Raw genomic sequence first — 144,179 nt, forward strand, 5'->3', positions numbered from 1 at the left:
TACACACAGAAATTACCCTGTGAGAGCGTGTCAGCATTGTGTGATCAAAAGAGTCATCTGGAACTGCACACCCTCTACAAAAGTATAGTAAGGCTTTGTAATAAAAGATCTGTAATTACGGTGTAGTGAAGAGTAGTGGTACCCTCCCACTCCCAGGGCTTTTGACAGCCATGCAGCGTTCTCTGGGAAACACGGATTTCTTTATATAACAGAGTGCAGAGTTGTATGTAGGATGGAGAGATACTGTACATGACCCAATCAACAGTTAGAATCAGAGGGTTGGACATTGGAAGAGCCTGCCGTGGGGATGCCTCCTCATTCTGCCTGAGAAAAGCAGTAAGAAATTACTGCAATATATTATATAATTTCTAAGACATTTCTAAAGAGTCCTTATTAAAAGTTTAATAAGGACACACAAAAACAAACAAACAACCCCCCCCCCCAAAAAAAACACAAAAACAAAAACAAAAGCCATTCTTAAGGAAGGAAAATGGAGAAAAGGCTGAGGTATGCTAAATTACATCAGAACTGAACTGTGGTTCAACATGTACGTAGGTGGTCAGGAGAGAGGTGCAACAGTGAGTGTCTGCTGCCATCTGTAAAACATGGTGGAGGCTCTGTCGTGGTTCGGGGCTGCCTTTCATCAAAATAGATCTAATTATGAACACAGAAAAGTACCATCAGATTTTGATTTAAAGTGTCTGTTTTGCAGCATCTTCATTTTCCAGCATGGCAATGATCCCAAACACATTTCTGATGCAGTAACAGTGTACCTGCATTAAAAAAAAAAAAGTCATGGATTGGCCTCCCCAGAGCCCAGACCTCAACATTATTGAAGTAGTGTGAGATCATCTTGACACAAAACAGAAGAAAAGGTAGCCAACATCCAAAGAAGAACTTGTCTGACTGAATGTGTGTAGAGGAACCAAACACAGATGTGTGGAGACAGGCAAAGGTGAACTCAAAGTGAGCCATTTATTAAAGGGCTATTTGCAGAATTTAAAAAGGCTAACAGAATTAAAAAGAGGAATGCTGGAAACCATGAACTACAAAGAACATACACTTGGTAATGTAGGCTAAGGAAACAGGAACAGATACAGACCTGGAAGCAGAACAGGATTATCAGATGAAGACAAAGGTGAAGACAACAGCTATAAATACACAGAGCAGTGATTAGTGCAGAGATGAAACACCTGGGGGAACACAGCTGACACAGATCAGGGGAACAAGACTGGGGAAAGTAAAACTAAACACCAGACATGAGAAATGGAATACTAAAATAAAACAGGAAATAACAAACATGGAAACATGACGAAAAACTGGAAAGACTAGAAAAGCAAAGAACTAATAAACCTGAAGAAATCAATAATTAAAATAAGACTAGCAGCACAATTAATAAAATAGGAAACCAATACCAGGGATCAGAATAATAATACCTGACCCATCACCAATGGGGATCTCCTGCTGCCATTAATAAAACTATAAAATACATTTAGAAGTCATTTCATAGCAGGAAACCCTTCAGCAGACATCTTATTACCTTCTGCATAACCATTTTATCCTAATTTGAAGGCCTTGCCCTAAACTTTCATCTAAATTAATTTAGTCACCCCTGGGTTAGTAAAGATATAATACATATTCCAGCAAAAATAAGTATTCAATATTAACAAAACTCATTAAATCAAAACTGTTTTAAGCACGCTGTAAGAGATTAATATTCTGTGATTATCTTTAACTTTTCCACAAATACTTTTTGGTAACCACATTCATGGTAAACAAATTAGAGAAAGCACATCCTGCACTGTTGTACAAGGGTGTATACTGCATAATGCCTTTCTATTCATAGAATATATAACAATAAGCCAGACATAGTGCATATTTACAAAGTATTCACATCATATTATACTCATGTGTGTACAGGAATATTAGTGCAGCCATGTTGTTTACATTTGATCACTCCTGCTGAGCAGTAGGTATGGCTTTAATATTACTCAGTGATGAGTCATATTCTGTAGTATTTATGGCCATAAATATGGTCTTTCCTGACCAACATAATAGACAATGCTCAGCCAATCAGAATTTGCCATGACAGGCTATCCACTGGGTAACAATCCCAGGACCATGACAGCAAATCACTGCATTCTGTTTTTAGTTACTTTTTACACAGCATCTCAGCTTTTTTTTTGGAACTGGGGTTATTACATACTAAAATATAGCTTTTCAAAATACACTAAACGCTGGCTAGAACACACATGCAGGCAAGACAACAATCAAACATAATCATACATAAACTTTAGTGACTTCATTTTAAAAAAAATGCTGAGTACGCTTTGTAACTAAACAAAAACACATTAACTCTCAGATTTAATCAGGTCTTCTTGCATTATCATATATTATTATCCTATAATTCTTTTTATTCATCATTATTTCTTACTAGAAGAATTAGAACTACTGTTTTTTTACAATATAGCTTAGTATTTATTAGTAACATGGCTGATGTTTATTAAACTCACCTGAACGCTTCTACTGTACCCCAATAGGGGAATTTGCAGCTCCATTGTCATATAAGTGTTTAGAGCAGTGCTTTGATGCACCTTGGACATGTTTTCTGTGAGACATTATTCATGCTCTTTTCCAAACCATGTTTTTCACAGCAGGACCCCAAAACTGAATGTGAACCTACGTGTCTCGACCACAGGCTGCAGTAGAGCACATGCTTTTGGTTCCAGTGTTTGCTCTCTTGGAGACATCTCAGTGATCTTCCCTATTGCTTTAATAACAAGTTTGACTCCACTCTTCTTCTTTTTTTTTGACATCACAGGGGTGCTGCTGTCCTTGTGGGGTGAATTCCTCTATGATCTATTCCAGCATGTAACCTGAATGATGATGGGCTACTGGGTCACAATGCCTCTCTGCCAAGCTATAGCTTTTTCGTTTTTTTTGTCGACACATGCAGGACTTGAAAAGGTCAATGGCTTCCCCCACCGAGAGAAACAAGACAACCTCTGGATCATAACTTCTGCATATCTATGAGCCGTAGAGTGTGGCGGTGACTCACTTCCGTGGATTTATTGACTAGCGTACGAGTCTAAATGGGGAGTCGTAATTGTGTGGAGATGAAGGAATCCAAGCAGGCTGTATTATGTTAATGTGGCGTCTGCAGAGGAGTAGAAAGGGCTGTTGAGTAGTATTTGTGTTTCCTGCCACTCAGTCTGCATTTTATGAAAGCAGTCAGCTTCAGGGTTTTGACTCTGTGCGTGTACTAACGGGAACCATCCACAGCTTTGATTGCCTCTGAGCAGAGCTTTGTCTGTGTGACTGATTACCAAACTCTGCAGGCACACAATGTCTGTAGAAAAGACTGTGTGCTTGATTTTTTTTTTTTTTAAATCTTGTGGAGGAGACTCTTAATTCATTAATTTTTTAGTAGTTCTGGAGTCACGTTTGTTCAACTCTGCAGGATAGACTGTGAGCTTTCTATTAAGTTGATGAATCTGTACAAAACTGGGCCCCGCTAAAGCAGCAGGCTCCACTGAGTCAGCCTCTCTTTGTGAATGCTGTTCCACCTTCCCCGCTCAGACCTCGGAATTTTTGTTCTTTCAGCAACGGCTTGAAGGCAGCAGCTGTCTTCAAGCCTGCCAGTCTTCATTACCGGCTGAAATGGAGTAAATTGATTGGAAAGATTTTGTTATTTTCTCCAAGTGAAGGAGCTTACTCCCTTGGAACTGATCTCTGTCTCTTCATATGTGTTTGAATGAAGTATATATTGTGTAATGGTGCATGCACATGTGCAGTGAGTGGATAAAATAATAAGACCAAATGAGAATAAAGGACAATCCAATAAAGCAGCGCTGAAATAAAGTCACCAGGCAGCGGTGAAACAATATAAAAACCAACCAGTGCTGACCTTGGCAGGTTTACTGAGGTTCATATCGGAAGAAAATACCTGAATCTGGACTTTTTGAGCCGTCGTTGAGCAGCGTGCTCTTGTTTTGATTAACAATAACAGGAAAATGTTGCCCTGTGAGAAGAAATTTGCACACAGCAGCACTGATTCAATGATTCATTAGTGGTGGAGATGTTTGTGCACCCTCCTCCAAAAACTTTTCTTTTTTCATGCAGGATTTCTGCCAGTACAAGCCTGGTCCACTTATAAGTTGAGCCCCACTGGGCTGCACACAAAAACTGCAGCCATCAAGGTAGCTAATGCATCTTAACCTGTTGCCATTGTACAAATCAAAAAAATGTATGAAATATAACACAAACACTGTGTTTTGGTGATCCTCTGTAGATGAATATTGCAGCTGCTATAAAACCCCCGGAACTTAAATGTCAGCCTCCTCACAAAAGTGGAATTACATTGGCATTTCCGAAAAGCACACTTGTACCCGACACTGACTTCACATGTGCTGATACATAGGTGCTTAAATTGCATTTTGTGCCGGGTCTGGTTTGCTCACACTGCAGGGTGGATTGAATCTAGCATTGATTAAGAGAAACCGGCTGCGTGGCGCATTACATGCTGTGCTGAAGACAAATATGTTCACAGTGCGTGAGTAAATATTCTCGTTCAGCGGTGTCAGGAACAGCCTCTAAACATTGCTTCACAACCAAGTATTAGAAAAGCTATTACTGTATTCAGTGTGTGGGATTTGGATGTTGCATGGCAGTAGCGGGAGTTGATGTCATGTCTGTGCGTCATTTGCGTCGATGATCGGCGTAGATCGGGAGGCTACGGAGCTCACACGTAAGTGTTGTTTAGAGGTCAAGCTGCACATCATGAGTGGTTCTGCAGGGGCCTCGCATGACACGATTATAATCTGACTCAAGTGTTTACGCAGACCATGGGGATAATAACTGAATATCACATAATGTCCAGTGCTTGCATTTTACAGCTTATTCTCTGCTCATGCAGTACCCTTGGGTAAACATTTCTCATCATAACAAGGCAGTTATGGGGGGTTGTTTTGCCCCACACAGGGATGCTTTCTTGCCGCAATGTGTGTCAGGATTGTTCTTAATGACTTCCTTGTGTTTTCAATGGCCCGCCAGTCACTGTGTCCTTGACTCTGTCAGCTGCTTAGCTGCCTGGAGCACATAGAGAGAATGTGATCCCTAGTGCATGTGCCTGTGTGTGTGTGTCTGTGAGTCTGCCATGTGAGGTGTTAACAAAAGATACAGAGGTGCCTATATGGAGTCTGTATGTATGCACAGTGTGCACATTGGTCTGTTTTTGCGTGTTCTGTGTGCAGTCAGTGCAGCGAGCCTGTCCTCCACTACAGCACAGACCCAGGCTCTGTTCTTCAGACATCTTGTGCATCTCTGGTGAGTAATCAGGTAATTGATCATAGAGACAGGTAATTATTCCTGTGCCAAGCTCACTGGCAAATGAAAAGTCCGGCAAAAAGCATCCGTCTCTCCCAGCACAGCCTGGAGTAAGAGGACAAGGGAAGAGTAAAAATGGGAGTCTGGGAGGATAGATGGCCAAACGAAAGGGCTTTAAATCACAAGGAAGGTTTTTTTCTTTCTTTTTTTTAAAGACCGTTTAGTCTTGCTGTATTACAGAGGTGTGTGTTCCAGATGTTCCTTACCCACAACCCTAGATACAGTGTCAAACATGGAGATTAAAGAGGTGAATTCCTCTGTGATTCAAAAGGGATTCCTTTTAAGTCAGTTGAAAATACATTTCCCTTTCCAACAAGCTCCCATGGTCACACTTTAGAAGTTTGAATGGAAGCCTGAAATCGTGATGGCAGCAATCCATTTACCACTGTGATTGGAACATTTATGTATTGTAAGTTACTTGGGCCTCCGCTCTGTGGGTTATAAAAGGTGAGCTGCTGTTGGCATGACAAAGTGCTTAGAGGCAGAATTTTATGTGCCCCTGCCTACATCTGTGATCTAGATTGCTTGCTTCATTGGTGTCATTTAGGTTTGTTCTGGAGCAGTGAGTAAACCAATCTTCTTACATACACCCCTGTCTGCAGTTTCTCTTGATTTATGAACAGGGAATAACCCAGCCGAACTTGAGGCTCATTTGTCACCTGTCATTAAGATGTACTGGTAAGGTGTTTTCCTGTTACAATTCGCCCCCCCCCCTCAGCCCCCTCAGTCACTTCGCTGCTGCTGCTGCTTGTTGGCCTGCGTTGTGGAGAGCAGAGGCAGAAAAAAAAACAGAAGAGTCTTGCCGGCTCTCCAGCTGCGTGCAGCTCGCACAGAAGAGAAGGATATTATGTCCAGTTTTTCTACTGTAATTGCATTACCATCTACACTAAAAGGTCTCGTTCCCATCACAGCAATCATGCACTGCTATTTTTCATCTTTTGTGAGTGAGCATGCAGTGCCTTCCCTGCCCCAAATCCTCGCCTCACTCCTTCCTTCCTCATGCACCCCTCGCTCACAGAAGTGGTTGCGCTCTTGTGGGCTGAAACTCCCACTGGAGACAGACACTTATTTGGCTCCAGGAAAAAGCTCGATGTATGCTGAATTAAAATGACAAGTCTAGCATAAAACTCTCGGGCTATGGAAGACTAATCAGTTGTTGAAAGGCAACTAAATAAATAAAGGCACACTCCAAATATATAAATATATATATATATTTTTATGCACCCCTTTGTCTTATTGTAAATTGATGAAGGTTTAGAGAGAGGAATAGGAAGGGACATTCTCACCAGTGAGGTGAAGGAGGGACAAGTGAGACTACCCGAATCTGTGAGGCTAAAAGAAACACATTTGCAGGTTTGCCGTCAAATATGTATTTCCTTTAGCTAAAGTCCATCTAAACACACTCCCTAAACTGACATTTAGTTGGAATCCCCTGAGCTGCATGGGAAGGAGAGGGTGGGGTCAAAACAGACACACAAAGAGAGAGAGGGAGAGATGGGAGAACATGTTTGACAGGAATAAGAACCAAAGATTTTGAAAGGCTGAGCACACAATCCCATTAATGGAGCTCTAATCAAACATGTCGGTGTTAAATATTCAAAAAGCAAACAACGATTGGAAACCTGAAATATGAATGAGAGCTTTGTTAATCAAACACAGCTTCAGATCCTCATCGTGTTTTTCTTTTCCGCGGAAGCAAAACTGAAAGTATCGTTTCAGTAACTGGAGCACATGTGACTTCTGAGACTGCACATAACTAACAGTCTTTAAAAATGAGTCTAATTACAGCATTCAGATTGAACTCGTATGCTTAAAAGTCAGTCTATTAGAGGCTCTCAGTGTGTTTCATTAACATCAGAATATATATAATATTAGTTTCTAATAAACTGTTCTCCTAGGTTTTGGAAAACAGAGGTTCTTTGGTGCATTTTTGAGGCCGCACGAACTTGAAATTCTTTCAGGATTAATCATTATTCAAGAACCAAACACAGAAACACACCACGTCTCCTACAGCATCACCCTCAGAAGCCCAGAGGGAGGAAACTAGAAGAGATGCTGTTTTGAGAAACAAGTCTGACTTTGTTATTCTTGGCCTTCCTACTATCCTTGTTCTGCTGCTCTCTCAAACTGCGCATGAAACAGCAGCTGAAAGCAACAGGTTGAAATCTGCTTTTTGGGGAAATGTATGTTTCTATTCATAAAGTAACACATGGATGAAGGGTTTTAGAATTCATTTCAGGGGTACGTGGATATGCCAAGTTGTTTGGCAGCTCATCCTGTCTTAATCATTAAAAACTGCTCACGTTGAGTTCATGGCAGTGTTAGAAAGGTCAGGGGTCAGGCAGAATCATTAGAGTTCATGAAAAAGAAAAAAAAAGAAAACTACAGTGAACAGAAAACTGGTTTAATGGCACAACAGGACTTGTTACAGAGGAAGATGAGAACCCTGTTCAGCCCTGAAAGTGAGTGACTGTACCCAGTTTTTGGTGACTGACAGATAATCTTCACTCTTAGGACTTTTGGTCCTCATAAAGACAGAAGTAGAAGAACACAGCAAATCCCTAGAAGCCTGAGGAATCAATCCCAGTCACTGCCAAAGCTAATCTCTATCTTATCTCATGTGGAGGGTGTCAGGATCTGTTGCTTAAGGCTAAATCTAGCACACACAACAGAAGGAGTTCTGTCTGAGGAGTGAAAGTCAGCATTAATTGGTGGAAAAGCACTGAGTGTCATGTTAACCTTATTACTAACTAATTACTAGCATACGGTCAGAGGACTTTGCTGATTTTCAAACTGGAGTACAACTCTGATGATGATATTCAATATTCATTTCATAAACTCAGGCAGGAGTGTGTTTTAGTTGGACTAGCAAAATGGACTGTCAGTCATTCAAAGCATATTCAAATCACGTCTCTCTTTAAGTATCACAGCATTAACGACCAACTCTTAAAATCTGTTTTTAGACACGGTCTCTCATTGAATCCGTAAATGCAGAATGTCGCCTTTTTTATGTAACTTTAATAAACAGCTGTGTCATAGCACAGCAGGAGAATCCATTCTTTCTCCAATTTGAGCATGAACATGTGTTTACTTTACAGAAATGGGCTCCTTCTGATCATGCAGTCTTTTTTTTTTCACATCAAATAGCAGTTGTGCAGAAATTCACAGTTCTTACAGTAAAATCATTTAACTGTATGCCCAAATTAACCCAGCATTTTATATTTTTTCCTGACCAGAATCATAATCATTTTTTTACTGGTATAGCTATCTATTGATTTTTTTAACCAATTAAACAATCCTGGGCTGGGGGGGGGGGACTATCCCAGCTGTCATGGGACAAGAGGCGGGGGACACCATGGACAGGCCACCAGCCTATCAGAGCGCTAACAGAGAGAGAGAGAAAAAATGCACAGCCAATTTATAATCACCAATCAAGTTAATATGCATGTTTTTGGACTGCAGGAGGAAGCTGGAGTACCTGGAGGGACACAGGGAGAGCATGCAAACTCCACACAGAAAGGCCCCAAGTTTAATCCATAACAGAAATGTCAGCGCATACTTAACAATGAATTTAATGCAAAAAATAACTGGGTTATTCTTATTCTTATGCCACTGCAGTGTTTTGGGATTTAAGTTTGTATATTTGGGATGTTAAATTATTGTCTTTTGGGACTTTTGGGTCATAGAGTTTCATGGAGGTTAACTTTTTTCTTCTGCATTCATTTGAAATGCTTCATCCAAATTACAAAAGTTTAAGAAATCACACATATTTAATAAAACAAAAATGAGATTTTCCTGCTTCACTGGAGGTAAAACTAGCAACAACAACAACAACAACAAAAAAGCCACAACCATCAAACAGCAACATGTTTTCAGTCCCTATTTCTGAAATAAGCAGTTCAGTCCTTGTAAGTCTCCTTGGACAAGCGCACCACCACCATCTTAAATCCCGGTTTAAAATGATCCCAGGACATTCCTATAAGAAGAGTGGATGTTATTTACAGTTTAGTTATATGGAGCACTGTCTAAAAAGTCCAAGGATCAAAATGTCATTTGCAAATTTTTTCTTCTTTTCCAAGCCACAAAATCACAAGTGCAAGCTTTTTGCTCTGCATTGATTTTTAGTACAACCCGTTTAAAAAATGATTACATGCAGAATTGTCATATAAGGTCAGCTTGGCCTAAAAAAAAGGTCTTCATAAAGCTCCAGGAACATTTCTTGTAAAATATTTAAAGCCCCCTGCTCTCTTCTGACTCTGCTCACAGCCACACACTCACATACTGTATCCAACAGTCAGGGCTCCTTAGAACCGGCTCCTTTAGTTTTACTCATTTATCCCTGTCTTAATTTAATGCCTTATTAGTTCTTGGATACGTGCAAATGGTCTGCGTACTTGTCTGGTCTGTTTAGTATGTGTTGCATATGTTTGATGTAATAATCCAATTCAGTATCCTTCCTATTCTGAAAAATGTGGTGAAATACAGTGAAAAGGCCAGTAGAGGTTTTTAAATTTGGCCTCATGGCCGCTTCCTGTTCTCAGAAGAGTTACTCTGTCTGACTCTCAGAGGGAGCTCTACCTGAAGAGCGCAGGTAGTGCTGCTCGCCTCCCTGCTGTGACTGATGGCTGAGGAAAAACAGGAAAATTGCATTCACACGTGCACACAGCACCCCTACCCCTCTTTTGTCTGATTCCACAAGTGCTTCTTATATATACCCTACACATCTTTAGAACCGCATCACCACGCTGTACTGTCTGGCAGATTTTTTTATCACTAATCAATAAGAACACAGAGAGATCACAGCAGGCTCATTATCTGTCATCTATTACGTGGAAATTCCAGCAAATGTGCTGCTGTTGTCTGCTCCACCTGTCGTGGGAAGTAAACTTGCAAAATTGGACCGGCTGAGCAGTTCAGAGCTTTGAGTGGCAGTGGTTCAGTCAAAGCTGCAGTGATGATAATGAATTGAGCTCAGCCAGCTGCGCCCTTCCCAAGCTTTGTAAGTGGTATCGTGAAAGCATTCAAACATGTAAGGGCATATCTGATTTGCAAAGCAAATACCCTCAGCCAAAACAGCCTCTTTCAGTTGTCCATAAGTAGAGTGTATTAAAAAAGTATTTGACATAGAATTATAGTACTTACACTCAGGCAGACAGGCTTTTTGTTTTTACAGTTACAAGCTGCAGAGAAACTGACAGAAAGATAACTTTTACATTTCTCATTTGATCTCTCATGCTGCAATTTTCATAACTGACTTATTTATCCGAGCTGAGATTCTGAGCTCATGTCTAGTAACTTCCATTCAGTGCGGGACAACGGTGCAAGGTGATGACACACGTTATGCCAACCATACTGACCCTCAGAACACGACACTCTGCACAGTAAATGTAAGACGCGGATGCAAACGTGCATAATGCACGAGCACGCAAGTGTTCACTTGCAATATGAGAACACCGTGTTGAAAGCATTTATGGCATATTGCACCACGAATAATGTTTCTAAACACACATATGTGTGCACATATTTGCATCCACATGCACATACATCTTTGCACACGCACAACGCACACACACACACACACACACGCTGAACACAGATGTCTTCTTGGCAGCTTATAACTACTTTCTTGGGTTTCACTGAGTAAGCAATAACATGTACTGTATCATTAGTGCATTTATAGGGGACTCACAGTAAGTTGTTGTTTTTTGTTGTCATTGTTATGCTTTTCTTAACATTAGAGCAGGTTCATCTATTTATCACAGAGTAGAGGAAGACATGCTAAGATACTGTCTCAGTATTCCCTATTGGGAAGAGACTGTTTGCAGAGACTTTGGGTGCTGCTCTCTGTAAACGTATTGATCAGTAACTAGCATGTTCAAATAAACCTGGCTTGTGAATATTGACCAGTGTCTATCAAATATTGGCAACCGTGTCATGCTGGATCCTTGGTTGTGCAGTTTTTGCTCGTTACCCAGAAGATGCGTGCATGGATGGAATTTTTTTAAAATGTAGTTTTGTGAATGTCACAGTTATCTGTGAGCAGTCTTTAAGTTATTTGTTACCAAACAAAAAGGATAAAAATGCCTTTGTTTGTTTGTTTTTTTTAAATAATTTTAGTTAGGGTTTTGTGCGTGAGTACCTGCAGAGAAACATCTGTCTTTCTGCATTTTATTTATTATTTAACTGTTCAAATGTTTGTGGTATTTGAAATTATTTCTTCATTAACAGACCTCAGGGACCTTCAGAGTTTCTGTTTTTTAACATATATTCATCCCTTTTCAAAGCTCAGACATCATGTGACTTAAACTGCTGAAGAACCCGCAAACACAAAAAGTTCACTTTGTATTCTAATGAAAAAAAAAAACTTTTTCTTAAACAATTGAGATTATTATGAATTATGACAAGTGTAAAAGTATTCATAAATGTGGTATTAATGTAAATTAAGTGCATTTCCTAAAAGTTTATGTTGGATGTGATCCCATTTGTTTTGTAATCTGCTTGTGAGGTGACCTGACTTTGTCACACTTTGACATTTATGAGCTGGAAATTGAATTGAGACTTGGACCTCACACATTAAGTGAGTCAAACAAGTTTTGTTGTGTCTCACATATGTTGTTTTATTAGAAATGGAGGACGGTGATATCCATCAATCACAGCACCACTTTAATTTAACCATTTCTGCCAGTGTTGCATTTTTCCAGCATGATCAACTAATGTAATGAGCTGAGGGGTGAGGAGGGTGGGGGTACTGATGTGCTTCGGTGGTGGAGCTGATAGGGCAATCAGATCCTATCATGAGGGCTGAAAGCCTACTGGGCGGTAAACAGCCCTCTATATCAATCAGCTGACTAGAAGGGGAAAAACTCATGGGCTCTGGAGCCTCCTCCATCCCACACACAGCCTCCAATTAAACAATTATGGGATGAGGCTGCTCTAATTGGAAACATGGCTGGCCGTGCTGCACAAGAGCCTCCATTGCATCAACAGTCCTTCAGACACCCTACCCCATGCCTCTCAGCATGCCCTTGAGTTGAACTCTCCATCGCTCTATCTTGCTGTCCCCTCGTGCTCCTGTTCTCTCTCTCTCTCTGCCCGCTGTTGTTTTCGGATTTAATTGCGGTAGTCCATATGGATGTTGGGAAAAACTGCAGTGTCTGCAAGCCTGTATGTACAGTATTTCCTGTGGCTTCTGAGTAATTTATTTAATGCACAGCCTTCCATAATCTGAGAGTAGGTGTTCAGGATTGGACTGCAGCTATATCTGCAGTTCTTTGCATGTGTCCTTTTGAAGGTTTTATCACTTGTTTACAGGAGCGGCTATTGTAAACTTGAATAGTTTTGGCACAGGGTGCGAATGCTGCTTCCTTGGATGTGGCCCGTCTGTCAGTGTCACTGTGAAGAAAATGACAAAGCACTGTGTCACAGAAGAATGCTGGGCATGTTGTAGCCAGTCACACAGGTCAGCCGCCTGACAGCGGGCCAGTTTTATGGTTTTGCTGACTGCTACTTTTAATGGTGTAATTGTGACAATGATCTCATTCTCTCCCTCCCTCTGCCTGATCTCAAGGAGCTCTGTGCTCTCTGTGCTTCCCAGTGGCTGGCAGTCAGGAGGGAGAGGTGGGGGTTCACATTTCATTAGCTTTCAATTCATATTGAATTTATTAATCCCATGCTGGTTCCGCAGGCTGGAAGGCTGCTTAAGAAGGGGGAAAATATCTTCGATATAGACACCTTTTCTTCCATCTGCTTGCAATGTGTGTGCAAAACTGTGTTGGGGGGGGGGGGGGGGGGGGGGGGGGGGGCTGGGGTGAGGGGTGGAAGGAGCCAAGGAAGGCGGGAATGGAGAGGCAGAATAACAACGACAGCCTCACAACAAGGGCTCGTGGAAAGACTGCAGCGGTAAAAAGTGTGTCAGATCATTTACCAGCAGGGATGCACGACTTCGTCTTTTTGAAGGCAGCAGCCCTGCAGAAAGGCTCTTGTCTAGTCAGCACTGCAACAAAGGCACAGCCACAGCTTTATTTGTGTGCCTGGAATGTTCCTGTGTGCACAGGGGCAGCACCCGAACAGCTAACCCTCAGCTCCATCAAGGGAGGGAACATGACGCTAACCTCAGCTAGACCTCACCCCAGATAGAGAAGCAAGGCATTGTTGCAACCACCGGGCTGACAAGTGCTTCACACTATTTAGCTACAGAAGTGACTCAACAAAGAGTGGCTCTCTGCCTAACTGTCTCTGAATAACACTGTTTGACGTCACACTGATTCTGAAGAGACTCATGTTGTATCACCACGGTCCTGCTACAAAGCACATTATACAGTTGGATCTGAGCAGGTGTCAGCTGACAAAAAAAAAGTTTTATCCATGCACTTATTATTATTATTATTTTATACACTTCAAAGGCTTTTTAAGTTAAAAAAAAAAAAAAACTTCTGGTTCACAATCAGCCATTCACGATCCCTCACTCAGCAAGCCTTTACACACACTTGGGCTCTACTGCTCAGATAGAGGCTTTGAGGGCATGGAGCCAACTGCTCTGCATCCTCAGCACTCTGCAGCCCTTTCAAGCTAATAACAAGAAGGCTGCCTCATATTATTAAGAAGAAAAAAAAACACGTTCAGTTGGGCATTTCGATGCTTTCTCCTGTATGTGGGAGGGGAAGTTCCCATTCAAGCTCAGGCCAAGTTTAAGCCATACTGGAGAGCAGCGAGATAATGTGAAAGATAACATGAAACACAAATTGTTTGTTTCGCATTCCAGAGCCTGCTGATTTGGGTGCAGCCTGATTAACTCTGAAAGTCTTCCCTGAGCACCTGTCAGTCAACCTACTGTACTTTTTCCTACCAGATCCACAACTACTTGATCTGCAGGCCTCCAGCTTTCTCCACCAACCATCAGTCCATCATTTCATTCACTAATTTATGAATGGGTATCCACCTTTATGGGATCTTTCACCTAGGGCCATTGAAACGGTGCACAATTTATTCTGCATCTTCACAAATATCTAAAAAACTGTAATAAAAAGTATCTTTTTTAGAAAAAAAGATAAAATGGGGTGCAGCAGTTATATGATTTCTGCGCACATCTCTCATTTTTCTGATTGTAAAACAACAACAACAAAAAATATCCCCCAAACTTTTAATCCACGGTGAATTGCATTGCCTAAATAAGACACACTGTAGCCACTGTGTTACAATACCCCACTCTGTTCCCATGGACAGGGAACTCATTCACTAAAAGTCGTTCTAATAATGAATTTTGAATATGTCTGGACACAAACCAAACAAGAGCCAATTAAATGCTGCCGTGCATGATGTTTCCTCCAGCTCACGGGTCGAGTTTTATGTCTTTATTTTTACTGCCTGCATCATTATGTTTTATGTTGCAGTTCATGTTGCAGTTTATTCCCTCCTGTCTGTGATTCAACTTCATCAACAGACAACTGTACTGTTTTAGCTTACATGTATTTACTTGTCTGTTTGCTCCCTGCATGCTTAATTCTTTTAGCTGAATAAGGTAACATGTGGTGTGTTTTCTATAAGACAAAAACATAAGCTGGACTTTTCCTCAGTGCGGGTTATGGAAAGGATGATTACCGTTTGAAGAACATAAGCAAAATGCAGAAATAACTTGAGCTGGGCACACTTGCATATTTCATATCAACCCTCTGGCTCTTAACATTTTAGATTCTTGAATTTCATGCACAATCCTGGCAACTCCAGATTTTTTTTCTCTGTGTGTGTAACTTTGCAGTCAGTGCCATACGCCATTATTTGAGTAAATGAGCCGAATAAGTTCCTGTTCTCATTATTTTCAAAAGTGTTTCTCAATCCAGTGGCCAATTATGAGTGCTTGGAGAAAGAGGAGGTAGGAGCAAAGACAACACATCTCTGTGTGCGTTAACGTGGCGGCTGGGAGGAGGGCTGCTTTATTTGAACATGGCACAGTTGTTGACCCTCTTCATAACTATTCCTCCTTCGCGCAGGCTAAGAGTGGGATATTACCACTTAGCCTCTGTAAACACAAGTTATGCTGTTGAACTGTGGACCTCAGAGCCGCGCTCGGCCGTGTCTGCCCGTGGAAGGGGAAAAACCTCTTCCTGCCTGGGTGGTCAGTGTCGTTGATTTACTGAAAGCTTTTCAAATATTTCACGACTGTTGTGAGCTTTCAGCAGCAGCATTGATTGTCTCGTTTCTTGTCTTGTGCCTAAGGCCACAGGACACAAGAGCAAACACACAAAAAAAAAAAAAAAAAAAAAAAAAAACAACTACCAAAGGCTCAAATTACACATTTCTCCACACTGCATTCTCATCTTGAGCGTTTCATGCTTCATCATTTCAGCATGTTTAATGATAATCGGGGCCAATTTCCCATCCAATATGTGTAGTGTTTTTCTGTCTTATCTGACCGCAGGCCCTCATTAAATTCAGCCCATGCTTTCCTTCTGGCTAAATCTCAGATTTATTATTCACTTTTTTCATGCAGGATTTAGTCACACAACAGTGAGACAGAGGCCCTTTGACAAATGCTCCTATGGCAGACTGGCAGGGACCACAGAGCATATCAAATCAAATGTCAAAAGAGCAGTTGGCCAAATTCAAACTATCCTAAACTTTCAGTTCCCCGATATTACTCCGTGCTGCTGGGATAGAATATATATGACAGAAAGCCTCTGTGGCACTCAGATAAGAGGGAGCTCGAGATAAGTGAGTGAAAACTATCACCAGATATGATAGCAATCTGGAATCCGCATTAGTTACTCTGGTATGACAACTGTGCTCATCGACTGCACTATTAGATTTTTTTCCCCTCCCTGCTAAACAGTCTTATACAGATGGTATCATGCCACAATTGTTTTTCTTTTTTTTTGTTGTTTGTTTTTTTTTGTATCAAGGAGTGATGATAAAGCGTGGGAAGCTCTGAATGTGAGATTATCATCCATTCCTACGGGGAGATTTAAGTTTTAAAAAGCTGCACAGTCCTTTAGGATCAGATGAAAGACAAAGCTGATTTAGCAGGGCTTCGGGGAGTGCACAAAACAAACTAAAATGCTTGTTACATATTGTTTTGGTAATGCATTTAAGGGGCTGAGCAATTAACATAGCTATGCCAAATGCTAGATTTTTTAAAATTAGGAACAGCTGTCTGTCTAGACAGCAAGCAAATGTGATTTGATTCAACTACAAATCAAACGGAGGGGGTGACATCAGAACCCTCTGAAAGTTGGCGATAGAAGAAATAATCAAAGAGAAGGTCACCAGCTTCAAGTGTGTGCAGTTTTCATGTTCTGCAGGTGATCTTGGTGAAAAAATTCTCCCGATTCTCGGGGCAAATCAATTTCTTCACATGTTCTCTTCAGGCTGCCACGCACTGACTCCATCAGTGTTTCAGCAGCAGCTGTCCTCTGGTCTCAGGATATACTGTCATCACCACTTTTCTATTTCCTTGTTCTCGCTGTAAGTCTTGTGAACAGCAGATGTCACTTACACTTATCCTGGGCACAAAGGAAAAGACCTGCTGCAGACTGTTTTTCAGCTCTGATTCATGTGCACGTAATATTTCAAGCTTGTGTAAATGTCTAAAAAGGCAGTAATAATGCAGTAAAAATAGGAAGTTTAGAGAAACAGGCATGCTCTTATGTTGGGATTAAATGACAAAATATGTTACACGACTCTTATAAAAGTTGCACTTAGGAACTGTAATTCCTTATTGATGAGTCCTCTGGATAACGGAAAAATAGGGGTTGACTACCCAACCGTCTGACCTTCATTTCTACAAGGAAATTATGACTAAAGACAGCTTACACTGTAATCTAATTAGGAACAAGCAATTGCTAAAAACTCATTATTAATATTGCATGAACACTGTACAAAAGGAGCAAAAGTCTGGCGAGGATGAGCCCTAGGGTTAAAAGGGAAAAGAACGTTGCGCTGGCTGAGTTTAAATTTTAATATTACCACAATAATTGGAGGTACAACACAAAATATTCAAATCCTGTTCCCTCCATCATGTTATTGTTGTGCTGTGTTGATATTTATAATAGTTATAAGCGCTTTGTTAACAGTTATGTGGGTTTGATTGTTTACATTTATAAACGCCAGCTCAGTAGCATTGATTTACAAACAAACAAACAAGGAAATGTAGTTACATCCACAGCCTGCAGATCTCAAATGTAACTGGGTACAAAGGCTCTCTTAAAGCTGGTAGCCTAAAACTTAATGCACACTATAATACGCACAAGACAGGGCAAATTGTTTAGTTTGGTTTAGTTCGCATACAGTTTGCAGTACGAACTGAAACCCTTTTGGTTTGGCCCGGCACCAGCTCGGCTGCTGGTTGGATGAGATCAGAGGTACAGCATTCAGCTGTCCAGTGTTCTGCAGTATTTTTGGAATAAATTATATGTGCCGGTGCACATTTTAACTGCAAAAACTGCGTAGTTTAATGCAACAGTCTGGCTTGATTCAGGAATTTCTTTGAAAGGAAATGCAGGCTGCAGCCAGAACCTGCAAAAACAAACAATGCAAACAATAACTCAAAGCCAAATTTTTTGTCATTTTTAGAGGAAATTCTTTATATATTTATTTTATTACTCTCTGCTTAGGACAACTGTACTTTAAAGAAGAACTTCTCTTCTTTAAAGTTTTTCTTACAGGAAAGTACTTTTTCTAAAGTGAAAACCACAACTATTAAACCAGTAGTTACCCTGGTCTATGCACTGGAATTGGTGATGAACAAAAGTTCCTCCTTATTTGGAAGGTAAATATTTAATTACCACATTGTGGTTCACTATTTTGGCACGGTTGTATATCTCAGATGTCACGCCTGAACCCGATCAGGGCTCCCTGTCAGATGGTGTGATGATTAGAGATGTGGTCATTGACTAGAAGATCTGATTCAGCCCCCTGAGACTACAAACATTCTTCCTGATAAGGCATCTTTGATCAGCGTGCTGGTTTGTATATGCGGCTGCTCGCAGGCATTTGCAAAACAAAGCAATAACAGAATGCTTAAAACTGTCAAAGCTTTCCTGATGAAATGTGACCAATCAAGGTGGATTAATTTCTGTTGTGAACCCAGATACTAATGATATGCATAAGATAGAATTTGATTTATTGATTTATCCTTCCATACAGATCTCTAAACAGTAAAGATCTTTATGTTTTAGCCATGCTGATGTGTGCTGAATAACGACAGAGTGCCAAATTCAATTTAAAACAAACAAACAAACAAACAAAAAAACCCTCCTGGACCTTTTTATAGTCAGCATTGCAACTGGTTTGATCTGTAGGTTCCCTGATAGTTAAAAAAAAACTTATGAGACACTTTATAATGTAACTTTATTCTCTCTTTGACTTTGAATTTATGTGACATATAAATCAGCTTTTCAAACACGCAGCATCCGTACAGACACATTTTAAGAACACTGTGTGGCACATCCTCTGCTGTCCTGTAACAACATCAGCAACGATATTTTCCCATCTATTCATCAGCTGAAGTGTTCTCATTGTGTATCCTTGCTTCTTAAATGTCTATCATGTGTTGCATTCCTGCAGCTCAGCGCCTCATAAATATTAGATTTGACTGCCTTGTTTTTTCTCCTTTGAACCACACGATGTTAAATTATAGTGAAATTAATGTTTTTGATTAAAATAAAGTAAAACAAAGGTCAATCAATGCTTTTTTTTTTTTTTTTTTTGGTTGCACATTTCAATTGCAAGTGCAACATCACATGCGCTAGGTGGTGCACTGTGTAAGTGAGCAAGTTTATAGGGTTTGATCATTAGTAACAAAATCTGTTGCTCAGTAGCGCCACTTGCGCTGGCCCAGCGGCAATACCGATCAGTCTTGTGTTATTACAGCCCTCATGACCACGACAGTGTCAATTTAACGACGCTAAAACACAAACGTCGTTGTCATGACTTTCAAATTAAAGGCACCTGCCGACAACACAATTTTGCAGACTCTCTTCTGCCATACTGTACTTAAAAAAACAAACACGTTATCTGGTAAATAAATATGATTAAAATATGCGACGATTATAGTGTCAGTACGTTTTTCATAACCACATGTTCGTAATACTGGTTGTGATCGTGAAGAGAAAATAATCGCGTGCTTTTACTTTTTCCGGAAACGCGGCGTGCGGTGTGTTGTGTGTCTGCACGGGGGACGGCAACCTGACAGAGATTTGACCACAAACGAACCAATAGGCTGTGGAAGACAGAGTTGTCCCTGTGGCCGCCATTAAAGAAAGGAATCCATGAATTCAAATGGAAACCAACAGGAACCGAGGCTGAAATAATGATCGAAATCACCGCTAAAATATAGGCCGGCGCCGGGATTTGAGAGGTTGTTACGGGATGGATTTCGTTTCTAGGCTGAATTTTGCGATGGAGGAGTGAGACAGGACGGTTTTATTTTTTATTTTTTGAAGCGGAGACCGTTTTAGGGCTAAGGGGGAGGGGGAGAGTTGCTTCTTTGCTCTCCTTTTCTTTTTGTTTTATGAACATTTTTCGCTTCCTCGGGTCTGTTTTTACTGTGTGCTTTTGAGATGTCGTCCTAAAGACCACGCTGTCTTCTTTTTTTATCCGCTTTTTTAAGCTCCGGGGGGGAGGGTGGGGGGGAAAACTGCAATCGGAAAGGTTGTTGAATTAACTATCCTCCAGCCAAATGTTAGAGAAAATATTTCTCGCTGATTAAAAGCCTGCACATCTGAGAGAGAGGGAGAAAAAAACCCCACACCGATCCGCAAATTGTCTTTTATTTCCCGGGAAGTGAAACGATGGAGAGTTGGATTTCGCAGTGAAGAAGGATGAGTTCTTGTTTTGTACCAAACGGGGCCAGCTTGGAGGATTGCCATTCCAATCTATTCTGTCTGGTAAGAGATTTAAAACTAAAGGAAAGCAGCCATTTTTAACTAGCTGAACGGGGGCTAAGCTAACGTTAGCCAGAGAGACATCAGTTGATAGCAGCTTAGCTAGGCTTTACGGCCCTGTCGAGCTGACATCATTTTAGGACAACAAGCTGTCCCACTTCGCTAACGTTACCGCGTAACGCTTGCTTTTCAATAAGTTTGTCTCACAGTTCTGTGGACTTGTCTATTATAAGCTTCGTTCCGTTGCATTTCCGTTTCGCAGTTCACAAACAGAAACACTTGAGGCTAAGGCAGTCGCTTGTAAAAAGCTTCATTTACTAAATGTCATGTAAGGCAAACACACAGCAACATATTGTCTTGTTAGCACGGAAATAAATGCTGTGCATTTTACTGCCAGAGGCACGACTGTGCTGCCCAGCGAGTTGCTGTAACACTTTCTCCCTGTCGCCTCAGCACCTTGTTTATTATTAACTTGCTGTCTAGTTCTCGTTGCTTTTCCACTATGTTTTATCAAGTGGGGACCCGTAAAACAAACACTTCATGCACTTCAGTTTGTAGCATTTAGTCAGACTCTGACGCGGTGGTGCCTTTAAATACTATTTTCTTTCCTGTGTGTGAGTGTGTGTGAGTGAGTGACACTGTCAACTCCTGAACGAACGAATGCTCAGCTTGGCGATAGAAACACGCCCCTTAATAAGTCTTGCCTCGAAAGCTCTGTCTTTTAGCAAGCATTATACAGATATTACTGCCACATTGTCCGTTTGCAACCATTTATGTATTATGTCATCACCTTGTTTATTGGTGGATTTAATCTCCTTGGACCTCATTTTCTAGCATTCACACCAACTAGGGCACAGGCCCCGGGCTGATTATATAATCTGTGGCATTCATCCCTGGGCACTACAAACACCCAGGGAAGCTATAGACATCAGCTACACCTGATTTGGGGGAAACCGTATAATGTGTTTCTTTGAATATCTTGTTCATCATTATCTTGCCAGTTGTGGGTAGTTGGCATTACCCTAAAATAGTTGTGGTTATGCTTCTACCCATTTAAAGCTCCCCAGTATTCTTTAAATCCCTTGTGAGAAATAGTGCAGTAAGAGCCACTGTGTGGTCTACAGTCTTAGCCGCAACAGCAAATGTAAAGGTGTCGCTCGAGTGTAGAGTCTCTGGGATAATCAGGAACATGGTCTGAATGTGTTTGTTGTTGCAGTTAATTGGCTTGTCAGCAGGCTTAACTACAGTTTCACTTGTAGGTTAGCCAAGGAGCAATAATGTGCTCCTCTTCCACACAAGGAAATTGTTAAAGTGACTGTCAAGTGCTGAAATGCACCCTAAGAAAAAAAAGTAGACTTTTCTTATAGATTAAATGCCATAGAGCCACTTTGTGGTTTTGTAGCAAGGCCACAAAGTGTGTAGCTTGTGGATGTATTTGTTAATGTTGCTACATGGAAAACATTAAATGAGAATTAAAGGGAGTGGTTCTTATATAGCGCTTTTCCACTCTACCTGAGCACTTTTTACAACATGCCTCATGCACCCATTCACACACACATTCATACAAGCACTTTTTTCCATGTCTGAGTGCTTTCTATCTACCATTCACACACATTGACACTCCGATGGCTGTATCATTAGCAACTCGGGATTAGGATACTGGATACATGCAGACTGTAGCAGCCAGGGATCGAACCATCAACCTTTCAATTAGTAGATGACCTGCTCACCCCAAAGAAGTGAGAACATAAGTGCATCACTAATAATTCTGATGTAGAAGCCAGCATAATAACAATTGAGGGAAATACTACACTATTTTTACCACAAATTGACAGAGCTTCCAAACTGTCCGCCTCCTAAAGGTAACATTTCACTGCAGAAAATCCCCACTCTCTCCGTACTACTATGTTGGGTCAATTGTGTGCACTGAACTCATAATTACAATGTTTACGACAGCACTTGAAGGCAGCGTTGGCTACAGTATACAGGCGAGATAGAGGCTGGTAGTTGTGGTGCTGTGCCTGTCTGGCTGACATTTTCCTGCACACTGAGACTAAGCATAACACCACTGCTGTTATGACTCACTTACTGAACAGACTCCACTTTGTGGTTTTATGGTGAAAGAATGCGAAGACTTTGTGGTAGCCCCCCCCCCCCCCCCCCCCCCCCCCCCCCCCCCCCCCCTTTCATTTTTCCGTGGATAGTTTTCTCTGGAGTATGATACTACTTGTTGCATGCTTTTTTTTTTTTTTTCTTCTTGGCATTTTAAATTGGGCTTCTTTGGAATAACCCAAAAGCATAAGTTAAATTTGTCTGTTCCTCTATTACGAAACATAATTGTAGCTGCCTTGTTGTGAAATTTATAATTAGAGCTGCCATGCATTTATGTGCTGGAGAAGGTTGTAAACTTTAAAGAACCACTCAGCAAAAATTGTCTTTTCAGTGATGTGCATCATTTGAAACTGATTGAATTTGCATTCTCCTCAGCTTGAAATGCAAATGCACACTTGTTAGTTTCGGGTCTGTTCCATGACAGGGTTAACGGAGGGAGAGGGGGTGACAGGCAGGAAGAGGGACGTGGTAGAAAAGGAGCATATGTGGTATGATTAGTGAAGCTTCACCTGTTGCTTGTCTCGTATCTTGAAAGGCATCTGCTTGAACACAGTGTTTCCATACTAAGACCCAGAACTCTAAGTTGCTAGAGGGAAGGTGAGCAGCTGGCAAAATCAGGGGGTCATAACCTCCCCTGAGTACGCATCACCTCAGGCAAACTTCCAGTGGCTTTTTGGCCTTAGATTCCCTCTTAATGCAGCAGTGTGATTTTTGGTTTGGGATATGAAAGACACAACTTTTTGTGACCCACATTGCTTACCCTGCTGGGACATATTATAAGCTGTTGCTCACATACCTGAGCATTTACTAAGACACAGACGGGGGAGAAAACGGAGCAGATTCATACCGGTGCAGAAAATGTTCGAGGCACACTCATGCACGGAGCCTGGAAAGCATGAATGTTGGAAGGAAATGCAGATATCCTTGGCACCCTCTGTTTTTTTGCACACAAGCTGCAACTAATTTATTTTGAAAGCACAGACAGAACAACTGCAGAAGGCACATTTATCCTTGATAGAGCAGTCTGCCTCATGAATATTGTTGATGGGGAGTGAAGTACTGATGTGTCCGTTCTTTGATGGAGGGGCTTTTCAGTTCTGGCTCTTCAGGCTCAGGAGAATCTAAGGACAAAGGGAAATATTTAGTACAGTTTGATTTAATACACAGTCACATGTGTCTTGTATCAGGTTAAAGACTATTATGACAGCTAAAGCAAAGCAGGAAAACACACTGTATACGGGCTGACTGAAGGTGTGTACATTTTAACTACATGACTTGCAAATGTAATTTAACACTGGTGTCATTCCTAACTGATGCAGCCAACTGTGCATCTGTGCAACTTGAGAGATTGCTTGTTTAAGAAGCAGTCTGTATAAAAACCTTTCAGATCTTGTTTAAAGGTTGTGAAGCACTCAAACGTTGCTGCCCAGCAGTGCCGCATAAAACTTTATCAAATCATCTCTGTGTACACTTTATAATTTGTAAATACAAAGACAAACTTGCATTTGGTATTGTATTGTTTGTAGATTTTATTGTTCATAGATTACATAAACAACATTTCAGTCTTCGCCATTAGATCCATTCATTATGAATCAGAAATATTTGGGTTACTGCCCATGTAAACAAAACGGATTCAGCTTGACGTCTTGCAGGAGGAGACCGGTTTTTATTACAAAGTGACTCAAGACATTTTCTTAGCCTGTTCTTCCCAGGAAGCTCGGCGTGCACAGATGTGTCGATAAAATAAACTCGGAGCAAGAGCTGCTTTCTGTACCCTTTTCTCAGCAATCCTCTTGCCAGTGGAACAGACCGCAGCAAGCTTCTTCCCTCCCCAAAACAACTTGGTGTAGTTTTAGTTTGGCTCCTGTTGAAGCGCTCTGCAATTTAGCCGAGAAACTCTTTCGATGTGTTAGGATTCAAGGTGAATCTGTTTTTGTACATTTCTGTCTTTGTTACTGTGTAATGAAAATCTGTCCATGGACAGATATGAGACCACAGCAAAAATATTAAACATTTGTGAAGTTCACAATGCCGACAGTTGACTTAACACATTGCACAAGTTGTTAATGTGAAAAAGCTCCATTGAACTCACTTTATTTAATAACTACCTGTATTCAGGCAGCCACCAGCTAATGATCAGCTTTCTATGGGCCATAGCTTTTGATTAGCAGCATTTCACTGTTGGACTGATTCCATAATATTTTCATATTTTAGATAATTATCAGACTGTGATAATATCGACAACCTTGTTAAGGTGTTGTGTTGTGTAACAGGGATCATTTATTGCAGAGTAAATACAAGGAATGTAGGGAGCTGTGGCAGTTTAATAAAGTTTCTGTTAACCATGAAGTCAGATATTGAGGGCTGGAAGTGCCAGATAATTTAAAAAAAAACAAAAAAACATGATTTAATTGGATATTTAGCACATTAACTGTGGTATAAGATGAAAAAGTCTAAAAACTGTAACGAAAAGGTGATGCCTGCAGCTTCAAAGTAAGATGAAATAGTCTGCTGCTGCTGTTCTGTTTCATTCAGCAGAAGGAGCATTAATCAGTCTTTTTAGCAGTGACTTTGGTGATAGTGGCTAAATCTCAGTCTAGTCAGACTCTTACTGCCCACTGGATGTGGAGAGTTAACCAGCAGTATACGTGGAGCCAGAGCAAGAAGCATGTCACCAGTTACCAGACTGACAGCTAACACTTAAGTGCAACAGTGTACAGTTAAGCCTTTTTTTTTCTTTTTTTTTTTTTTTAAGGAACCTTTCAAAAATAAATTTTCAGTTGATTGCCTTCTTTCACATAAGAATTACAATGACAGGTAGTCAAGAAGTTCTGCAACAAAACAATAAGATGCTTGATAATTAGTCAGAGTAGGAAGTGATTAGATAGATGAGCCCTGTAGCCACCTGTATGGTTTTTATTATTACTTCAGATGATGTCTCAGCAAAAACAAAATGTTAAGGTAATCCTTATTCTAATTGCCTTTGCAGTGTAGATCTATATAAGGCCCAACAGTTGTGCCAAAAGTATCACAGGAACAATTTCAACATTGTTGTAAAAGGTATTTGTTACAAATAATATATTGGCATTAATTCGTTTTAGGTACAACTATGTGTGGAAGTGTTTGGGGCCGGGGGTTCCAGAGCAACTCATTTGAACAATGGCTGGTGCATTGTGACCAGCTAGATTCCTTGCAGACTGTGTGCAGCACATAATCACGTCTAAAAGTGTGAAACCAATATGAATGAGTATGAGAGGCCTGTAATAAAATCTGTAGTGCACTCAAGAACAAAACCTTTTATATGGCGAAATGCACAATGCCATGGGGGGACAGGCCATGGCCAGTAAGACGATGAGGGTTGTTCATTTGCTAATTCCCTATATACACTGCTTATGATCTGGTTTCACAGTTAACCGTTGACTTCACCCTCCCTTTGCATTGTGCGCACAGATGTTTCCGAGCGAGATGCAGGTGTGAAGAAGCGCTTCTCACACTCCAGCAGGAAGAAGCAGCCTAACTGCTGCAGCTCTGTTGTTACACACAGACCCTTTTCTGCTGTTTAAACCTTGGACTTTGTCCCCAGCATGTGTAGCTGCTTTGAATTCCCCAGGAGCCAGGTTGTTCATCAGAGGTCATGGTGTTTTGATCATACTTATGACTATAAAACAACCTTGGACTTTTTGCCCTCGACTCTTTCCCCTTGGTTTAGTGGTAGGAGTTGTCTTTGAGTCTTTTGAACAAGCACCCAGGCTGTATGTTGTATTACATTGTGGACATGCACAGGACTCAGACTGATGTTTGTTTATTTATTTATTTATTTTAAAGTGAAGTTATAAATATTCTTTTCTACCTATGGGTGAAAATCATGTCTCTTGAATTCCTAACTCCTTGTTGTAATCCAGCTCGGCACAGCTGACACAACACAGTCCCTCCGTGTTCCAGCTAACACCATAAATCTCTCAGCTTATCCCTAGCCAGGCAAAAGACCACCGCTTGACCACAACCACTGGTAATCACTTGTTCAGGCTCAGCGCCTTTGCACTCGAGTTAAGATATCCCCTCAATTGTAATGGATTAATTGGTTGAATATACAGACGGACAGCTTCCCAACTCGGCCGGAACGAAATGAAGCTAAATGGCAGGAAGATGAACAGCCTATATTCTCGAAGATTACTTGAAATGATGTGCCCCTAAGGCATTGTGTGCGTGTGCTTTATGGTAGTTAGCGTGTGTGTATGTGTTTAGGTAGACATGGGTAGTCAGTCGGCGGTTGGGTGATAAGCAGCAGTGCCAGCCAGCAGCGGAGCGTAATGTTCCTGTTTTAACACTTAATAACCCCAGCAGTGATTTACTGCCTATGAGGCTTTTTCCTGTGTGTTTTTGTTCTCTTTATAAAAGCCAGACAGTGTTTATAGAAAGGCAAAGCACCCCCCCAGTACTCACCAATAATGAGGATTAAGGTGGTGAGACCACATTTACCAGCATTAGTTTTTTCCTGTGTGTTTCCAGCATGTTGTTCATGATAATTTTGAAGGCAGCTGAAACACAAGTACACAATTTTTTTTTTCCCCCCTGGAATAATCAAATGTCCCACGTTGTTTGGGGCAATTTCTCTTTTGCATCTGTAGCAAAAAAAGCTCTTTTTTTTTTTTTTCCCCTTCTTTTTTTTTTCTCCTTTCCAATCTTGACAGCATGGGGTGTTGTCAGGATAGTTAGGGGTTGAAATGCTCCATAAAAGAGGATTAATACCTACTCTTAACACTCTGCTCAGCACGTTTCCTCAGAGGTGCTGAGTAGATCCTAAAGCAGCGACTCTGCACACTAACAGTCTTTTTTTCCTTTCTCTCTCTCTCTTGTCTTGCAGGCTGACTTGACAGGGATCAAATGGAAGAGGTTTGTGTGGCAGGGTCCCACCTCTGCACCAATCCTCTTCCCGGTGACGGAGGAGGACCCCATCCTATGCAGCTTCAGTCGCTGCCTGAAGGCCGATATACTAAGCGTGTGGCGGAGAAGCCAGCGGCAGGGCCGGAGGGAGCTTTGGCTCTTCTGGTGGGGGGACGACCCAAACTTCGCTGATCTCATCCACCATGAGCTTGCAGGTGGGAGCTCGTTGACATACACGTGTGCAAAAAAAAAAAAAAAAAGCATGTTAGATTTAGCTGTTTAGGTGCGTTGTATTTCTGGAGCTTCCTATTACCGTGGAGGTCAGGGTCAGATATAGCATAACACCCAGATTGAGTTCAGAGGCACATGGATGTACCTTAGTTTATGAGCAGCTCATTTACACTGCTGCAGAAAGATGAACAGATGGTATGCCAGGCTGTTTTTATGTTTTAAGATGATTGAATAGAAGTAGTGGAATGTTTCAGATATTACTCTTACCCAAAAAAAAGCTATTGTATGAATATGAAATTCTCCTACTTAAGCTCCTTTTGTTAGATGCAGCCAAGGTTACATAGCTAAAAGAATAATGGCTGTAAAAGATCGCAGAAAGTGTAGAGGACTCACAGCTTGTGTAAAAGAAGCACTTGAACATGCATCACCCTATCAAGATACATTATTGGTCGTACAATTGAAAAACGATACAGATGTCACTGCTTGATTGTCAGGTAGGTGCAGGGGAGACACGCTGAAAGTGCGAGCCTCGGGGAAGCGTTGCTATCTGTGTAATCCAACACCTCCCTAATGCCCCCGCCATTCCCCTCCTCTGACTGATAATCTAGCCAGCCAAGCTGGTAGCGCCAACACCTGCAGGGCAACTCCCTCTCCCTAGACTCTCCGGGCATCATGCTGTGTTATTATTACCCGTGTGCTTAAAACAGGGTTAACATGTCTTAGTGGTCGCTGCCCTGCAGCTAATGAATCAGCAGCTTGCATTTTGGCTTGAACAAGCAAGTTGAAGTCACATGTCACCGTTTTGCAGAGAGTAAACGAAAAAGGAACAAGGTTTAAGAGGCAGAGATCAGTCCTATCATAACTCGAGAAGCACAGTGTGCAGGGGCAGCCATGCAGAAATGAGGCAAATGCCCCCCCCACACACACTTCTTTTTTTCCCCCCTTTTGAGTAACAGTAACATTACTGGTGGAAGATGGAAAGTGCCATCTTTATGCATGCTCTCTGGCATGTAGATTGAAGTTTGGAGTCTGAGCTAAACACAGCCTCTCTGTGACCCTCCTTCATTACGGGAGATTGTGCCAGAAGTAGACTCAAAATGGGAGCTGAAGGCTGCGATGGGCAGCTCATTCAAGCCTAAGGGGTCCCGGTAATAACCTAAAGTGTTTGGCTCAGGCCCTCTGATGTAGTGTGCTACATTTTGAGAGGAGGTGGAGGGGTTGTATGGAGAATCTATATTTGGAAATTTTTGGATTCGCTGCTGTGTTCTTATTCTGGCTTTGAGGAGATTAAGCCTGAGATATTTAGTGTTTCAGGAGATAGAAATTAGATAATTGAATATTGACTAGAGAACCTGCACTAGTATTTTCCTTCTGGGTATTTTACCACCAAAACAATGGATCATGTTTTTGCAGCACTCTTGGCAGCTCTCGTTTTAGGTGTGGTGTTCTTTTTTTATTTTTTATTTATTTATTTATTTTTAATAAACCTCCACGGTGCTACATGTCCTTTTTTTTAAAGTGTCTTGACATGGACTGTCATTGAGGTTTGCATCATGAATTTTTACACGTTCTTTGTCCTTGGATCTTTTCCTCCCGCTGTGGGGGCTCCACCTGTGAAAAGGAGCAGAACAGCTTCTCTGGATGGATCCGGAGTCAGGGGCCTGTTATATTAGCTGCATTGGTCGTGTTGCATGCACAGCTCTGTACCAGCACTGAGGGTGCAAGTACTCGCTGCAGTATTCTCTTGAGCAACAGGTGTCACCCCTTTTCATCTTTTCAAACTGTTGCAACATCTCACTCTGTGTAATCTGTGTATCTGTGAGCTTCTGTACTGATACCTCAGCTGACGCGGTTGCACACTCATGTCTTAAGCCCAACGGCACCACTGTGACATTACAACAAAAAAAAGTGCATGATCAGCCAAAGCGCAGCCTGCGCCAGCGGATATGATGCCACTTTTGCTGCACGCTGCCATTTGTGAGGGCGATGACGATGAGTATAATGAGCCAGAGGGCTTCCGCCTTCTCCTCCTGCTTCCCCAAATTTATGACTTACTTCTGATCAGACTATTCAGGGTGCTCCATCCTGAAACCCAAAAACACTGGTTGGATGGTGATAGAGGAATATCGGGACTAAACTGACTTCACCTGGGCTTGTGAACCTGTGTGTTCGATGAGGGGGTGGGGGGGTGTTTGATGCTGCCGGGCTGTCCTAAAGCGGGAAACTCCTCAGTCCACAGATTACAGGTGGTCTTCACTTTAACTAGCAACAAAATGTCAGGTGAATGGTAAAACCGTAGAAAGTAATCTGCATCCTGAGTGTCAATACTGAAGATCACAGCTCGAGCAGAGTGTGGCTCTTTGGGTGAGTGTGTCCCATAGGAAGCAGGACTATGTATGACAGTTGGCTGCGTTTATGGACTCTTCTGGGCGCCCTGCGTCTTGAGGTGCGAACTGACAAATATAGCTGGCTTTGGCGGGGCAGACCATGGCAGGACAAGTACAACCTGTACACTCAACTGGAATGTCACAACTGTTGTCGGCTTTTAAGCGCCACGCTCTCTTTGGGCTTTTTTTTTTTCCCCCTCTTTCGGTCCTAGCATCTTGGGAATTTTAAAAAGCTTTATTTTCTTTTTGTGTTTTCAGCTTCTTCTTTTTTTTTTTTTGTCTTTAGTGCAATGTTGGCGGTAAACATGAAAATCCGCTCTTGTCCTTTCATTTCAGCAGCTGAAATGGCGCTTGCTGATTCCCCACACCCCCCTTCCACCCTCATTAGATTAGCAGCCTGTGAAAGTCTTTTAATTTTGAGCAAGTGCCATTTCTGTATACCAGTGTGCCAGTAATCCCTTCTCTCCAGGGAGATGAGGGGAGAAGGAGTGAGCCAGAGAGATGGGAGTAGTGAAGGGCAGAAAACTTAAGGGATCTTTTAACGTCAGACTCTTAATCACCATTGAAGGAATGTAAGAGGAACAAACCACCAAGCCCCTTTTCTACACTGTTGGACAACCCACATTGCTTGCACTTACACAACAAGAAAACTAATTCTAATCTTCCCCTGGCCATGCACAGAAATTATTCCCAACAAGTGAATGCTATTGCTGAATTAAACTGCTTGCCTCCCCCCTCCCACTGGTTTAGTATAGGCATGTATTCTTATGCAAATGCAGCGCTCTCTTCGTAGTCTTCTCCCCTCAAAAGCTGGTGGAGTCTCCTGACCAGGGGCATCCAGAGTGAAAGATAAATGGCTGCCTTTTCCTCCTCTCAAAGACCTACTGATCTTTTTTGGGGGGGGGGGGGCATAGAAATTAGGGTGTGGATGTCTGTGAGGGTAATTGCTGCATTGCACATTTGTCCTTACTTTTCCCTAGTTTGCTCAAGTCCCTTTCCTCTGCAATGCAAGTTCCACCAAGATTTCCGCAGCTGGCAGTCTGACTCCACGTTTCTCTGGGGTAATTCCAAGTTCACTCCTCCCCCAGCTGAATGTGACTCCAGAGTGGTGGGCTTCTTATTCATATAATTTATATTTCTGAGTCAAGCTGAAGCGGAAAACACAAATACAAATGTAGAAGTTTTTTTTTTTTTTTTAAAATAGAGTAACTAAGTCGTGCTTTACTGTAAGTATGTATAACACAAACTCCTGCTAATATTTGTCTTTGAGAAGCAAAGTTGGGGTTTCTGTTTGGTAAGTGGAAGGTTAAAAGGGTGGAGACTGTCATCTGATGTCCAGAACAGATTAGCAGCAGTCCCTCTCTGCTCTGGTCATCGGTGGCCCCACAGCTATTCATCACTGGGTGCGGGGTTAGATCTCTTGAGAGTGAGAGAGAAAAATGATGGGGGATGGGAGGCGAGAAGGTTGCTTTTACGATGCCTACTTCCTCTGCCAATTTTGTAATGAACACATTGAGATGTATTTAGCGATGGATGGAAGAAAAGTGCAGCTTAACAGTTGAGGAGCAAAGTTGGGGTTTCTGTTTGGTGAGCTTGTTTCTGCAGTGATCATCTGACAAGTGTTTTTGTTTTTGCCGTTATGCTGTAATTCTCAGAATGTTTTCTAGCTTTGCCAAGCTTCCAGAGGATTTTCTTTTGTTGTTGTTGTTGTTGTTCTTTTGTTGTTGTTGTTGTTTGATGACTTTTCGCTATGTTTGAATCAAGGATAAAATAAAAATAACCCTGCTTTGCACCTCAGGGCAGAATCTCCAGTTCCAAAGGGCATATTTCAGTAGTCAGTGAGGGTTCTGTTAGCTGAAAGTTTCACTTTCTTACAGGTCAGCCTTTTTTCCCCTCTCTTCTCTGTGAAGATCTCTCAACTTCATATTTATTGAACTGCCCTCAGATCTGCGAGAGGTGCTCTGTTTGAAGCGCCTACCTGCAGAATACAGATGTATGTTGACAATATTCACAAAATTCAAATATTAAAACTCGTGTTTAAATTAGGCTCCCTTTGTGTAGAAGTGCCATCGATTCTTGTTGTCAATACACCATGGTGAGGTGAAGGATTGCCTCTGCTGTTAATTTTGTGTAAAACAGATTTGAGAGAGAGAGAGAGCGACATTAATGGAGGTCAGGGTTTTTTTGTCACAATGAAAATCTAGGCTCATGTGTGTATATACCAGAGCCATAATCCTAAAGCAAAAAATGATGTCAAGCCTTCCGTTATGTGGACGTCAGACTCTGCAGTCCCATTCTAAGATTGTAACAGCATATTTTCTCACTTGAATAGTGGCAGAAGTGATGACACACAACAATGACTGTGATACAGATTCAGTCCCATGATGATGTAAGGCCAGTTGTAAGCACTGTAGCCCAGTGGATGCTCCAGGCAAGGATTCAGAAAGGAGAAATGCCACTCACTCTTTAGAATTTCCAAATATTATTGATTTGGACAGCCTATGAAAGTCCAGCTGAATTTTGAAATCTCCGTGCTTTGGCTGTAAACATGAACAAAAACTCCACAGAAGCTTTGAAGTGGGGAGATGCTGCCTTTAATTTGGAAAGGAACCATTATTTTTGTAAATGAAAGTTAATGTCCTTCAGATACTGTAAAAGTTGCATTTTGTGTCTAATGATCCTAAAAAAGGATGTTTAATGGAAATATTTCTTGACATTTCTAGAAATGCACGCACTCGGTGAAGGTTTGAGTTTATACAGTGGATTTTTCAAGGCTGTGGATGTATATTCAAGATTATTAGTTATACTTGGTTAACCTGAACTTAGGATTCGTGCTGTCTTTTAAAGATGGTTCTAAACTTGAGTGTGTAATGCAGAGACTGATGAATAGATAAACTCAGACCAGCTCTTATAGAGGAAAAAAGTGGAAGAGACCAGTGGCTTTTTTGTGCTTGGGGATCAATTTTCCAGGGCTAATCTCCTGCCTGTGAACCACCCTCCGCTTTCCTCTTTTCCTCCTGCTCCATCTCCCTCTGCCGCTCTCTGTGATGGATCTCCTTTGGCTGGCACGGCACAGGGACTCGGCCATGCATGCAGCTCTGGCCCATGGGTGCACTCTCCCTCTCTTCTCTCTCAATCTCTCTTTTCCCTCTCTGCTCGAGAAATATTCATTAATTAGTAATGGAGACTTTACAGAGCACTGCTGGTTCTCTCTCTTTTTCCTTGCAGATAAGGATGAGAAGGAGGAAATGGAAAGAGAGGAGAAAACCTTTTGGCCAGACTTGGTAGAATACCCCTGAGTACAGTTGATCACAAGACATTAATCTTGCTGTTTAATGACTGATTGCTGCTCTAATTGCTTATATACACAGATGAACATATGTGGAGGTGGGGGAATGAGGCTCTAAAAATTTTTCCCCTTAACTTTGAGAATTTTTTATTTATTTTTTAAAATTTTTTTTTTTTTTTTTTTGTCACATCATCTTTAAATAGGCTTTATGTTTTTGCCATTTTTATGCTTCTTGCAGAAGAAAACATGCAACCAAAGAAGAATATGGGCAACACATTGGCTTTTTTAATAGTTGGTTCTGTTGCATCATAGCAAGTTCAAAAATGGACCAGTCTGTATATGTTCATTTTTGCCTGCATTTCCTGTACTTTCATGGGCTTCCTCTTTTTTTTCCCCGTCATCAAAAACATGCTAGTTGAATTTTCCTGCCACTGTAACCCCCCCACCCCCCTACATTAAGACAAAAATAAAAGTTAGTCTCTGAAGTCAACTCCAAAGGGATGGAGATTCTTCATTTTGGGAGGTCAAGAGCATAGACACAAATAGGCCTCTGACAGTCACGCCTTTATATTTCAGTTTTGGGTTTTTTTTGTCAAAACATATTATAGAGGTAGATGTGAGTATGCCTGATTGAGCTGCTGTGCTCCTGCCTAAGAGCTTTTATAAAGGTCAACTCATCTGGGTCTGCTGCACAGGAGGCAGAGACATGAAAGTGTCCTAACCATCAGCTGAGCCCATAAATCTTTGTCTAAATGAGGTCACTCATCTTTCACCCCATGTACTGACCACCGCCCACCATGCACCACATGTGCACTCGCTGATCTGCCAGCAAGCTGGAATTTTGGACCAGTACACATTTATCATGGTTTTTTTTTTTTTAACAGCTAGTTGATTATTTAAGTAATTTCCAGTCAGAAATGCCAAATATTTTCTACTCGTAATTGTGAGGATGTGAGAATTTGATTCTTAACTTTGTCTCATAATGTTAAACTGATTAATCTCATGTTTGAGACTCGTGGGTGCTTTAAAAACAAGCAAACTAAACAAATGTCATTCATTTCATACAATATTGAAGGATAGTTTTGTAGTGATTAATCAATAAGCTGTGATAATTGCTTGTTCAATACGATGTTAAACCAACACATGGCTCTGTTTTGTTCATGGAATAGTTTTGTATCTTCTGCAGTGTATTCCCTTCATTGTGACCTCTGCGCAGTGTGAAGCGGATGGATAAGTTGCCTTGTTTGGCTCAAGTTTCACATAATGCTCTCACATATTCTCACCTACTCCTTTTAGATTGACAGTGTGCTGTATGCATATAATTTGTCATGTATTGGGAGTGAAAAGTGGTTACCTGATAAGCGCCTGTGTTTTTTAGATACTTGATGTGGATTAATGTTAATGAGAGCTGAGGCTTCTGTTCTTGCTTTTGTCCCAAAGAAGGCTAATGGGTGTCACTCAGGGACCCAGGATGACACGCACAAAAAGGAAAACAAACATGTTCAGGGATTTGTTTAAGTGTTTTTGAAATGATTATTAATCTCCTCTGGCAGTTGCGGTAATGCAAAGGCACATTTCATGCTCCCATCTGCCCTGGAGTAGCCCTAGGTTGGATGTTTTATTTATTTTTTTACATAAATTTGTTTTTTCCTCCCTTTGGTCATATTGTTTATAAAGGCAAAATGGTAAATTATGACCAAAAAGTCTGTGTGTATGTCTGAAGTATATTGCAGTGCACGTTGCATGATGAACACGAGGTTGTTAGAAACACTTGATCTAAACCAGATGCCTGTTTGAGTGCTGCTTGGTGCTGCAGGGGAGGGACTGAGGAGGAACAGGCGACGGGGAGGAGGACGTATGGGGCAAATGTGGTTCTTGGCAGAGAGCAGCAAATGGGATAAGCATGGCAGTTTGATGTACAAGTAGGTGTGGGAAGGTTTCCGCCAGTTATACAGGGGAGCCCTCCTCCATAGGGGGTGAAATAGGACTGGAGGTTGAACTACCCATTTGATGTCTTCACCATTTTTCCATCTTTTGAATGTTCTCAGTCTCAGTGATCTATCTGCCTGTTGAATCATAGAATTTGGCCTAAATCCTATTTTGTTTCTCACCCGTGTCCTTTTTTTGTTAATCTGCCATCAGGGCCTCAGTAGGTCGGCTTTCTTTTCTTGTTCACTTTTTGCCCTCTTGCCTTCAGTACCTCTTAGGATGGCCAGACCAGATGCTAAGTCACTGGAAGCAGGCTTGGTTTAAAAACAAAACGTCTGTTGCTCTATTCGGGTCTCCATTTTCTGGAAAGTTAAATGGGTTTTATATTGTTGTTGATGTATTTTTAATCTGCTGTTACTGTTAATTTTTAGTGGGAAATTGCTGTTTTCCTTCCTATTTCCTGCCTTTGCCTTGCTTTTCTGTGTTCCTGATCTTATCCCTGAAGATATGTGTGCACCTAATGATTTAGTTTGTTTCTCTGAAAACCGTTGCACACGTAGCCCCCCTTTATTTGGCAGCTAGCCTGAGGTTGTTTTCCTTCGGTCGAGTGTAAGGATTTAAAGGCTAGCTGAAGCTGAAGTTGACTGGAACTGAGGCATTTGTAGGTGGATTTGATGGGGTTGGGGATATTTTCCTTCTGAAATTAGATTGGGCACCTTTACATTGAAAGCAGATGTTTCATCCTTACTTTTCTAGAGTATAGTAAACTACAAGCTCTCAGCATCTTGTTAAACATGCTTTTCACACCTGCCAAGATGGCATAGAGCCTCTCTTCAAAGAAGGAAACCGGTGTAATTTCCCATGTGAATGGCCTTGCAATCATCTTAATTTAAAATGTCGTTACCTGCCTTCGCACTAGAACAGCAAGCCAAGAGCTGGCTTAATAATTCAATAAAATTTTGATTAACTTGCTTCTGGGCTGGCTTGTACCTCCCTGGCACACGGCAAGCTGACACGAAGGGTGGGTCACACTTGGTATTTATTTCGACTGCGCTCACGCAGAGATGGCACACTTGGGGAGATGTTTGCTGCAGACTTGACTGAAAGGAGCTTAAGTGCTATAAGATGTGAGCAGTGGCTGTTAATGAGATTAGACCAGCATTCAGGCCAGTGCAGAATGTGATTCAGAACGCAGCTCAGATATGGGTCTCGCTGTGCATTTCTTCATCTTGGGCAGCTAGATACAGTTTAACGAGTGTCTGCCTTGTTTTCAGTACGGCATACAAACCGAATGAATACAGTTCTGTCCTTTTACAGCACTTAGAGTAGTATAGCAGCAGCAGGTCCTGTTTTAGGGCAGTATAGTTTCCCAGTACATTACAGCCTTAGTGGACAGTGAGTAAAACTTGAGTGTCACTTTGTAAGAGCTGAGTAAGGTCCTTCATTGAGAATAACAGGGGCAGTGCCACCTATAGGACTCCAGAAAACTCTAATTGTGTCTTTTGGTGGAAAGAATATCTTCAAACACACACCTGACTTTTGTAACTGTGGCATTAAACCAACATGTTGCTGCTGCATCATAATCAGCACAATGCACCGGTAGCAAAGCTACCAAAAAGGAAGAAAAGAGATGCCATTATTAAGGAACTTCCTCTATTTTCATTCCTAAGGTGTCTCTTTCTTTAAAAGCTTTCTGCAATAAACATTACATCCCATCAGTGTAACGTTTGCAGGTTTGTCTTGTGGAATCGGCGATTACTTTTCAAGAAGAGTTTGCAAGGAGTAGACTTATTGACAGGTGAAAGCAGTGCAGGGATCATCTTCTTATTACGGGCACTTCAAAGTTCATGTCACTGAGATGTATAGTAAATTTGTCAGGTCTGAAAGTAAATGGTGCTCAAAGTATAAAGCAGAAGGGACCGGTGTCGGACAGAATCAGTGGGAGTGAACGAAAGGGCGAGGAGTTAAGACGGCGATTCAGTTGCCAAGTCATCATGAGCGTGTTAACTGAAAAGCTGATTCATCATTTGCATACAGGAGCATTTCTTCTGTGCAAAGGAACTTCAGCAGCATTTTAAGATTTAGAAGAAGGTCGATATCTGTTAGACATGGTAACAGACTCATAGCCTTAACTTTACCTGCACCTGTAGTGTTCGTGTGTGTCGTCACCTCCCAAAACTTCATTCTGTGCAAGGAAACATTTGGTAAACTTGTGAGGAAAAATAATCTGACTCTGCAGGATGTGTATTAACATTTGAGTTTCTTACTACGCCTTGTCAAAGAGTAACTTGGGTTCCTACTTGCCACTGTTTATGGTGGCACAGCGAGTGTGGAAGTCTAAGAGTGAAAACGGGGGTGAAGTAAAAATACTGGCCTGCTTTGGCGGCGTTTAATAAAGTAGATTTTTCCGAGAGAAATCACTGGCGTCTGGAGAGCGCTGCCTACCAAGAAACTGTCGGTAGAATATATTTCTGTAGAAGACAACTCTCTGCTGTCAATTTGTCAGTACACAACATCTCAGCCAAGCGCACACACATGCATGTGGGAGCTTGACTTTTTTTTTTTTTTTTTTTTTTTTTTATATCAGGTTGTTTGAGCTGGAACTGATGGTCATAAGGTTCACATTCAGTAAATCATAACTTGTTAATCAAAGCTGTTTTTATTAGTATCAGTAATAGAAAAAAAAAAAGTAGGCGGCAGGACTTAAAGGAGCAGTTGGTTTTTGGGACTGGAGCCGACATTTATGGGAAACTGATACAGAAAAGCAGTTGCTTTTATTTATGCCTTTTTAAAAAGCTGCAAATTACAGGGTAACTGTAGCAGGTGTGTTATTTGCATCATATTTCTGTCGCCTTTTAATTTTATTTATTCCACATTACTTCCTGAAAATTTGCAAGTTTTTGCAAAACGAAAATAAATTAAATCTCTCTTTTCCCCCCCCTGACCTGAAAACAAAGCTGTGGTACTTCTGAACTGTGAATTTTCTGTACTGTTTCACTCCTAAACCCTGATTCTAAAACTCAATGTGTAGATATGCAGAAAGCATCTGAAACTCCCACCACCTGGAAGCAGGCAGCGGCAGCAGGTTTCTGTTTAACCCCTCTCTCTGTCTCAGTGATCACACTCTTGTTTGCATTTACATGGCCTGCTTGCCTTCTTTCTGCAAGGTGTCTTTTAGACTTATGTTTTGCATTACAGGAAATGTTCCCTTTCTGTACAGAGGTGTCCAGAGTGTGATAGTCATCAGATTACAAGACTGTAACCTCGTCCCTGTTCTCCTCCAGTCATTGTTCTTAAATGTGAATTCACAGTGTTCGGCATGTTTGATTGGTTGCTACATCTCTGTTTATTTGGCAGTTTCTCAGGCTGATACTGCAGGGTGTTTCACGTCATCTATAGGATGGAAGAGTGTGTTTAGTCAGCTTGAGTTTTGTTGTGAAGCTGTGGTCATCAACACGGAGTGTACTTATATTCAGTTCATCAGAAGTTTATACATATTCACCAGTGATACATAATCAAAAAAAACCAACACTTTCACACCTTTTATGAGTCACCTTTTTGAAAGTCAAATCAGGTCATTCTGGGTGTTGCAACATTTTTAGTTTAAACCTTGGTATTGGGTATGATGTGACAATATGTTTAGTATGACAGTTGGTGTTCCCATATGTCATTTTGTAAACACTGATAAATGTCCCTATTAGTGACAGTGCCATCTGATCAAGTGTAAGGCTGCTTCTACTCGGCACAGCAGCAACATGCCTCAGTCTGTTGGCCATTTCAGATGGTTTCTGTGCTCTTGTGACTGTCATTGTTTGCCCTGCAGAATTCATACTGTTTTTCTATAAAAATGTCATGAATGCACTCATATCTTCACCCTTATTTTAATAGCTCTTTTCTACTTTCTTTACCAGCTGAGGACGATGGGCTCTGGGAGAATGGCCTTTCCTACGAGTGTCGCACTCTGCTGTTCAAAGCTATCCACAACTTGTTGGAGCGCTGCCTCATGAATCGCAGCTTTGTTCGCATCGGCAAGTGGTTTGTCAAACCCTACGAGAAAGATGAGAAGCCCATCAACAAGAGGTAAGCTGGCACTACTTGTTCTTGTCCGTGCCCCCCCCCCTCCTTTTTTTTTTTTTTTTTTTTTTTTATCCGGCTTTGTTTCTAGCTTGTTTTTCTTTTTAAATTAACATTGCCTTTTTTTAATTATGAATTTTGTTGTTAGGCTGTGATGTTTTGGTGCAGCTCAGTGGGATGAGCTGTCACATTAGCGGGTTTGTGTTCCCACTGTTCTCCTGACATGAATACAGGCATTCATGTGCTGGCTGTGAGTAGAAGCAGGTATCAGATAGTATGGATTGTACCAGGGATTTCCTGTTCTTTTTTTTGCTGCACATCCTGACAGTAAACATTGTGTTTGGGCTGTCTTTCATGTTTGCCCCTTTGCTGGAACCAGAGCAAACAAAGGATCTGGCTTCATGTGTGTTTGTTGATGTTTTGAAGCCTGGACTGACCTCTGTTCTGATGGGGACATTTTTGCATTGTATATGCATTAGAGTTCTGCTATGAGATTGGGGGGGTGGTGGTGCCCTTGTGCCAGCACAGTCTGTTTCCTTTCTCTCCTCTTACTCTGTCTGTGTGTGTGAGTGAGTGAGTGTGGTGTGCAGCTGTGGTGTCCTCCACCTCCTCGTTGCTATCTGCTGAGCTGGATTTCTTGCCGTCTGTGTCTGCGTTTATTGATAACAGACAGCGACACGGGTAGTGAGGAGAAAATGACCATAGCTGTTTTCGCACTGCATCCCCACCAGCTCCATACCTCACTTTGTATCCACACTGAGCACACAGCCATTGGCTGAAAGCTGCAGTGGAGGTCTTTTTTTTTTTTTTTTTTTTTTTTTTTTTTTGTAATTTTATTTTTTATTACAATTGTAATGTTAGGTGCAGCCTGACACTAAACCATTTGGAGATGGGTTAGTGCTTTTGGCCAGATTTTCCAGACAGCTGATCACGGGGGCAGTCCAGATATTTGATCTTGTGTAGGCACAGAGATGTTTGTGTTTGTTTGTGGGCCATTTGCACCGTCCGGGTTAGAAATTGTTAAAAACTTTTTATCTTCTGCCAGCTTGTCTTTGTCATTTCCACAGTGTGGGTTAGTATACCAAGTGTACTCTTTCGTAATCTTACATTTGTAGACAGCAACTCGCATCTCTCAGAACAAGTGCAGTAGATTTATTTAAATGTTTTAAAATAATGAAGATCAAACAGCCTCAAACTGTACACATGCCTTGTTTTTTAGCTCTATTGCCTTTTTACCCAGTACGCTGATCACAGAGGGCCCCTGTCAAGGGGAGAAAAAAAAACACAATGGTCTTTTCCTCTGCTCTGGAATTCACAGGCCACCCTCTGTCTGTGTGTCTGGCTTTCTCTCCCTCTCTCCTCATTTGCTCTCTTTCTCTCCCCTCCATCCCCCTCTGCTGTCACGGAGCAGACTGGGCAGGTTATAAATAGTGGTGCAACTACCCTGAATCTCAGTTGTCGTCAAGGATGTTTTTTCCCTCTGTCCTTTGGTGTGATCTGCTGTGCCCCAGCCATGCTGGGATTTCAAAAAACAAAGCATCACAAAAGTGTGACAGAAAATTAACCAGCCTAGTGTCACTGCTGTGTCCTGAACTGCTTTCACTTCATTATTGTTGGGTGTTTACCTTACAGTATAACATGCCTTAAGGCCAGCTGTTGTTGGGATTTGGCGCTGTGTAAATGAAACTGAATTGAATGCTGTACTTTTATTTATTATTAAATGGTGCTAGTAATGTTTGTGTGGGACAAAGTAATACTAAGTACACATGCAGCCCTACTCTCTTACCCTCCTGTGCCTCTTGTCTCCATGGCAATGTTGAAGCTCGTCCTGTCAGTACTGTGATAAAGAACTGAGTGTTCACCCCTTGGGGAGACCTAATCGTGATGTGTGACATGACTGTTTTGTTATGTCAGTGCTCATATCCTACATCTTTGTCAATGGCTGGTTGATTCCATTGGGAGTGAGGGGAGTTGGAGGGATTTCCCACTCGTATTGTCTTGTGAAAACTCTGTTTAACTGTACATTGTTTTACTCCTGCCTTAAAGACCTCCTTATTGAAGAGGTGTAGCACAAAAGCATCAGTGAAGTCAAAAAGTAGACCCCCCTGCCCCGACTGACTCCAGGATATCAGTGTCCTCCAATTAGAGTGCCAAGTTTGATGTTTTTATATCACTGATAATACCTTTTGATAGCCTTCTCATGCTGCAGTTTAGTGGGCGACTTGTTCTTGGGTAGTCTAAACCCCTCTTGAATGGCTGCATTTTTTTTTTTCTTCTTGAAGGTATGTATTTAAAAAACAGACATTTTCCACCTTGAATAATGAACAAAAACTGCCTTAAACGATAATATAACTTGTACCTTGGAAGATGAATGAGAATATATTGTAAATTCTCACTGCGTGCATTTTTCAGAGTTGTAACATTTAGGCATAACTCTTTTATCAGATGTGATCAATAATTTACTAAATGGAAGGAGGCAGCCTGTAACTGACTGCAAACAAGGCCTATCTTTAACTGAAACCAGCGTGATCATTTTTGGCCCTTCACGAATGCATCCTCTAATTTCTGACACGGTATTTCAGCAGTGTGGTCTTTGGGAGTCTGGAAGTGCCAGATTTGTAGAGCCCGCTCTTGTAGTTGTAATGGTGAGGCTCATTTTGCTCAAATGTACAGCTGGACCACAGGTCATACATATCCTTTTGCTGAATTTTCACTTGTTAAATTCTCTTTGATTTGCATTTTACATAATGAAACGGTAGCAAAAGGATGAGATTATTGTATTTCCTGGTTGGCACTGAGCCACTGTGTATTTACTGACTCTATTAATCTTTGTTTAAGACATTCAAAGTACTTCCATTTAAGTGATATCATGTTGCCCTTTTCTGGTAATTATTTTTTTTTTTTTGTTCTTTGAAGGAAAATTTCGAGCATGCTTTCCATCACATTTGTGCCTCTCATTACTTCTACTTATTTTCCCTCCTTGTTTAAATAATTTTCTCCACCAGTAGCTCAAACAATGTTTTATGTTAGGAAATGGGCATCTGCTTTGACTTGAAATCCTAAAACTGCACACTGGTTTGTTGTTTATTACTACTGTAGGCTGTTAGCGCTTTTCTACTCAATATGAGCACTTAAAGCGCTTTATACAGCAAGTCTCACTCACCCATTCACATTCATTCATGCACCTTCTACATCTTTAAGTGCTTTCTAACATTCGCAAACAGTCATGGATGAACGCATTCGGGAGCAACTTAGGGTTCAGTATCTTGACCAGTATCTTTGGCGTGCAGACTGGAGCAGCCAGGGATCGAACCAATTCAATTCAGTTTTATTTATATAGCACCAAATCACAACAAACCGTTGCCTCAAGGCGCTTTAACCACCAACCTTGCAATTAGTAGATGACCTACTCTACCTCCTGAGCCACAGCCAGTCTGTGTTTGGGTTGCTTTGAGTAGCTGTCGTCATCTTGGGAGATATGAAATTGTGATAGGCATATTTTTTTCTGTAGATGCATATGATGATGAGTATAAAAAATTAAGTTATTTAAATCACTTTGTCACAGACCCAGCTGATGCTTGTGGATATTTAACAGAATAAACATTTTAGCATCAATGTACATGAATGCGCGCAGGCGTTCAAAAGCTGGAAATAATGAATACCAAAACATCTTGCTGGGTGTGGAGCTAAAATCAGATCTGCAGATGGGAAACACCGGCCATCCCTCTGATCATCAGGCGACTCCTGTGCAGCATCCAAAGTCTCCAGTTGGCGGAGGCTGGGGCCAGCTGACACTGTTCATAACCTCAGCCCCAGTCCTCAGCATGCCCGTGCTGAAAAGCTTACATCATCTCTGCTCCTCCTCCTCCTTGCTTCTCATTTTAGCATCATTTATGTGGTAAATGGTAAACAGTTTTTCTCAATTTGAAAACAAAAATCATACAAATCTATAAAAAAATGCAAAATTTTCTCCTCTCGTCTGTTATTAGGTGTCACATTTTTCTTCCAAGTGAATTTTTGTTTGCATTTTTTTTTTTGTTTGTTTTTGTTGTATTTCATAATTAAATCAATGCACACTGATCAGTTAAAGCCTTTTGTTATCAACGTAAACTGCCACTGTAGCAGTATGTGTCGATCCAGCTGACAGTAATTCTCTTTGTCTGGTGAAAAGGCGGCTCCAAGTTGTGTAGCTTCTGTGAATCTTCTGCTGCTAGGTACACTGGCTTCAGGAAAGACAGAGCGGGAGAGAGCACGAGGGAGGAGGGAGGGAGGGAGGCTGGGAGGGAAGGAACAAGCAAGGGAGAGCTCCTCTTGGTTGTCATGGCAGCAGGGAAATGCACCCTGGGATCGTGTGTTTCCAAGGTGAAGCGGGATGCTCGTGCTCTATTGGTCAGCTTAAGGCAGACTAGCGCGTTGACTTGCTCCTAATTGGTTGCGCTACTGAAATTCAGAGCAACATTAAATCCAGCCTGCTTTGAGGTTTCAATTTGATCAGGACAAAAGGGATGTTATTTCTTTATCTGCATGACATGTGCTCTGTGTTTGAAGCAGCATTTACAACATCTGCAGTGTATTCCAACTGTGCTGCAATCAGTGTTAGATTACCACTCCACTGTATTTAAATATGTGTGTATTTTGTTGTGCATGCAGTTGTTGTTGTTGTTGTTGAAAGCATCATTAACAAATCAAGCTGTTATGAAATGAGGCCAGTCTGCAGCAGCTCATATGACAAGAGTAGATGATGATGAATCAAAGCAACACATGCAACACATACAATAACAAACATATCTGCCACACATGCAACTGTCTGCACTTCTCTGCATGACTGTGGCTTGTGTGGACGAGCACATTCTTCTGCTATTGTTTTGGCCCGATGGGAGGTGAATGTGTGAGTCCTGGTTTGCTGTCGCAGGCGGAAGGAGAGAGAGCAGCACTCTGTTAAGTAGGACAGTGCAGGATAAAGGGCCACTGCCTCCAGTCTGGGGCTAAAGTGCTAAATTTATCCCCTCCCTGCTCCCAGCACAACGCAAACACACAGGGAGACAGGCACACAAACATGCTCGTCAACAATCGGTGTGCAAGCCAGTCCACATTGGGGGCAGTCTCGGAGTTGGCACACAGTGTTTTCATTGGAGTGACTGGGGTAAGACATAAGACATGCAGTCAGGAAGGAAAATGCATGTAGTGCAGTCACACAGATATAGACATACAGGATAATTCATCACCTCTCCTAAGTACCCTGCCCCCAACACTTGACTGCCTACCCCCTGATCTTGCCCACACTTCATCAGTCTCTCTCTGTAGCAACAGGAACTCCAGGGAGACTGGACTGAGGGACCATGTGACCCGGTGCTCTGGATATATCATGTTGCTGGAGAGATCCTGTCCAGAAGATAAATATGGCTCTTAAAGGAAAATACCAATAGTTTTCATTGGTATGGTTTGTTTGCTTAATTGCTGGACAATTATACATTATTAATGATCCATTTCCCTTGGCGTTACTTTAGTGTTAGATTTTTAAAGCCCTTGCACCCCTCATCTTAGACCCTGCAATCTGTGTCTTTCTTCTAAGTTTAACTATATAGCTGAGGAACTTTTAACCTGTGTAGGATGGATTGGTTAAAACTTTCATTACACATTAAGGTTATTGCCTGAGAGAAACAAATAGCTTCTCTAAATCAGTTTGCATGAGTCAAGTTGCTACAGTGAATTATGAATTTATACCATGTTGGTTGAAAAGGGATTATGCCTAATTTGACTGATTAAAACATTTGATGAAAGTATGCATGTTAAACAAAATATTTTTTGATTAATTCGAGGAATGTGCGGGAAGAAAAAAAAGAAAATTGATTGTCTGACCACTTGTGACCCCTCAGTGCCAGCTAGGATCTCTGCAGTTTACAGGCATCAATGTCTTTTTATGTATTGGACCACTGAGGAAACCCATTTAGATGTCAGCAGTGGAATTCAAGGGTAGCAGCATGGACAAAGTTCCTTGGTTGTGGTGAATGCTGTGTCCTTACACTCTCCTATCTCCTCAGCAGCTGGTAACCCGCATTCCTTCCATTCCTCTCATCTTCCCTTGTGACCAAGGGCTGTGGGTGGCGTACAGGGCCAAGTGAAGGTCTAAAGGAAGTCGTCAGTTAATCCATGAGGCGTCACTTCCCCTCGTCTGCTCTGCCCTTTTTCTAAGTAACTGTGAGTCCTGTGCTGCTGTCGTTAATCCAAAGGTTCTGACAGATGGTCACATTTAAAGATAATCAATTATGATTTTTGGGCCTTTCACCTCATCACTGTAGAGTCCCAGGTTGGTTGCATTGTAGTCTGAACTGGCCAAAAATGTCCAGAAAACATGGAGGCAAATTTGCAGATTGCTGAATCCCTTACATCGATTACATCTCCAGCTACAAACAGCTCAGTTTGTTTGGCGTGCACTTCACTTTCTGTTTTGATAAAGGTGGATTGAGATTGATTACAATTTCGGAAACCATTGTTGAAATACGGAACTTCCTTTAATGTAACTAGACAATAGAAAAGGATGTTGTCTTTTCTGAATAGGCTTAAAGACCTACTAGTATCAATGCTAAAATACATTAAAGTTTATGTTTTATAAAAAAGATTTCTTTACATGGAACAATAGTGAGACCAGAAATATGATAAAGTATCGGCATCATATGTTAAAATGTAAAATGGTTGTATACTGTGTTTTGTTTATGTGAAAACAAATTTACTTCAGCTGAAGAGTAAAATCTTGGTGATGTCCTTGGGGCTGTGCCATATCATATTGTCTGTGATAATACTGGTATAATTTTTAAAAAGTGTCATGCCAGTATCACTGCGATAGTAAGGCCGTACATTTACCTTCCCTAGTGTGTCCAACGAGACAAGCCTGGGCACGTCTGAGAGAGCCCCATGACAATTTAGTGCCTTAAAAAGTGAGCTACTGCAACAACCTCCAACAAAGCACAGTACTCTGTAAAATATGCAGGAAAACCGTTACAGCTAAAGGTGGAAACAAATTTGTGGCAAAAGCACAACATGGAGTGCAGCCAGGCTAAGAAGGATGAGCAACTGATGATGTGCAACTCAGATGTAAACAAATAACTCCACCAAGCAGCAGCTAGCTCCATATGAGAGGACGGTGGTAGGAAATTACTGATTCGGTTGCATAGTGGAAAAGCAGGGATTTAAGCAGCTGGATAAAAGAGCTCATCCCAAGATGCAACATCCCGGGTAGAAACTAGAAACTCAGCTTTCTTGTGTGACAATATTGTGCAGCTCCTGAAGAGTTACAAGGTCAAGTTACTGTAATTATTGTTAAACTAAACTGTAGAGCAGTTGTGTACGTACACTAGTTTTGTGCTTATATTTGACATGTGCTGTGTCATATAATGCTGTCACTGGTATTGCACTATAATGCTGCTGCAGCTGGCACCCTGTTTCAGAAGATTCACACTTCAAATTAGGAAGTGTCATCAGTGACAGTAGCTCATTGGAAAAGGACGAGAATGCCCTTCATTTACTCACACGTATACATGCTGCTGCCTGCCAAGCTGCAGGCATCGCCGAGACTTTCAGAATTATTTTTTCCGTAATATCGCCAGAAATATCGCTATCGCAGATTTTCTTGAAATATCGGGATATCATTTTGAGGCTAGTCCCTTGTTGTTAGACTTTGTGAATAATATGTCTCTTTTTGTGTTTCTATCAACTTTTGATAACTTGTTCTTGGTTTATGTGTATCTCAAAAATTTCCTTAATGACAACCAGAGGTTTGGTTTTTACGTCAATTCTGTTGTATCTGGGCACTAAAATGATAAAATGATGGTTTAAATTATTCAAAGTAATCTGTAGTAGTATTTGACAAGTATGCTGTTCCAGGCATCATGGAGAAGTTGCCACAGTTGTTCTATGGATCTATTTTACCTCCAGTGTCTTTTGTTTGCTTGTGTAATCCCAGGCTGACTCCATGATTTTGAAATCAGGGCTCTGTCAGGGCCGTAGTATCTGTTGCAGCAGTCTTTCTTCTTCCTTTTCCTTAAAGGTTTTTATGAATGACTAAAAACTTCACTGCATGTGTAGCATGAGCTTTTAACTTGTTAGTACAGTCTAATTTGCCTCTACAGCAGGTCTAATACTGGCAGGCCTCTGATATTTATTCTGATATTCATCGCAAGCTAATTAAATTGTTCTGGTAAAGAGATTATGCCATTCTGTTAACCTTTCTTTGTTTCTCCCAGACACTATTCATAAAACCCATAAATTTGGTCACGGCATTCATTTACATTTCTGTGTTTAATATGTTATAGTTGGCAGGCATAATTTAAAACCATAATGTAACATAGTTTTCCAAAAGCATTTCAGCTTATTAGGAGGAAAAGGAACAAAGCAGGCCTTGTCATTGTGGGTTCACTGCAGAAGCCCAGCTTTAATCCTGGATAAGGCTGACTAATTGCCCATAGCTCTGAGTAATGAATCTTTATTATTACAACTGTACAACTCATGTTACTTATGTCATAATGATCTAATGACCCAGTACACTTTTAAACAAGCTTAAAATGATTTTATTATTACAGACTAGCATAGTAATTTTTTTTTCCCCCCACACAGGTTTACATTGTTTTATCCTACTGTCTTATCCCTTACTTTATGAGAGCAGCATGCTTTGAAGAGAGTGACTATTTTGACAAATTCATATCACACCGCAGTGACACGAGCTCCTCTTCACATGAAAGAACAGGTGCCACGTCACAGTTGTGACACAGTTGCAAAGTGATTATGTAAATGTGATAATGTGCGTAATGTCTGGCTCAGATGGGGGAAAAAAAAATGGCTTTTAGCTGATGGTAGGTGTATTAGAAGAGCCCCTGTTTGTGTGTGTGTGTGTGTGTGTGTGTGTGTGTGTGTGTGTGTGTGTGTGTGTGTGTCCTGTTTGTGTGTGTGTGTGATACATCCTAAATGGGGAGGGAGCTGGGACCCGACTTGCTGTCAGGGTTATGTCAGTATTATCTTTAGTCAGCTCCGGCAGTATCCGTGTGTGGTTATGATACACTTGCAGAGGATCGGATTTCTCCTCTTTTTATGGACTTGTCGTTCTATCTCTATCCATTTCTTTTTCCCTTCCAAGTTTAAGCTGACATATATAAAGAGGCTCAGCCCCCCTATCCATTTGTGGCAGAGGGAAATCAATTCGAAGTAATAGAGCTCTGCATGTGCAGAAGTGCTGGCCTTAAGATTTTTAGTTCAGTGTTTTCCCCAGCTCTGAGCCTCCTGTGTACACCACAGGAGCTAGAGCTGGTGTGTATCTCTGGGCCTTGTGTGTTTTTGTGTTTATGTTACTTGGCAGTAGACAGTGGTGTTGTTTTCCCAGTGGTCAGGTGGCTAGACAGTAGGGAAGATTATATCACCCTGGAAATGTGTCCTCAAATTCACTGCTGTTTACCACCTTAATGTTTTTTCTTCTCAGTCTTGCCCCGCTGAGCAAAATGACACAAAATGAAAATCTTCTGTTTCATTCTTATTGCATCATTTCTCAAGCCAAAGGCAAAAGTGGCATTTTATATTTAAGTAAAAATTTGTGCTGCCTTTTGTGCATTTCCTAATAACAAGAATGCAGACTAAACAGTAGCACTGTTATTAAGGAAACCAGCCTGTTTTGTTCTTTCCAAGAAAAAGGCTTTCATAACTAACCATGGTTTCTTAGTATGAACATGGATAAACAGTTTTGACTGAACAGTGACATAAAAGATTTGCCATGTGTGATTGCCGTAAGCTCCAATTCCAGAAACATTGTTTATTAATGTTGTGCCAGAATTTGTGCCTATGCCAGCATGTCTTGTCACTGCAGCAGCACATGACCAGTCAAAACATGTTTACATGCCCCAGATAGTAATAACAAGCTGCTACAATGGCAGATATCCATGTACTAGACAGACCAGGGGTGACTGATGTTTACAGTGAAGCAAAAATGACCAGAAGTGAAAAGGTCTTTCTTTTCCCAAGAGGAAGGCACACTTGTTGTTGTGCTGAGGAAGTGTACGGCGGTGAAACGGAAGCTCACATCTTAGAGCGTTGCAGCCGGACAAACCCAACAAACATCTGTGGAATGTCACAGCTCGACTGTACCTTCCTTTTCCTCCTGTCTGTGTCTTCACAACTTCCCCCAAACTGTTCCTGCCACTCCAGGCTCCACAGCTTACAATCGACTTTTTATTCTCCACAGATTAAGCTTCATATTACCTTTCTAACTCTGTGCTCCTGTATGTCATTTCTAAACTCAAAAGCATGCGATTCCTCAGCACAGTGCTGAGAAGCTATTGATTTGTCATTCGCTACACTTTGTTTTAATCAGGAATATAAAGCAGGTGATTACAAACAGTAATACAATGCTTTACAAGTGATCATTTTGTTGGATAAAATCATATAAAGAACAAAAACAATTATACAATTCAACAAAAGTGAAAAGCAACAGAGAAAATCATAATGGGATCCTGTGATACAAAAAAACTATAGTCTACATAAACTTAATGCAGTTCAGCCAGTGAGTGAATGAAACCTTATTTCACATGAGCGGCTGCTTTTTGTTGCCTTTTTTGGTACCAACAAGCTACAGATTCATTGTTTCCTGCGCTGCTGGATGCAGACAATGTATGGAAGTGATGGTAGGTCCAAAGAACCAAAGAAAAACTGGGATTGTCAGGGAGATGACGACAAAGTATGGAATTATTTATGTCAAAAAGTCATGTACAAGAAAAAACAAGCAAATTTAATTTCATGGACGCAAAGTATTCATCGCCACTCACGTAATTAAATTCCTCGTGCATAAATTCAACAGCCCGCATGTGTAGAACTAAGCGGCCACGCGCACAGAGGAACCATCGCACATGCGAGAGGCTCTGCTTTGCGAGCGCTGCTGAACAACAGTGAAGATGCAAGGAGAAGTAGTGGACAAGTTTAAATACCTGGGGTCAACCATCCAAAGCAATGGACAGTGAAGTAGAGAGTGCAAGCACGGTGGAGTGGGTGGAGATGTGTATCAGGGGTGATTTGTGACAGAAGGAGAGCAGCAAGGGTGAAAGGGAAGGTTTACAAGACGGTAGTGAGGCCTGCTATGATGTATGGTTTGGAGACGGTGGCACTAACAAGAAAACAGGAGGCTGAGCTGGAGGTGTCGGGAGTTGAAGATGGTCGGATTTTTTGTTGGGACTGACCAGAATGGACAGGATACGAAAGTGTATCAGAGGGACAGCTCAGGTCGAGCGCTTTGGAGACAGAGTTAGAGAGGCAAGGCTGCAATGGTTTGGAGAAATGCAGAGAAGAGAGAGTGGATACATCGGACAAAGGATGCCGAATATGGAGCTGCCACGCAGGAGGAAAAGAGGCAGACCACCAAGAAGGTTTATGCATGTAGTAAAGGACGACATGCGTAGAGTTGGGATTTGCTTTTCCTGCCTGTTTGCGTTGATGTGACAAAGCTGTCTGAGGAGCTAAAATGTCAAGAAACTTGTTTGGCAGTGAGATGGGCATTACCAGATTATCTGTTTCTGTTTGTGTGCTACTTATCAAACTATTCCTGCTAAAGGTGCGCTCTACGCACCCTCCTGTGCTCTGATCTCCCTGTGCCGCTTGCACAGGTTGCTGCTGGTCTTTGGCGCCTCATTTTCATGGCATGCCGACTGAAGGCAAATGTGCCCACCTGCCTTTCTTTGTATGTGGCTGCTCTTCAAACCCTCGCCGAATTGTCTTATTGTTTCCTTACCAAGCTGAAGGCCATTTGCATTTGAGAGGTGGAGCAGGCTGTGCCTCTGTAGACAGAGTGGCGTGTGAGCGAGCGTACACTGTGTGTGACAGCGAGGAGAGTAAAAGGAGCGAGCAGATCAGAGAGCAACCTAAGCCATTTGCCAGTTAATAGATGAAGAGCAGAGGAGAGAGAAGTGGGAGGAAAGGTGGAGACGGATAGAAAAGATGATTAAAAGATCTTGAGGTTGCTTTTTCAGGCTTCGTCAACCTGTTCTTTTATAGTCTTTCTCAACATGACACACACAGAGAGAGGCACATAAAAAAGTGAAGCGAGATCCCACAAATCTAGTTAATGAACATAATACTCTGACAAGCATCAAGCTGTTTTAAAGGCTGTTTAACTCAGCATTTTAGATGCGCTGCAACCTGCTTCATCAAATCGTTTTTGAAATGACGGTTTGAATTCCTCTAATAATTTGACAAACAAGATGAGAAATATTTAGTTCTTTTTTTGCCGAGGGATTTCTGTGTCCGTTAGCTCGTGCTTTGTCTGCTCTTGACAGGTGGTGTTTTAATTGCAGGCATGCAGTCTTCTGTGGTACTCAACCCCAGCCTTGACTTTTGGCCTTTTTTTTTCTCTTTCTTTTTTCTGAGTGTGAGCAGTATCTCGCTGTAGGGAAGATGACATTCTGAAATCCCTGAGAAGCTGAGTCTCGAGGCAGGTTCAGCACAATGTAATGGACACAGTGCTTGCCCCAAGGGGTCCCCCAGGGAATTCCTGGTGACCCTTAGGCAAAGTATAAAGCTTCTAAATGAAATTATAATGAATTTATAATTTAATTTAGAATCAAGGTAGAAGGGGACTCTTAGAAGGATTACTTTTAAAGGAATGTCACTCATATGTAACGCCCCTACACAAACTATTAACTCTCAACAAGAAAGGCAGTAATACTGTATTAGAATCTGAAGGCCTCCACTCAGAAGTTGTGAAGCTGTGATTTCCTCTTGACCCACTCAACTCATCTTAGCTCCACCACCATGCACACTTGCTGCTGTTTGCCACTGTACGTTTGTCCCACACGCTGTTTTCTAGCACCAGCACTGGGTGGATGTTTGGAGAATAACTGAATTTGGTTCGATGCTGCGTGTTTGCGAATGTCACGTGTGCAGACAGGTCAGTGGACACTGATGCAGAGAGACTGACAGTTTGTGCTACATTTTGTCACAGTGCAAGCTTTACCAGATCCTTCCCCTTTTGTGTGTCAGTGAGTGAGGCAGCGGTGAGGAAGTGTCTTGGGCTGCTGTTGATGTTGCAGTGCCTTTTAGGCCAAGCGCTGATCAAGCACCTGTTGACATTTAAAGTATCTCCTCTTGTGCGAATTGCTTTGCAACTTATAAAAATCACAGCATCTAATATGGCTGGCCTACAGGATTATCTTGGTTATCTGTTCACATGAAATCCTGAAGTTACAGGAGCAAAATACACTTATTTTAGGCCGCAATTCCAAATTTAAATAGTTTAAACAAGATGACTGAAGTATAAAGTGACATTTAGGTATTTAAAGTGATTCTCACACTGGGAAGTAATATGATAATTTAGAATGACTGTTTAAATGTCAGCAGCTGGCACGTCTGGTAATCTTTTTAACCTGTCATCTGACACTGACAGACAAAAATGTACAATCACATTTGTAAAGAAATTGATTTTTCTGTGTGTGTGTGTGCGCGCGCGCGCATGCACGCTTGTACTTCTGCCTCCTGAGCCACAGATGGCAGCCCTTTACCTCAAGCTTACAAGTGCCCCACAAATACAGATGTGTGTGAATGTGTGGTGTCAGGTTTTCTTTGCATGTGAGAGGAGAATGGCGTGCTGCATTTCTGTTGATGTCGGCAGAATGTGCCGGCATATTGTGTCTCGCTCTTGTTCTTCCTTCCCTCTCCTTGTCATTCTCAAAGCCAATTACCTCTTTCCCTCCGTGTACATACAGCACTGTATGTGTATACACTACTATATCAGTAAGATGGCCTGTTGGCCAGCTACAAAGACACTGCTATCATTGCTTGAGAACATTTCGTAGACAAATGAGAACAGAGTCTGAAAAAACACCATTCTGCTTGCCTTTCTCACATATGCTGTTTGGAGGGTGTTTTCCACGACATGTACACATTTACCTAAATAGTACACAAGAACTGCTTTTAGATTAAATTAGAAGAATCCTCAGACTGTGGTGCAGCAGACACCATCGGCATGCAGTGATGTGGAGGTTCTTCCCTCACAAATGAGTGTGACAAATAAAGGCTGGGTGTACTGTGATGTGTGACCACCACAAAGTGTGACTTTTGCAGATGTTACTTTGCCTGTTGTTCCTATTCATGTGTTTGTTGCCATCAATATAATTCAGCTGTGAGCTCCATTCTGCTGTGGCTTTTCTTTTTTTTGACCTGCACAGAAGAGAATTTTTTAAAATTTATTTTTTAACACCCAACCTCCATCACACATGAGGGGAAGTGCCTAAAGTCACATTTCCTGGATTTCAGTTGTTTATTGATTTAAGGATAATAGTAGCTGATATGACCTCCCCATATTTGTAATTTTAACCACAGGAGGGATCGCTTAGGCGAATGCGTGCACACTATACTTTTGAGCCACTCACTGTGCTGTAAAATAAACTAGCGGAATGTTGTGTGATGCACCTTTTTGTTAAAGGGTGTATTGAATCTGTGAGATTTGTCACTATAGAGTTTAACACATAGAGGCTGAGGTCACAGAGTGCAATAGTGCACCAGAGAGAAATTGGACTTTGATTAACTTTATTCTAGCCAAAACAGATCCATCAAATATGCCAACATCAACCCAGACTCTGACCTTTGGGATCGAGACTTCTCTAAGTGCAAACAATTATGTGTAGCTAATCAAAGACCAAAGACCAAAAGGTCAATGAAAGACACATAGTGAATCTTACACTACAAACCTCATAACACTGGAGAATACCCAACTATTGTAACACCCCCCAAAAAAAAAAAAAAACTCCCATCACTTGTTTTAGGATGATTTTAGTGACCAGTAAAGTGTGCATGGGCGTACAGCTCTTCAAACATGTCTTGCTTTGTTGGAAACCTGACTGTACTGGAGCTTCTCTTTGGCTTTATTACTAGCTTTCAGCTAGTTTTGCAGGAAGAAAGATGTGTAAGATGAATGTCAAACTCTGGGGGCTTAGGGCGTCTCTCCACTACATAGGTGGTATTATCTTATTGAAGTGCTCTCTCTTTCTCCCCATCTCGGTCTGCCTCGCTCTCCTTCGCTACTCCTTTTCTTTAATCCTCTGCAGAGTAGGTGTGTCAGGAGTGCCAGAGACGGGTAGAGAAGACTGATATTTGCTTAACCAAATCCTCAGAGGAGGCAACCCTCTCTGATCCACTTCCAAATTCACTGCGTCCTTCCTCATTTGGTCATTCGCCACACACGCTGTCACTCGCGCTCTCTGCATTTGTGTGTGTTTGCACATGTACGTGTCAGAGAGGAAAGCCTGCCGACAATGCTGTGCATTTTGCCCTGCTCCTCTCTCTCTCTCTCCGTCTGCCCCGTCCTTGCTTTCCTCCTTTAACTTGCGTTGTTTGCTGCTGAGGTCAGACTGGCACAGGCAGGCTTTGTTGGAAGAAGAGCTTGTGTGTGTGTGTGTGTGTGTGTGTGTGTGTGTGTGTGTTTGTGTGTGTGTGTGTGTGTGTGTTTGTGTGTGTGTGTGTGTGAGACAGAGAGAGAGAGAGAGAAGGTACTGTTTTGTAGCACATTGGCCAAATTGCCAGAATTAGTCGGGGCTTGCCTTTTTTGTTTGTCTTTACACAAGATGCACAGACACACACTTGAACTCTAAACAACCTGCAGGCACTGCTGTGGTGACTTGCATCCTGACCTCTGCACATGCTATTGAAGTCATTATGTACCCAGTCGTTTGTGTCATCGATTGAAAGGATTAGGATTGAACTCTGGAAGCCTTTTTTTATCATCCATACAGTTATCGGAATAAAAAAGTTGTCCAGGCTATCAGAACAATTTAATATGAGCATAGCAGGCATCTGTGAATCAGATAAGTAGCTTCTTCCTGGTCTATCTCTGGCATCATTTTTTTTCTATCATTCTCTGTCATGTTGAAGCAGAATCTAGGTGAGAAGTGAGATTCGAGTAGATCCTTTGACACACACATGCGCGTGCACACAAAGGGGGGGGGGAAACCCACACAGGTGTCTATAATCGTTTTTTTCCCCCTCTCTACCTTTGCTCTCCCTGCCATCTCCTTTGTTTCTGTCTTTGTGAATAATAACTTGAACTAGACTATGTGATGTGCTCGTCCTTTTTTCCCTACTCCAAAGTCAGCTGAAGTTATTCACTAGAAGTCTTTTCAAAGGTGCATTTTAAAGTAGTGTAATCCCAAATGACTTATCTCACCTTTTTTTTTTTTTTTTCCTTTTCTTTTCCTTGCCCCTCTTCTTCCTCACAGTGAGCACCTGTCCTGCGCCTTCACCTTCTTCTTACACGGCGAGAGCAACGTGTGCACCAGTGTGGAGATCAACCAGCACCAGCCCGTCTACCATCTAACGGATGAGCACCTCACTCTGGCTCAGCAGGCGTCCAGCCCCTTCCAAGGTGGGTCTCTGCTCTGTGTTAACCAGCTTTCACTTCACTGTGACATGTTCTAAACCAAATGTGGCATGCCAGCAACACCACTGCATTCTTATTATTCAGCAGTTAGAGACAAACACTGCACATAACTAGAGCTCTTTTATACGGAGGAGACATCAACTAATCATTAAAAAAAAATTTAGAGGAGACTTCTGTAATGTGCCAAAGAGCCCAAACTGGAAACATGTTGAGCTGTTGTGTGCACAGTTTTAGTTGACGATGGTCTCAGCTGTATGGTGGAAGGCATGTCTCTCTACTGGCTCTCATAGTGCAGGTATAGGTAGGTTTTACTGAATTAGTCTGGCATTTGTTCGGTGCTTTTCTTTTTAAACTTTTTCTTGAGCAGATTTAACTATTGAAATACATGCATTTTAATGTCCCTGTAACTATTGAAATGAATATTTAAGCTTTCATTTCAATGCAAACCCAAAGCAAAAGGCCATATTCAGCTGAGTCCAGCGGAAGCCATTTTTTGCTCGTTTTTTAAACACGTTTGTGCCCCCACACAGTCACTGCCACTGGGAGCATTTTGCTTTCATTCTGTGCTCAGTCTTCCACTTTCAGTCCAAGTGTAGGGTAATCTCAGCATAATCTTTTATGTACTGTAACGTAGAATTCTGAGAGAAACTGCCCAGTGTGAACATTTTTCTTTGGACTGATAAGTGCTTTTAAATCATAAAATATGCCAAACTGTGCAGAAGGGCCCACTCCAAATGGTGTAAATGATTATCCTGGTTGCTCTGCAGCAGCTGCAGGAGTTTATTACTTCAGACATCTTATGAAAATAAACTGTGCATTCTTTGGCTTTTGTGCTTATAACAAAAATATATATTGTTTTTTTACACTAAAAATGATCCTTTATTAGAGGCTGACAGATTTTTTTTTTTTTTTTTTTTTTTAATCTTGTTTGCCTATGAAGCTGTAAAAGTTCATCTGAAATAGATTAACCTTTGCAATACATTGGTAAATCATTAAAACTGTCTCTGAGGAAGCAAACGGCAGAGGTTTAAAAATATATCCAGCACCATTTGTCATTATATTTATGCAAGGCGACTGAGTTGTTGACTCTGTTTATTATGGATTATTTTCATTATTAATTAATGTAGCATTTTTTTTTTAAGTTGATTAATTATTCTGTCTGGGGAAAAAAATGTCAGAGCTGTAAATAAAATGCCCATCAGAGTTTCAGTCTAACCAAAAGTCCAAACCCCAAAGCTATTTATCTTAGAATAACTGGAGGCTGTTGCACTGTGCATGAACCTATTTCAATATAACTATTAAAGGTTAAATGCTCAGTGTAAGTGCAGCCCAAATTTTTTTCTGAATGGAAATATATTAGCAACCTCCAGGTACTGCGTTTGGTTCTATTGCCAAGATAATGCGTATATAATCTTTTGTCGTGCTGTCTTTCATTACTCTTTGGCTGGCAGCCAGTTTAAATAAAAGTCAGATCCCATCCCAAGCCAAACACTGCGCAGTCTAAAAATCACCATCTGCCTGCATTTCCACTTACACATAGAAATGTTAGCATAATGACTTTAATATACATTGTTTGATGAAAGGAAATGAGTTGCTTTCTGAATACAGTTATTAGATTTAAAACCGTTATCACACAATCCATCCTGTTTTTTTTTGTTTTTTTTTCTCTGTTAGAAGAGAGGTATGAGTGTCTTGTCATTACTTGGCTATACTCAGCTCTTTCATTTGCATACTTTGCTGACTGGCCCTAAATGTTCCCTCAGCAGCTTTAAACCACATGAATGTGCTCTGCTGTGATGTAACATGTGCCCTGCATGCAGAGAATACACAAATGAAAATCATGCATATCTAAAATGAATCTCTGGAGCTTGAAAAACACTCTCCACCTTTTGAGAACTGAAGAAGCCTTTCAGATGAGAGGTGAAACGTCTTCAAGAAACAAAACATTAAGTTGGGTGACACATTTTCTCAGTTTGCCGCCTTTACCTTCTCATTTATGGTTGGATAGACGTGATGCAGCTGTCTCTCTCTCTCTGTACGCCCCCTCCAGAGTAATAATAGTGATCACTTCCTCCATTCGCCACAGTAATTCCTGTACAGCCGGCCCCTTTACTGTCTCTAGAGGCCTCCTGAAGGGAGGTGATAATACCTCTCAGTTAAAGACTAGTGCTTTAGATAAAAATAAAATGACTATTGGAATTTAGCATTCAGATCCATATAGTGATGTTTATTGGGGTTTGCTAGTTATTTAGAGGATCATATTGCTCCCCAGTCACCAGCTAATAGTAGCTTACGACTAATTTTGTTAGTCTTTGCATTGGCAAGATATTGCTGTTTCCCTCTAGTCAGGTAATTGAGGACTTACAGTTTTCAAGTGATGTACACTGATCTCTCTCCTTTTTTTCATTGTGTGATAATGCTGCTAAGTACTCTAATACCAAGTGATCCACAGGAACAACAAGAATAATGTATTAATTCTTATTTTGACGGGCAACACTGGAAACACCCTCATGCACTCAGTTATGTGAACGCGAGGCATACACCTGTCTCTATTGTGAGAGTGTGTTTTACGATCAGCGCTTTGGCCGTGGTGTGTATCTGTGCGCGGGTATATCCTCCTGGCTAACCAAGCATAGCGCTGAGGAAGGTCTGACTTCCATCCCCCCTTCATCCATCCATCTCCCCCTTCCCTCCTTTCTCTCTCTCTCCCGCCACACTCACCTCTGCCAAGCTTGGTTTACTGCGCGGCAGAGCGCTCTGGCAGGCAGACCTCTCCAGGATGTGACCTCATAAAAGGGCGCAGAGTGAATGTAATGAACTCTCAGCCCATTACACTGATCTGAGCACATTTGACATGTCTTCAGGGAGCCAGAGATAGACTCACAGCCAGAGAGAGGGGCAGGAGAGATGGAGGGAGGGGGAGGATGAGGTGAGGTGGGGTGGTGATTGGGGGGAACGGTAAACCATTTCCATAATTGTGCCGAATTTGATCTCCCCTCCACAATTGGCCTCAGGTCTTACGAGCACGTGTGCACAGCAAGAAATGCAGAAACGAAAGGGAAAAGGAGTGGGGCTGAATATAATCAAGGTTAATATGATCAGTTATAGCTGGATGTTGTGCAACTCAACATAAATAATCTTTTGTTCTTCTCTCTCCCGGATTGTTTTTGCTGAGGTAGGATGTTCTGTAGGCTGAAGCAGAGCAGTATACTGAGGGGCATCCAGGGCTTGTGTCTAGACAATATGTTTTCATACATTTTTTTTTTTTTTTTGTAAGTGTTCTGAGCGGCACATGGATTTCTTTGACAGTAAGGAACATTATTTCTCCAAGCACCTGACTTTGCCTGGTGTAGCTCAACATTGCTTCCAGTCCGCTACTGTGTTACTTATCTTCCACTACCACCTGCCAGCTGCGTCCTTGAAATATCGAGAAGTGTTGGATCTGCCTGTCAGATTTTTTTCTTTGTGTCCAAAGCCTGTCTTTTAAAGTTGTAATCCTTAAGATTTCAGTCCTGGTCAGTTTGATAACAAGCATGGTTACCTTTTAAAAGCAAGTGCGGTTAAATACTGTAAATTTCCTTGAGCCCCTACTTTGTCAGAAGTACAACAGCTAGTGCGTCTGTTTAAAGCCGAACCAAACAAACTCGGCTTGTCCGTCAAAAATGACTATAATTAGGATGTGATTTCAAGTTCCATTTCACAGTAAAGCAGCTGTTTATCTTGTTTAGAAGATTAGGTGTGCAGCCTGCCGCCCTCTGTGGTTGCTCCTGGCCTTTTCGATTTCTTCCTGCAGTATTTAAAACCCATCCGCTCCTGATGAAACTGACAAAGTATGGAATTGTCATCGTGTTTCCTGTGGCTCCTTCACAATAAATCCACAGTTGAAAGCTTTTAGTGTGAAGGACTGAAGTTAACACTATGATGTATTGTAACTACTAAACAGTGATCGCTTCTTTTCATCCTTTGTGGTTCTGCTTAGTTGGGCCATCTCAATCCTGTGTTGGAAGTGACACATTCCACAAAGCTTGAATATAGATTAAAAAAAACAAAAAAAACCCCCACAAACAACTTAATATAAATATATTAAATGGTGGCTGCCAATAACCTGCAGAACATAAATGGGATCAAAGTGAGGCATATTTTAACGAAAATGCTACCAAATATTATCATTCTGTCAGAGTACACTGCAGGTGCCAGGCTCTTTACTGGAAAGATTATTGGTGCATGCTGGCTTTCTTTTTCTGCCCTCTTTTTTCCCCCATTGTCTCCTGCCATTTTCCTATCATGGAAGCTGTTCTGCGGTCCAGCCGCTCAATCAATACCTGGGGACAGAGGCCATCGAGTCTAGTAATGACATACTAGAAAGGTAGAGCAGAGAGGGACATTAACAAATGCTCACTCACACACCCACCAAGCCAGTCTGTTCATAGAACCATTATACCCCTCTCTCCACATTTCAATGCATAATAGACAAAGAGAAGTAGAATGGATGCATACCAAGATGATGGGTGGTTGGTGTGTGTGTGTATATGCATGTTGCCAGTTGATATGCGTTTGGTTTCTGTGCTCATATGTATGCATTATGCATGTTAGTTTATAGTGCTATCTGCACTGGCTGATGGATGTTGGTCTGTTCTGTAAGCCGACTGATGGGTTCTCTCTGCCACTCTCGTATGTCTGTGAGGTCAAGTGTGTTTGCCAAGGACTGGCCCCTTTTATAAGCCTCTGTTTGTGGGCTCTGAGAGGCTGCTGCTTCTCAATAATTGGCGTCTGGAAAGGTCAGAGCGCTCCAGATTCATCCAGAGATGGCAGAATGACAATGAAAGGAAAATATATGTTTGAAGAAAGAAGAGCTGGATGATAAAGATGGGAAGAATTAGATTATGACGAGTGAGAATAGGAAGAAACCAGAAGGGAATCACAAGAGATATGGATTTGGAGAAAAAATAATAGGCAAAATGAACAGGGATTAAGGAGTAGGATGTAAAGGGAAAAGGAAATGAGTTTTATAATTTTGAAATTTAAGGATGTCTTTGCTAATGTAGACAGAAGGGAATTAATATAGAAGTGGGAGATGTGATACAGATGCAGAGTAGGAGATGTATAAAATTATTATAAATTATTTCTCCTCCATATTTTTTTTTTTTCCTCTCATTAGTGATCCTGAGTCCATTTGGTCTGAATGGGACACTGACTGGCCAGTCCTTCAAAATGTCAGACCCACCCACCCAGAAACTGATTGAGGAGTGGAACCAGTTCTATCCCATCAATCCCAGTGCCAAGGAGAGTGTGTCTGAGGACAAGGTGGAGGACATGGACTGGGAGGATGACTCTCTGGCCTCTGTTGAGGTCCTCGTTGGTCAGTTATTTTTAAAAATTATAAATCTGTAATTTTAAGAATACCCTTTTCACATGTTGAGTTCTGTTTCACTGAACGTTCCATGTGCTTGTGTTTTAGGTGGTGTGCGTATGGTGTACCCAGCCTGCCTTGTGCTGGTACCCCAGTCAGACATCCCTGTTGTGGCCCCTATGGGGCCCTCCCACTGCACTGCCGTCTACTCCGGTGGCCACCAAGTGCCTGCTTCCCAGCGAGAACCCGCCATGTCTTTGGTGACGCTCACCCCTCCCACATCACCTGAGGAAGCGCAGACAGGTAGTTGTATTGGCTAGTTTAGATATAGAAGAGTTAAGACCTCAGTTGAGTCCTAAGTTGAGGATTTCTGTCGGCACAGTAAGGAGAATTGGTCTTTTGTCAAATGGTCTGTTAAGCTTGCTCTTTCGTTCCCCAGTGGACTCTCACACGGCCCAGAAGTGGGTTAAGATGCCTTCATCATCTGATGCGTTCAGCGTGGACAGAACAAGTCACCATGGAGGAAAGATTCCACGCCGGCTAGCCAGTCAGATGGTGGAGCGTGTCTGGCAAGAGTGCAATATCAACCGAGCCCAGAACAAGTATGTGTGACACTGTAAAAGTAGCAGGTTTCTTAAACATAAAAATAGTCAGAAGGTATGCCTTAATAGAAGTGTTACTCAAAACAGAAATACAGTTTAATTTGATTTATAAGCATCTTCCCAGCAACACGTCATCATTACTGACACAGCTGTTGACAGCTGAACATTTCTTGTCTTCAGAATATGATTATATGAAAATGTTTGTTTATACCAGTTGATACAGTGATTCACTTTCAGACATGCTCACTGATTATTCCTGGCTAAAAAAGAGATTATTTCAATATATGTAATAATATAGCTCCAAATCATGGCATAAGTAATTTCAGGGAATGTAGCAGATCAGTATACAGTATTGTGGAGCGGAAATGTAACAGTATCCACTTGAATAAACGCTTGGCAGTATTGGAGAGGAAAACCTTTAAGAGCAGGAAACCTGTTTAAGATAAGTTTAAGGATGCTGGATATCTGCCTGTACTGATTGTTAGAAAAGACGATCAGTGATCTCCGTACAGAAATATTGACTGTATATCACTGCTAGTTGTGACACATTCATCAACAATATGCTTAAACGGTCAAACTGTTTAGCTGGCTCTTTCCCCTGGTTGAACCTTCATGCTGCTCAGAACACCTGGAAAAAAAAATGAAAACTTACCAAAAAAAAAAAACCCCAAAACATTTATAAAATACTCCTTGAGAGTGAGCACAACTCTGCAGCAATATTCAAATACTTGTAAATAAAGTTGAAGATCTGATTATTAGTTTATAAAATCAGAAATTTCCACATTACTTCAGCAGATCCTAAGTTGTGTATGGCACAGATTTTATTCATTCATTAAGGTGACCAATGCCTCTTATTGACTGGTGTACAAATCAGTACTGTTGCCATTTTGTCTGTTTGCATCTGTGACATATCCCACAGATTTTCTACAGTTATGTTTTATTATTGTATCTATTATATATTATATCTAAACTCCATAAGGATTCTGGAGAAAGGCGGAAATAATCATCACAAATAAGAGCTGGCTTACCGTTTTAGGCCTTTGGTTGTTTGTGTTATTCTACACCAGTGAGTCTGACACACTGGGTGCACCCCGGGATCTATTGCCCCTTGACCAGGCACAAAATGTTGGCTATAGTTAGCTGTTGGCTTGTCAGCTAAAGTATTATCGCTCCGAGGAGGACGATAAAGCCGACCTCGGCACAAAGCTTTTACCCGTTACCGCTGTACATGAAAGAAAAATAATATCAAAAAAGCAGATGGAGCTGTTCACATAAATTCTGCTTGAAAGAATTGGGAAAGTGATAAGTCTCAGTAGAATTTTCTTTAACTTTTTATTTACTAATTTTTATTTTATTTTATTTTTTAATTCCTTAGGCGAAAGTTTTCAGCTGCAACCAACGGTACCTGCGAGGAGGAGCTGAGTGAGAAAGTGGGAACCTGGGATTTCGTGGAGCCTTCACAGAGGTCGTACTGCAGCTGTTCGAGGTCAGTTGACGCGCGGTCTGCGCACGTATTGCTCAGACCTGTGTGCTCAAAGACATTTCAGAGAGGTTATACAGAGTCTACAGGGCTTTGAACACCAGCACAGAAGGGCCACAGTCAGCAAAATATCTGCAAGTTATATCCGCGTCTAGACTTTGACAAGCATATTATTCTTCACATTTTTCAATTTATCACTATTTTGTGTAAGTGACAGGTGTGGCGGGGCTGAAACCTCTGCTGGGTTGTGTGTTTCCGTAAGTCAGACATTTTTATTCCTTCACCGCCGGGAATGATTTCAGGCAGAAAGAATAGTTTGACCTCTGATGGAGCTGTTGAGGTATATTGCAGTGGTAAAAGGAATATGCAAGTCGTATGCAGGTAACATGGACAAAAAAGCTCAGATCATGTTGAATGAGTTCTTATGTATGTGTTTAAATGTCCCTGGTGGTTTATCTACAAGCTGATTCATACTGGTATAGACAGAAAGTCTTCAGTAACCATCAGCCTCCTCCATGTTTCAGTTACATGCACCCACCTTAAGGATAAAATAACACACCCATCATATGCAAGCATATAATTTTGCATATAGTAATTACAGTAACTACAGTTACAAACAGCTGTTTAATCCACTGAAACACAAGTCTGTCCACTGCAGACTGCACATCTAACCAGTGCACTATATGCCTGGATGCTTAACTGGATTCCTCAGAGTCCAAACAAGTTGACTGAAAGAAAACTCTGCTTTGTGGTTAATAAGCAAGAGCTGTGTAAAGTGGATTTGTATGCGTGAATGTGTGTTTGTTGAGCCCAGGCACCACAAGTCTGTGTATACTTTCCTGCATTTTACTTTTCTGCACCAGCCCCCCACAACCACCACCACCACCACCTTGGACCGCAGATGAGAGCAGAATGAATTGGGCCAGTCAGCTGGATCATGTTAATTTGTTGGAAACCACTCAACACTTTGGCAGCCCAGAAATGGGAAGCCTTGCGTTGCCAGTTTTACTGTCCATTAGCTTTGTTTTGTAGATGGAAACCATACGTGTCTATTTATGTTGATATCTGAATGTCAGGTCACAGAAGAAGTCTGGTTATTAAAGAGGGACCCTAATGTCTACGTGTTACTGTAGCATGCGTGCTGATCCATCAAAACAGAGGGGAAAGTAAGATTAATGATGACCCCAGCCTCTTTGACACGTGTCTGATGGGATGCAGGAGCCAGGTTTCTACTCTGGTGATAGTAAGGTGAGATAAGGGAGAGTGGCTTTTGTTGGCTCTGGCTCCGTTTTCCAGCAGCTCACAGTGTGTATGGTGACTCCTTGATTTGTTGTATTAAACATTTAAAAAACAAAACAATAATCCATCATTTTAACTGGCAGAAGGCAAACAGGCATATTTGAGATATTGTTTCTTTTCTTCAGACAGCACTTTGTGTATTTGCTTCATTAATTTCTTTTTGGGTGTCTGAGGAAAATACTATATTGAAGTTTCAGAAGATGTATTTTTTCATGTCATGAGTTTGACTGTGGATAATTAAGAAAATTATGAATATGCATTAGCCTTTGTGGTTTTGCTCTGGAGTTGATCTGTGAAGTGTTTGCTGCTAATTGTGTTGCGATATGTTGGAGGGGTGCCTTGTTGCAGGTAAGCATAATTGAGTTGATTGATGTTTTAGAGGAGAAACAGATGTGAGGGCTTAAGGGGATGTTCCACACCATTCCTGTGCATTAAAAATGAGTATTCCTCATTGGAGTGTTCATGATTTGAAAGATTATTTCTGTATCTGTGACTAGTTTCCTTGGTGTCTTTGGTATATCATAGTCTCACTATGTTCTCCCTTTTGTCCTTACCTGCAGATACAAATTGGTGAAGCAGCGAGCAGGCAGCACCACAGGCCAGGCTCAGTCAGCTGGCCAGCCCTCCCTGCCTCCTACCAAGCACAAAACTGGAGGAGAGAAGCCAGAGAAGGGTGACAAGCAGCAGAAAAGACCCCAGACCCCTTTCCATCATCGCAGCCTAGCCAGTGACGAAGCTTCAATAGATACTGAAGCAACAGCTGGACAAAGGCTGGCCATGAGGAGTCAGGATGGAGGAAGATTTACTAGTATTCGCTCTGCAGATGTGTCTGCCATCCAAAAGGCCCCCCAGCTCCACAGTGGGGGGGTTAGCACTGGGCCATCAGAACAGGCCAACTCCCCTCAGCCCCCACCACTTAGTCCCCACCCCTGTGAACGAGGTGAAGAATCAGGGGAGGGCATGAAGAACCCTTCAACCCCCAACAGCCAACACTTGTACCAGCCGCCACCGGAAGCCTGTCTGGTCCGGGTAAAGGGTGGCAGCGAGGAGCAAGGAGGGCCAGAAGCTCTGAATCAGCACTTCCACTCCCATCACCCCAACCCCCATCCTGGAACCTCAGCCTACTCTGAGCCTCCTGAGCCCACTGTGTATGTGGGTGCAGCAATCAACCTGGAGGATGATAGCTCCCATGCACCGTGGAGATTATTCAATTTACCCCGAAGGAAAGAAGCCGAGCTGCCCACACCACTGCTGCCTGGAGACAAGTTGAGGGAGGAGGCTGCTACATCACAAGACAACCTGGTGTCGGTCACAGAGTGAGTGACACCGGTCAATTACATTTCAGTCACTATCACCATTCTGTGGCCTCTCTCTGGAAAAGCTAGCCATCCCAGCTTTTCTGCTTTTATACAGTGCCAGTGAGCCACTTTGAAGCACTTTCAGTACTGTTTTGAAAAAGCAATAATGCAAAACATGTCATCCTCCTCTTTCTCACCCTTGCTCTCGCAGATCACTGCCCCTCCTGTTCCACAGCTTCAGAATGTTCAGTGTGGCGTTTAGCTGCACACAGCATGTTAATCTCCTGCTATGTGACCTTTTGACTTCATACATCACCAATATGCAGGGCCAGCAGTACTCATTGATTCCTACACACAAACACACCAGAGCAATGAGGAAGAAAGAGTAATGACAGGGTTAGATAAAGATAAACCACTGCTATTATAATAGAGTTGGAGCTGATAAAAGTACTGTCTGCTGGCTATCAGTTTGGCAGGTTCTGGAGAGGGACTTTCGCTGAGTAACAGCTGCTAATTAGGTATAACAGATAGAGTGGGAGAGTGGAGGGGTACATCCAGTGTGGAGATGGGCAGGATGACCAGGGTGGCCATGGAGGGAATTATCAGCAGGGTTATGCAATCCCAAGTGGGGCCAGCCCCTTGGATGGCCTATTCTAGCTGTAATCCCCCCCAGCTACAGCTCTGAATATTGGCTAAGCTCTGGCCCAGGCCACTGCACACCATCACCTTGTATCAATGCTGGACAGGCGTGACGGGAGGACAGAAGTACAGAGAATTGTTGCTGGCAGTGAAGGGGAAAGATAATTCATAAGTTGCATCAGTCCCTCCTTGCCTGCCAAGCGGCCAGTGGTTTTCTCCTTCTCCATCTCTTCCTGATGTGTTACATGTGAGGAACAAGTTGGCCAGAGTCAAAGCTACATAGGTTTTGATGAGTGATACCAGTGCAACAGGTGATAATTGTGTCTGTCAGGAAGAGTGTAAGCTGTCAGTGCTTGAGCCACCATGTTTTCATAAATCCAGCAGAAATGTAATTGTCTGACAACAAACACGATGCATTAGTTCTTCTGCATGACAGCTGTCAGAACTGGTTGCAGTCGCTGCCATTTCTGTAAGTCAAGATAAAAATGGTAGCAACACTGGCATATGATATCAGGCAGTATCAGCCCAAAACAGAGCAGTTGGAACAATGTTCTTCTTTAACCGTGTTCACATGCAATTCCACTCTTGATTATTAAATCATTGATTAGACTAAACTTAATGCAATTAGTCCCCAGAGTCCTCACACCTATTTTCCTTTTGTTAAAGGGTGCTGTCTACGTCTAAATGGCCACTCAAGGTTTCAGAGGAACGCGTACAGATGTATCGAGCCAGGAGGAACCAGCATCTAGCTGCTGCTGTAACCGATGGAGATCACGAGCCTGAGGTGGACCCCTACGCCTTTGAGGAAGGAGATGTCAAGTTCACATTCTCCAACAAGAAGGATAAGTCAGGCGGGGAGCGGGAGCCAGGAAAGAAACATAAGGTAGGTCCAGCCAAGTGGAGGAGTGAGGCATGTTCGGCAGCTGTTAGCTGAATATTACTCATATGACTCTTGGTTTACTGGATGCTGTAATGGATGTATTGTGCCAACCTTTCTGTGAAAATGGTCCCTTTTGCTTGTTGTCCTTCTGACAAGAGCATCAGACAGAGACCGGGTAGAGTTTATGGCCATGGTACAACTCTTACATTTTGTCTTGTGTATCCATTACTAACTCACTTATCGAGATGCATTCAGAACAGGTTTTGCAACATTTCCATAACATAACAAAAAAGCAGTACTTTCTATAATTGCCAAATGACCTTTTCTACAATTCTCCCACAAAGTGTGCTAGAAAGCAGCTGCCAGCTCTGCTATATGCATCTTATTTGAACATATATGAATGTTATTCACTCTTGGATCTTTTAGTTTTGTTTTTTTTTTTGGTTTGGATTCTTTTTTTTTTTTTTTTTTTTTTCATTTTTATATTAGCTCTAATCTTCACAGTTGAATTGTAAACCGAACAGTGACCAGCATGGTATCTGTGACATCCTGTTATCATCATTAATATCCTTTACATGTTTTAGCAGAGTCTTGAATTCAAATTCGTATTTGTTGGCTTTTGCACTGTTTGCATCGGGCAGATAATCTGACAGTAATTTGTCCTAATACTGAGCCTGCCATGTCTGTAATTTGTAGGGTAAAAATTCTGCTGCAAAATAGCTGCCATTTTCCCCCAATTACAAAGGTCCCGAGATGATATTCGTCCTGAACATCTTTATCATTTTGACTTTTTGCTTTTGCAAAGTAATTTATTTTTCTCTGTGTCTCCCATCCATCTCTCTCCTGCGTGAGATATATGAAGGCTGTGCTGCTGATTCAATTGAAGTTTAGACATTGTTTTTGGTGCAAAGTCAGGTGGGCTTCTGTTGAGACCCATTCACAGAAAGATGAAGTGTAAATGATAAATTATGGAATATGAGCTGGATGATGTGCATTACAGCAATGACGTTTTGCTGTTTTTAACAGGCTCAACAGCCTGTTAATACTATTGTGAGGTCTGTAGCTGACTTTGCTTATCCTGTATGAATACGCTGCAAAGCACACAGATGTTGGGGATAATCACATGAATCACATGAAGTCCCTCCGTTATATTAATCTCATGTAATTTCAGTGCAGTGTTTTTCAGCCAATAAAGTAGTTCCCTATTATTTTGCCATAAAATCTATTTTTTTTAATACATTTTTTTTAATGTAAATTCATGTTCATTCATACTAAATAACTTGCAACTACAGCTTTTAAATAAGCAAGGAGTAAAAACAGCATTCATAACATCAAATATACATACTTGAAGTGTGTGCATGGATTATATGTGCTTAGCTGCTGTTCTCTGATCATCATAATGATTATAAAAACATACACATGTACTTATGACCACAGATATCCCTCTTAAGGGCAGGTTATTACAGAACATCCTCATGATTTAGCTCTAGACTCTTCACCTTGAAGCCCAACTAGTTTTAATGCTGAGGTGTTTGCACAGTTTGGCTACCGCTTCTGATGGCCATTTCTTCATCGTGGCTAGTCTACCTGAACACACTGAACTCTGCTCTACATCGAAAACAGCTGTGTGTGGTGCCTTTTGGCAGCTTTTAATCCCCGCTGTCCATTGGCTTTATTACAAAAACTGTAGTGGTGCAAAGCGTTTTTGATGGCAGAGAGTAACCACTTATTCCAAGCTGTCCTTCACTTGTTGCCTGGGGTAAAAAAAGGGACAAGAGGGCTGATTTTTAAGATCCGGGAGCAGGCGAATTAGAAAATAGGCCATCAGCATCCTCAGCAACGCTGCACTAAAAATAACAGGGCAACCACTTTCTGCATACATCCGCTTTCACTGCCAAAGTCTAAGCGAGCAGGAAACCATTCCTGAATCACTATTGTTATTTGCGCCTGAAGGAACACCAAATAGTTAGCCTCTCCAATTTCCTTTGAGTTGTTGTGTTTTTTCCTATTTGATCTGCCCTCTTCCTCCTTCCCCTTCTCACTGTATTCTTCAGCTCTGCTTCCGCCTCTGTGGCTTTTAGCTTCCGTTCCAGTGAAGGGCCACCTGTTGGCTGGTATTGCCCGTAAGCTTTGAAAGGGAGATTGTGTGTGTGTGTGTGTGTGTGTGTGTGTGTGTGTGTGTGTGTGTGTGTGTGTGTGTGTGTGTGTGTGTGTGTGTGTCCCAGTCTCCACTGGGACGTCACAGTGCCACAAACCTAACTCACTGAACCGTTGAGACTTAAAAAGTGCACTCAACTATTTTCCTTCTCCTCTGTCTGGTCACGACCCCACTGCACACCCCCGATATGTGGTGGAATGTAAGGGTGAAGGCAGCTCTCAGTGGAGTGAAGAGTCTCCTAAGAGCAGTCTGTGCAATGGCACTCTTCCACCGTCTGTCTGCTTTATTTGGTGTGTGCATATCCACCACATGCTGTGTGTGCGTGCGCACATGCTTTTTTTTTTTTTTTTTTTATCCCTGCTTATTTCTTAAACTAACAATTTTATTGTGTTGGAGTGTTTTGTTGTTTTTTTTTTGTTTATCCTTGAGAAACTTTACCATTATTGTAGCTGCAATATATTTTACCTCCTATCTGTCAGGTATTTTATCTAAACCTGGAAAATCTCTCTGTGAAGGAGAATTTTGCTGTCAAATTAAGACTTAATTTAAATTTTAATTTCAGATTAATAATGCTTTTTTTTTTTTTTTTTTTTTTTTTTGAGTCAGTGGGTTTGTAGCTTGACAACCATCTATTGACTGCGCTATAGGTGATCATCTGATCACCATACCACTGCATAGTGTCCCTCTGTCACACCTGATGAATCAAGTATAAGATACAAACATGGTAAACCTATGGGTGGGGTTGGGAGGGGGACAAAGGTGGGATGCTTTCATACAGGCAGCCTCAGAGTCTTTTGCAAGCTGCAAAGACACTGCACCTTCCCATACAAAGCTTTGCTATTGATAAAAGGTTAAGGTGCCTTTGCCACCTATAGATTGTGGCCTTGGTGTGGATGCTGTGTACTGCTGTGGATGGGCCTCTAAGGGAGACAGATTAAAGCCTGCGTTACTCAGAGAAAACCCTGGAGCGTGATGGAATCAATGGCTGGGACATAACATTGCTGTTCCCCTGCTCAAACTGCTCAGCACACAGTGTACACACAACACACCAGAAGAGCACACTCACACAGAAGGCCAGCCCTCCCAGATATTGATGTCTGGGTAGGAGCCTAAGAGGCCATTCCTTGGATCATGATTTCACTCTGGTCTGCACTGGAAATCTTATTTGCCACAGCTGAAGCAAGCTGCCCCTGCTCCCCGTTCCTCTGTTTCTGTCCAATTTTCTCTCGAACTATGCTGTCACTTTTATTATTACACAGTTAATTTTTTTGCACATTGATTGGGAAAAAGTAGCATCTGGCTGTTTTAATAGCTATTTGTTTTCAATTTTGTAGGTTATCCAGTGTGTTTTTACATTTTCTGAATCACAGATTTGGGCTTAAAGAATTTCACACACCCATATTTTTAGACTCTAATGAAGCAGTCTTGGCTCCAGCCAGGTGTCCCCCATGCAGGAGTATGAGAATTTAATTGATATCTGAGTGCAATTTTATGAGCAATTTCATTTGAGCGTATTGTTTAATGAAGAGTGTTTCAGTTGCACGCTGTGTATTGCTGTTTTGCCTTCTAAGCAGCCAACCTTATTTTTTCTTTCTTACAGGGTGAAGATGGAGGGGCAGGACCATCAGATGGTAAGAAGCCTCTTTATTTTCCAACATTGTCTAAGCCCCCCAACACACTCAACTGTACTGTCACTCTCAAAAGACCTAGATAGCAACTGCAGTGTGAGCACGTTTCATCTTGGTATTCAGATGGATTTAGGGAGCTGCCATAATGAAACCTGTTAGCTGCATTTTCCATTCAGTCAATAGAAATTAATTTACCAAATAAGTAACATTCATTCTCAATTATTTTTAATTTAAATCTCATAACAGGTTTGTCATGCTGAAAGCGTTTCAGTAATTGAATTTTTGGAGAAAATCTTGTTCCTGAATTGAGGCCATCCAGGGAAGTCAAACCAAACAATCAGTTTTGCCCTCAATGAGTTCTCATGCAGCCAAAATCCATTTGTGGACATTCAAAAACTAGAGCCTGGAAATATTTACAGCGTATGTGTGTGTGTGTGTGTGTTCAGATGCTCAGCGTGCAGCTGCTCACAACCGCATGGCCTCCACCAGCCTGATTCACGAGACAGACCTGGTGGTGTCCATCAACGACTTGGACAACCTCTTCAACTCAGATGAGGATGATCTGGCGGTCAGTAGAGATCTTGGTTCACACTGCAATAAATATCTTATTTCTTAGTGTGGTTTGATACTGTGTGTGTGTGTGTGCGCGCATGTGTTTCCACTTTCACTTGTGTGTCAGTGCAGTGTCTTATCTCTGCTGATAACTGCCTTTGCACTGCTGTTACTCAAAGATGATGCCATTTGTGATATTTACAAGTCTTTTAGCTATGAGAAATACCAGGAATGAATTAAGAGCAATATTAACTAACTGACACTTGAAGATACCGACTTTATCAGGTTCCTGACTCTCTCTCCCAAACCCCTCCTTTTTTCCTTCCCTCCTGCAGCCTGGTTCCAGGCGACCAGTGAATGGAACAGATGAGAAATTTGGCAGCAAGGAACCCAAGCCATCCACTTTGGATCCCGTATCCTGCAGTATGTGTATCTCACTCTTCCACCACTGATGTCTCTCTTGCTCTGTTTTCACCCCAACATTGTGTCCTGCCTCCTTAAACTCCAAACAGTGTTAATCTAGAATCAGATTGGTCACACCTGTGAGGCCCTTGAAAACTAAGAATTATACACTGAAGTTTTGCCAGAAGCCACTTGAGATTTAAACACTGTATTCCCCTTGCTTAGTATTCAGCTAAGATAAAACACATCATATCCTTTAATCCACTAAGTGAAGTTAATGTTTTTACAGCACAAACACAGTTGATGCTCACACTTGATTTGGCCACCTAGTGGTGAAGAGTGTGACTGCTTCTCAGTCCATCAGTGTTTGCTCTTAAAGGGCTTAGAAACACGCTGCTGCTGTTACTCTTCTACTGGTTCTTCTTGCTAACGCCAGTCTTACCTTAAAGTTACACTGAGCTGCAGCAGAGCGCATTTTCTGTGGGGAAAACAAATGCTTTTGTTGCTTTGTGTTAGGTTGGAGCACTAGCTCACACTAATGCAGAACTAGACATTTTAAGGATGCTGTATATATTACTGTGAAGCAAATTGGTCTCAGATCAGCCATTATCTTTAGTTTTATGTACAGTCCTAGGCTGTGCCCTTTACCTTAAATTGTGTTTGTTGTCTCCCAGATGCATCTTACAATAACAACAATGCTTTGAAAGTTCGAGGTGTTGGATCTTCCCTCAGCGTACTGTGGCCAGCTGTTTAGCCTCTTCACTAGGATTCTACTGTAGACTTATCTTTATGTAAATGCAAGCAATATAATAAGGAGCTGCTGCTTTCACCAGCATCCACCTTTGCAACAGCTAAGTTTCAACAGCACTGCTAAATTCTGAAAACAGTTTCTTGAATACCTAAAGGGAAAGGAGCGTTTTAGGAAATATGGTTGATGATCCTGTTGGATTTAAAAGATTCATTGTGTTGTTATTCACATAGCTATAGCTGTGGCTGCCTGTAACAACACCATACATCAGCAAGCAGAATGACAGAATGCTTAGTAAACACTTGAAGCTAACATTGATGCATCTTTTATTAAGTGATTTCCAGAATGCACCTGGTTGAAATGGTTTGTGTCTCAAAGTGCTTTTTGAGGTGCAGTTTTTATATATATATATATATATATATATACACATATAGGAAATAAAACTCTAATTACTTTAATCCCACTGTAAGCTGTATGATAACAGCAGTAGTGTTGGAACCTACTTTTCCGTTACATCTACTGTATTTGTTCCTCTTCAGACCCATTACACCCTCAGTCTGATGCATATTAATAGCCTCTTGTTCTTCTTTTCTAGGTTCAGCAGATCTGCACCACATGTTTCCCACGCCTCCCTCCCTGGAACAGCACATTATGGGATACTCACCTATGAACATGTGCAGCAAGGAGTACGGCAGCATGGAGCCCAGCACAGGCATGACAACAGTGGAAGGCACTTCATCTCTGGGGGGGCATTTCAAGATTGAGGTGGAGGAGAGCTTCTGCAGCCCTAAGCCATCTGAGATCAAGGTGGGTCTGAACTATTAGTGTGTCACTTGCAACTGACTGAATCTATAGGGTGGATTTACTGCCAGAAACTGTAGATGTCATAACTTGAAGCTAGTGATTGTTGGTGGATTTGTTCTTTGAAGCTCACTGAAACTAATGGGTGACCAAAGGATCAAAGACTGCACTTAGATTTGATTCAAGGGGTTATCCCTCATCTTAACCAGCTGGTTTCCAAGAGCAAGACTAGCAAGACTGCTGTTTTTGCTTTACTGCACACATTTTTAGTTGTGATACACATAGTTTTGAATTCATTGTCTGTTGTGCTTCAAAGGGCTCGTCTTGTTGTGTGAATCATGTGTAAATGGAAAATCTACTAAGAAATAATAGGAAAAGGGATGTTCCTTTCAACTACACTGCTTGCTTTGTTATCTTTGGTTATTTTTTCAGTATCAAAGTAATTTAGTGATATTTGTTTGTACTTCCATGCAAATATTGTAAACGGGATCTGGCTAGCACCAGTCCTTTGAATATCCTCATAAGTAAATGGTGCCTCCTGCATGTGTCTAGTTTCATTTTCTGCAGCACGTCCAAACACAAAATATAAATTCTCAATACAATACACTTTATTGCCAAAGGTATTCACTCAGCCACCCAAATCATTGAATTTAGGTGTTCCAGTCACCTCCATGGCCACAGTTATATAAAACCAAGCACCTAGGCATGCAGACTGCTTCTACAAACATTAGTGAAAGAATGGGTCGCTCTCAGGAGCTCAGTGAATTCCAGCGTGGTACCGTGATAGGATGATACCTGTGCAACAAGTTAAGTGGTGAAATTTCCTCACTACTAAATATTCCACAGTCAGCTGTTAGTGGGATTATAACAAAGTGGAAGCAATTGGGAACGACCGCAACTCAGCCATGAAGTGGTAGGCCACATAAAATCACAGAGTGGGGGTCAGTGGGTGCTGAGGGTCATAGTGCACAGAGGTCACCAACTTTCTGCGGAGTCAATCACTACAGACCTCCAAACTTCATGTGGCCTTCAGATTAGCTCGAGCAGTGTGTGGAGAGCTTCATGGAACCATTGGACTCTAGAGCAGTGGAGATGTGTTTTCTGGACTGATGAATCACACTTCTCCATCTGGCAATCTGATGGATGAGTCTGGGTTTGGAGGTTGCCAGGAGAACGGTACCTGTCTGACTGCACTGTGCCAAGTGTAAAGTTTGGTGGAGGGGGATTATGGTGTGGGGTTGGTTTTCAGGAGTTGGGCTCGGCCTCTTAGTTCCAGTGAAAGGAACTCTTAATGCTTCAGCATACCAAGACATTTGGAACAATTTCATGCTCCCAACTTTGTGGGAACAGTTTAGGGATGGCCCCTTCCTGTTCCAACATGACTGCACACCAGTGCACAAAGCAGGTCCATAAAGACATGGACGAGCCAGTCTGGTGTGGAAGAACTTGACTGGCCTGCACAGAGTCCTGACCTCAACCTGATAGAACACCTTTGGAATGAATTAGAGTGGTGTCTGTGAGCCAGGCCTTCTCATCTAGCATCAGTGTCTGACCTCACAAATGTGCTTCTGGAAGAATGGTCACAAAATTCCCATAAACACTCCAAAACCTTGTGGAAAGCCTTCCCAGAAGAGTTATAGCTGCAAATGATGAGCCGACATCATATTAAACCCTGTGGATTAAGAATGTGATGCCACACAAGTTCATATGTCTGTGAAGGCAGACGAGGGAATACATTTGGCAATATATTGTCGCTCTGTATCAGTTATTGTCTGTGTGAAATGAAGCTGCCATAGGAATTGTTTATTGGTAGCAAAGGTATGCTTGTGATTTATCTTTTGTTTGTTTTTAAATTCCTGATCATGTTTCTAAGCTTGCTGCTCTGTGTGTTTCCCTGTGTTGTGGTTATCCCCGTGAAGGGCAGGAAACAAAACCAGACACAATGATTTTCATGCCTTATTTTCTGTCCATTTTGCAGGACTATTCTTTTGTATACAAGCCAGAGCTGTGCCAGCCATTTGTAGGCTGCTCCATGTTTGCCCCACTGAAGACATTACCCAGTCAGTGTCTCCCGCCTATCAAAATACCAGAGGACTGCATCTATCGACCTAGCTGGACCATGGGCAGGGAGATGCTCAACCCCGTGCCTGTAATGACCTACCTTAACAAGGACAGGTATGCTATCCTTATTTATTATTCCATAGCATTATTTGGATATATTATCATCAGGTATAACTGTCAGTCTTCTTTTTTTTATTTTCTAAAGTCAGTTGAAGCTAATTCAGATATATCAAACTATTTGAAAGAATTGTTATAATTTATCATGAATCTAACTGAGGCTTGAGCTGGACGGTTTGCATTTTGTGTGCAAGGAAGTGCACACCCTGCTCTCTTTCTGTCCACACACCCTCTGGTCTCTCCCTGGACACCACCTTAGCAGTCAGCTCAATTTCCCATGCATGGTTGCCTCAGGCGGAGCAGGGATATGAGTGTAAAATGCCTTCTTGGTTGAAGACGAGGATTATAACTGGAGCGGTGAGATGAGCCCCCCCATGGCGGCTCCATGCCACCTAACTGCTCACAGTGGCATGCTGGCTATAGTATATCTGTCGCTGCTCCTCTCAGCTACAAATGTGCAGCTCTGCTTCTTTCCACACAAACACAGGAATTTATTTCAAGCAAAGCTGGTTTTGACCATTTGATTTTGTGCTTTTCTTACATTCACTTGGATAATATCTGATTGCTGTCTAATCTCTGTTGCTCCTATTATATAATTACACACCCCTTATTTCAGTTTTTAACCTGTATTATCTTACTTTGTGTGCTTGACTGATACATACATATTGATAATGAAATGGTTTGCTGTGCATTTTATCTATAAATAATAAAACATCACATAAACCAAATTATTGGCCTAGAGCAAATGCCAGTGTATTTCTTCAGGTAAGACGTATGAGGCACATTGCTTTTTACTGGGCTTCACTTCCTCAGCTGGAAAGGTTGACTGATTTATTTATTTTTTCCACAAGAGGCCTTTTTTTTTTTTATTAAAGCAGAACTAATTGCAACTGCAGGGTTTTACTTTTGCCTGATGATTAAGATCATTTTTAGAACATTTCTCTCTCGAGTACACTGGAGCATGACTGCAGATGTAGAGCAGAACAAGCAAAAGAAGGTGATCAGTTTTTTTTCTTTCTTTCATAAGAACTGTAAAATAAGTAAGGTTTTGGTTTCATGTTTTGTTTTTTTTTTAAAGTTACTGGAGTGCTAAGCCCAGTTGACCTTGAGTGGGCAGATAGAGGTGTCTGTAAGATCTTATATTGTTGCTATGGTGCTGCCTTCCCTTCTGCATCCCATGGTGATTGTGCCCTGGGCTGGAGAGTGTTATGCTGGGGCTTCCTTTCTAATGGGTCTATGCCAAGAGTTGTTCCCCACATACAGCTAGGGACATGATGTGCTCACCCACCCCCCCACCTCTCTCTGGCTCTCGCTCTCACTCATACACGCTGTCTCTCTCTTGCTGCTTCCTCACAGTTGCTTGCAAGCCCAAAAATATCCCTTACCTCAGAGGGACGCTTGTTGAAATGTTTATTGAATGTATTCCTCTCTCCCTCTGCTTTTTTTTTTTTCCACTACCCGTTTCTCATTCTCTCACTCCTGCATTCTTGTTCCCTCATGTGTAAACATGTGCGCAGTCTGAACCCACTCTGCATTTCTTATTGTAGTGAATGTCGGTGTGCCCTGCTACCTTATTACTCAAACTGTCTTCACAAATTCAGCAAGACAGGTGGATGGCAGTATATTATCTGAAGCGGTGTACTGAATTTTATTGTTCTGGCACCCAAGAACAACTATGTTCAGTGTACAACTGTGTAGTTTCTCCTGTATTTTCATACCACAGTTAGAATGCTGACATTTTGTTCAGGGGACCCATATATGATATGATTTTGAGATATATATATATATATATATATATATATATATATATATATATATATATATATATATATATATATATAAAATAAAAGATAGATATGCGTGTGGTTTCTTTTTGCATGGGAAAGAGTTTTGACACTGAATTAGAACTGTACATTTTCTTATTAGGACCTGTTTTGACAGGTTGGGTTAAATACCAGTTAACCTGGCCACCGTTTTACGAGAATTGTTTTGTTAAAAGGAGCTGCAGCGTTCCTCAGTGTCACCCATGCTTTTATACCACTGTGTAGTTCTAGTGCCTTCTTTAATGTGTGTTCTTTAATTTCTCTGTCCTCAGTAATATCCCCAGTGTGGGCAGCACCATGGACCAAGAGTTCACCCCTCAAACCCAGACGCCTTTCATGATCAACAGCGCTCCGCCAAGTAACAGTGGCGCTGGCATCCTGCCCTCACCCGCCACCCCACGCTTCTCTGCCCCTACCCCACGTACGCCTCGCACCCCACGCACGCCACGTGGCCCCTCCAGTGTCCAGGGATCACTCAAGTATGAGAATTCTGATCTTTACTCTCCAGCAGCGTCCACCCCCTCCACCTGCCGACCACTGAATTCAGTGGAGCCGGCCACAGTTCCCTCCATCCCTGAAGCCCATAGTCTCTATGTCACCCTCATCCTCTCCGAGTCAGTCATGAACCTCTTCAAGGACTGCAACTTTGACAGCTGCTGCATCTGTGTATGTAACATGAACATAAAAGGAGCTGATGTGGGCGTGTACCTCAGCGATCCTGTCGGTGAGGCCCAGGAACCCTGTACCTGCGGCTTCAGCGCTGTGGTCAACAGGCGTTACGGGAATGGCTCAGGCCTCTTCCTGGAGGATGAGCTGGATATCATCGGCCGCGGCTCAGACATCAGCAGAGAGGCAGAAAAGCGCTTTGAGGAGCTGCGGCTTTCCTCACTGGATAGAAGTGGAGTTGGGAGAGGTGACCATATCCCAGATGAGCTGATTATGCTCCTGCAGGACCAGTGTACCAACCCCTTTTCACCCATTTCAATTCTGGAGCATGACGTAGTGACACGGGGGCCAAACGGGGCTCCTATACCCCCATGTGTACGGGTAGAGGAGAGGGACTGCCGCAGCGACTGTTACATGGCCATGGAGCACGGCAGGCAGTTTATGGACAACATGTCAGGTGGCAAGGTGGATGAGGCACTGGTCAAGAGCACCTGTTTGCACCACTGGGCCAAACAAAATGGTGAGGAAATAAAGCTAGCTGAGCCTTTTGCTATAACAATAAAATAATATTAGTACATGACAATACAAACGTTATTCCAATCTAAATTGTAATCCTAATGAACGTATTCAGCTTGAATCTGTTATGTAGGACACAAGCGGTGAAAGGGAATTTAAAAACAGCTCTGTTTTCTGCTGCCTACATTGTAGAGGGTGACTGCCTCCACACCTAAACACAAAAATGACTATAATCAGGGGTCAAAGTGGGATTCAGCAGGTGGGGGAACCCTATGATCAGTTCTAGTGTCTCTACGTGGGGAAAAGAATCAGAACTTTGTATTGTGAGCGCCAGTAGATTTTCTTTGTGTGTAGGCTGTGCTAGGTTTACTGCTCTTTGTGGATGAACTGAATTCAACAGATGTAACCGAGTGTTTCACGAGCTATCTTGGCTGATTTCCATCCCCTAACAGTTTATCAGATGTCACTGAGCAGTCCTTACCTTTTAGATATAATCCCTCTTCTTCCTCTCCTGTTCTGTTTTACATCTTTCTCCATGTCTGAGTGAAGTTATCTCTCATTCTTTTCTCTCCCTGAGAAATACAGCTGCTGTAACTTTGTCAGTGTGTCTGCTAGCTACACTGCAGAGTTTGTTTATGCTGATTTGTTGAGCAGTTAGAAATGTTGCATCTTCATTGCCTCTTCTGTACCTCTAGCTAGATGCTGAAGTACAAAGTATGCGATAAGCCCCAGTGATGGCAGGTACACCAATAATACTGGCTTTTATGTGTTGTTGTTCCTCCATTTAGTCTCAGATCTGTTTGATGCTTGAAGCGATGGGAAATAAAAACTTTTCTCTTAAAAACCTAAAGTAACGAGCCAGATATTTGTGTAAAAATATAGGAAGTAAAAGTAAAAAGTTGTCACAAAAATAAATACTCACGTAAAGTACACATACCAGAAAATTCTACTGAAGTACAGTAACAAAGTATTTGAACTTTGTTGCTCCCCACCTCTGGTTTTGTGAGTGTTTTTTTTGCACCCAGTGCCTCATGTTGTGATTAATCTCAATCTTCTCTGTTCATCTGTTGTTCAGCAGTGGACGTGAGTGCACTGTGCTCTCAGGACGTGCTGCGGGTGCTGATGTCCCTCCAGCCCGTGCTCCAGGATGCAATCCAGAAGAAGAGGACAGTGCGGTCATGGGGCGTTCAGGGTCCCCTCACCTGGCAACAGTTCCACAAGATGGCAGGACGGGGCTCTTATGGTAAAATTTGTGTTAAATTCTGACTTGATACACGGTTCTCACTGAGACCTTACTGGTATCCACTTCTCTCTCATCCAAGACCATAGTAGTAATTCAGTGTTTTCCAGTACGTAACCAGCAGAGGTGTCAGACTGAGTAGAATAAGATTCCTGGAAAAACTCCCAGAAAGTAGCAGCAGAAAAAATTCTTCATTGTCAGTTTGAGCACAAAAGTGCTATCTTTCAAAAAGAATTACTGTTCAGATCCTTGATTTCTACTATGAGGGTGATAACAACATTGTGGATGACATTTGGGATTTGTGTCTGGGGTAGAAAAGCCCTGAAGACTGTCAGATCAATAGTCAGTGTGGTCCCTCTGGTGTGGTCCAGATGTCAGTTCTGCTGGGAGGAGCTGTCAGATTGTTGGGTGACCTCACATGTTGATGCACAGTGGAAGTTTAAATGTGGAGCTGACATCTTACCAGTTAACAATTTTTCCTATTTGGCTTTTATTCCTGTTTCTTTCTGCTTCCACCCGCACGTGGTTTTACCTTCATTCTTCTCCTGCTTCCCCATAACTTCCACAGGCACAGATGAGTCCCCGGAGCCTCTACCCATCCCCACCTTCCTCGTGGGTTTTGAGTATGACTTTGTGGTGCTGTCTCCATTTGGTCTGCCCTACTGGGAGAAGCTGTTGCTGGATCCTTTTGGCTCCCAGCGGGATATCGGCTATCTGGTGGTTTGTCCTGACAATGAGGCTCTGCTCAGTGGTGCCAAGACCTTCTTCAGAGACCTCACTGCTGTTTATGAGGTAGAGATGAAAGGCACAGTCCAACTGTCCAACACATTACAACTACTTTCAGTGCATTCTTTAGCTAAATCAGACTAATTAGATTATATTTATGTATCAGCTCATATACTCACTGTTTTTGGCATGTTGCCATTATCTGTTTTCCTCCAGTCATGTCGACTGGGACAGCACCGGCCCATTTCCAAAGGTTACCCTGATGGCATAGTTCTTGTCGGTGGCAGTGGAGCCAAGACCCTCGTGGATCAGCCAGTCAGTGATTGGTTCCTCAAGGCAGCCAGCGGCAACAGTGATGCCTTTGCTAAGCTCAAACTCTATGCACAAGTGTGCCGCCACAACCTCGGTACGTCACAGCGACATTTACTGCTCAGTGACCGTTGCATATTTGATTCTACATGGTTGCTGGTTGTTCTGGTGTAAAATGTGTGGTTCAATCGGCTCTTTGTTGCTGAATTTCCAATTTTTGGCACCTCTTGGTGTAGTTATTAATATTTTGCCTTATTATAAAAAGGCTAGCTGGAGAACCTTGACTGCTTAAAAGAGAGCAGAGCTTTGAAATGCTAAAGAAGTGTGATCGGTGTAGGAGGATGTTGAGATGGAGTAAATGGAGTATGTTTTTATTTTCTGTTTCAATAAAAATCCAATGGTGTTTTCCTTTTTTTTTTCTTTTTTGTTTGACTTCAGCTCCATACCTCGCATCACAGGCATTAGACAGTTCTCTCCTTACACAACCCACTCCCTCATCCACATCCAACCAGTCGTCATCCACACAACTATCTAGCTCCAACTCCAGCACAGCCAGCCAGCAGGGCTCAGCGAATGCTGCTGGCGCCACCATTCCCAACAATAGCAACGGCGTGTCCGGAAATGGCTCTGCATCATCCAACAACCTTGTGACATCTTCAGGCCAGCCCGGCAGCACGATACCTGCCAAACCCAGCTCCTTTCCCCCGTTTGGGAGCATGGGCAGCCAGGGCCAGGGAGGTGGCCCCCAGAGTGGACAGCTGGGACTGCAGGCTGGTACCCAGAATACTGGCACCTCAGGGGACAACTCCAGCAGCCAGGCCCAGGGGCCCACAGAGCCTCCTGAAAGGTACCATTGGAACACAAAACCCTTCACATCTTCAACAGAAAATGTATCTAAATAAACATTTTGTTAGTGTGAATGTACAGTTTAGTGAATAAAACAAATAACTTGAGTATAAAATGAGTTTTCTCATACTGAAGTTGTGCTCTTATATTTTCTGTAGCACTTTGGAACGAGAGAAGGTAGGAGTGCCCACCGATGGGGAGTCCCACGCTGTCACGTATCCACCTGCCATTGTTGTTTACATTGTGGACCCCTTTAGCTATGAGGAGGGTGACAGGGGCACAGGGCCAGTGCCAGCACACTCCAGTGTGTGGACACTGGGTTTGCTACGCTGCTACCTTGAGATGCTTCAGTCCCTGCCCCCACACATCCGCAATTCTATCTCTGTGCAAGTAAGTAGACTTCAAAGGAGAGGCCCCCCCCTTTTTTTTTTATTGCTTTGTATTTTAATTAATTTTCATCATGGTGACTGCAAAAAAGCAAAAATGCAACCAAATAGCCACTCCCACTAAACTCCTGTTTGTGTTCCACCTGTAAAACACACAAGAAGCATTGGTAAAGAGTGTTTAGAGTTTGGTTGCCTATCATTAAAAACTTGTCTTTTTCTTTGTGTTTTCTTACCCTCAGATTGTTCCATGCCAGTACCTGCTTCAGCCAGTCCGGGGTGAAGACCGTCATATCTATGCCCAACACCTCAAATCTCTTGCGTTCTCAGTGTTTGCTCAGTGCAGACGGCCACTGCCCACTTCGACCAATGTCAAGTCACTGACTGGGTTCGGCCCAGGCTTGGCCATAGACACCGCACTGAGGAGCCCAGAGGTAAATGCAACACAGAGCATAGTTGTAGCCGTTACCGTCTAATTGCTTTGCCAAACTCCATTTAAAAAGCACAGACTGTTCTTAGCATTCGGTTGCAGTTCAGCTCTTTAGCTGGACAGTACCAGCTCCCTTTTGGCACTTTGAGTTAGCATTACTGTGCTAGTATCCTCCATTCCCTGATCGATAGAGAGCAAAGAGAGGGTGACACTGTGACCCCAGCAGCAGTGTTTCACTTGCTTACAGCTTTCAAACCAAACATAAACCTGACCTGATATGATCCAGCCTCCAGCCCCAGCTGTGTTGAGTCTGCCACTGGAAAGAAATAGTTTTTAGAGCTAACCATCCTCAGTGTAATTTTTTTTCTTCTTTTTTGCTGGAACGGGACCAAAGGAACTTGTAACCCTCCGCTCCTCCAGTGTTTTCTTTCCATTATGTGCTTGGCTAGCTCCCTGAGACCTTCATAATGGGATCTTGACTCCCAGTTTAGACAAAGGGGTGCTTTAGATCAAGACCTAATTCAGTTGACTTCCTTCCTCACAGCAAGTGCTACCTTTTCCTTTTACACACTGGCAAACCTTGAAGTACCTTGAAGGGATAACTGGGATATGGATGGGACAATGGGACAGAGACACTAGCATTGTTCATAAATAATACAGGAAGTTAGCCAAAGTTAGGACAGATCTAGTGTTTATTACCATTTACACAGAAGGGTTAAAACATACATCCTGAATCCTTTACTCTCCCCATCTGCAGAGGCCAGAGTGTCTGCGTCTGTATACACCACCGTTCATTCTGGCACCCGTAAAGGACAAGCAGACAGAGCTGGGGGAGACATTTGGAGAGGCATCTCAGAAGTACAACGTGCTCTTTGTAGGTTACTGTTTGTCCCATGACCAACGGTGGCTTCTGGCTACATGCACTGATCTGTATGGGGAGCTCCTGGAGACCTGCATCATCAACATAGATGTACCCCACAGGTAGGACTACATCAGTATTACATTAAAACCTACTGTCTTCACAGTTTGAGCCGTTGCATTTTTTTTTTCTCTTATGAATAAAAAACATTCTAGCTCTTGTGCTAGTGTAGTAAAGTTTTAACAATGACTTCACATCATCCTGGCCAGACCCGGCTTTTATTTCTCAACACAACAAATGTCTAACCTTGCAAGCAGCGCATATCAGCTGCTGATGTCACTCAAAATGTGTCTGCTCGATATCTAAACAGTGATTTCTGCATCTAATGTCATGCAAGTTGTCAAATGACACTTGGCACTCAAATATAAATTAGACCCGGGACGACAGGTTCCTGACAAGAGTTTACCTTATCCTGCATTTAAACCACTGATTAGCAGCTAAGAGCAGGGTTTTGATATGTTTGTGATGTGTGCGTTCTGCAGGGCACGGAGGAAAAAAGGGTCAGTTCGGCGTCTCGGCTTGCAGAAACTGTGGGATTGGTGTTTGGGACTGGTGCAGATGACATCCCTTCCCTGGAGGGTAGTGATTGGCCGACTGGGCAGGATAGGGCACGGAGAGTTGAAAGGTAAGGAGAATATTCACACTGATTTTTCATGGCCAAACAAAAAAAAAAGATTGTGGAGCATTGATGTGTTTTCATACCAGTGTAGCACTCTTTCAGTCATGCCTTTGTCTCTTCTCTTTGTGTGCCAGACTGGAGCATTCTGTTGAGCAGGAGAAACCTCCAGTCACTTAGTCGACGTCTGAAGGAGATGTGCCGAATGTGTGGCATCTCTGCCTCAGACACCCCCAGCATCCTCAGCGTGTGCTTGGTTGCCATGGAGCCACAAGGATCCTTTATCATCATGCCAGGTACAAAGCGTGCGCTTGACAAAGATTATAAATACACTTACCAACTGATTTAATGTACACTTCTTATCTGAGTGACATTACTCTACTCAGAAAGGCAGTGCTGGTGTGTGCATATGTTTGTGTGGCATGATGGATGGCAGCAGCATATCACAATGCACCCCCCCCCCCCCAAATCCAGGGCAGATTGATGGCAGGGAAGATCATGTACCTTGCGCTCATAAAGCACTACCTCTCAGATACCCATTGATCTCAATGCAGTGTGATGGAGAGCCAGATCAATGGGTTTATTTTGGGAAACGAGTAGGGGGGGATTGTCAGTGCATCATACCAGGATTCTGTTGAGCTATGCCAAGCTGAGGACATCTCCTTTCTAAAAACCCCTTCAAGCTGAAAGAGATTAGCGAGGCTGTGTTAGCCTCAGATGACTATGACTAAGGGGGTTGGCACTAAATGTAACAGCTGTTCTGACATTCTAAATCTAGTTTCTTCCATGGTGTATATATGTGAGGACACTTTTTTAAATACATTTTTAATCCTAATACTGCAATTTTAGCTGTAAAAAATTAAGACATATTAATATTTAAGCAGTCATTTCTTTAAATTTTGAATGTTATAGCTGTGTTAATCAGTTAAAGCTTTAACTTGCCTTTCAGTCTAACACTTTTCGGTTATATTAACATACTCATGATGGCGCAGTGAAATTAAATCACTTTCAACGAATGAAATGAGATGAATTTTCTCAGCGAATACCAGTTTAATCATTTTACTCGTACTAGATAAAAAGGATTGTGAATGGATTCCCATTCATATCGTTTCCCTGCACTGTTCATTGACCCTTTCTCTTTCCTTTGTGCGTCCTGTCAGACTCCGTGTCGACAGGCTCAGTGTTTGGCCGCAGCACCACCTTGAACATGCAGACGTCCCAGCTGAGCACCCCGCAGGACACCTCCTGCACCCACATCCTGGTCTTCCCCACCTCTGCCTCCGTCCAGATTGCCAGCTCCAATTACACCAACATCGACCCCAACATCGACATTCTCAATGCCACCACTGGTCAGTAGTTCGTCGTCTATCTTGCAGTCACTCCCTGGGATTTCCAATTTTTCTTTTTTTTCTTCTTTTTTAGTAATTTGTTGCAGCTCATCCTATGTTCTGGTGGCCAAACTATCTCTCAGCAACCATCTGAGTGTTACCCTTTCAGTACTGTTTGTTTCCAAATCCTCCTTGTTTAATTTTCTAGTCTATTAAGAGTGTGAATTGTAGTTGTTTGCTTACATGCTTTATGCATCTACGGCAGCCTCAAGGGTCTTCAGCTTATTTCTTTTGTGAAAAATACATTTGTTGCCAGAAATATAAGCCATATTTACTCATAAGTTGCAGTATAGTAAATGACACACTGACTCTCAAATTACATAGTATGTAAAAAGTCTGAAAGTTGGACCATGCAAGTTTTATTTTTGGTTTTCTTTTTTAAAGTTATGGACCCTATTGAGTTGTTCTCCTCTTCTCCACAGATGGATCTGATGCTATTGGGATCTTTGCCCTGCTGGACCAGGAGAACGAGTTAGTGGATCCAGACATCATCAACATCTCACCTACCACTTCCCCAGTACACTCCCCTGGCTCTCATTACCACCACGGAGGTGACAGTAAGGTACTACAACAACAGTTACATAAAACACGTGCACACTCTGCAAAGTGCAACATGACACGACACATAGAAACCAAAAAAAGTTAATCTTGAGCTTCCGCCTTGTTGCAGGGTCAGAGTACTGATCGTATGGAGTCTCCTGAAGAAGTTCCTAACCTCCTGCAGCAGCCTCTGGCATTAGGCTACTTTGTCTCTACGGCCAAAGCCGGCCCACTACCCGACTGGTTCTGGTCGGCCTGTCCGCAGGCTCAGAACCAGTGCCCACTCTTTCTCAAGGTACTACTCAAGGCTCCTCTCACATTTGCTTTGAATGCATTTTTAAGGTCTGCCATTTTTAAGCACGTGCACCTAAAGCTGTGGAAGGGTTACTTTAATACACCATTCTTGCTGATGCTTTCCTTTGAAAGCTAAAAGATATTAAGTGGCTTTCCTGAACACTACCACTCAAAGCAGAACAACAGTGTCCTGTGTGGTTTGCAACCCCTGGCCTTTTTCTTCCTGTTGCTACATCGCATAGACTACAGATGAGGGGAATATACCTCTCAGGTGTTCATCTAAAATGCACCAATTTGTTTTTGACAGAGTTCAATTCATTGCATGCATTTGTAGCCCATTATAAATAGTCCTGGTCATTAATCCTGGTCTCAGCTGATTGCTTAGAAACCTCACTGACTCCGAGAAGTCGCCAAGACACCATCCAGCACGCAGCACCCCATTAAACCGCAACTATGCTGAAAATGCAGTAAATAAGTCAGATGATAATGATCTTCTGAACACTTCTGTAGCATTTTGCTGCTTGTGTAACCATACTTGAGCAAGTGTGATCGAACCCTTGTGTGTAATTGCCACAACTGAAAAGTGTCCACACAAGAAAGTAGTTTTGCTTGTTTGCAGTTTTAGGTGTAGTGATATCCATTGCTTCTGCAGTTGGTTACAGACTCACCGCTGCTATCATTCTGCTGTGAAAAGAGCTATCATTATTTAAATGAGATGTAATGAAAGGTTGATAACTTCATTATAATGCCTTTGACACCACCTCTTTCCCCCGTGCTTCCTCTCAGGCCTCTTTGCACCTCCATGTGTCTTCAGTGCAATCAGATGAACTACTGCACAGCAAACACTCCCACCCCCTCGACTCCAATCAGACCTCAGATGTACTCAGGTAAACAACACCAGAACACACTCTGCATCAAGTTGAGTGCACAAATTACTATTACCACCCTGCTGACTGTGTTTCCAGGGTGAGTTTTCTATTCGTAGACGATTTCAGAGTGAAGCTGATTTGTGCACAACGCTGGCAAAACTTGCCATATATTTTAGACCTAGTTTTAATATGCACTGATTAATGTTGGCCTTGAACTACGTGAAAATTGAAGCCCAACTGTTTCGCTTACCTCAATAGATTTGTGCTGGAGCAGTACAACGCCCTCTCCTGGCTGACATGTGACCCGGCTACGCAAGACCGACGATCATGCCTACCAATTCACTTTGTGGTGCTGAACCAGATGTACAACTTCATCATGAACATGTTGTAAACATCAGGCTGCTACAGGAGGGATGACGAGGAGAAGAAAGCGACGGCTCCAAAGGGGGCGGGGTCATAATAAGTGAAGAAAACCAGTGTACGGAGCTGAATCCTGCACCAGGATGGAAGTGGATGCTGTTCCAAGCTTAGCCAGTCCTGCTCCACCCCCTGTGAGACTGGAAGTCCTGTCCCTGTGATTTAAAGACATACACATAGAGACAAGGGAATAAATGAAAAAAAGAGGGGGAAACCAGAAGTTGAATTGCATTCAGTGAACGTGAGAGAATGACAGATTGGTTGTCATGGTAATGTAGCATGGCAGCAGTCACTGGCCAGTCTGTGTTGAAGAGACAAGTCTATCTGTAAAGTTATTGGAAGAAAAGGGACATATTTGATCAAGGAAAAAACTCAAACTTGGTTTTAAGACATGAGATTCCTTTTTATTCCTTTGGATGAAATTGTATCCAAACAAAATGCCTGCATTCATCTTATTTATTGTAAGTTTTTAAATGTATAATTTGTCTTATTTCTTAACCTCTTTTATATATAAAAAATGGAGAGGGTTTATATCACCTTCCGGCTTTAAAGCAATTGGTCTAAGATATATGTAATCGTCTTAATTAATAAAACAACCAAGAAAAAGCCCATAAAAATTAAATAAAGTCCCAGTAGGTTGCTTTTAGAGTATTATTTTTTGTAATGGAGACAGAATATTTGTATTGCCACAATGTACAGAAGAATTAGAGTGGAGAATTATGTTTCATGCCTTTGAGCATGAAGATCTTACAGCAAAGCTGTAGCTACAGAGGACTTGTACAGCAATGAACTTCACTGTGTTCAAATAAAGAGGTACATTGTTGTATATAGTATTTTATACCACACATTTAGACACAAAAACCAAACGGCAATATATATAAATAAATATATATGAATGCCATGCCAGCAGTTGGTGGTGTGGCTTCTGTTTTAGGAATAAAGTGCGTCAACTTATTTTCCTGTGCTTGTGTTTATTGCTTTGGGGAGGGGGGGCACTGTGATGTGCAATTGGACAAGAACACCAATAGTGGAAGTGGATGGAGAACTATTGGCATCTCTTGGAAGTAGCTGACCTCAGGTTTGTGTTTTTGTTTTGGTTTTTTTTTGGCTTGTTTGTTTTTCAGGGGGGTAAATGAAAATGAAGGCTAGAATGTGAGAGGAGTCGTCTTAATGGCCTTTACAGCACATCCCTTTAGTGTACCGCACCTCCTTACTCCGATTGGTTGAGGGCTGGCTCTTACGGCACCACTTCTGATTGGTTAAGGATACATTTTACTTAGTGTGAAAGTAAATGTGTGTGCCTAAATGAACTTTAACCAGCTACGGATGGCTGCCCTTTGGATATGCGGTGTTTGTGCAAAGAGAAAGATGTTCTTGTCTGGATTTTTCCTCCATCCACTGCTACTGCTCTTTATTTTGCATATTTGCCAGCGTTTGTTGGCTTGGAAAATTTGACCATCAAAAATGTATTTGGTCTTTTGAGTGTAGATAAATACATTCAATATTTAATAAACCTGTGAAAATTTATTTTGCCATGTTTTCTTTTTTGGAAAATCATGGTTGTTTGCAGTAACCATCTGCTTTTAATATACAATACGTCTGCAAGCTTGTTGCCGCACTATTCACAAATGGGAAAGGCACCGAAATAACCATGTAGAGCCATCTGAGTGGGATATCTTACTTGTAAATTGCTGAATTGCCCCCGGGTCGCATGGAGTAGCAGCTGGCAGTTCATTCTTTTGATAATTTTGTGCATTTCCTCTTGCTGTCAGCAGCATGGGGATAAACAGGTCCTGCTCTCTGTTTGCATTCACTTCTCACCAACTGCTGTCTCCGTGTTCTTGAAAAAGTGGAATTTATACTGACACCACACAATTTCTGGGTAAGTACGAGTCCACGTTAAAGGGAGGAATCTACACGCCCTCATAAACCACCATAAGAAGCATTGCCACATAAGCCTGGACAAATGTTTTCTACAGTTGTCTGCCCATTATAAACAGTGCCGAATTAGTTAAACTGTAGAAAATTAAAACTTCTCATTTAGCTGTAATTATCAAAGGTGAAAATGTTTTTTTTGAACAGTTCTGTCTTATAATATCTGTGGTTTGTCACAGCTGCTCGGGAGTAGCGCGGGCTGGTGGAGTCCGACCTCCAGTCTTTGTTCAGTCAGAGCCGCTTCACGGCACTGACGACATTAGTTCCTTTACTTTCACAGTATCCACCGTGTTCACGGTAGAAAATGACAAAACATTTTGTATTTTTTTAAAGGAAACTGTAATGGAGTGAACGTGAAAAATATAGCGCTAAAGACATTTCCCTAGACGTGCCGGCATAATATAGGAAGAGTTTCTCTGTTAGTGGGTTAGGGCTCTCCCAGACCGTGTGGCCGCGGGGGCTGACGGTACAGTCTGAGGACTGAAGGCCTCCGTAGTGATAACAGTTTAAAGATTACGTGTCATCCTAATGAGTGAGGTAAGGACATTCTTGTGAATTATTATATTTAAATTAGACGTTTGCACAGCATAAACGGACCAGTTAATACACGCGAATGTCTTCTGACAGTGTAGCCTAGCTTTAGCTCTTAGCTTGCTAGTAGTAGGCTAAAGGTCTTTCCGTACCAGTGAATGAGTGTTAGCTACTGCTAGCTACCTAGTAGGTAGGTTAAAAACACCGAGTTAAGAGTGCGAGCTATTTTAGGCGGATTGCTTTTGCTTTAAACGGCGTATAATAAAGTTCTTTGAGGGTGAAACCAGGTAATGTTTTAACTAGGAGCTAGAAAACGGCAGTTAAAATTAACAATGATTATTACTCCCAGTAGTTATTAGCATTGCCGTTAGTTATTCGCTATAGCCGGCTGTTAGCCGCTTCTCTGTTTATAGTAACTGACTAAACCTTTGGACGCGTTATCAGACAAATACATTGCCATCAGCCTATTACTGATTCTTGCGTTGAAAATATATCTAAAATGAATTGTCACATTATGACAACCGTTAACTCTGCAATTAGTAAAATTTGTGTATTGTTGAAAACAGGGCATCGTGACCCACAAAACCCAAACTTCCCCAAACACTGTCCAAAATATAATTTGCATCCAGTTTTCTTCTTTAAATTGTCAGTTTTGTCTGTTCTCCTAAGGTGTAGATACGGAGAGATGGCAGACAGTGCAGGGCTGCAGTTTGTCAGCCCTTATGCGTTTGAAGCCATGCAGAAGGTGGATGTGGTGCGCCTGGCTGCTTTAAGTGATCCAGAGCTGAGGCTGCTGCTGCCCTGCTTGGTGAGGATGGCTTTATGTGCTCCAGCTGATCAGAGCCAGTCCTGGGCGCAGGACAAGAAGCTTATCCTCCGCCTGCTTTCTGGAGTCGAAGCCGTCAACTCTATTGTAGCGCTTCTGTCTGTTGACTTTCATGCCTTGGAGCAGGATGCACGAAAGGAGCAGCAACTTAGGTATGGGTTACTTTCACATGGTAACATTATAACAGCAACAGTGGGTTATGGGGTACAGTAATCTGCTAATCAGGTCATACATATACATCTTTATTTGATAGTGTATTCAAAAAAACTTGCTGGAGTTCATTTTAGCAGCACACATAATGTATTGTTTCTTCTGACAGGCACAAGGCAGGTGGCTCTAATGGCGAAAGCATCCTAGTATCACAACTACAGCATGGCCTGACCCTGGAGTTTGAACATAGTGATCCCCTCAGAAGACTCCGTCTGACCCTCAGTGAACTCTTGGCTATCATGAACAAGGTGCAGTCAGAGCTCCTCATATAATTCAGTAAATCTCCAGACATGGACAATGATGATAATTGAACTGCTGCATTGTGTATAATGTAGAAATGTGGAGCAAACATCTGATGTATACTTGAGGCAGTTGTGTATGTGTTAAGACATGAAAGCATGAATCATTTGGTACATATTAATAAATGTCACTAGTGGAAATGGGTCTCAGATTAAAGAAACAACATTGCACTGCTTTCTTTAATTGCTCATTAACTTTAAGCTAGTATCAGAAATGACTCCTAAATCTCTGCCAGCTGCTCTCACATGGACCGAAATTAAATGCGCCTCAGTGCTGCTGTCGTCCTTTAGTAGATCTATCTTCATCTAATAGGGTGAGTTGGGTTATTGATCCTTGTAGTCTGTTTCACATTCCCTTGTTGTTTCTCAGGTGGCAGACTCAAATGGAGAGTTTTTCTTAAAGTCTTCTGAACTCTTTGAAAGCCCGGTGTACTTGGAAGAGGTTGCAGACGTCCTCTGCATATTACAAGCAGGTAAAAAAACAAAAACAAAAAAACAGTGAATTACAACAGGGGTTGCATTTAATGCAACATCTTTCATAAACAAGTATGAAATAGAAGCCTCTTATTGCAAATAATAGACAATATGTTAGTGGTTTATATTTTATTCACATAATAGAATTCAGAGCTGAGAGATCCTGGTCACGAGGAGTGAGACACACTTTAGATTAGGGCTCTTCAACTCCAGGCCTCGAGAGCTCCTGTCCTGCAGGTTTTAGATGTGTCTCTGCTTCAACACACCTGAGTCAAATACAGAAGTCATTAGCAGGACTCTGGAGAACTTGACTGCATACTGAGGAGGTAATTCAGCCATTTGATTCAGGCGTGTTGGATCAGGGACACATCTAAAACCTGCAGGACAGGGGCTCTCGAGGCCTGGAGTTGAAGAGCCGTGCTTTAGATTGTAGTTTAATCAAGCTCAGAATAATAGAGCCTGTTATCCATTAGTGAAAGAAAGGGAGACAAAAAATTCGTTTTTTTTTTTTAAAAAAAAAATCTTTTTTCCATACACCCATCACTAAAATATGCAACAAAAGTATGTTGGCTTGCAGTACCCTCTTAATCCACATCTGCTGTATTTCATATGGAAAACTGTTTAAAACAAGCTAGAGCCAAGCACTAATTGTATAAAGCACTTAATAATGAAATAATTCATAATGAAAATAATGCGGTGTATTTAAAATAAGGAGTGTTCTGTAAATCTATTCTGAAAATAATCAGTTTCATTGATACTGTCCTCTGAAGTGTGTTTGATTTTCACTGTCTTAGAGCTGCCGTCATTGCTGCCGATTGTGGATGTGGCAGAGGCTTTACTTCATGTACGCAATGGGGACTGGTTTTTGTGTCTGCTGGTTGCCAATGTTCCTGACAGCTTCAATGAAGGTAATTCACCTGCCTCACAACACTGCACATTCTGTCACTGCACATTCAGATAATGTAATATAGTGGCTGATTAATTGACAGTAATAGTTGCATATAATTAGTCAGTGTGGAGGAAAAAGGACTTATTACCTCGGGAACTTTGGCTGATAGTTTGATTATAATTATGGACAGATAGTTACCACTATATGTTTTTTTTTTTTTTTTAAAGAGTACACCCTTTTCCCCTCTTAATTCTATTCATGCCAGTGGACCAAGAGTGTATGCATTTGTCTTTGATTGATGATGAACATTATTATGTCATTCTGACTCTCAGAGAGCCCTTTGAGAGACTCTTTAGAATAAAACAGCCATTGTCTGCAGTACCTCCTTATCACACAGAGTGTCAGCGATTTCAGAAGCATATTTGTGTTATGTAGCAGTGATCAGCACAGAATCCTTTTGGCTTTTTTTTTTTTTACTGCAGAAGAACCTCTTTCACTGACATGAAAGTGAAATGAATTGATCCTTGGATGAAATGTTGGAAATGTTTGTATGGTTTCCCTTTGTAAGGCTGAACACCAGCTGGCAGTCAGACCTAACCCCACTGCCTCTTTTATGGTGTATGAATGATCCAGAAGTAGCACAGATGGAAGCTAATTTAATTTCAGAGCTTGCCATAGTCCCAGCCAGGAAATTTACTTTTAAGCTATATACAGAAGAAATGTGAAGGACAAATATGAAAGATAATATGTTGCTATTGCTGGCCTCTGATGCCAAATAAATGAATTATGACTTGTGTATTGAAGGACATAACAGTGTTATTGTTGGTGATGTTCAGAAGCATGCAAGTAAGCATGTACATGTTGCATAGCTTCCCCCCTCACTTTCTAGGAAAATAATATTGTACTTGTAAGCAGACAGTCAAAATTCCACCATGTTTAAAGTGCCTCTCCGTTGTTGCAGTGTGCAGAGGTTTGATTAAGAATGGAGAGCGTCAGGACGAGGAGAGTGTGGGTGGTCGGCGCAGGACTGAAGCGCTCAGGCAGTTGTGTCAGATGAACCCCTCACAGGCTCTCAATATCCGGGCTATGGTGGTATGTGCACTATTAATATAATCACAGGGCTCTGAACTGATGCCAAAATCACACTTTATTTACAGCCTCCCAGAGATTATTTATTACAGATGAGATATGGGCTCTCTCATCTAGAAGCTGCTTTTTTTTTTTTCCCACTCTGGATGCATTTTTGCCACATTCATTCTGCAACCCTGTTTTATCACATTAAATATGCATGCATAAAATAAAATTAATACTTGCACCAGCACATTTTTGACATCTGCTCCTTTATTGTGAAATGCTTTCCCGATTAAATGTTTGGGTTACATGATGGTTGTGTTTGGAGAAACATAGTTTCATTAAATATTGATTGTGGTCTCGATATAATTATTTGCTGGTACTACATATCTTATATAATTTTGCAGTTTCTCTTAGTAACAGATGTAAAGCAGCACTCCAGCATTACCTTTTCTATTTCTCTGCCTTGCTAAAAGTACCACTGTTGGTAATTTAGCAGTCATGCACAGATTAGCTAAAAATATGATCTTTGAGAATCAAAATCAGTTTAATAAGACAAATATTTTGCTTACACCACTTTGTTAAATGATGAATAATTTGCATCACTTGGTACTTCTCATAGAACTGTTGTGCAAAAAACTGCTTTTCTCTGCTTAGATCATCTCACTTGTTAAAGTTTTGTAAAAGTGATAGAATTTTGTTGTTTACTTATTTACTGTATGCTTTGTGATGCTGTCCCTAAGCGTGAGAAATTTGTCATATTGCCTTTGCTCATAGAGGTTACAGCACAAGGTCAGCTATTGAGAAAGGTGGTAGAAATTCATTGCCTTGCTGAATGATGCATTACCAGAACTCATACTTGGCTGTACTTTTGTGGTCTCAAACAATAGGGCTTGGAAATTGATGTGATCCAGTGCTGAAAACAATGTCTAGAGAAAAGCCGCTAGAGCTCACAGCAAGCAAGGTCAAGCAACACATAATGCTGGAAAATTATGTCTAGAAACATTAGTAGTAGGATGACAAGGAACTGTTTCTTTAAACCATTACTTATACTTAAAGAAAAGAATAGCTACAAAAATGGTGTGGTCATACAAATATTACATTTACACAAAAAACAGGACGACACTAATACAGGGTGAATTTATTTATTACAAATGCAGGTCTTTATTTGAAGCAGGCTTGTGTTAGAGGGACACCCTTGTTGCTAATTCCGTTTGTCTGATTTATTTTATTTTAGCACAGGACTTTGTTTTGGTAAGTGGTCATTCATTTTGTATCCGGTCTTTAAGTCTGACGTCATTTCCGGGTCCAAATGCTCCTAAATAAACAGCAGTGGCATAACCAATGACTGTTCACTATTAAGATGATTGTAACATACCTTATCAACTGCAGCTGTTTCCGCTTCTCTTTCTCATTGGTAAAATGACAGCTGAGTGTGTTTTTTTTTTTTTTTTTTTTTTTTTTTTTGAGTGGGATCGGTTAAGCATTGCGCCATATTGATCACGTGACAGTTTGGACCCGGAAATGGAATTTTACGTCATCACTTAACAACCGGATAGAGTAAGACAGCTTGAGTTTCTCCGCTCATCTTTTTTCTTTAATAAGAAGAGGAGCTATACTTTGCACACGCCTGTCTTTGCAAAGACGGGGCTCAGATCAACCCGACCACCCACTGTGCTCATGGCATCACGTCATTAGTTTATCCAGCTTCAGCCTGAATGAAACACAACAGGAGCAACTGAACAACAGAGATAATGACTAACTTATTATGAAAGAACATGAGCAATATTTGATAGAAGTATTATTTACCGTGTGTGGTCTATGTGTTCCAGGTGGAGGAGTGCCACCTGCCTGGTCTGGGTGTGGCTCTTACTCTGGATTACAAACCAGATGCAGCAGATGAGGCAGTCAGTCCCCTCGTCTCTTATGTCAGTGGGCTGCTGCTTGGCACTAATAGCAAAGTCCGTACCTGGTTCAGCATGTTCATTCGCAATGGACAGCAGGTAAGGGGCCAGCGTTTAATCTGTGTACTAGTTAATATTTTCTGACCAATCATAAATCCAGTCACTCCTCTTTGTTCAAGTAGACACAAAAGGACCAAAATGTCCTTGAAATGCTGGAATGATGGCTTTAAAGCAAAATAGGCAGTAATACAGGCGTGCTCAAACACGGTCTGTCCTTAACATTCAGATCAGATCCTGGTGGGAGTTTCATTTTGTAGGCTCCATTCTTTCTTGTGTTACTCAGTGTTCAGCTCTTGAATTGGATTGTCCCAAATTTAATCTAACGTTTAAAATATCACAGAAGATATAAAGGAGATCATGAGTCTTTCTATCTGCTGGCATTTCTTGCAGTTTATGGAGGGCAGACACGCTTTATAGTCAGCCTTTCACTGCAAATGTCACCATTTGTTTAAATTTCACTTTCATGAAATGTTATGTTTTTTTTAGACAGTAAACCTCCCTCTGAGCTAGGAGGAAAGCTTCTGTGCAGCATTGGAGAAATGCCCTAAAATGTTCCTCCGCACTCATTTTATTTGTGATTTGTACATAATAATTTACTTGCATGTTGCTGCTCATTCAACTAGTCGAGTAGTTGAATGTCATCAGTTTTTTAAATGACTTTAGCCAAACACTGGGTACTGGAGGCCCATTGGTAACTTTTGCGTGGAATTGTGAAAGTTAAATGGCGCCTTCTCCTCATTTGATCCTGCCAGCGGAAGAGAGAAAGCAGCTCAGTGCTGTGGCAGATGCGCAGACAGCTGCTGCTAGAGCTCGTCGCCATCCTGCCACGTTCACGCAGCACCCATGTGCCCAATGACGGAGACATGGAGGAGGAAGGGGGTTCAGGGTACTCTGGCCTCAGAGAAGAGCATGTGGTGAAGGCCAGTGCTCTGCTTCGACTGTACTGTGCCCTCATGGGTATTGCAGGTCTCAGGTGAGTCAAAGATAATGCACCAAACCTGCTGATAGCTCATACTTGATGTTTTTTTTTTTTTGTTTTTTTCTAATATGGCCATTTTTAATCTAATTTAACTCATAAGTATTCAGAATGTTTTATAAGCAATATTTTTATTATTTTATTACTATTTTAATTATAAAAATGTATTTTATTCGCTGTGATTACTTTCCAGACCTACAGATGAGGAAGCAGAGCAGCTATTGCAGCTGATGACCAGCCGGCCTCCTGCTACTCCTGCTGGTGTTCGCTTTGTGTCCCTGTCCTTCTGCAAACTGCTGGCTTTCCCTACTCTAGTCAGGTACATAAAGTTTATTGACTTTTACTTTTAGATGTCTTTGTTTTATTTAGCCAACACAAATAGTTTGGGATCACAAAATCTATTTAGCTGCCAGTGGTCTTGAATTTTGATTTCCTGCCAATGCCTGCTGCCTACCAAAAGCCCTCTCTGTGTCTTTTGGCATTAAATAGTATTCTTTTTATATGTTGACTGAGCATTATCCTCCATGTGCCTTTGCAGCACTCCAGAGCAAGAACAACTGATGGTCATGTGGCTCAGTTGGATGATCAAAGAGGAGGAATACTTTGAAAGGTAAAAACAAATTTAAAAAAAGTGTGTATGTATGTATGTATGTATGGATGGATGGATGGGGTGTGTGACATATATATAATTTGCATTGATATCTTAATTGTCGTGTTAATGATGTGGGAGCTGACGTTATCGTATATGCTAACGACGATCAAAACACCTCGACTCCATGCGTTCACTGCTTCATGCTTTAGTATAGGCTGCTGCGCGTGCGCATTGAGAGTGCCCCTACTGTGCGCTAGCATAGCTGCCTGAACAACACACCTAAAGCTGGAAATGAGTGAACACACTGCACCAGGGGAGGAAATTCAGACATCGCCAGCCTCGCAGTCTACTGCCTTAGATTTAATTCCTAGGTGAGGATTATCTTCACTTGCGTGGAGGTGGTTTGGATTTGAAAAGCTTGACATTGCTCAAAAGATGGCAGTTTGCAGACTTTGTAAGAAAGCAGTTGCCGTTAAAGATAGCTCGACAACTAACCTGTTCCATCATCTCTGAACAAACCACAGTATGAGGAGTATGAAAAGCATCAGGAGCCCGCTGTCCAAAATAAACCTACATCGGCTAAGGTGTCTGGCAAACAGTCAGCAAACTTTAGCTGAGTCATTTGCTAAAAAAGTGCCTTACGGCGAATTGCCCGATGACGTATTCTGTATGTAAACATTTTAACCTACCAAAGGAAACCCTAGATACATCAGTTGAAGAGTGTTTTCCCAGCCAATGTCAGACCGAAGAGTGTGTATATTTCTTTTTATCTTGTGTTTTGAGCCGCAGCGCTCTCTGACCCACGTACGCACACACAGCAGACAGCAAAGCGGTGACTGTAGTGGAGATGTTGATGTAAGAGAAATTCTTCAAGGTCTGACAGCAACTACGCTGCTCAGTGAGTGGAATCAAAACCTTTGCAGGTGAAAAGTCAACATGTAGAAAAGCAATCTTTTCAGCTTCTGCCATCCACCTCAGGTATTTCCTTCTACATAACTGTAGCACGCTCGTCTCAGTAATATGAATTGCTAACAAACCAGAACTGTATGCAGACTTATTACACATTTCTGTTTTGGCCTGGTTTATCTACAGGCTGAGACAGCAGCGACCTAAGATCCAATATAGTGGAAAAATCAGTACACTGGAGACGGAAATCAAAGGGGACTTTAAAATCAAGAACTTATTTTTGAAAATTGAACATGTGGTTCATAGGTTATGTGGGTAAATGCATCTCCAAGTTCAGTCCAACGTTGGTGCTACAGTGCTGATGTTGCAAACATAAACATTGGTTCCAAGAATCGATGGATTTATGCCAACCAGTGTGCCAGATTTCAAAACTTTTTACCCTACGGTTCATGGAGCTCCAATAGATTTCACTGGCAGAAGAAGATGGATAAATAAAGGCAGAAATGCTATGGGTGCCTAAACACACTTTGTTGCTTGGTCCTCAACAGGGCAGCCAAGGAAACACCAATGCTCACATAATATACAAAGAGCAGTACATGTAGAAAAAGTTGAATGTGTTAAATCACCTTTATGTAGTGAATGTGTTTGCCCATTCCTTGGCAGGATTTGATCTTCCCTCAGTAATTGTTGAGTCTTTGTAGAAACAGGCAGTGATAACATAAGCTAAGCCTTTGTTTTTGTTTTTTTTCTGTTTAAAGTTAATATGACCCTTTTCAACAACTTCAGCAGTGAAATCGAATGTGAGTTTTTGTGACTCTAGTCCATAAACCATAAATCCTCAGTCTTGACAAGTTTGTCAAACTAAACTAAAGGAAAATAGGCTGTCAGAAGAAGGTTAGGGTGTGTGTGTGGGTTGATGCAACTGGCATAATCAGTTTTATTAAAATTCTGTCCTGTAAGATGAAGGATTAACGACAAACCTAAACGTCTTCTCTCAATTGCCTCTCCTGCATATGTGTTTGTCTCCCTCCTTACAGTGCTGCAGGCGTATCTGCTTCTTTTGGAGAGATGCTATTACTGGTTGCCATGTATTTCCATAGCAACCAGCTGAGCTCCATTATTGAGTTGGTGTGCTCTACTTTGGGGATGAAGGTAAGGTGGTAGGTGGAAGGGAGGCAGTGATCAATACATCAGTCTGGCTGACCAGCCACTGGCCCCACTCCTCCACTGCAGCAGTGGCGCATATAAAAACTGTATCACTAATGAAACATTTGCAGCATACATATATCTAGCTAGAGACTCCATACCCTGTGGGCAATTTGCTGTTTTATTACTTATTAAGTGCACTATTGTTTCCTGTGTGTGTGCTAAGTAGTTTTCCTGTCTCACTGTATTTTCCACTAAGATGTGTAATGTAATTGGATTTAGAGCCTGTTTGTTTCCACCCCTAGGGCAATCCTCTCAATTCAATGTTGTGCTTGCCATGTAGAATTTTTGTTATGAAATATGAAAAGAGGGAATTACAAAATACCAGCACTGCTGCCTACAGGCTGTTTTCACTCACAGCAAGGCTGTCACTGTTGATGTTACATATATATTTTTTTGTTTTGTGTGTGTGTGTAAATCCTGCAGATTGCCATCAAACCCAGCTCCCTGAGCAAGATGAAGACTATCTTCACACAGGAGATCTTCACTGAACAGGTGAATATATTATAAGTCCATCATTCCTTGTGTGCAGTTGCTACTCACAGTGGGGAGCTATCTTTGCTAAGTTCAGTGTTCAGTGGTTTAATTTAGCCCCTGAATTTACACCCCTGTCCCACATTCTTTTACCACCAGGCGAACCCAAAAAAAAAAGCTCTCGTGTCTTTTGTAAATTGATGTTGACCTACTTTAATGATTTGATGCTGAAACCTTTTGCATAAGAAGCATAGAAAGTTCACTGGGTTTGTTAAGTATCTTTAGGTTGTTACACTGTGACACTGGCTAACTGTCATGGTGCACAATAGGATTTTCACTCTACATGTAACACCAGTACCTATATGGACTGTTAGCAATATGCATATCTGTCTATAGGTGATGAATCATGTCATATGGAGTATGCTTCTTAAACATTGTTATAAGAAAGAAAGGACACTTAAAGAATCCTGAACAGAAAACTATTACTACTATAAATCCCATAATAGCAAAGATGATGGGAGTTTTAACCTTGTTTTGGGACAAAGTCAGCAAACTTTTTAAGCTGTGATTCTTAATGTTATTTACATAGGTAGGTACTGCTCAAATATGTGACCAGAGGGCACTCCAAGTGTGCAAAACTAAAATCTAGAAGAACTTTTGACATTGCTGCTTTTAACACTAAAAAGCCATTTAACTAAAAAGTTGTTCAGACGGTTTGGATATTAATAGATGAGATAACATGACTTGACAGGGAATTTCCAATTGAATAGAAAAAAGCAATATGGCAGCACTGTTGTAATATGATTATAACTCTTTCTCTGTGACACGCCAAAAACGGCAAAACTTGGCCAAAGATTAAAGTTAAATCTGTGTTATTGTAACAAAATCTGCAGCTGTCAAAATTAATTTGTCACTGAAGGAGCAATAAAATAAATAGAATCTGTTGGTGTTCTTTGTACATTTTTAAAATTGTTGCTCTTTTAATAACAAGTTTATTACTTTGGCTGTGTAGGTGGTTACAGCTCATGCAGTTAGGGTTGCAGTGACCAACAACCTGAGTGCCAACATCACAGGATTTCTTCCCATTCACTGCATCTACCAGCTGCTTCGGAGCCGAGCCTTCACCAAGCACAAAGTGTCTATTAAGGTAATCCGCACATTATGGCTCATTATGACTCTTGCATAACTTTCTACTAAAGCAGATTTGTTTGAAATATTAATTTTACTTTTTGTTGCTGCCCTTGTGTGTATCTTCTAGGACTGGATTTATCGCCAACTCTGTGAGACAACAACACCCATCCACACCCAACTTATTCCCCTAATTGATGCTTATATCAACTCCATCCTTACTCCAGCTTCCAAGGCAAACCCAGAGGCCACCAACCAGCCTATCACAGAGCAGGAGATCCTCAATGTCTTCCAGAGCGCTGCAGGGGTAAGTTGCTCCCAAACCTAAATCTGCACACTTACAAAATGCTAGTCTGTGCATTGCATTAAGGGTTTCATTTTATTGCGTGTTCTTCATTTATTCCATTTATTTGATGGCAAAATTTTACCATGAGCAGGAGGTTTCTCTGACATCAAATGATTCCCTCTTCTGATGCCATTTTATAGATTAATTTTTTAAAATATAATTTGAAACATAATTTCACGTTCATAATTTAGTAATTGCTCACTTTGCTTTATATTGCTTTGATCTCCATATGTTGAAGATAGCTCTATAACAATATATCCCTATCCAGTATCCATAATTCACATTTGCTGGTGATAGACACCCACAGTCGTTGCTTTGTTTTTAGCAAGGAGACGGTAGTCGAGGAGGGCGACAGCGCTACTCTATCACCACCCAACTGCTTATCCTATACTACATCCTGTCTTATGAGGAGAACCTGCTGGCTAGCACCAAACAGCTGGGTATGTATGAGACCATAACTGTTTCCCAACAAAAGCGCTGCACTGTGCTTGGCTTCCCTTTGTGCTGTTGGCTCACCTCCCTTCTGGTTCTTATTTTCTCTTTCTGCGCCTGTCTGAATTGCGTCCATTGTCATTTTCTTCACTGAAGAATGTGTTGTGTGGATGATGAAGGGAATTTGTCAGCGAGTGAGGATAAAAAGGAAGCTTTTGTCCTCTGTTAAGTTGTAGGAGATGCTCTGGATGTGCAGTCATTCATCCTTTTCTCTCTTGGCACTGAATGTTGGCTGCTTCATAGAGAATAAATGGTGGGCTGACAAAACGCCAAGTACAATGGCTGCAGGAGCAAAGCTAACTAGGACAGCTGTAGGTTAGATTGAGCATTAGCAGTTAGCCTAGTCAGTGTTTATTCTCTCCCATGACGAGCTCTCCTCTTGCCCTTCATTAGGCCAGATTTATGTGAGAGTTTATGCCCATCTCTTTAATTGCTGTGTTTACCCAAGTGCTCCCTCAGCCTTCAAGGAAGGAGTAATGAAGCCCATCAGCAGTGGTAATGAACCCACGTCAATGAAAAATCACCTCCCTTTCTCGAACGCATCGGCACAGCGGCTCTGCTGTCCTCACACAATCAAATAAAACATTTATCCTCCATCTTGTCCTTATTTTTACTTCACCTACAGTTATATGTTCTCCATGATTCACTCACCTGCTTTTCCTTTTTTAAGCTCTGATGCAGAGGAAGCCAAAGTCCTACTCCGCAGCCTTGATGGACCAGATCCCCATTAAGTACTTGGTTACCCAGGCCCAAGGGTTGCAGCAGGAACTAGGGGGTGAGATTCACATTATTTTTGACTAAATACTTGGAAAAAGAACCAAAAGTTTTAAATGATTTTATATTGTTGACTAAAAATGAACTCTCCACTGATCCCAGGTCTGCACTCTGCCCTGCTGAGACTGCTTGCAACCAACTACCCACACCTATGTCTAGTGGAGGACTGGGTGTGTGCGGAGGAGGTGACTGGCACCCTGCCCCTGTTAAGGAAGATGATGCTTCCCAGCAACACCTGTAGATACACTCAGAGACAGCTTCACCAGGGTGAGCACAGCAAGAATGAAGAATGTAGGGGCAGAGAGTTAAGGCTGGTAGCTTTGAATTTAAAACTCCTCTGCCCTAATGCTAAAATTTCCAAATTTTGAGATGTAGTGGCGCAATTTAAATTGAAAATAGTAAAATAAAAGAAGTCATTTTACAGCAAGACAAATAATAGCACCAGTGACACATCTTGGGTTGAAGATGGAATAAATAATGATATATAAAACACTGACAGGTGGAAGCCTTCAGTGTGTTCACATTACTGGTGAAGAATCAACCGGCTGTAAGTCATTTTCAATGGAAGCAAGTGATATGTAGCTACACAACTGACAGACCTCCAGATGTAGTGTGACAGGTATGCCGCATGACAGCTGAGCTGGCCTTTTGGGGGGTTTTCAGCTCTGTGATGTGTTCTTGTGTTTCTCTGATCTCTTCATTGTAGGATGTTGAAAAGGTGGATTGAACTGAGTGATGGTTACATACTTTATGGAGCGGTACAGAGCCTGACCCTTCAAGTGAACAACTTACTCTAGTTGTAAAACTTAATTCTTGATTTACACTTTTGTCATTCTGAATGCTGAAGTCCGTGCTAAGCAGGACATGCTGCTGAAGGAATTTATGGATTAACTTCAAGCACTGTAGGTTTCTTATCAACAGCATTAAGAGAAAACAGATGGATTTATGATATTGCATTGTATACTTGTATGATGCTTTTTAAAAAAAAAAAAGTTTTCCATTTGATGAAGATGCAGCCAAAGCTTTGTCGCTTGAAGATTAAAGATTATTGTTTTCCTCCAGCCTTCCAGAAGTTGCCATCTGGTAGTCCCAGGCTGATGCGGATCCTGGAACATTTAACACTGCTTTCACCTGGAGACCTGATCCCTTATGCAGAGGCCCTCACTGCCAGCATGGCTCTGTTGCTAGAGCCTGCTGTGCCTCGCCGTGTACTGCAGACCCTCAACAAGCTCTGGATGGGTCTTAACACTGTGATGCCCCGCAGGTATGTGCTCTGGACATGCAATCAGTAATGTTTGCCTTAAAGCATTAATGGCATCACTTGAGTATTGGGGATTAAAATTAGTCTGAAGAATTTTCTTGTCCTCACTAATTGGAATTTGACATCATTGATGTGAGTGAACGTCAATGTTGGCTGCTGGTTAAATTATAATTATACGTTTTTTCAGTAAAAGGCTCACGGGGTGCTTGACTTGTTGCTACCTCTTCTAGGACTGTAGAAAGTTGCTGGAAGGCTCTGTAAATACATGAAATGAAGATCTATAGAGCAAAAGATGTTACACTGACCTCTAGGCTGTTTGTTCAGTGATTATTGTATGAACAAAATGTACTGAGATAAGAAACTCTGTCAGCCTTTGTGAACTCTCTGGACAGATGAGGTTAACCCTCACTCTGCTCCAGGCTCCAAAGGAGCACAATTACCATTGATCCAAATGGGGCGTCCTACAAGAAGAGCTCAGGGCAGGAAGACTGAGGGAGACTCTCCATGAGGTAGATGTAAGGGATTGTGAAATTATGTGTCTGTGTTACAGGCTGTGGGTGATGACAGTAAATGCCCTCCAACCTTCAGCTAAGCTGCTCAGGCAGCAGAAGTACACTCAGAATGATCTGATGGTCGATCCTCTCATTGTGCTGCGTTGTGATCAAAGAGTATACAGGTAACTGCAATCCTATATCATATTCTAAAATTTCTGAGTTCGTATGTGGCATACAAACTCAGAAATTTTGCTTTAGGTGGGCTTTTATGAGTGTGAAGTATAAAGAGAATAGAGGGGAAAAGTCCACATTTTTAGTGAATGTAACTGAAGAATTTCTCGTTCTTTTTCACAATACAAAAGATCATTTGTGTGTCAAAATAACATTATTTGTTTTTGGCCAGGTGTCCTCCTTTAATGGACATTGTCCTTCACATGCTGAATGGCTATCTGCTAGCCTCAAAAGCCTACCTACAGTGTCACTTGAAGGAAACGGCTGATTTTGATCGGCAGACCCAGTCTGTGTCAAGCCTTGTGCCCGGACAAACGGATACACCGGAGGTCACCAGGGAGGAGCTAAAGAACGCCCTTTTATCTGCGCAGGTATTTTGAGAATTTTATCAGTTGCACAGTTTCAACAATATAACAGATCACAGGAATGCATTGTCTGGAGTTTCACAAAAAACAAATGGAAAAAAAAACAACTAAAATTAAGATATGGCCTTTTATGCCCCGTCATTGTAAACTGTGTTTTTGTTCAACTCTAGGACAGCGCAGCAGTCCAGATTCTTCTGGAGGTGTGCCTGCCAACCTCGGAAGAGCAGCAGCTGGGGGCCACCACAGACAGCCTGTTGAGGAGCATTCGGGGCCTCACGCCAGGGAAATCGAAACAGGGAAGCCTGGGGCCTGCAGCCAAGGGGGGCGTGGAGGCTGCTGAGCCAGAGGGAGGTCTCCTCAGTGATTTGAGGGAGGTGCAATGTCTCATCTGTTGTCTGCTGCATCAAATGTTCATCGCCGACCCCAACATTGCCAAGTTGGTTCACTTTCAGGTAATATAATGTGGAAACGCTGGCAGGTTTATTGTGCCATTCGGCGTGACTGTATCTGGTAGCTTCTCTCCAGATTTTGCCATTGAAAGAAATGCTATCATTGTAAATGGATTGCACCATAGTGCAGAAATTACCTTCAAGTGAGTTTTTCAAGAAGAGCCAAATCATATTGACCCCATTAGTCATCACATTCTGCCATGGCGTAAGTAATACGCCATGGCAGAATGTGATGGCGTAAGTAATACGTGACTGCAGCACTCCCAGAAGTAGTACACAGCCATATGGTCGACTTCCTCTGTCACAGTATTCACACTGCTGAGCAGAAGCTGCTGTGCCATAGACACATGTTTAAGATAGTACTTGTGGATTAAAAAGGCCTATTTGAATAAATTAACTGCTTATTTTCTTATGCTTGATTATTTTTCTAGATTAATTATAAGTTTCCTGTTTCCTCTCCCTCTCTGTCAGGGTTACCCTCAAGCTCTGCTGCCTCTAACTGTGGCAGGCATTCCCTCCATCCATATCTGTCTGGACTTCATCCCAGAGCTGCTGGCCCAGCCCCAGCTGGAAAAGCAGGTGAAGCCTCCCAAGCTCCCCTCCCCTCTCTTTTCTGGCTTGCAGTCCTAGGTTTGCCCTGGGTTTGTGCCAGAGCCTCTGCTATGTTGTGCTTTTTTTTTCTACCTGGTGCTCTCTGCTGAGTGTTTGGATATTTGCTACATAAATTAATATGTTAAATGTGTGACTGTTATTATTGTGTGTATCCTCACAGATCTTTGCAATCCAGTTACTATCATACCTGTGCACTCAATACGCCTTACCCAAGTCCCTGAGTGTGGCCAGGTTGGCCATCAGTGTCATGGGCACCCTTCTTACAGGTCAGCAAACATCCTGTCTTCAAATCTTGCACACTTTTGTTGGGTTTAGACTTCTGCGTTTATTTTTAATCTGTCTCTCAGTCATTAAATGTGCACTCAGCAGACTGCCTGCATACTGTAAATTACAATTACATCAATCAGCTGTTGTCACACAGCATGCCTTGATATTTTTATCCCTATGTTTAGCTGCCATCCTCTGGTGTTTGGCTGTTAGTGCAGCATTAGCCACTGTATTAACTGTTTATACAGCCCTTGTGTATACTGTTAAATGTGTTTGTGCTTTTTTTTTCTTCTGCTTTCTAGTGCTGACTCGTGCCAAGCGTTTCCTCTTCTTCATGCCCACCCTGCCATGCCTGGTGGCTTTCTGCCAGGCATTCCCTCCACTCTATGATGATGTGGCAGCTCTCTTAGTACAAGTTGGCCAGGTTTGTGCTTCGGATGTGGCCACCAAAGCCAGGGACATTGATCCTTTTATTGCACGTAAGTATGATTAGTCATTTGTTTGGCATTACAATAGAATAATGTGAAGTATTTTTGCCTTTTTGCTATCTAATTGGAGATGTCTGTTTTTAAAAAAGGGGTGGCTGTAGCTCAGTAGGTAGAGCCAGGTCACCTACTGATCGGAAGGTCAGCGGTTCGATTCCTGGCTACTCCAGGCTACATGCCAATGTATCCTTGGGCAAGATACTTAACCCCAAGTTGCTCTCCGACCGTCCTGTCGGAGTATGAATGTGTGTGAATGTTAGTTAATTAAAAGCACTTAGCTTAGTAGAAACATGGAAGTGCTTGTATGAATGTGAGTGCATGGGTAAATGTAAACATGTTGCGTAAGCGCTCTGAGTGCTCTGACTGAGTAGAAAAGCGCTATATAAGAGCTAGTCCATTTACCATTTAAAATCCACATGCCCTAATTGATTTTTGTCCTAAATTGATTTTTGTCCTAAATGTCCCATAGCTACAATAAAAACAGCTGATGAAGATTAAAGTTTAGTATAGATCTCAGAGTTGAAGAGCAATTGTTTGTCCCTTCAGGTTTGCAGTATCTCAAGGAGAAACCGCAGGAGGCGGTGGTTTCAGGAGGGCGCCCCTGCAAACTGACTCTACCCCAGAAGACAGCAGAAGAACTGGGTGGAGCTGACCCTGATGTCCAACTCTGCTACTGCATAGAAGCCACCTTCATGGACATTATCAGCTGCACCCTTCATGGATTATAGAGCGAACACACAGAGACTCTGGAAGGTTCAAAGGGACTTGGTTTAAACCAACAACTCCAAACACTGCCTCTGTGTTTGTGTGCTGTCATGATTTGTAGAAAGTAAAATAATGAAAATGTTAACTGGGTTCAAATTTTTTGACCCCTCTAGGCATATTTTTTTAAGTGACATTTTTCCTCAGACACTGATAAGAAAGTGTTTTTTTGTAATGTATTTGTAATAAAACAAAGGAAATACCCGTCTGAGGTTTATTCTGAAAGGAAAAACTTAGATGTGGTAAATTCTTGGTTTTGTGTTTTCTGTCAAGTAATTGATTTTATTTTCTTGTTTTTACTGGAACTTGTTACTTGTTTTTTTTTTTTGTTTTTTTTTTGTTTTTTGTTTTTTTTAAGCAATCAAATGAGGGTCTTTCCTGAAACAGGAAATTGGCACCTAACACCGCATACTTAATTCTATGGGACTTTTTTTTTTCTTTTCATTTTAATAATGAAAATCCATTAGATATGGATCCATACCTGCCAGGACTAATGTGAAAAATACCTGGAAAATGCAGAAGAACCAACGGCTGACCAGGTATCAGTGTAAAGTTAGTAAGTTGACTGTGGAGGTGAGGGTAGACGAGGCTTCCATTTACCAAACTTCCACGAGTGAAACTTTGGTCTAAAAATAAAATCCTTCCCTTTTACTTCACCTTTCCTTACAAAATGTATTTCAGTTAATTAAGAGCCATTCATCTGTTTGGTTTTTACTTAAACATGATTTATGGTTTATGGTGGAATCTTTGTAACTGAGCCGTAGATTAATAGCAGTTTATGGCCAAACATTCTTGGTACTGTGTCCTTGGCTAGCTGTGATACTGTCATGGCTTACTGGTGTGTTTAATGTTCTCATTAATGTTTATGTAATAGGTATCACCTGCACTCAATCAACTGCTTTGAAAAAAACACACTGTGCTCCTAAATATCCTGCGATGTAGAATTTCTCAGATTAGCCTTATTTATCTGCAAGAGATTTCTGTTCATGTTTTCTCTTATTTCAACCCAACCCTACAGCGCCAATTCACAACTGTTGCCTCAAGATGCTTTATATTGTAAGATAAAGACCGTACAGTATTAGAAACCCCAAGACTCAAGGCAGCCACCTATAAGCAGTCACTTGGCGACAGTGGGAAGAAAGAAACCTCCAGCAGAACCCGGCAGCCATCCTGGTGCAGTCGGTTGGAAGTGAGAAAAGACACACTATGATTAAATATACTAGTAGTGTATAAACACAGAGAGTGCGGAAGAAATGCTCAGTGCATCGTGGTAAGCCTCCAGCAGCCTGTCCCTTTTGTAGTGTAACTAAGGAAGTGTTCAGGGTCACCTGATCCAGCCCTAACTGTAAGCCTGATCTTAAAAATAGCCAGTGTGTCTGTCACCTGAATCCAAGCAAGCAGCTGATTCCATTCTGCTTTGAAGACTCAAGGAACCGCAAATAAGCCTGCAGTCTGACAGCAAAGTGCTCTGTTAGGACAAAAAGGCACTCTGAGATCTTTAAGATGTTCTATCTTTACAGAGGTTTTTTTGGCTTTTTTTAGAGTAACAATTTCTCCAGGCCAAAGAAAGATTGTGTGGTGCATATTTATGGCAATCTGTTCTATAAACCTTAAATACTTTAAGGCCTCTGATTTTGCAGAATTGCTTCCTGCTGCAAAGCATTGAAGAAAGCGCTTGGCTGGCTGGTTTCTCTGCTCCTGCTCTGGGAACACAACGCTGTTTTTGTGTTTTCAGTGTCAGATTAGATTTTCTGTAAAATCTGCTTTCCAGCATCAAGCTCAAAATTTCATTTCACCAATTTCTCCCCCTCAAGCAGCAGTTAAAAGATTGGTAGAGAAATGTATTTCTACAAATGGGTCTCATTTAAAAAAAAAAAAAATCTGATCACCAGACAGTTTATTAGGTACACCTGTTCAAATGGTCATCGATGCGAGTATCTAATCAGCCAATCACATGGTAGCAACTATGTGCATTTAGGCATCCAGATATAAACAAGATGAGCATGAAAACTGAGAATGGAAAAAAAAAAAAAGATTTAACTACCTTTGAATGCAGCATGGATTTGATACCATTTTTCCTGCACAACCATAGAGTTTACAGAGAATGGCTCAAAAAAGAGAAAATATCCAGTAAGCAGCAGTTTTCTGGGGGAAAATGCCTTGTTTGTGCCAGAGGTAAGAGAATGGCCAGACTGCTTTGAGTTGATAGGAAGTCAACAGTAACTCAAATGAACACTCATTACAACCAAAATATGCGGAAGAGCATCTCTGAATGCCCAACACGTCAAACGTTGAAGCAGATGGGCTACAGCAGCAGAAGACCACACCGGGTGCCACTCTTGTCAGCTAAGAACAGGAAACCGAGGCTGCAATTTGTACGGGCTCAGCAAAAGCTTGGAAAAACATTGCCAGGTTAAATAAGTATAAATGTCTACTGTCACGTTCAGATGGTGCAGTGAAACTTTGGTGTAAATAATGGGAAAGCACGGGTCCATCCTGGCTTGCATTGACAGTTCAGACTGGTGGAGGTGGTGTATTGGTGTGGGGGATATTTTCTTGGCACGCTCTGGGCCCCTCAGTACAGCCGGGCATTGTTTAAGCCCTACAGCCTACCTGAGTATTCTTGCTGACCATGTCCATTCATTTAAGACCGCAGCATACCCACCTTCTGAAAGCTGCTTCCAGCAGGATAACACTCCATGTCACAAAGCCCACGCTGGTTTTCCTGAATATAACAGTAAGTTCACTGCACTCACATGGCCTCCGCAGTCACCAGATCGGGACATGGTTATCAGAATTGTTTTAAATAAAGATGTATTTGCAAATATCCATTTTTTTCTGTTTTGCTCTTTTGTCAGGGCAGTCTATGCTGCTATTTATTTCCTGATGCTGGCATATGTGAATTAAAAAAAAACAAAACACTTTCTGACTGTTAAAAATCCTTGTTCAGGCTTAATCGTGGGAAAGAGCTTCCAAATCGTTCTTGCACTCAGTCTGGGCTTGACCGTGTTTAGTACTGGAATAATTTAGTCTCACTTCTAGGCCTGTTAGTAACATTCACTGGTTCGCTCATGAACATATTCTATGTAGCTAAACACAGAGACACATGCACACCCTTCCTGTCCAAAAATGAGTTGTCCATGCATATTCTCTGAAAATCTACAGAAAAGACTATGTTGTGTGCACTATGATGAACCTCTTGCATCTGTATTTTTACTGCAGTACCGAAAAAGCATTTGTTTGCTCTTTAATCTGGAGCTGCTTTCTCATATGTAACTGAGGATGCATCGATATATCATCCACAGGCCTTCTGGACTGATATCAGGTAATAAGATTCCATTTACCGATATGTATCTGTTGTGTCACATGGATATTGCACTAGATAAATGTTCAAAGATGATGGGATAAGGAGCTGAGAGTCTGCATGGGTTCACTCCAGTTTCCTCCCACAGTCCAAAGACATGCAGTTACTGAGGTTAGGCTAATTGGTGATTCCAAATTGCCCAGAGGTGTGAATGGTTGTCTGTCTCTGTGTCAGGCTGGCAATCTGTACAGGGTGTACCCTGCCTCTTGCCCTATGACAGCTGGGATAGGCTCCAGCGCCCCCCCATGACTCTGAAGTGGATGGATGGAGGGTATTATCTCAGAATTTCAAAATTGCTGCAGCCCTGCATATAACATGACTCACAAAATACTGCATGGCCCATCTTCTTACTGTGCAACTCATATTTTGCTGCAAGTAGTAGTCATTGGGACTGTGTAACACTTTGTAATTAGTAGTAGTTTGTTTCTCTTGAGCCTGAATCAGAACATTAACAGCTTCAGAGCCTATTTATTTTCCTTCTGGTCCACTCACTCACTGCACTTGTTATTCACATGTAGTGTATATTTGCTGTTGTGCCATCCTGACAGGCATATCCTGATAATTCACCAGAGGGCAGTCTTGCCACACTAAAAACAACACTTCCATCCCTTCAGACTAAACCCATTAATTAAACAAACCTGCCGGATTTAGCAGTAAAGATCCAAAGAATAATTTCCAAGTTTGCAAAAAAATTACCCACAAATATAAAACTCTTCTTGTCAGAGGTTAGAATGTATCCTGCTCCGATTGACAGTTTTTATGCAAACATTCACTAGAGGTCTTCATATATTATGTGTCAGTACACAGTGACTAATGGAGTCACTATTATTTAAACAACCAGAATGCACATTAAATATGTACCAAGGAATTTTAGACACTAAGACACAGGGAGACACATATAAATGAAATATATAAAAACAGATGAGCACAGTGTGTTTTGTCGCCTTTTATGTGCAGAGGTGTGAGTAACTTGCATCCACAGTGTCTCTCTATTTGTGCTGCAGAGGAATTTATGAAGTGCTCTGCAGCATTTTGTTGTGCTGCTGCAGTTTCCTGATGCTGTGAAAGATGCCTGAAGCAAGTGAGGGTAAAATCACAGAGCAGTTTTGTTTTCACTGCTGCTGCCGTTGTGCTCGTAACATCGAGAGCCCAAAAATACAACATCTTGCAAACTGCAGGCGGAGGGTGCAGTAAGGGAGAAGGAAAGAAGTCAGAGAGATGTGTTTAGGCTGACATGAGTAAAAAAAAAAGAATCTCCAGGTAACATTCATTATGTTTTATGCTGCTTTGGAAAAACAAAAAATGACAGGTTGGTGCTATTTTAATATATCCGATGGACTAATTGTGAATGCGACACAGAACAAAACTTCTCCTGTTCAGAAGCAAAGATATTCTATCAGTAATCCAATTCTGTTTTACAGGATACATGCTGTAGTATTCTCTCACCCATCCAAATCATTGAATTCAGGTGTTCCAGTCACTTCCATGGCCACAGGTATATAAAACCAAGCACCTAGTCATGCAGACTGCTTCTACAGACATTAGTGAAAGAATGGGTCGCTCTCAGGAGCTCAGCGAATTCCAGCGTGGTACCGTGATAGGATGCCACCTGTGCAACAAGTCCAGTCATGAAATTTCCTCACTACTAAATATTCCACAGTCAGCTGTTAGTGGGATTATAACAAAGTGGAAGTGATTGGGAACAACTCAGCCATGAAGTGGTAGGCTACATAAAATCACAGAGTGGGGTCAGTGGATGCTGAGGAGTGCAGTGCACTGAGGTCACCAACTTTCTGCAGAGTCAGTCTCTACAAGAGTCAATCTCTCTGCCCCTTCCTGTTCCAACATGACTGCACACCAGTGCACAAAGCAGGTCCATAAAGACATGGATGAGCCAGTCTGGTGTGGAAGAACTTGACAGGCCTGCACAGAGTCCTGACCTCAACCTGATAGAACATCTTTGGGATGACTTAGAGTGGAGACTGTGAGCCAGGCCTTCTCGTCCATCATCAGTGTCTGACCTCACAAATGTGCTTCTGGAAGAATGGCCAAAAATTCCCATAAACACTCCTAAACCTTGTGGAAAGCCTTCCTAGAAGACTTGGAGCTGTTATAGCTGCAAAGGGTGAGCCAACATGGAATAAGAATGGGATGTCACTCAAGATCATATGCGTGTGAAGGCAGACGAGTAAATACTTTTGGCAGTATAGTGTATTCCAGTTTTGACGAAGACGTGGGCCGACACCAGCCAACAGACAAACACTGCCATCCATGGAGATGCTCAAAATGACAAATCTAACAAAAACACCAAGAACCTCTTCATAATATTTTCCATTCTCTCCTTTCAACCTTGCTGCATTTCATCATTATGCAGAAGCTATTCCACTCATTAGCTGTCAGTCAGTCAGAAGGCTAAAGCTGAGGAATCAGTCTGCTGTTTTATTAAGAGCCCACTGGCAAAGGAAGACACACACACCTCATATCTGCAGCAGAGGATAATCAAAACCCATAATTGCTTTTTAAATCGCAAAGTTAATGACAAGATCTCTTGATTGTAATGCATTGTAATCATGCCATTAATATGGATATGACTGCAGCACTGGGAGCCATCTGTTTGGCTGAAGCAGCGCTGGACGTTTTCCAAGAGACATACTCATTTCAAGGACTGTATTTTGGCCAACGACCACAGGCAACATAATCAATGTGAATACCGCCACCAGCGCTGGGAAACGAGGGACCCAAATTGATCCATCAATCACCTATTCAGACAATGTTTATTCAGCTTTGCCTCACTTCGCAGTTATTCACACTCGCAGATGAAAGCCCCAATAAAAAAAGATGGCAGGGAATAGAGAGGAGAAAAAACAGGCGCTCTTTACACAGGGCTTTAGTATTCGCTTTTGGTGAGGTAGGTGATTGCCTTGGGTTACCTCTGGGTGGAATCAATTATACAAGCTTTTTAAAAGGCCCTCTTTGGTCTTCACAGAAAAGCGCGAAGCAAGCAAGCTCCCGAGGTATCTAGCATTATTCCTTTTTATGTCCTAACATCAAACTGTCTCTTTCTTTTAAAACTTTTCCGTACCCACTGCCAGAGTGGAAATGTGGGGCATTTGAGATGTCATTGCCAAACTTCAATTGCCCCACTCTCTCCCTTGCCTTCCTGTTATGACTAATGTATTTCCAGTACAAAAAGCATATGCTGCTTTTAAAGAGGCTCTGCTGCGACTGCCGTGTGCTGTGTTTGTGGTCACTTGGGGGGGGGGGGGGGGGGGGGGGCAAGGCAGGAACAAATATAGTCTTTATGTTGCCTCAGGGCATTTCTGGCAGCTTCCCTTTGTGTTTCAGCATGAAAGGAATAAGGAAGCCTAACCCTTGCATTGTTTTGACATGAGTCTGAATTTGGCGTTGTTGCCCCGTTTGTAGAGTCTGAGGAGGCTGGAGTTTGTGGGACTGGGTGTAAGAAAGAAGGAGAAAGATTCAACAGATGCAGACAAGGATGTGCATTTGATTAAACTCTAGAGTTCTTGTTGTTTTTTTTTAAATAAAAAGATAATGTTTTTTAAAGAAGAGCAGACATCGGTGCTTGATTTCCTAATTTTCCCTATGTCTGCTCTGTTTTTGTTACATAAACAGCCGCACAAATAGAGACTCCAGACGGGGAAATCTGGGGAATGCTGATGAGTGCCAGACAGACTTTATGTACAGGTGACTACAGATGCATTTTCCTCTCTCAGCCCTGTTAGTTATACATTGAAGAACGCCTCATTTGGCAAACAAAGGAGACGAAATAAGGGAGCTTAACTAACTGCACGCAGCACTTGCAGTGCCAGTTCTGCACCTAATTTGCAGTAGTTTCCAGGAGTTACAAAACTCTTGAAAGAGAACTTTCTTCTTACATCTTCCTCGTATAGCTCGAAGCATCAGAATGTGAAAACTACACGCTACTGTCTGTCTATTACATTGATTTTCCAGGCAATTTAAATTTGGGCCTTTTTTTTTTACCTGCTGAAACATTGGAGTGTTGGGTTTTTTAGTCTGTGGCTAATTGGCAAGTCTGCCTACACTCCCTCAGAGCACAAGACAGTCTGCAGGGAGGAGAGCAACCAACGCAACGCATCTCATCTCTCTGCAGATTTCTTCATCTCTTGTAATTAATTGCATCTTTAAAAGAACAAAATGTAAATACACCACTGACATGCTGCCAATTAATTTTCAATCGCAGCCTTCCTGACGCTTTCTGCTCAACCGAGAGGGAAATCAAAAGTTTTTAGAGGGTTTTACGAAGGCTTTAATAGCGTCCCTTTGTTCGTGGCAACACGTCGTGAAAAACGCATTCAGGCCCGACAAAGTGTTCCTGCTCCGTGTAATCAATTCCCTCAGCTTCTACCAGCAGAAGACGACAGAGAGATGGGGGGGGATCTGAGGGAAACCAGCGTCTCACTTGTCTCTACTCATTCTTTGATCGTGCAAAACAAGCTTCTTTTCATATTGAAAACACGTGGATAAAGAGAAAACCAGCTACAAATGTTCTTTCACTTGGTGTCGTAGCTGGTGATTAAAAGGTTAGTAATCATCAAGGTCAATTATCATTCCAAACAAATCAACAACCACGTGTGAATGGCCTTAATGCTCTGAAGCACTCACACCTACTGCAACAGGAGTACGGTGTTTTGACTTGGAGCTGGATTTTTGTATCCAGTCTGGTCGTCTCTGTCATCAATGATGGTTAGAGTCATCACCCACAGTTTGCCAGTCAAGGTGATTTTTTTTTAAAGCTTCATATTTAATTTAATCTGCGTCGTTATGGTTTCTTCTCCCACACACTGTCGGTGCCCATTACTCTACACTCTGAAATGAGTGCGTGCATGGGGAAGGAGGGTATTTCTGCCTGCTCGTTTGAATTTATGTCCCAGCTGAACGTACACTTGCAGACTAGTTTTTCTCTTCTTGCCTTTAGCTTTTTGTTCACTGTGTGTTTGAACATTTGTGAAGTTGAATGGTATCATAACAACAGTACCATCAATATTACTCGGTATTAAACTAAGAGGGAGCTGCTTTATTGCTTAAGTTTGAGTTTAATGACTCCAACAGAAAACCACATGACGTGGAATTGATCTTATATCCAAGTAACCTAACCACATGAAGCCATGTGATACGAGGTCAGACCTAATATATATATATATATATATATATATATATATATATATATATATATATATATATATGAAATGGAGCCATTATTTGTGTTAAAGACACTGTAGACTGGATGGTTTTGTTGGATTATTGTAGAAATACTATTTCTGTATTCAAATAGACTGAAAAGTCAAATACCCAAAGAGACAAACATTGTCCTTCACATGGATGGCTCCACTGCAGTCATAGCAGTATGTGGGTGTTTTACTGCATTGTACCTGAAGTGCCTTTCTCTCTAAGAGCCACTGAGACAAACAAGGAAGGAATGCTCTGCTAACCTCAATGACTCTTGTAACAAGCTGAAGTGGGAGATCTGCTGCCTCTTAGGGGTTTCCCTTTTATTACTAGCAAGTAAACAAAAGCAAATAGATCTATAATGTGAATTGAAGAGGGGGCAATATTATACCTGGCTAAGTACATTAAAAACCCCATTTTCCCTTCAGTGATCTTGCGGAGATTTCTAAAGACATAAAAGCATTGCTGTGAAACTGTTTTCAGTAAGGTAAGACTTTGTTATCACCAAACAGTCACTCCTGGTATTTGCCTTTTGATGCACTGAATGTAAAATTCTGGACAAACACTGATGTTGGATGAGAAGGCCTGGCTCACAGTCTCCACTCTAAGTCATCCCAAAGATGTTCTATCAGGTTGAGGTCAGGACTCTGTGCAGGCCAGTCAAGTTCTTCCACACCAGACTGGCTCGTCCATGTCTTTATGGACCTGCTTTGTGCACTGGTGTGCAGTCATGTTGGAACAGGAAGGGGCCATCCCTAAACTGTTCCCACAAATTTGGAGCATGAAATTGTCCCAAATGTCTTTGTATGCTGAAGCATTAAGAGTTCCTGTCACTGGAACTAAGGGGTCGAGCCCAACTCCTGAAAAACAACCCCACACTATAATCTCCCTCCACCAAACTTTACACTTGGCACAATGCAGTCAGACAGGTACCGTTCCCCTGGCAACCACCAAACCCAGACTCATCCATCAGCTATCCAGACAGAGAAGTGTGATTCATCAGTCCAGAGAGCACGTCTCCACTGCTCTAGAGTCCAGTGGCAGCGTGCTTTACACCACTGCATCCAACACTTTGCATTGCACTTGGTGATGTAAGGCTTGGATGCAGCTGCCATGGAAACCCATTCCATGAAGCTCTCCACACACTGTCCTTGAGCTAATCTGAAGGCCACATGAAGTTTGGAGGTCTGCAGTGATTGACTCTGCAGAAAGTTGGTGACCTCTGCAGACTACGTGTCTCAGCATCCACTGACCCCACTCTGATTTTTATGTGGCCTACCACTTTCATGTCTGAGTTGCGGTCATTCCCAATCACTTCCACTTTGTTATAATCCCACTAACAGCTGACTGTGGAATATTTAGTAGTGAGGAAATTTCACAGCTGGACTTGTTGCACAGGTATCATCCTATCACGGTACCACGCTGGAATTCACTGAGCCCCTGAGAGCGACCCATTCTTTCACTAATGTTTGTAGAAGCAGTCTGCATGCCTAGGTGTTTGGTTTATATACCTGTGACCATGGAGGTGACTGGAACACCTGAATTCAGTGATTTGGATGGCTGAGGGAATACTTTTGTCAGTACAGTGTATCTCTAGAACTACAGGAACCAGCTACTGTGACAATAAGGAACAGATGTTCATGTCTCATTCCAGATGAGTTGTCATATTTTTTTTGTGATCTTCATGATTTTGTTTCCCGGTCGTCATGTAAAGTTTGTTATTTGTCAAAAACAAAAAGCTGGATGTAGCCACGGTGATGTCATACATTTTGAAGCATCAATATGAATGTGTCAGCTACTACCAGGTTATTTTGTTGGAACCAGAAGTTACAATATTTGAACGAGAATGTCGAGTTAACTAAGGCAGATCATTTTAATAAAATACTTCAGAAAGCACTAACAGAACAAACACAGTGGAGGGGTCCACTTCATTTTCTCAAATTACCTGAGGTGAGGCCCAGAAGACATTTGTCAGTCAAAGGGGACACAAACTTAATTTAACCCTTACTGGATGGCTGAGCTATTATTATTATTTTTTTTTAATCAGCAACTGTTCAGTTGTTATGAAGGGATAAACTCTAAACCAGGATGGAATCATGCTTGTTAATGCTGGGTTGTTGGGAATTACAACATGCAAATCTAAAGGGATCGACTTGCTTTTGGAACCAGCCTCAAATGACAACTCCAGGATCTGGCACTTTATTTTCAGCCCCTGAAGTTACAACTTGGTGCATTACTTCTTCCTTCCTCAGCAGATACCTGCAAATGAAATGAAATTCCCATTTGTGTTCAGTGCTAATTACCAAATAGTAGTATGTAGGTACACGAAGTTGGGAAACATGTTACACATGGTCTCTGACTTTCTGAGTCTTAAGTTACTTTCACAGATGCAGATTTTGTCATTTTACAAAAATGCATGGTTCCAGTTCTGAGTGTTTAGAAATATTTATTTTATAAATATGGGTCAACAGCAGTTTTGCTGTCGGTGGGGTTAGGGTTGGTTAGGGTTAGGAAGAGGGTTAGAGCTGGTTAGGGTTAGGGTCATGTGTTTTCTATGGGCAAATCCACTATGGGTTTGCCCACAGAAAATCCATGTGGGACCCCATGTAGGCTAGCCCATGTGGGGCCCATAGCAGTTTTGTCCTTTTGGGCTCCAGGAATTCTGTGGGTAAACCCACAGTGGGCTTGCCTAAAACACAGGCAGGTCTGTGTGGGTCTGCCCACAGTGGCCCCACACAGGCTCCAAGGGGACATGTTTGCTGGGTCATTCTCAAAAAACAGATGCCAAAGCCCCTTAATGCTACTTGTTTTGATACAACACATTGGACCAAACTGAGAAAGATTAAAAACTGAAGGAAATTTACTGTATTTTTTTATGACAACAGTACTGCGGAGAACTCATCAGAGCCAGACCATCATTTGACCTAATTCTTTAAAAGCTGTTAAAATATATTTGAGTAGATCTAAGCTATTCTATCCTAGGGGTCTATGTTGGTAGACCTGCTTGGGACAGTAGATAGATGAGAACTGTGTTAGTTAAGCCTTGAATAATGTTAGCACATGTTTTTACCCAGACTTTAGTCAGATCCTGCTGGCTTAACTATTGTGCTTAATCATCAAATGAGCTCTGAAAGCTGAACAGAAACCTTTAATTTAATTCAACCACTGACACAGAAATACTGGTAAATCTTGTACCAGGTGATCTTATCAGATGAATGGGGGGCTAAAGTGAGAAAACTGAGCACAAGTGGACCTAATTGAATGTAAGACACTGTGCTGCTCTTTTAAAGCATGTGATAGTTTAAGACCTTGTAAAGGGTAACACCATCTTCACTGATGAAGAGAAAAAGATGGGTAGCAGTGTAAAAATGTGATCCTATCTTCTGCCTCCGCTCTGTTATTACCTCAGGTGTGAAATCCTTTCCCGCTCGCGCCGAAAAACCAAGCGGGCGTGCTCAGCTGTGAAATTGTATCTTTTCTGCTTTCTCTGTCCCCTCCCTGTACCTCCTTTCCTCGTCCTTCAAAAAAAAAAAAAAAAAAAAGGTGAAGCTATTCTGCACCTCAGCTGAATAATCAGTGCCTTCGTCTGCATGTCTTTTAATAATGAAGAGCTGAGAAACCCCAGAAACACCCTGACACAGTGCAGCAGCAGTCATGAGTCGAGACAGCCGACTTCTCCCATTTCTGGGAGACTGGACTAATGTCTTCTTGTAAGAACACTCAGAGGAAATGGATCTCCTGCACTGCTGAAAAGCTCCATCCGCAGACATTTTATTGAGATGTAATGTAAGCTTGACAAAAGGTCCCAACTGTTAACATTACAAGTAGTTTAAGCATATTTTTAAATGCATTCTGCAATGTTTAGCTGGTGCTGCCAGGCAGCTTATCGGGCCCAGTACGTGTTTGCTTAATCCTGCGCAGGTTGTTTCTCCCATGTCTTTCCAGCAATGCCCTATTTTCCCTATGACAGATTTCCCTGAACACTGCTAGGGGGGAACAAGAGCAGCAGTGTGCCTGGAGCTTATCCTGGAATGCATAACTCAAGAGTGATCCACCTCACACACACTGGAGACTTGAGTTACAAGATTTAACCTACATTTGAGGTAATGACATCAGGGATTGTAGAATTTGTCACAATGTCGGGTCAAATCATCTGTAAGAGACTCTTGTATCTGTACAAATGCATGTGAACAAACTTGAGTTATGTTAATAAAGAACTGAGTGTGTAATCTACACTTTTTCATCGCACTACTAGTCACCGCAGTCTGTGTGAAAGCTGATGGCACCCTGTGCAGTGTGACATGCAGGTGTGCAATATGCCAGCGTAAATGCATGCGATGTTTCATGAAAGTCCTAAAGTTTGTCATTTAAAAATGTGATCTCTGAGGTCAGCTCAACACTGTGCACAGCTGTGACGTTAGCTTTTTACTGGTTTGCCAGCACTTAAAGTGCCAAAGGCTCTTGATGCCACTTGTTTTGATGCATCTGACCAAACTGACAAACTGTCATCCACATTTAATACTCAATTCACTAAAAGTGAAAGTTATTATTGCTGGTGTGATGTACTACCTGGGAGTGATTTTCAAACTGTGAGCCTGTCCCACTGGTGGGTCGATTTCATGCGATTTCCTCCGGCTGCTGCACAAACTGTTGTAAGACATATCGTATGAAATAAATCTTTTTCTGCTGAAAACATTTTCAGGTTCTGTGCTGGAAGTATAAAAAATATTACAGCTTTTAAAAAGACTGTTGCAGCCTCCATCAACACGACAGTAACCGCAACAACAAAAACAGTTTTACATCAGCGAGTGATAATGATCATAGACAGATAAACTGGCTCTGGAACGTCTCTAAGTGCATCGCATGGCTGAAACTTATCACTGTATGAATTCTCCTTTTGAATATACCAGCGCAACCTTGGCAGCTACACATTTGGAGGCCTTTCAGCAGGTACCATCAGCTCCATATCCTCTCTAACAGAATAGTGTTTCCCTGCCTGCAGTCCTCAGTGGAGTGAGGCTGACAGTGGGAACGCCTGCAGAATAATTTAACAGGACTGTGGGGAGAGCCAGAGAAAAGACAAAGCCCTCCAATATGATCTCTGAGGACCCCGCAGCAATCCACTGTTCGCCTTCTGCCATCGCCATTCACTGACACTATTGATTATGGCCCTGGGAGTGATGATAGCATTCTGCTCTCCCCTCTAGCGGAAACCACAATCATGCCGCTGCGTTGGCCAAATGATAGACTGTCTCGGAAATGAAAGAGGAGGTAAGGGCTGGGGAGAGAAAGATAAGGGTGATTGAGAGAGATGGGAGATTGAGGTGGTGGGAATGGAAGCTTGAGAGGGGACAGCATTAATATGGTTTGGTTTGTTTTTCATAGCAGCTGTGGAATGTAATGTTTCTGTGAGCAGTATTAACACAGGGCCTGGTGTCAGAACTGTGTCACAGGCAAAAAGGGGCCTTTGGTGGAAACACGAAAACAGCATAATTGCCTCTTTGCCTGTTTGAATTGCTAACGAGCAAGTTTGACATTTTCATATGGCCCCAAATTGTTACGACTTTAAGACATCCAAGCAGTCAAGGCTCTTCTGCCACCAGTTACTTTTAAATGAGACGGGGACAGCCTGATGCTACTTATGGAGAGTGTAAAAAATATAGCGGGATATCATCTGGCACGTTTGCATAAACAGGAGCGGGGAGTTTTCATCTCCGCTAGGACATACACAAACATACACACTGCTCTTCACACGCCAGGTGGCTCCTTGATTTAATTAGCACAGTGGAGCTCCAATTAGCTGCAGTTGTAAATCAGACGGAGCTTTTCATCATAGCATCGAGCTGATAGGCCCAGTAGGACTGTATTCTCTGCCTCCCTGAGGGAAGACTGGATCACAGGCAGCCTTGAGTGGAGGATTATACAGAGATTATAAGCAGACTTTACTACTTCAAGCCACTTCTGGATCTGGGTCTTTTTTTCTGTGACCTGCAGCAAGAACACTAAGCTGTGACCACAGTACAAACTGTATATTCTCCAGACTGATGGTAAAGATATGAAGAAGCAAAGTAAAGCCCCACGTTTTCTCATATTCACAAAATAAGTTACTTATTACTACTGATTGGTACTGCCACTACTGTTAGTATTATACTTCTTAAGGTTTTTTTTATAATAAAAATCTAAACTCATTATTTTCCAAAACAAAGTACAATTCTGGCACATGACATCACACAGTGGTAGTGTCCTAATCGTAAATATGGCACCCACTGGAGAATTTTTAAACTGGGAGTAGCTAACATATTACACTTACACATTTTCATGGCATGACTCTCAACACACCTGTTGGATAATGAGCTCAGACATCACACAGTAATACCGGCTCAGGCTTGGATGAGCTGACCTTTATCGCGACCACTTCCATCTCAGCTGTCCCCTCAGCGCAGTGGTGTGAGACAGAGTCTGCTTATCTTGGGGTAAGTAAATATCTACACACTGCAGTAGACTATGGAAAGTTACTAAGTGGCTGCCAGTTGGTACTGGCAAAATAAATACCACTGCTAAAGTCATTTTCTGTGTGCTGGTAGTTCATTTAAACATTTTATAAACCATTTCCATTAAAAGTACATTTGTTTGCCGAGCAGAGCTTCCATACTGCTCTCACAACAGGTGACACCATGTTGCAATATGTTACTTTTTTATATCACTTATTGTTTATTTCTTCAACATAGAGCACTGTGCAAAAGTCTCATGCCAGCCCCATTTCTTTATATTTTGCCAGGAAAATGGGAAATAGGTGCAGCGCTTTATTGAAACATGCAAACATGAGAATCCATGGGAACACAGAAACACAGTGTATAAGCTACAAACAGAGTTTGCACAGTTCTGATAAGTTTGAAAGTCAATATTTCACATGTCCACCTTTATTTTTTAATGTAGCCTGGACTCTCTGAGGCAGCTTTCTTGTAATTTCATGACTTTCAGATGTGGCCTGCCACTTCCTTTTTTTTCCTCCACTTATCCAGATTCAAATTTTTAGGGACACACAGCACACTGTGCTGAGATATACCAAGTTTTTGGCTAACAGCTATTTGGGAATCACCCTGTTGGTGCAAAAATACAATCTTATGCCTGTCAAACTGTGTTATCATTGACAGCTTTTGTAGATTCAACAAAAGAAATGGGAACAAGTGGGATCATGAGTATAACTTACTTTATTGAGGGGAGTTTGAGGACTGTTGATATAACCTAATGAATATTTTGCTTGGAAAGTTCTTGCATGAACAAGTGTGAGTGCTATCCACCTTTTAATCCACAGCTGCAAAGATAGCAAGGCTCATCAAAGGACCAGATGAAAGGTGGACCTAATGATCTCAACTCAGCTCTCCAGTCCGAACACAGACATATGCTGCTGTGCGTCCTGCTTGAAGCTGCGGTGAAGGCTGAGCAGATGGAGGATGGCCTGGAAAGGTAGGATCAACAGTGATGAGTGTGTGACTTAAACCTCTCTTCTGTTTTATATGTGCATTTTCATACACACCTGCCGCTCTGAGCTGCTCTGGCTTTCCAGATGTTCTGCTCTCGATGTGTGTAACATTGTAATGAAGATTATTACAGTTTCCTCTGCGTGTCTGCATCTCTGAAAGTGACACAGTAAAGAAAAAATGCGGTTTTTAGCACTCTATTCACAAAACTATTATTGAGTCCAGTAGTAACTAAGTAACGTCAGAAGCACACTTCTGCTAAATTTGAAGTTTTGGTGTCATTCCTGAATAATTCCTGTGGTGGTGCACAGAGGCAAAACTACAAAAATTGTGTGTTTGTCCCAAACATGTTGGAGAGCGCATTATATTGTGAGGACGGTGAGGAATAACCATCGACTGTCCTCGATGGTTATTCCTCACTGGCGTGAGGCCAGTTAAATCGAACACTCCCACCTCGTCCTTGCTGTGCTGTAGGTTAAAGAAAGACTTCTTGTAAAACTTTTACAAAACCTGCGTGAATTAAAAAATCTTTACGACCAAATGAGAGTCAGTCGGGTTATAAAATGTGATGTGATTTCATGGATAACACGCATTAATATGAATGATGGTTGGTCAGTGCCATTAGATGTCCATCTGACAGGAGAGGGTGGGAGGAAATGGAAGATGTGAGGAGATTAGATGGAGTGAAAAATGGGCCGTTATGAGAAATACTGTTGCCATGTAAAGTAGCAGATTGACATAGATGGATTTCCCATGGTTCCCTCCTGTCCAATATATCACCCGGGGGCTGGCATCGTCCTTCGCTGCTAACCCTGGTGAGTGCAGCCTACCTCAGAGAGGTGCTAGAAAACAACTTAAAAATGTCGGTGTTTTTATGTGCACCCCCAAGTATATTCACTGAGTTTGTTTAAAAAGTTATTCTTAAATATGCTTTATTGTGTTTGGCAAGTTCTGGTTTTAATTTAAAAACAACCAAAAACTTTGTCTGATTCCCATAAATGCAGCTGAATCACAGACTCATCTATGAGGAAAGTCTGGTTGCCATTTACTTCCCAAACCCCATATTTAGATAGATTAGTTCCAGGAAAAGCTTTTTTTTTTTTTGTCCTGAACAAATTATTTGATTGAGTACAGTTTTCTTCCCTCACAGGCACAAGCAAGCGGCTGGATAAACTGTGTTCTTTTAATCTGTTTGTTACCGATCTGTTGGCTTTCTCTACTTCCTGGTATCTACGTGAAACGTAATTTCCTGTGTTTAAACTTTTCTTTTTCAGATAAGTGGTTTCAATCCTAGGCTTTATGCTTTTAGAGATTTTTTTTTTAATCCTTAAATTTTTGTTTTGCTCACAAAGGCATTTAAGTTCATTATTATTCTGATTTTTATCTTTACAGAAAAGCACCTGGAACAAATTTCCTCTTAGAGATACAACCACCTTGTAAGTTTTCTTTATAATGTAACGTACCCAGCAACTTCTTAACTAATGTGATCTCATTAAGGGCACACTGCTAGCTTCCACCCAGGTGAGGCTGACTGCGCTCCAGGCACATAAAGATATTGGATGGATGCTGGATTACAACAGCTGAATACACCGAGGCAAAAAACTTTCAGATGAACAGACAAGCCCGGGATAATCACATCTGTGGCTACTTCTATCTACATAGCTATCCATCTTTGATAGCAGAACCACAGCTTTGTTTTGACCAGAAGGAGTGGAAACGCTTTTCTATCAAACACAACAGTTGCTCTCTAAACACAACCAATTAGGATGACGAATGACTTGTGCCTTGGCAAACGTCCCACGAGGGACATGAACATACAACTCAAATAACAAGGCAAACAGAGAAAAACAAAGAGCGGCATCAGAGAGAAAAACAGGATATTTTTCATCCTGGGAATTTTTGCGCTTTGATTCCCTCCCCTTGGTCGATTGTTCTTTATCAAGCCTGTCACTCTGTTCTATTTGAGGAGATTTGTAGTGCAGGTTTTGATGCATAATGGATGGGGTCTGACTCACAGCAATGCCTTGTGGGAAAATGGAGTTGAGCCAGAGAGGGTGTGCCGCCATTGCTGATTGCTTCTTATTGAGCCCGAGCGCCCTTGGGATCATCGTTATGAGGTACTCAGCATGCAGAAGCACTGTACTGTGTCATGCCTCGTGTTATGACCTACACGAGTATATCAGCGCTCACTGGGTCCACGGGAAAGCTTCTCCCCCTGGTTTATAATTCATTAATGCACCATCATTGTTTTTAGCTTCACACTCTGCCTGGGACAGTGAAAGTCTCCTTGAAGAAATAAACTAAGTTGTAAACAATGTCGAGATGAGCTCCAGGAAACCAAACCTTTTCTCGCCAAGAGCGTTCAGCAAATCTGTTCAGAAAACTCATTACTGAGAACTACTGAGAATTACTGGTGAGAAACCTCTTTAATGAGCACTCATTACCCTGAGGACAGAATGGCAGGACGACAAAGGAATCCTTATTTAGTGTTTCTATATTTATCAATTAATATTCTAGGGGGTCACATGTTGCCTGGAGGCTTTCGGGATGTACGGCCTCACAGATATTAAAACTTCTCTTCAATGTACCTTTCATTGTTTCTTTTTGGTTAATAGTGTATGATCTCTGCACTCACTCAGTTTCTGTGTTAAAATCTGATAGAAGCATTAGGTTTAAGCTGTTACACGGGCTTTTCCCTTCAGCTGTATCCTCCCTTCATTCCTTTATCTTGCTCCTGTCCGGTTCCATTTGCCTACGCAGTGGTATCTTGGTCAGAGCTGCCAAAGCCTACACAACTATATTTGAGCCCTGGCTCTACTAAAAAAAAGGAGTTATGTTCAGTGATGACAAGAATTGATTTCCAATTTCCTCCACAATGACTGCATCATTTCCAGCGACTCAGGCAATTTGGCCTACATTACTGAGGCTGCCAGGGGCTGTAGATCAGGGTGACAGCTGTCTTCACCTGAGGCCCCGCTCACTGAGATCAGAGAGAGAGAGAGAGACTGACTCTCAGTCTTTCCACTGATGGTGCCTCTGTCATACTGGTCATATCCTTTGGAGAGTCCATGATTTGCACCTTTTTCATGAACTGAAGCAAATGTGCTTTTCAGTTTTTATAGTATTGACTCACCGAATACACAGATCTTTGTGCTGTTTTAGCTTTTATGTGTTTATTTTTGCTTTTTAAATACACTTTTGGCACAAATTTTGATGGTATATTTTTTCATTTATTTATTTGATGTTTGACAATGTCTGCCAGCAGTATTTATTTAAAAGGCTTACCAAAAACAAAACAAAAAAACAATAATTAGAATAAGTCTGCTGAGGTCTACTGATGGAATAAACACTTCTGAACCACACTGTCTATGCTTACCTTACTGGAAAACATGGTCAAGTGTGGATTTCCAAGGTTTCAATCATACTTGATTCCAGAGAAAAGAGTTTTCTTCTTTTATGGATGAAGCAAAATCATTAAAAAGGAAATGCAGTAAAAGTGTATCATCTGTGAAGCATCTTGTTTTTTTGTTTGGAACTCATGCAATGATGAAATCATTTACTGTATTACCTGTTTACATTACTAATCTGATGGTTATTGTAACATTTGAAAAAAATAGAGTGCAATCAGGATTATTCAGCACCCTGCAAAATGTTCTAGTGATGTGAATAAAATGGAGTGTTCATAGTTTAATCATGCAACAGATAAATAATTTAATCGTAGTACTTAATGTCAAATACTATCTATTGGTTTCTGGAGTCTGTATTTGTAGCATCAGTGCCTTATTGGGTTTATTTTGTAGTCAAAAATAGCATTCGAAGTTATCAGCTAATGCTACCAAGGTTGGTTAGCACACAGCCACATTTGCTAATTTGGGCTAAGTAGCTAATTAGCAGGCAAATAAAATACTAGATTTTTACACACGCAGTTTGTAGCACACATAATATTTTATCAGATAATTTTATTAAAATGCCCCAAAAGGCAGCAGCCTCACAAACACAGCGTTTCGGTGACTCGAATTAGCAGCGCCAGGACTAGCATCCAGATATTAGCTACAGCTGTCTGTGTCAGCATACCTGTCAAAGTGTCAACACCCCTCACTTTAAGCCTGAGTGAAATCCTGATTCATGAATCCAGCTCCTGTGGTGTCAAGAAATAGAAACTCCAATATTTACTACTCCAGTCAGACACCTGTTTAGATCAGATTTCTTTCAGTATCACAGTAAATTTATTGTCTTTAGAGTCCCTGAAAGCTCTGTTGCATTGGATCCAGATGCTGGATTTGCAGGCTACTTGAATTTAACATAGGAAACATTATTTAATGCATATTTTTGGCCATATCTCAGCTGAAAAAAGACATCCTCATTTGTTGCAGTAAGAAGCAAACCACTATTGTCCATGGATATGCAAATATAAAACACAACTTTTGACTCTATCAGTTGATCACTCAATTCCTCTATTATCACCCACCCGACAAATCAAGTATTTAATCATTATAAGAGTTATAAAGCTTTTACAAAAAATAAAAATGACCATAAAATGAAGTTATTTTACTTCAACTTTTTAAATCTTGGAAAATTATGGGCATGGACAATAGGACATACAGTCATGGCCAAAAATTTTGGCACCCCTAAAAAATTTCCAATAAAACATTTCCAGAAAATGAAGTATTTCTCCCAGAAAATTATTGCAATCACACGTTTTGTTGTGCACATGTTCATTTCTTTTGTGTGTATTGGAAAAACCCCCAAAAAGAGGCAAAAAAAGCCAAAATCCATATAATTTCATGCTAAACTCCAAAAATGGGCCGGACAAAATTGTTGGCACCTTTTCAAAATTGTGGGTAAAAAACTTTGTTTCAAGCATTTTATGCTCATTTAAACTCACCTGTTGCCAAGTAACACGTGCGGGCAATATAAAAATTCACACCTAAAACCAGATAGAAAGGAGAGAAGTTGACTCAGTCTTTGTGTTGTGTGTCTGTGTGTGCCACACTAAACATGGAGAACAGAAAGAGGAGAAGAGAACTGTCTGAGGACTTGAGAACCAAAATTGTGGAAAAATATCAACAATCTCAAGGTTACAAGTCCATTTCCAGAGATCTTGATGTTCCTTTGTCCACGGTGCGCAACATAATCAAGAAGTTTACAGCCCATGGAGCTGATCTCCCTGGACGTGGACGAAAGAGAAAAACTGATGAAAGGTTGCAACGCAGGATAGTCTGGATGGTGGATAAGCAGCCCCAATCAAGTTCTAAAGAAATTCAAGCTGTCCTGCAGGCTCAGGGTGCATCAGTGTCAGCACGAACTATCCATCGACATTGAAAGGAAACACTATGCAAGGAGACCCAGGAGGACCCCACTGCTGACACAGAGACATAAAAAAAGCTGGATTGCAGTTTGCCAAAATGTACATGAGTAAGCCAAAATCCTTCCGGGACAATGTGTTGTGGACAGATGAGACCAAGATAAAGCTTTTTGGTAAAGCACGTCATTCTACTGTTTACCGAAAACAGAATGAGGCCTACAAAGAAAAGAACACAGTACCTACACTCAAATATGGTGGAGGCTGTTTTGCTGCCTCTGGCACTGGATTCTTTGACTGTGTGCAAGGCATGATGAAATCTGAAGATTACCAAAGGATTTTGGGTTGCAATGTAGGGCCCAGTGTCAGAAAGTGGGGGTTTGTGTCTAAGGTCATAGGTCTTCCAGCTGGACAATGACCTCAAACATACTTCAAAAAGCACAAAGAAATGGATGAAAACAAAGTGCTGGATAGTTCTGAAGTGGCCAGCAATGAGTCCGGATCTAAATCCCATTGTGGAGAGATCTTAAAATTGCTGTTGGAAGAAGGCACCCATCAGATATAAGAGACGTGGAGCAGTTTGCAAAAGAAGAGTGGTCCAAAATTCCAGTTGAGAGGTGTAGGAAGCTTGTTGATGGTTATAGGAAGCGGTTGATTTCAGTTATTTTTTCAAAGGGTGTGAAACCAAATATTGTGCCAACATTTTCGGCCATGACTGTATGTGTTATCTTGGTGATTGGAGAGTGACATGTGTGTGAGACAGACAACGTTCAAATAAGCGAAAGCGTGTCACTCAGCACATACAAGTGTAACACAACGTTAGCATGGTCGAATCACTTTGATTTAACTGTACTTAGCTAGAAAATTACACATTAAGAAAGAAACCAAATTGTATGGTGACATCAATATTTCTTACAAACTGGATACACAAGGTTAAATCCTGTTCATGCTGTTCATGGTCAAAGGTATTGGGCTGGACCTCTTACTCTTTGAATTCAGATTCCTGTCCTATTGCCACAGCTGTATAAAATCAAGCACCTAACCATGTAGTTTGTCTTTACAAACATTGCAAGAATGGGTAGTTCCAAAGAGCTCATTGAATTCCAGCATGGTACTGTAATAGGATGCCACTGTTACAACAATTGAGTTCCTGAAAATTTCTTCACACAGGAATTTCTTCCCTCCTAGATATTCCACGATCAGCTGTAAGTGGAAGTGTGGAGGAACCACAGCAACACAGCCACGTGCTGGCAGACAGAGCAGGGTCGTTGAGGTGCATATGTAGTGTGTAACAGTCGCCAGCATTCAGGTAACAGCAGAAATCCAAACCTCTGGTATCAACGTCAGCTCAAAAACGTGTGCACCATGAGCTTCATGCAATGGCTCCTGTAGGTGTTGGAATTTTAAGTCCACCAGTGAGCTTATATCAGATTATCTAAACCCCTGAATCTTTTTCACAGTGTACAGCACACATGCTGTATTGATTTGCTTTCCTTTGAAAACCCACCTGTCCCCTACAAGCAGGAAAAGTGCTTCAGTCAAATTTACAGTTAGCATCACCTCCTCACTGCCTCCCAGAATTAGATCAACTAAAGTCTGGTCAAGGTTTTAAGCACACTGGTCCCAGAGTAGCAGTTGACCTGCTCTCATTGCAGAGCCAAAGGTGAACTGCTTTTCACTGCTCTTCTCACCAGTTTATGCAGTTCAAATATAATAAGCTTGAAATTCGGAACCAGCGTGTTGTTTATTGTTCCTGCTGTGTGTGATGATGCTTCAAATGAGAGCAGAGACTTTGTTGTGTTCAGAGAATTTGATTGGTAATGAATCAGTGAGTTTCTAAGAGTGCTTCATGCGGAGCTGTGATAGAGTGATGAGTCCTGTGGCTGGAGCTGTGTGCGTACGCACGTGTGTGTATGTGTGTATATATTTGAAGCTTGTAGTGATGGAGAAGTGGAGTGATCAGCCACTCATCAACAATCAGCCTCCAGCTGTCAGCTTTCCACCAGCTTCCTCCACTTATACCAGCAATTCTGCAAATGTCAAACTGTGAGGGCAGGATGCTCAGTCAATAGAGAGAACACACAAAAACACTAACTGGTCTACTTTTTGCATTTTTGTATCAGCGGCAAGTGGATGAAATCCTTGTCTACACGGACTTCCTGTTTGTCAATCCAAACTTTTTTTGGTAAACAATGAAACAGCAAACACGTGGATCACGCCGTTACACAAAACCCTGGGTGACTGTCCACGTATTAGAAAGCCATCATCTTTCAGTTTACACATTACCTTTTAAATCTGGCCCCTATAAGGTGACAGTAGCTCCTATTAGACATAGTGTGAGGCTAGAGTTTCATGGTGGTGCTTTTGCAGAGGGGTAAGTAAGAGGCCATTTGTCAGCTGCATCGCTTCACTCACAGCAGTTTTAATCAAAGAGCGCTTTGTCCTTTTGATGAATGGGGGTGGTGGAGGGGTGTTCAGCACTAAAGCACTTTGTAGTTGTGTAAAGTGGTGACATGGAGCTACAGATACAGTATACACTACCTGTGTGGGCTGTTTTTTAAAATGAGGGCACGAGAAAGTTTTCCAGTGTGTCATCATTTCAGGGAAGTACATGAACATCATAACTGTTAGAAAGTTTTTAGCTGTGGTTTCCGCACACTTTTTTCAGTTCTTTCTAGCGCATGACAAGGGGATTGTTCTCCCCGTCTACTCAAATCTTTTGTTCTCCTGAAGGGATCATTGCAACAGATCAGTGCTTTTTTTTTTTTTTTTACTTTTGCCATATTTAAAAGCTTCAAATGGAATTATAATGAGATGAGAGAGATTTAGTTCACCCCCTCGATGGATCACAAAGAGAATGAGATATAATTAAACCAATCCCAAGATAGCTTTAGCCGTTTGTGTTAGTAATATCAGCAGCAGTTCTCAAAGATTCTTTAAAAGCTCAAGATTTTTTTGTCTTTCAGGAAGGTGTTTGCGTCTAAAGTAACACAGTGGCTTTCACCACAAAAGCATTATCTATAAGCTCAAGGTCAGAGACACAATTCGGTGAAAGATTGCTTCACCGATGTATGAAGGCTGGAGGGTTTCAAAGAGAAACAGGATGTAATCTAATGAAAGATCAGATTGACTCGATTTTCAGCGTGTGGTTTGGAGAGACTGTGGGCTCTCCATTAAGTCCCCGCTCATCCATGTAATATTAAAAATGGCTGGAAATCTCTAATACTGCTGACTAATGAGTTGGCTAATCTGAAGCATGCAGCAAATCAATACATAAACCAGAGTCTGGATGAATGAGAACTGCCGCTCACAGTGTCGGGGTGCTATGTGGTAGCTCAGCCTGTGATTAAAGTAAGAGAGGCAAGGGGAAAATCAATAGTTGGATTCATCTCCCAGATCACAGGAATGTATTAGCGTTGTTAAACACATTCCACTTAAGGCAGCAGATGAGAGCTTTTCAGACACATAAAATGAGTCATCGTTTAAACTATCTTTTAGTAGTGTGTCTCCACCAGCTATTAAATGCTGCCAGACCGTCATTAGGCTCTGTCTCATTTCTTATCAAATGGTTGTGTCAGTGGCTCTGATTCATAGCATCTCAGAGGCTCTCAGCTGATAGGAAAGCACCAAAAGGATCTCATCAATTTAAAGTTAAGTTGTGCCGACCATTAACTTCAATGTCTCTCTCACACACAAGCACAGTTGTCTGGAATACGTCAGAATTAGAAATATATGGACACAGAAGAGCCGCATGTAGCTCACAGGCAGCACATGGTAGGAGTTTTTCCAAGATCACTTATCTGTCTTTTACTGAGTGGAATCTGTCCTTGGCCACAGGGTGGTGATGTTTGACTTTAAATAATTCCTGCAATTACACAAGCTCAGACCATGCTCAGCTGCAGGAATAATTATGTGTAGGTATGTTCAGACTTAACAGGTGTTCCTGGGAAGTATTATAGTCATCATCGCTGGCCACTAGCAGCCTCAAAACACAAAAGCCTTTGCCATGTCTCCGGCCTGCTCAGTGTTTTCATGCTGGCTATCCAACACTGAATTTCCATGATATTTCTGCGACATTTCACATTGTTAAACACATTTTCTGGAAGCTGTTCAGTGTAATTCAGTGTATGGCACTTTATTGCAGTGCTGAGTCTCTGTTATAGTGAACAGCAGAGTGGCAGCTATCTCATGAAGCGGTTCAGTGTTGGTCTAACACATATTGTGCAGAGTTGTAGGAAAGCCTCTTTCAATAGGGATTCACCAGGCTGTAGCTCATTTTATCCCCTTCTCCTCCATTCAGTCCCTCCTCAGTCAGCGTTTCTCTTGCCAAAGGGCTCGACTGCACCCTGCCTCTTCCAGCCCATCACTCTGAAGAACACACCTTAATTGGCTCTTTTCTTTTGTAGTAACAGGTCGCCTTCTGCTCGGGAGTGTAGAGTGATTTTACGGGGTGACTAGTTAAGCTGAGTTAAGGTGAAGATTCAGCACACTGACTTCTTCAGATTAGTGGCTGTACAGTGAAATGATTAAATGTGTGCAGCAGCACAATTAAAACCCAATCTCCTGTTTCCTTGCATTTTAATGGGATCAGTATTTCCTGTTCTCTTGGCTTAGTTCATTGTGCTCAAACATGATGCATCTCACGATTTTACAGTCGGTGTATCTGCTGGAATTGTGGAGATTTGTTGTAAATCTGCTTCCTTGTCACTGGGGGTAATGGGTGTTTATAAACCACACGTGCTTAGTGAGCCAAGATGTTAGGTTCTTTACATCTACATCATCAAACAGATGGTGTAAACAGCTCCTGTATGAGCCTAGTCATTCTGCATGATTGGTGTAGTAAAGCATTCATAATGTATACCTTGTCTTTGTCTACGTATTTATCTCACTAAAGCTGCGTAAAGAAGGTTTTTAACCATCGGTGGGTCAATGGAAATCCCTTCTATTTCAAACTAACTTTCACTGCTTTTATTAGTGTAGTCTCTGTAAGGTTGCCTGATCTTCAGTGCAGTCATCCTATCGTTGCCCTGTGAGACCGCCAATACTGGATATCAAGAGTATCATATAGCAGGGTCCACCCACAACAAACACTACTGCTGGTGAGAGGAGAAAGAGAGGTCCATATTTCATGAAGACTTAGCAGCATGGGATCCTCCGTCACATACAGGGATGAATTATTTAGGCTTCTGTAATTAGCAAACTTAAGCAGACAAATATCAGCTGAACAGATCAAATATTAGGTCACAGCATTTGCCTGGTTCTTTTCTTTAAACTTTTTTTCCCCTGCTTATTCTTTCAACTCTTTCTGCTACGTGGCGCTCTAATTTAAAACCAAACTAACAGACAAATACTCTCCGTCTGTTCTCTCTTGGTTTTGAGATTGTGAAAATCAATGTGGCTGCTGCCTACGCAGATATTTCATTTAATCTATCTCGGAGTGGAGAGGTATGACAGTGTCAGTCTCACTAATATATATGGGGAGGAAGATGTGAAACTGTAGCAAGGCAAATTCAATTAAATATTAATAATGACAATAATAATGTTTAATGCACTCATGAGAAAAACAAACTAAATATTTTCCTCCTTAGCAAGCATCATCGAGATCCAAGATCATCGTCTATTACTCCAGCCCTAGTCTTCAGATTTAGTAATCAGCTGTTATCATTGAAGAATAAAATAAAATATAAAATAAAATAAAATGAGCCACTAACCAGTGATCACAGTAGAGCATTTAGTGGACAAAATCCAGAAACTAGTAAAAAGGAAACTGAATTCTGGCTGTATATAAACTTTTAATGGACTTCACACCCAGTTCTGTTGGATTTAGAAAGAAATTACAGCATCAGAGCTATGAGTGTAGCTTATTCCTCCCTCCTGAAATGCTTTTTGCACCCCTGTCCTCCCGCATCACCATATTTGATCCTGTTATCTCTAAGCAATTTTCTGCTGCTTTTCTCAGGTCTGGTCATGGGTAGCTCATCCAGGGAGATCGCTAGTCCTTCCCAAGCCACGTAAGCTGTATTATCTCACTAAAGTGTTTAGAGTCTGAGGGAGTTGGGTCTTCCACCAGTTGGGCCTGGTCAGATGTTTGAATATCCTCACTTGGCTTCTTTAAACATAAAGGAGCACCAAGTAGTGAAATCACCGTAACAAATTACTTGTTGCATGATCTGCATGTTGTTTCACATGATAAGAGGGTGGATGCTGAGCTTTCTGTTTAGCATCCTGGCACCCCCTTAAGGTAGTTCAACCAAATAAATATCAGCACATGCTGGGGATGGGAACCATCACCCTGGAGTTACGGTTCCCATCCCCAGGGTGTCTCTGACCTCCACATGGTTTTCTTCTCGGTAGTAGTAGGGGTGACCCTTTCCATCCTTGCACCTGCTTAGTGTTCTCTACAAGGGCAACGCCAGAAGGAGAAGGAATCCAGTCCCAGTAGTGGTGAGCCCAGCTATCTGTAGTTGGTGCTGCTCCACCTTCAACACTGTCTCCTACCAAACAGGTGATGTTCGACACCCCTAGATGTCATGTGTGACTTCCATAATCTCACAATAGAAACGACACATAATGTATATTCACAGTGTGTTGGGATCAGAGGACAGTGGCTCCTTGTCATTCTTTCAGGCTGTGCCCCCATGTGATATTTGTTGACAGAGTACTAAACAGCTTCTGGGATAACACCACTCTGTCACGATCAGGCAGTAATTATTGGAGGGTTCCTTGTTTCTGTTTTTGATTTGACAGTTTTGGTTATGATTAGATCCCTCTGAGAACCAGCCCAGTGGCACACAATACAAAGTTTGCTTACAGTAACTGTTGTCTTCAAATGATTTATTAATGACCTTAAATGTTGCACTTTGGCATAGCAGAGTGGCATGAAGCAAGGCGGAGCAGAGAAGCAAGTCAGTAATAGAGAAAACAAAGTTTGGAGGGCTTTACTGGTTAGAGAGGTTTCAACATCCTAATTAAACTGTGTTGTAGGCCCTCTGCTCATTAATGCCACCTCCCTTCCTTTAAGGGGAAATTCAGCTTCCTCTCTCTTCTGGACTCTTTAATCTCATCCTCGCTGTCTCTGCTGAGCTGTGTCACAAGGTGTTGCTTAGGAAGATGTAGCAACAGAGCAAGACATACAGCAAAGGGTAAAGATGCTGGCATCAGCTATCAAAGGAAGTCGTGTTGATTAGGTAGGTAACACACTTCCCCTTGTAGTGCATTAGATTATTTGAACAGGTGAAGCCTCTCTCTAGGCAGCATAGAAATGTGTCATTTCAGGTTTGGTGTTAAATGTTGATAAGCGGTACAATCAGGGAGTTTCACAGGCTTTATTCCAGGTATTCACCATTTTCACCAAGAGATAAAAGTTTAAATGATGTGAAAGTGAGGAAATTGAGTTTGGAGTAAACAAATAATGTTTTCATCACTGATGACAATAATTCAGTATCACTCTAGTAGTATTGAAGAGAAATACATTAGTACAAACCCTTTCAATAGAGTAGTGCAGTTACCTTTTTACTCATAATGGAAGGCAATGAATAGTTTGGAATCCAGTATACAGTACAGTCACTAATCCCAGTAACAATACAGCGGTCTGGGGATGGACTCACTGAGGCTTCAGCATTAATGTTTTAGATGCTGTCATGGTGTTTTTTTTCCCTGGAGCCAGAAGTTACCTTTATATGGAAGAAAGGTGGGAAAATTCACTCCAATAACTCCTGGGAAGGTCTGTACCACACAGCAGGCCTTATTAGTCAGATGATCCATTAAAGTGCTCCAAAATGCACCAGCACACACACACACACACACTCAGTATTTTGTCCAAGGATAGTTTGGCATGCAGATTGGAGCAGTCAAGAATCAAACCACCGACCTGCCGATTAGTAGATGACCTGCTCTGCTTCCTGAGCCACAGCCACCCCACGTCAGCCTGTTTCTTTTTCAGTCAGTACCAGATAGCAGACAGATGGATGCTGGCTGATACAATAGAGGCAGACCAACTTCAAAAAGTTTATAAAAAAACCCCAAAACTGTGCAGATATATTTATCCTACTTGTTTTTTCTGATATAAGATACAAATAGAGGATAATATGCGCGGCAGTAGACTTGAGATAAGTCTACCTGACTCTGAAAATGTATGTGGCTTACTTAAAATATAACCCACTGCATGGCAAAACTGACCTTTAATGATTAATATATGAATGCAAATGAGATATACAGACTTTAGACTTTATTGGTCTGCAGAAAGGCCGTAGCATAATATCAAGATCATTTTAATTTTTGACAAACCATCCAGTGACCCGCTTTATCATTGCGAGCTAACCGACATCAGCTGTTTTGAGGCTTTATGTTTCTGTCAGCTTGATCAAGAATTTGGTTTCCCATCTCTAATGTAGCTTCCACAAACATAATTCCCTTGATTGAAGTCAAGCCATATAATTCCTGAACAATTAATGTATAACACAGCCACATTTCTGTAACTGCCTTTCCACATTAACGACACTGAGTGTGTGATCAGAAGCCTGAGAGTAAAGAGGGAATGGTTGGAGGCTCCTGATCAGACTGTCATTCACAGTTCAGCTGAGTGCCTGTCATCATCTTTAGCCTAATCATTTTCCCTTGGCAGCTGATTGCTTTTTACCTCACTAATAATCCAGGAAAGATAGACCCAACAGCACATACGCATACGGCATATCAAAGAAGAATGTGTGGTGATGTCTGACAGCTGTGTTCAACTCAGGATCACTCCACCACGTTGAGTTTCTGCCAGAGGAAACAGAAAGAAAGTGCCTTAGTTTTGATTTTTCTGCGGCAGCGTGGCGAGGAAGGGGAGAGCAGAGAGGAATGGCAGTGAAATTCATTAATTCCACCGATTTGCCAGTCAAAGCTTCTGCTTTTTTTTTTTTCTCTCAACCAGACTGAACATAAACAAACACAATCATGTGCAAATGAGTCCAAATGAGATGTGACAGTTCTATTGGGCTTAATTTATTAGCAGTGATTATGTAGGGCCGCTTTCCACTGGCAGCCAGCAGAGACGACTGAGTGTAAATAAAAGAAATCAGCAGCATTATGAAAAGTGGATATTATTAATAGTGATGGCTAAAGCTGCTGGCATGATGAGATTCATTTAAGCACTGATATGCTCGGCCTTTATGGGATAAATTGTGGTGTTTTTTTTCCTCAGTTCGGACTGCAAATGAGCTTTTCAAGGCCGCTGCAGGCACCATCGTCACAGCAGGGGTTAAATGGACACTATGAATTTTTAATACATTATTTTGGGTTTCTACATGATAGCACACAGTGTGAAGTGCTCTTATGACAAGTTCAAAAAATAATCTAAAGATTGTTTGCACTTGACAAACTGAAAGCTGCCTGGAGTCAGCACTTAAATACTCGCAGTTTTTGCAAAACTGAAGTGTGTTAAAGTCACATTCAGGGCCATTAAGGAAAGAAAATTAAGCTGAAATTGCAAAGGAGTTGGTCTCATGATTAGGCCAAACCTCAAAATAAATTTACAGGAAAGATGCAGGTACTGCGTGATACATCAAAATGTGCAGGAACTAAAAACCATGTGTGATTTCAGTTTAGCTGAATTACCCTTAAAATCATCTTCTTGTGCATCTCCTGATTTCTGTCAGCTTTTTCTAGATTGCTCTGTGGCGGTCCGGGTCTGTCCGTGTGCCCCTGCTGCCTGTGTCTCACCACAGACCCTGACTGCACACAGAGTGCAAACATCTCTTTCAAACTGGCCTAACTTTGGTGTTAAAGATGATCGGTAGTGGTGAGAGCTGCGTCTCTGGCTACAGCACAGATACCAGACAGCAGTTTTCAGCTGGGGAATCCGCAGCCCAGAGGCTGTGCATCAAATCAGACACATGCTTGTTTTGGGTTTTTTGTTTTTTTTCACATTAATGGGGCTGTGCTGAGACATTTAAGGGAGAACATTCATCACAAATGACCTGAGCTGTGTTGCGCGCCATGGTGTGTTGGCACAAATTGCAGCGATAATGCAGGAGTCCTTTCGGCCATACCAACACAACCCAGATGAGTCAATAGATTTGGCTCCTTGCCAGTTTGTCCATTTCCCAAATATGAAAATTAGTTTAAGGGTCTTTATTTTGACATGCTGGAGGATATCCAGTGCACGGCGCAGAGGCACAAACACGAGCGACAGAACAGAACTGCATGAGAAAACAGGGAAAACAGGCCAAATTTAAATTGGATACTATTTTTGATTTTTACTTTTTGATCACATCTCAACGTCTGTATGCTACATTTCTGTCATTTTGAATTATGACTATCCCGTAGTGCACTGTGGCATGGTTTACAATACAGACATTTTCCTGATGTTCCTTGGGTATATAAAACACTGTGTGCACTTATTATAAAAATTGATTTAATCTGCATCCCATGTCTGTAGTTCTTGGTCTTGAGGCTATGAACACCTCCCTCCCTTTCATCTAAAGTTATGCACTTGGGTTTACTATTTACACAGACTGGCAAAGGGGGAAGGGGGTGAAGCCACATTTGCATTTAATGATCTCAGATGTCACAGGGGGAGGAACTGATATCAAGGAGCATTTGCAATGCGCTCACCTGTCATCAAGAAAATCAAATTCACTGACATCCGTCTGATTGATAATCTGATCAGACCGCTGGCTTTGACTCTTGTGGCCAGTGGGACTCGTATAATGAACCAGCTCAAGCTGATGGGCCTCTGCTGTTCTGGGCTCGAAGGATATGAAGTCTCCTAGTGGGAGTAGCAGTGATAATATGTGATGCAGAAAGGTAGCTGACGCTAACAAAACAGGCTGCTGTTTGCTTGTTTTTCCACTTTTCTTGAGCCTATTTACAATATTTGTTCATCATAGTTTAGTTGAACAGTGGACTCATGATCTAAACAAAATCAATTTAGATTCTAATAATCTGAAACTGCCTTTTATGCGTATGTTTGTTTCATGAGAATTTTAATTTGCCAGATTAGTATAATTTGCATGTTCGAGATGAAAACAGAAACAACAGACAGAAGAGCCTTAGTTAGGCCCATGAATATTCCCCGTAACTGCTGTAGCTTTGCGAGTACTGTAAACCTGAGTGTGTTTCTGTGTGCACACGTGTGTTCACACTTTCAGCCAGATCTGAATTAGGGCTTATTTTTAGCCAACACAGACCCAGAGGCCAATGTCAATCTACTGTCCTCTTATTCGCTGTGGGAGTCGGGTTATGAATAAGAAGTTAATTAAATCAGGGATTTTCATGGCAGGTAATTTTACTTGTAGTTAAAGCGGGATAAAAAAAAAAATCAGACTAATTCTAAGAAAACACTTAGAAACCAGTCAAAATTGAGCACAATCTGACAGATGAAATAAAATATCACTCACGTGTATTTATGAGCCCTATGAAATTGTTATTATAATCAAGTTTTAAATGTCGCTGAAATGTGTGTGTTATTAAAAAAATCATACACTCAGTGTCAGATTAGTTTGCAGTGCATGGTTAACGTCAGCATTCCTTCAACTCAAATAGTAAAAAACTTTTTAAATTTCTACCTCACATGAAGTTCGATCATTAACATTGTAATATTTTGGCCAGGAAAGGCTTCACGTTCCTTCACGTTTCCAGACCAGCCAGCGCACCAGTGGGCTAGTCCTCCAGAGTAAACCTCACAAATCTGTCCAGACCCCACAGTGGCTCTGTGGCTGTAGGCGGAGGCACAGAGGCAGCCGGAGGCTCTCAGAGTGAGTCCAGCAGAGGAATATCCTCTTTTAGTTAGCTTGTAATGACCTTTTTTGGAACCATTCACATTCGTTGAGTGATGAGCTTGTATCCGATGCCTTAAAGCCCATTACATGTTCTGATTGTCTCAATCTAATGCACTAATTGAATGCTATCCCTCAGCTACTTTTCATCATTGAAGGGCCCATGCTGGTGAACTGATTTGGATATAATTTGCACAGCGAGGGCTTCAATCACAAGAGACAAACATTTTCCCTCTCATTAAAGAGCACATTAAAGATTATCTTCTCTAGTTGCCACAGTGACTCTATCTAATATGATTTGCTGGAAGTGTGCAGAGAACAATTTCCCTGTGTGATCCAGCGAGACTTGTATTTTCTCTGCTCGCTTCTCTTGCCTCCTCTCTTTTCTGCAGTAAGTGAGTCTAAAGAGACCTCTTTGATCTTGTCTCATTGCTCTCAATACTCCAGACTGAATTTAAATCACAAGGCCGACTATTTTAAGAACAAAGCTGCCGTTGTGCTGAACAAGGGAAAAGAGGAGCTCGCTTTTATTTCTCCCGCTATCCTGTCAGAATGAAATTTGCTAGGCAGAATGGGAAGCAGCGCTTATTAGTGTGTGTCATTTGAATAGGTTGCATAGCTGTAGGAAAAATGACCTTTATGGATGTGTGTGATGTCAGTCTGTGACAAAAAGCTTTGCACTAAATTTTGATACTAAGTGCAAAAAAAAATCCTGGATGCAGAGATGTGATCATTTAAGGAATCACAGGACAGCATAGTGCACGCATACAGGAACTATATTTTTTTAATACATGCATGGCCCTGTTCACATTTGTTATGGCCTGTCTGGTTGATCTCCGCAGCCTAGTAGTGAGCCTTTGCTCAGCAGGCTCCTCGGTTATAGACATCTTGTGGTAATTCTTGCCCTTATGTCTCCTATGTAGCCTTTCTGTATATATTTGGTTTGCATATCCTTGGTACTGATCACTGAAATATTACATCCCTTCGTGCTTTGCTCTCACTGTGACTCTCCAACCGTGTTGTGCCACAGAGCAGTCTGTATCCGTGCTCAAATCAGTCCACATACGTTACAAACACTGTCAGCATTTCAAAGGCTTTTTCCCTCCAAGTTCAGCCTGTGTGAAAAGTCTTGCTCTTATTTTTTATGGCTGCCCTTTTCAAAGAAGCCAGCAAACATGCCACAGGAAAGGTCGGGGGGATCTGAATAACAGTAACAATCTTCACAGCCACTTTTCTGCCCGTCTCTGCCATCCAAAAAAGACATCCATCTCAGCCTCTCCTCCGCAGGTAACTCTTAAGGTGGAAAAACTGTCTGTAGACCTTGTAGAATAACCTGCGAATGCTGTCTCGCCTCCCTGACTCTCGCTCTGACAGACCTCTGGCATCTCTATTGCTTTTATTTTGCTGACAGACAAGAAAATCACTGGCGGTGGGTTCCTCACCGTAAACAAGAAGGGGAAGTGTCAAAGGTTGGAGAGATGAGAATTTAAGCTTGAGAAGGATCTAGGCTGAAAGCCACATAAAACCTTGCTCATAAAACGGCGTGACTTCTCGTAGTAGGTGTCAGGCAGGGAAGATACATGTAATGGCTCTTTGCTAAGAGACAAACTCAGCATTGCTCGGGAAAAAATAAGACAGGATGAGCTACTGTAATACCTCTGACTCTCAAGCCTCTAAATTTTCTCACACGGGGGCAGTGTTGCACCGTTCGTTGTACACCTCCCCCCCACTCACACCACAGCCCTCCAGTTCCTCTTGGTGGTGTGTTCTTAATCATCTGTTTTCTGTGGAGGCATGTAGCAGGCGCCCTCTGCTCTGCGTCTCCTGTTTCCTCCTGTGATGTTGTCTGTGATAACAACCACAACAGAGACAATCAAATCCCACAATTATCAACTGACTATCAGGAAAAAACTAATCAGAAATGCAGGATAATAAAAGCTGTGACCTTAATTCCCATTCATAAACTAATTTGATGATTTTAGATTAAAAAACATTGAAATAATTTTATCTTTTTGATGCAGTTCTCACAGTTTCCTTTTCAAAATCAAGAATAACATGCAGCTTTTACCTTTGCTTGTTCCAGATAATTAAGTGCAAAACCATTTTAGAATGGTTTCATACTCCTAAAGTCTGACTGATCAGGACTCAAATGAATACAGTCAAATGAATAAATGAATGTGGGGCCCTGGAGCCCCACATGGTCTATTCAGGGCTGTTCAGTGTATGAGCATCGGCTGAGAGGAAGTGCTAAAAAGTCACACAGGGCGCAGCCCTGCTTACAGCACGATTAACTTTGTCCACACAGAGCTCAGGGGAGTTTATTATAACTTTTAAGGTTTTATACGCTTCTGTCGATTAAACAGAATAAAAATGAAGAGCACCGCCGACAACAGCATGCCAGCCTGAATTAAATTAAGAGCAGGGATCTTTCAGAAAGTATTAACTGACCCCAGTAATAAGCGGATGCCTCCCCTTACACGGGCTCCAAAGAGAGTGAGTGTCTGGTTTATTGTATCACAGCAGGATATTTTTCTTCGGGGCTCACAGTACCTATTCATTTGTGAGCCAACGCTGCGTTGTTGCCTTGGCACTCAGTGGCATCTCTCCTCGTTTTCTTTCTTTCTTAACTTACTTACTTACTTGCCCCAGTTTGGCAGCAGTCATCTCGGGACAACTGCTGCGCGAGAAGACGGCAACCCATCGCGGGTGGGCATGTTGTTGTTTGTTTCATTAAACATGACCCTGGTGCACTGTAGATGAGGCACTTCATACGGACAGTGCATGCATTTATTTTGATAGTGCTGGAGGGAAAGAGAGGAAAACAAATTGATTCTGAAGAAGCCTTTAACAGCTGAGCATCTGGATCCTAATGAGAAATGGGATGTTTGCTAAATGAGCTCAGCAGGAAATATTTCTTATTAAATATTCCTTCTAAGTTGGATGTATCCTGTGATGAATTTCCTCTGTATCACATAGACATAATTTTTATTTAACCCATGAATTCTTTCTACAAGCTGAGCTACAATATTTTCTATGTGTTGGATATAAACTGAAGCTCAGTTAACCTGTATGTCCATGTGGAGATTAGTATAATGTGACCTCTGACCTCTTTCAGAGGTCATATTGTAGTGAGGAAGAAAAAAAACACCCCATCAAAATAGATTATAGGACTTGTGGCTCTCTCGTATGCCAGAATCTTATATATTCACATTTGGACAGACTTTTGCTGAGCTGTGTATTTTCCTCCCGCTGATTGAAACAGTCTCCCTCTGACTCAACGGGCTGGCTCAGCCTGCTGGATCTCAAGGATGGATGGAGGGATTTAAAGATAGACTGATACAAAAGGACACAAGCTGCAAACCAGGGTTAAAGTGAGAGCATGGTTTACAGACAGTATATTCAGCTGATAACCATAGTCTCATTTCTCCCTGCTCTCATCTCTGCCTACCAGCCATCAGTTCTTAATTCTTCTTTCTGGGAGCCCCT

At 41.7% G+C, this 144,179-nt stretch overlaps 2 protein-coding genes across 3 annotated transcripts; both read left to right on the forward strand.

The window, feature by feature from the left end:
• The first annotated feature begins 20,027 nt into the window (after positions 1-20,027).
• On the forward strand, positions 20,028-88,514 carry med13a (mediator complex subunit 13a). The gene is made up of 30 exons (XM_030745991.1): positions 20,028-20,264; positions 27,238-27,472; positions 39,005-39,173; positions 55,403-55,548; positions 60,722-60,922; positions 61,022-61,216; positions 61,353-61,515; positions 62,891-63,001; positions 64,855-65,610; positions 66,898-67,114; positions 70,870-70,900; positions 71,344-71,465; positions 71,785-71,872; positions 73,195-73,406; positions 75,379-75,575; positions 77,674-78,587; positions 79,659-79,826; positions 80,392-80,615; positions 80,766-80,955; positions 81,297-81,705; positions 81,863-82,094; positions 82,330-82,521; positions 83,275-83,498; positions 83,919-84,061; positions 84,190-84,348; positions 85,213-85,401; positions 85,863-86,002; positions 86,111-86,275; positions 87,061-87,161; positions 87,402-88,514. The coding sequence occupies exons 1-30, from the start codon at positions 20,199-20,201 to the stop codon at positions 87,532-87,534; spliced, it is 6,492 nt and encodes a 2,163-aa protein (XP_030601851.1). The 5' UTR covers positions 20,028-20,198; the 3' UTR covers positions 87,535-88,514.
• Positions 88,515-89,328: 814 nt separating this feature from the next.
• ints2 (integrator complex subunit 2) lies at positions 89,329-108,238 on the forward strand. Of its 2 annotated transcripts, none has more exons than XM_030747296.1 (25): positions 89,329-89,442; positions 90,696-91,004; positions 91,172-91,310; positions 91,732-91,834; positions 92,630-92,743; positions 93,686-93,816; positions 95,628-95,798; positions 96,512-96,732; positions 96,929-97,054; positions 97,274-97,345; positions 99,271-99,385; positions 99,866-99,934; positions 100,926-101,060; positions 101,172-101,348; positions 101,713-101,827; positions 102,550-102,654; positions 102,756-102,920; positions 103,716-103,917; positions 104,465-104,590; positions 104,812-105,010; positions 105,175-105,456; positions 105,925-106,032; positions 106,226-106,331; positions 106,635-106,811; positions 107,364-108,238. In XM_030747296.1, the coding sequence occupies exons 2-25, from the start codon at positions 90,712-90,714 to the stop codon at positions 107,543-107,545; spliced, it is 3,633 nt and encodes a 1,210-aa protein (XP_030603156.1). In that variant the 5' UTR covers positions 89,329-89,442; positions 90,696-90,711; the 3' UTR covers positions 107,546-108,238. The 2 variants fall into 2 exon arrangements, with proteins under 2 accessions (XP_030603156.1, XP_030603155.1); XM_030747295.1 differs by lacking the exon at positions 89,329-89,442 and adding an exon at positions 89,732-90,032.
• The last annotated feature ends 35,941 nt before the right edge of the window (positions 108,239-144,179 follow it).

This window comes from Archocentrus centrarchus, chromosome 14 (genome assembly GCF_007364275.1).
Source record: "Archocentrus centrarchus isolate MPI-CPG fArcCen1 chromosome 14, fArcCen1, whole genome shotgun sequence".
Lineage (NCBI taxonomy): Eukaryota > Metazoa > Chordata > Actinopteri > Cichliformes > Cichlidae > Archocentrus > Archocentrus centrarchus.

Bases quoted from the DNA above. Each gene is read 5' to 3' on its own strand.
- med13a (XM_030745991.1), top strand. From the start codon at position 20,199: ATGAGTTCTTGTTTTGTACCAAACGGGGCCAGCTTGGAGGATTGCCAT. The intron at 61,516-62,890 runs GTATGTGTGACA...TTAATTCCTTAG, and splicing joins ATCAACCGAGCCCAGAACAA to GCGAAAGTTTTCAGCTGCAA. The intron at 84,349-85,212 runs GTACAAAGCGTG...GCGTCCTGTCAG, and splicing joins ATCCTTTATCATCATGCCAG to ACTCCGTGTCGACAGGCTCA.
- ints2 (XM_030747296.1), top strand. From the start codon at position 90,712: ATGGCAGACAGTGCAGGGCTGCAGTTTGTCAGCCCTTATGCGTTTGAA. The intron at 99,935-100,925 runs GTGAATATATTA...TTGGCTGTGTAG, and splicing joins AGGAGATCTTCACTGAACAG to GTGGTTACAGCTCATGCAGT. The intron at 102,655-102,755 runs GTGAGATTCACA...CACTGATCCCAG, and splicing joins GTTGCAGCAGGAACTAGGGG to GTCTGCACTCTGCCCTGCTG.